This window comes from Meles meles, chromosome 6, assembly GCF_922984935.1.
Source record: "Meles meles chromosome 6, mMelMel3.1 paternal haplotype, whole genome shotgun sequence".
Classification (NCBI taxonomy): Eukaryota; Metazoa; Chordata; class Mammalia; order Carnivora; family Mustelidae; genus Meles; species Meles meles.
In genome coordinates this window covers 605,553-744,720 of record NC_060071.1, presented here as the reverse complement: position 1 = coordinate 744,720, position 139,168 = coordinate 605,553, and the positions used below count along the sequence as shown (strand labels likewise).

The following is a 139,168-nucleotide window of genomic DNA, read 5'->3' as shown; positions in this document are numbered from 1 at the left end:
GATCAGGAGTCTTTTGCTCTACGCCCTGAGCCATCCGGGCAGCCTTGTGGAACTGCCCGTCATTTTTACTTCCAGCCTTATTCTGCTTGGCCGTAGAAAAGTGATTCCTTGCAACATAAGGTCAACTGAGTTCAGTGTTACTTCATGCACTTCAGGGGTGTGCTTAGTTCAGGGCTCTTTGGTGTTCTCAGTATAGTACTTACTGCCTTGTGACTTGATGTTCTGAGCAGCTTCTGAGTGTTGGACTGGGAGGGTGTTTGTGACCGTGAGCTGACGTGCCTCGTGTCCCGGAGCACCTTGAGGCATCTGCGCGTGTCCTCCAGGGCTCACGCCGTGCCTCACACACCAGCCCATGCTTCTGAACTGGAAGTGTGCGTGGTGAGCTGGATGGTGAGGCTATGATTCAGCGGAACTGGTGCGCAGCAGAGTAAGATCCCTGGATCTGAACTTGTGTTTTAGCCCCAAGCTGTCCCCTCTGTCAAAGGGACAATACCGTGGGGTTGGGGTCTCGGTGAGTCTCAGCGAAGTGCTCCTTCTGTCGCGACCTCAGTCTCCCCGGGAAGACAGCTGCTGGGGGGAGTGGGCCAGGAATGGGACTAGGACGTGCCAGGGGCTTTCCTACCTCCTGTTTGTGAGGTGAGTTTGAAAGTAATCTGCGATGCAAGGATATTTATTCACCTGCCCAAACACCTCTTTCTTTATCCCGTTTACGAATTTAATTTTTCAGCTTTACCAGTGAAAATTAATAAAATGTATAGAATCAGGATCGAGTGGCGTGATGGGTCTGTCTTAAGAAAAATCACTTAAGTAAACCTGTTTATTGTGTGTCCTCTTCCTAGCTGGTTTGTTTTCCCGAGACATAATGTCACACGGAGACGATCAGCAATCCCAGGCTCTTGCCAAACCTACTTTCAGTGACGTACAAGCCTCTGCATTAGTGGAATCGGTGTTTGGGTTAAAAGTTTCCAGGATCCGGCCACTTCCCAGCTATGATGACCAAAACTTTCATGTGTGCATTTCAAGTGCCAAAGACCCTGCCAGTGAGCCCACGGAGTACGTCCTCAAGATAAGCAACGCCGAGTCCAGCAAGAGCCCAGAGCTGATCGACGTGCAGAGCGACGTCAGCATGTTCCTGAGAGCTGCTGGCTTCCCGACCGCCTCTGTGCGTCCGACTGCGGGAGGCCATCTCAGCTCTCTCGTGTCCGTAGGTAAGAGCCCGCCAGCTCGCCGTCACCGCGGCCACGTACGTTACTGCATTTGAGCTACAAGTAGAAACACTGGGAACGGGTTGATGGCTCCCGGTGTAGGCGTGGGAGTCGTGCAGTCTCCCCAGAGTGGAGATCGGGGGCTCTGATTCACAGGATCTGCTCTAACTCTTCCCTCAGAAAGGACTTGACGGGGGCACCTGGGGGCTCAGGTCGTGATCCCAGAGTCTTGATCTCGGGGTCACGGGTGCTCTGGGGCACCCCACTTCCCAGTCCTGCCTGTCCTCTGAATCCTGGGGCCACCGAGCTGTCATGTGTGCGTGGCTGGCTGTGGGACCCTCGGGTCCATCCATCCGTCCTGTGGACCCCGTGAAGCCTGTGTGTTGCTCCTGTCCTGTGACGTCTGCGGTTCTCCTGGTCGTAATGACCGAGCAGGACAGCCCCGGCCATCTCCCCAAGACGTGACGGCATGTGCTTGCGTCCATGCAGATGGCGGCTCTGGAGTCGCAGGCTACCTGCTGAGGCTGCTGTCCTACCTCCCGGGGACGCCTGTGGCTGAGATCCCCAGCAGCCCCCAGCTGCTGTACGAGGTCGGGAGGCTCGCCGGCAGACTGGATGAGACCCTGCAGGTAGGACGTGGGGCTTTGCTTGCTTCTAGGACCTGAGTATTTGTTGAGTTGTGGTCTGTTTCAGTTAACAAACCCAGGGCCAGACTCCCCTTCTCCCGGTGCCTCCTGTGGGCTGTTAGGAAGGGACTAGGGCCGCTGCTATGGGCATTTCTTGACTGCAAGAACTCTTTCTGCCCAGCCCTGCGCCTCGCAGGACTGTGGGCAGGATCGCCTGCGTTTCCAGGCGGTCCCTACGCTCTTGGTGCCGCTCCCAGAAGACCGTCTGTATTTGCCGAGTGAGCGAGCCGGAGGCCTGGGCGGACGTGTGTCTGCGTGGTGGTGGAAATGGCACCACGGACAACAAGTGTGTACGTGCCCCTTGGCTGTGCCGGGCTCTGGGAGGAGAGGACGGGCTCCCCCGTCCCAGAGGAATGTGCCGGGGGCGGAAGCGACGCGCAGGCTAAGAGCTGGTCTGCGCCACGTGGGCTGCACCAGGAGAGCCCCTCCAGGACCCCCGCTGAGTCCTGCTCATGCGACAGGCCAGGCGCCTCTGTGGCCCGGCCGCCCCCGCCTGCCGTGCCTGTCCTCGTTCACCACAGTTGCCCCCCGTGGTCAGGCTCCTTCTCCGATTGACTCTTTGTGCCAACGCACAGTTACTTTCTACAATTATAGACTGTCTGCGGCTTCTCGTTGCTTCGACGTGGAGGCCAAGGTCCCCGTGTGAGGCCCCGCGTGCCCCGTCCTGCCTGCGTCCCCACAGGGCCTCCGTCTGTCCGTCCGTGCTTCTCCCCGTCACTCCTCATGGATCCCCGACGGGCCACTCTGTCGCACGCGTCTTCGCACGTGCCACTTTCCGAGCCCCCGGGACCTCTCCCCGTGCAGCCGGACTCCCACGCGTCCTTCAGCACGTGGCTCGGGCGTCGCCCTCTGGGAAATGCCCCCAGACCCCTCTCTTCCCGTGCTGTGCATAAACGATCACTCCCTCCTCTTGCGACTTCTGAGCTCGGACCTCCCGTCGCTGGCCTCGCCGAGCAGCGTCCCGGCCACCTATGCCACGTAACAGACCATCGCCACACTGACACCTGCAGACGTGGATTCCTTTCTCGTGTCTCTGTGGGCCGGGGTGTGCGTGGGGCCACGCATGCAGCCGCACTCAGCAGGGACTCAGCTGGGGGCGCTGTGGTTCTCCTCGGCGTGGGCTCCCGTCCCCCAGGGTGGCCCTGTGTCCTCACCACGAGGCAGCTGGTTACCAAGAGAACAAGACGGGGACAAAATTGGAGGCGGACGCTGGTCAGATTATGAGATATGTTGTCGTGTACGACACGGAAGAGTTTAGGGAACTTGGAGTGTTTTTATTTTTATTTCCCGGGTGTTTTTATTAGTTTATGTTAATTAAGATGTGACGTGTTATTGGCTTCAGCGGTAGAGGTCAGGGATCCATCAGTCGTATGTGAGAGCCACGCTCGTCACCTCACGCGCCCTCGCCTGGAGGGTCTTCAGACGGGCAGGGACCGCGACGTCGCGGCACTGCGTGCGGCGGACAGGCCGGCAGAGAGCCGGAGTGGGCACCGCGCGTGTAGGAAGCGAAGGAGTCATCAGAGAGAAGCTGACTCAGGGCCGGAACCTGCGAAAGCTTCAAGATACGTGCTGGAGACGGAGCCGGCCGGATTTGGCGATCAATTTATGTTCCACAAGGGGACTCGGAGGGGCTGAGGAAGACGCGGGTTCTAACGCGTGTGCCGGGACCTGGCGCCGCGCACAGGCCGACAGTCTCCCCCGACGCCGGTCACGAGGGAGCCCCGTGCCACGGGGGAAAGCTCGCCAGCCTCCGCGGACCTCACGCCGTGCCCCTTCGGGGTTCCCAGGATCAGCCCGCCCGCGTGTCCTTCCTGTGGCTGCTGCTTTAGAAGAGTCACCAGAGCCTTGGCCGGAGCCCAGCAAGAGAAGGGCCGGGCGCCCCAGCCGTGAGACGGAGGAGGTTCCTATGCCCCTGGGGCCGAGCGGGAGACTTCCTGTGTGCCTTCTGTCCCCGTGTGCCATGCAGGTGCGTCTGGTAGCTGGGGATGTGAGGTCTTGCTGGTTTTCCCGTCTGACAGTCTGTGCCCCTCCCCTAGGATGTTTGTGTTTAACGTAGTCGTGCCGTGGCCCCCAAAGTCGGCTCGGACGCCCAGGAGCCAGAGCTGCGGTGCTCATGCTCGGCGAACCTGTACCAGGCGCCCGTTAGGTGTGAGGTCTTGATTCATTTGATTCTGTCCGGTCTTCGTTCATCCAACGACTGCGCGGCTGGTGTTGACACGGGATTTTCCCGCGAAGGAAACAGATCTGCAATGTTAAGCAGAAGAGCCTGTTGAGACCTGCCGTGTCTGCCTTGGGGCCGGGTCCTGTCTCACTCCTCCTGCTGGAGCCCGGGCCCTCTCCATGGGGTGTGTGGCCAGCAGCGCCCTGTGTCAGGAGCCGGCCCAGAGCCCTCCCCGGGTGGACCGTGGCTCCATCTGTCGTGCTCTTCTCAGAAGAAGAATGCCGGTAAACTTCCCTGCGGTTCCGAACAGGGTCAGCACTCCTTCTCTCCCGTACCTTGTCCACTCGCACCTGCAGTCCGGACCCAGGGCACGGCTTCCAGCAGCACTCTCGCGCCGGACATTCCCGTGACCTGGAGTGGCCCTTGGCCGCCATGCGGTCGGGAGGACCAGACCGGGTCCCGTGAGGATGACCGGGTGCTGGCAAGCTTGACTCTGCCAGGAGGACACTCTGGGGGGCAGGACCGCCGTCTGGGACTGTGTGGCAGGGGTCAGGTGGGAGAAGGCCCCGACGTCGCTGCTGGAACCAGGGCCGGGGACGTGGTACAGAGATAGAGCTCGGCTCAGCGACAGGAAGCCCGCAGAGCCGCTGAGGCATGAAAAGTAGCCCCCGGGAGAGGTGCTCTGATCGAGGCTACTTAGCAAGTCCGTGGTGGTGACAGGGGACCCTGGGGCGCTCAAACTCCAGGCCTCAAGAACGGATGGCAAAATCCACTAAGAGGAATGTTTTTAAAGAAGTGGAATAAAATCCGAAACCCAGCATACGTCCCACGGGCTGGTCCACGCGCTGCTGACAGAGGCTTGTCTCCTGGGCTGTCCTGCGACACGTCTGTCTCGCTTGAGAAGTCACGTCCCACAGACGGAAGGGCCCTCGGCGCCCCCTCAGCCCGCGAGTGGTGACTTCCCTCGTTATCCTGGACTCAGTTTCCCTTTCTGTGCAGTGATGGGCAGAGCTGTTTCGAATTCCATATAGAGTGGCCCAAGGCTAAAGGCCCTGGCAGTCCTAGAATTTTCTATCCTGGGAACGTTCATTTATTCAGCAGCTGTCGCTGGAGCAGCGTGTTCTGTGAGCCGGGCGCCGTGGTGGGTGCGGGAACGTGGGGCGAGCAGACGGACCAACCCCAGTGTGACCCTCACCGGAGCTTGTGTCCCTGTGAGGGTGGAGAGTAAGGCCGGAGGGTGAGCTCCGGAGCGCCGTAGCCGCACGTGCTGCAGGCTCTCGGGGAAGACATCGGCGCGGGCAGGGCGGGAAGGACCGAAGGGGGCTGACGTTTCAGATGCAGTGGCCGGGGGGCCTCCCACAGAAGGAGCTGGTGAACGTTCACGGCGTGGCCGTGTGGCCGGGGGAGCGGTGAACACAGAGCTCGTGAGGTGCAGGTGCGCGGGCACAGTCCTGCCCCCCGGGAGGCCGCTGTGGCTACAGGAGAGTCCACGAACGTAATAGAAGGTGAGGTCAGACAGCTCACGGGGGGGCCAGCGTCGGGGGACAGCAGACTTCTTTCTTCCTGTGTCCAGCTCCCGCCAGGGGCGCGGAAGTCCCCCTCAGCCACGAGTGAGATGGGGACATGCCCCCAGAACGACGACTCCCGTCCGGTGTGCCATCAGCCCGTGGGGGGGTTAACGGAGCGTGTCGGTGAGCGGGGGGGGGCGCCGTGGGCCGCTCGGACCGAGCCTGGGAGGGCGGTCTCTCGCCCACCAGCTCTCCCTCGTGGCCGCTCTAACTGTCCAGACTCTAAGAGTCCCTTGTCTTTGGTTTAGAAATTCCATCACCCGAAGTTAAGTAGCCTTCGTCGGGAGAACTTCATTTGGAATCTGAAAAACGTCCCTCTTCTGGAGAAGTACCTGGACGCCTTGGGCCAGAGCCGAAACCGGGAGGTTGTCGTACAGGTCATTCAGCTGTTCAAGGACGAAATCCTGACCAAACTACAGCACTTCCGAGAGTGTGAGTACCCCCGATCGAGGAAGTGTTTTCCTTGCTGTTCACACTGGCACGTTTCTGAGCATCAGAAGAGCGCGGACATACGGCTTAGTTTCACCAAGTCTCAAAATGTGGCCGAGCTCGCTCCTGGCGCTTCTACTTCCCTTAGAACTGCCACATTTGAGATCCTCTCCAGACCGTACGTGATCACGCCTTCCCCTCCCTACTGAACGCGCTCACTACGTACGTGTTCATAACTGAGGTGCCATGGCGTTCTGCGTGTCTTCCATCGTTAGCTGGTGTCCGATGGTCTTACCGTTCCGCAGCCTGCTTTTCTCGGTCCAGATCGATCGTTTCACAGGTGTGGTTCTAGCTCATTTCGCCCGTCGTTTTACTGAGGCGTGTCCCATGCTCCGCAGGGACGTGCCACTGTTTATTTCAACGTGCCGTGCTGTTTTCAGTCTCTTCTCTTGTCGATAGAATTTTAGGTTGGTTTGTTGTTGTTCTGTCGTGGTGTTCCGGGGAGCATGCTAGTGTGTACCTCCTTATGGATGTGGGCGACAGTCTCTCCAGGTGGAAGCGGACTTTGACGGGGCACAAAGCACGGGTCAGAGGGCCCGGCAGGAAGGGGCGCTTGCAGCAAGCCTGACGGAGGCAGCCGGCTCCCTCTCTCCTCTGCTTTCAGTAGGGCTCAGCTCTGGCTGCCGTCACCAAGTACGGAGACGAGGTGGGCGGCTTCCCACGGTTCTGGGGCTGGAAATGTGAGATCCAGGTGCCAGCACGCTCCGTGTCTTTCCCAAGCCCCAGCCACCTTCTCTCCGCATCCTCGCGTGATGCACAGAGAGCGCGGCGCTCTCCGTCGGTGTCTCTTCTTAGAAGGGCACTAACCCCGTCATGAGGGCCCCACGCTCACGGTGCCTCTCAGCCCCACTCCCTCCCAAAGACCCCAGCTCCGAACACCACCGCACTGGTCAGCGGGCTTCAGCGTGTCGGCCGTGGGGGCATCACAACGCTGTCCGCAGCGTTCACTTTGTGTAAACATAGCGCGAGGCGGCAGCATGAAAATCGAGTTGATTTCCCCCGTCCGATCTGCACCCCCGCTCATCTTCATCTCATGAAAATGGTATCCGCCACGCACCTCGCTGACCTCGCCGAAAACCTGGGAGTTGGCAGCCTTGACTTTGCTCTTTGTCACACGCTTCACACGTGCTCGAATTCTCCGGGTTCCGGCTTCACTTTCCCACCTCTACTGCTCCGCCCGTCCTCGCCACCTCGCTTCTTGTCTGCGGTACTGGGCGCGCGGCCCCACGCGTGCTGGGGTAGGACTGCCGGGCCACAGGACACGTCTACGTGCCGCATGACGAGACGCTGGCACGTGGCTTTCCGGAGTGCCTGCGCACCTGCGCGGCGCTGTTAGCAGAGGCTGCGCGTGTCCGCCGCTCCCCACCCATGTTGTCCTCACAGTCTGGCCCTCGCCAGTCCTGCAGGAGACAGCGATTTCTTCGGTTTTGCTCTGCAGTTCCCCATGTGTGGCCATTTGGCTAAACTCTTCCGTGAAGTGCCTCGTCAATCTTTTGTCAGATTTTCAACGGGATTTCCTTCTCGTTGATTTTAGACGTTCCAGAGGGTTCCTGGATACAGTTCCTTCGCTGGTTATATGTGTTGCACATATTTTGTTCCACTCTGCCTTTTCGCTCTCTTCATGATGTGTTTTGATCAACAGTCCTGAATTTCTTGGTTTCAAGTATATCCGCCTTCTGCTCCTGGGTTGGTAGTAGAAGGTGAGCCTTCTCTACTCATCTTGGGGAGACGTTTTCCCTACCTTGTGGTCCCGAAGATATTCTCCTGCGTTATCTTACTAAAGCGTTAGTTTTTCCCTTTCATCATACGTCTATAAACCGTTGGAAATTTACGTATGGTGTAAATTTTTCTTGTGGTTGGTAACTTTTTCACCAGTTGGTGAAAAAGTTGGTAACTTTTTTTATTAAAAAGCCAACTTTTCTCACTTGGCTTTACAGTACCACCTCTGCTATAAACCAAAAGCCTGGGGGCTCTCTGTGTTGTCCCTGTTCCCTTTGCCCGTCTCCGCGCCCGCACCACGCTGTGTCAGCTCGGCAGGGTTATGCTGCAGCGACGAGTGGCCCGTGAGGCACCATGCACCGCAGTAGCGGACAGCTCGTTCTACCTCCAGCGGCCTGTCCAGCATGGACCGTCTTGGGTTTTGCTCTGCGGACTCTCACGCGGGGACCGAGACGCGTGGGACGGAGTGCTGCTGTAGCTGGGTAAGGGGAAGCTGGACACGGATCGCGTCTCTTGCATCTCTGCCCTGAAGCGATGTCACTTCTGTTCAGTTCAAAGGGCCAAAAAGGCACCCAGCCGTATTCAACTTCTTGAGGACCAGAGAAGTGGGACCCAGCATGTTCCTGCAGGGAATGTAGCTGGAGTATTTGTGAGCGTGTCTAAAGGTTACCACACTATATTAATTTTTTTAGCTTTTAAGGTCTTATAGCGGGTAACATGGCCTCCCACCTTCTTGTTCTCTTGTAAGAAGGTCTTGACTATTTTGGGTCCTTTTTACTTTAAGTACGTATCAATTTTGGAATCAGCGTGTCATATTTTTAAAGATTTTTGTTAAGATTTTGGTTAGGTTTGGATGGAATCGCTATATAAATTTGGAGGAAATGGAGAGGATAGCTTATTTACACTCCTTTATGTTACACTTAGAAGACTGAGGAATCTAATCATGGACATTGGCCCGTCTCTGCACTTACAGGGATCTGCAGAAGATGGTTCTTAGTTACCCTTCTGGTGTGGACTTCTCCTGTAGCTGCACTGTGGGCGGGGGGCATGGGTCCTGTCGGCGCTGCCCAGGAGAGCTTCTTCACTGGTGGAAGTGCTCTGAGTCCGCGTGGTCCGTGGCAATAGCGTCTAGCCACCACGGAACACTTGCCGTGGGGCTCGTGCCACCAAGGAGCCAGAGCCTCATTTTATTTAGTCTGAATGACTGTGAACGACATCACACGGCTGACGACTACCATATGGGACCCAGCAGCTTTATGTGACTTCAGGACTCCCAAATTTGTTAAGATTTACTCGATGAAGCAGCATGTGGTAAATTTAAAAAACGGTCCACGTGTGCTGAAAAAGAAAGTGTGTTCTGTGGATGTTGGGTGCAGTTATGTACATGTTAGTCCGTCAAGCTCGTCGTCCTGTTGTCCAAATTCTCTGTTTACTGATGTTTTTGTTTGTGTGTTCTAACAATTATCAACAAGTGTACTTTAAGTCTCTCGCTGTGATTGTGGATTTCCGGTACTTTTTGTGTATCTCTGTCAAAATGTGCTTTGTATATTTTCAGGCAACGTGCACATAAGATTAGGATTGTGACCCTGCTGGCGAACGGAAGCTTTCGTCGATACAGTTTCCCTCTTTACTCTTTGTTTCCTCTGCCTCAGTGCCCGCTCCCTGGGATGCTGTACAGTTGTGCGATCTTGTCCTGTACTCTCGCCTTCTGTCTGTCTGTTCCAGTTCCTTCTTTTCTTCTACTCCTCTTCTTTTGACGTCATCATTTTTGAAGTCATTCTTTTCGTGACTGTATTTTTTTCTGTCCAGAAGTTTGGGAGCTGTATGCTGTCCTATGTGACCCCGACTCATCAAAGTGTAATGTGATCCCAGACAACATAGGGACCTAAAGATACTTGAGTGCATTTATGTCTGTCCTGGCTTATAAGCCACTGATTTGGTAAATCAGATCCATACTTGGGGCCTCCAGAAGACAACGCTGCTGTTGTTTTGTGGTCAGGTTTGTTTACATTTACTTGTGTGTCGGTTTCCTCTCCTCCAGCCTCAAGCTTCCTGCCTGGCCTCATTTTGTTCCCGCCTAGAACACATCCCCTAGCATGTTCTCCAGTCCAGTTCTCTAACAGTGAACTCTCTGAGGTCATCTGTCTGAAAATGCTTTTGTTTTCTCTTCATCCTTGAAGAATATTTTCGCAGCCTATAGGACTCTAGGTTTTGGGGTTTGGGGATTTTAGGTTCCACTCTCTCCTAGCTTCTCCATTCCTACTGAGAGGTCAGCTGTGTGTCTGTAGCCTTTGAAGACCACCTGCCTTTTTCCCTTTGGGGTTCTTGTAGGATGTTCTCTTTCTCTTCAGTGATTTTTTTCTTAATATTCTTGGGTTTCTCAAACCTGTGTGTGGATATTGTCTTTCATCAGATGTGGGAGCTTCTTGCCCAGCTCCATTCTCTTTCCTCCTTTTGGGCTCCCGTTAAGTTCATGTTCAGTCTTCTCACTGAGTATCCTCTGTGTCCCTTCTCGTGTGTGCGTGTGTATGTGTGTGTGTGTGTATTTTGTATTTTCTGTGCCTTTGCTGCATTTTGGATTATTCTCTACCATGTCCTCTAGTTTATCGATTCTTTCTTATGTCTAGTCTGTTTTAGCCACCCGCTGCATTCTTCTCTCATTGTGTTTTCCAGTTTTAGAAGTTCCTTTTTTTTAAAGATTTTTATTTCTTTATTTGACAGACAGAGATCACAAATAGGCAGAGAGAGGGGGCTGGGGGGAAGCAGGCTCCCCGCTGAGCAGAGAGCCCGATGCAGGGTTCGATCCCAGGACCCTGAGGTCATGACCTGAGCTGAAGGCAGAGGCTTTAACCCACTGAGCCGCTCAGGCGCCCCTAGAAGTTCTTTGTTAATTAAAAGGTGTTTTACATTATTTTTTGTTTTAGTTCCCATATAGTTACCATACAGCGTCACATTAGTTCTGGCGATACAGTGATCCACCGTTTCCACGTATGACTCAGCGCTCATCACCGTAAGTGCACTCGTCAGCCCCCATCACCTCCTAGAAGTTCTTCCGGTTATTTTTCTAGAGTCACTACCTTGTGTCCAGAGAACATACTGTATATCAGCACACAAGGAAATCAGGCACCATGAGCAAGAGCCAAAAGAAGCTCATTTGAGGGGCCTCCGGCCAGCTGAGTCCATAGAACACACGACTCTTGATCTCGGGGTGGTGCGTTCAAGCCCCATGTTGGGTGTAGAGAGGACTTACAAAACAATAAAAAATCTTAAAAAGAGAAACTAACTCAAAACTGAACTGAAGATTGTGGTAACCAGAATGACTGCTTTGTCCTCCTGCCTCTCTTGACCTGGCCGTGTCAGCAGTGGGGTGGGAGCAGACTTGTCATCCTTTTGTGAGTTCGGATGGTTTTCCCTTTCACGTCATGTCACATCATGGCCTTTCACGTCCTGTGGTGAGCCTTCTCCCACACCCAGCAGGCAGCACGTCCAGTTCCTGTCCCCCCAAAGGGGTAAAGCACATTGCCGACCTGGAACACCGTCCATGGACCCATGGCTATGTTCCTGCTCACTGCCTGGCATTTCTGTTCTGTGTTTTAGTATATAAGTCGATCTTGTTCCTGAGCTGGCTCTATCTTTATTTTCTCTTATTTTCGTCACTACTATGTATATTACACAGAGGAGGCTTATCAGAGAACGAACTCACTCTGCCATCTTGATCAGAATGCCTTCTCTTTCTTTAATTCTCAAATTCAATAACTTTTGTCATTTCCGCCCCAGGCGTTGAATAGCTCTATCATTTTTTGATAGGCCAGTGGACAAGGGATAGAAGCAATAAAATGCCTGTGTAAGTACAGATTGCATGCTCGAAGTAACGTGACTCAGTGGTTCTAAAATCCCATTTGATTGCATACGATGCACCATTCCTCCGCCTCTAAGGAAGAAGAAACCTTGCCAATGAGACTGTGACATGGCGTCCATTGTATCATGCGTCCCAGTTTCACAAATGTGTAGTTTAGAATCTGTGGTTTACAATAATGTTCATTGTTTCTGCATGTCACCCACTGGGCTAAATTACTTAAGCATGAGTTACGTGATCCCAAGTCAACTAGAAGAAATAGGCATTATACTCAGGAGTGGACGTTACTTTCTATCACACACTTAACAGAAAGTATGTGACTCACCGCTTCATGCTCCTGGACATCCCTGTGTTTCCCTAATCCTTAGCCAGGGTTTTAAATCAGAATTTCTCAAGACTGTTCCTGAGAGAAGACAAGTATGGTTTTCCCCCAGCACCTGATGCGTGGTCCTGCTGTTCGTGACCGGGTCACACCCTGCACCACACATGACTGACCGTGGGAGTCCGGTAACACCAAGCTGGTCTCTACTCTTTTTTTTTTTTTTTTTTTTAAGATTTTTTTATTTATTTATTTGACAGAGAGATCACAAGTAGGCAGATAGGCAGGCAGAGAGAGAGGAGGAAGCAGGCTCCCCACGGAGCAGAGAGCCCGACGCGGGGCTCGATCCCAGGACCCTGAGATCATGACCTGAGCCGAAGGCAGCGGCTTAATCCACTGAGCCACCCAGGCGCCCCTCTACTCTTAATGACATGCACAATCACACTCTTAGATGACAAATTGCTATAATCACTCTCAGTCTTTTCTAAATACGCTCAATGTCTGTTTTTATCTCATACACATTAGTAAGAGTTCGTGGACCATCAGTGACCACAGACCCCCGCTTCTAGTGATACAGACTTGAGATATCAGTGTCTAATCTAGTAATCAAAGGACTGGGAGAACTCACAATTATTTGTCATCAGACTTCTTTTTTTTAGAAATCCTAGGTGAAAATCAAGACACATCTGGCCCATTCTAGGACTCTTGGCTTTTTCTTCTTATTTTTTTTCCTTTTAAAAAAATTTATTTTTTATTTTAAGCACTCTCTACATCCAACACCGGGCTTGAATTCACAACCCCAAGATCAAGAGTTGTACACTTCACTGACCAGCCAGCCGGTCTCCGTTAGGACTCTTTATTTCGTATGATAATATGAACATGTGTATATTCCTTTTGAACACTCTCCCTTCATTCTGCCAGCAGTCAGAACCAGGTGTTTGCAGCGGCCAGCCTGCATCCTCTAGCCTCGTACTGATCAGAAGCAAAGCAAATGCAACCACTAAAATTAACTGTTCTTTTTTTTTCCCTTTCAGAGAAAATTCTTTTATTTCAGCCCAAATAGGGTTTGACTCTACCTCTGGACTGCTCATCACAGCTGAGTGGTGGTGCCCCAGGAACAGGAAATGGGCAGACGAGGAGCTGGGGAATTTCATGTTTGCCCATGGCTTGATTTTTCTCCTTGTAGGTGTCAATCATGGAGATCTTAATGACCATAATATTTTAGTGGAGCCCAGCAAGTCAGCCTTTGGTGATGCCTCATACCACGTGTCTGGCATTCTGGACTTCGGCGACATGAGCTACGGCTACTACGTGTTCGAAGTGGCCATCACCATCACGTACATGATGATTGAGAGCACGAGTCCGCTGCACGTGGGAGGTCACGTCCTTGCAGGCTTTGAGAGCGTCGTCCCGCTGACGCCCGTGGAGAGGAGCGCCTTGTTTCTGCTCGTGTGCGGGCGCTTTTGCCAGTCCCTGGTCATCGCGGCGCACTCTTGCCAGCTACACCCAGAGAACAAGGACTATCTCATGATCACTGCGAAAACTGGCTGGAAGTGCTTGCAAGAGATGCTTGACATGGGCCAGAAGGCTGTGGAGGAAATCTGGTTTGAAACTGCCAGGTCCTACGACTCAGGGGTCTCCATGTGACTCAGGGAAACTTCCCGTGAGCTCTGATCGTGGAAAACCCAAGGGGACTAAATCAAATTCTATGAAGGTTTTCCCTGCTCGGTGAGAAATGAACTCACGGAACAGACCAGTGCCTGTGGAACCACGAAGGCCTTCAAGTGATCTCAGGACCATGTACGCAAGTGCCCATGAGCAGGTGTGTCCCTCTGGGATCCAGCTTGCCTCGTGGGTAGAACACGCAGAAGGGTGGTTTTGAGTCAGATCATCTCTCAAGGACTATCCAGCCCCGAGCTCAGTGACTGTGCTAAACTTTAAAAGGAACACACGTGTATAGATAGAGTCACGTATTTTAAATAATTGGGTGTAACACAGGGACCTGGTTAACACAGCCCCAGTTCCGTGAAGCCTCCTCCCGTCCCCCCGCTTCTCTGAAACCCTGCTGTGCTCTGTCTTCATTGTGGCACGTCACCTGGTATCGTGGATTATGGCTGTCACCTGGGAGCTCTTGGAGGGCAGAGACTATGTCGAGCTATTTTTGGTCTCTTGTCCCTTTTTTAATATAGCACTTTCCTCATGGTTTCAAAAGATATTTGCAAAATGAATGTATGCTGTGAGAAAGGTGTGAGAAGGCACAGACTGAGACAGACAGTGTTCGTAAGAAAAACGGTTCGCGTGCTTGAGAGGGCAGCGGTCGAAACTGGGCCTGGAAGGTACTGGACCTGCCCAGAAGCCAAGGGAGACCTCCGGGCAAGGCCGCCGACTCCTGAGTGAGGGGCCCGACCATCACTTCGTTTTCAGCTTGAGACTAAGAGGATCTCTCAGCAGATACTGTAAAATTGCTCTCCTTTGTGGTCCTTTTCATATGAACACGTGAGGTCTGTGAACCGCAGCTCCCTGCACACTGACGTGCATGATACCACTATCTCCTTCGCTGATTTCTCTTCATGTCTCCCTTCGTGCGATTCAGTAAATGGCTTTACTTATTCTTGTGGGCTTGTCCATTCTCCAGGAGATCTCAAGTCTCCAGGCCTGGCCATTCAGGCGTCTTTTTCTGTGTATGTGAACAGCCATCGCTTCTCCGTCTGTGGAGTGGACTCATGAGGCGAAATTCCGGTGTGGTTGGCAGGGGTTTATGATGAATAACAAAGACACTCCTCTTACTCTACCATTCGGGGATTACAAGGGTTTTAGAGCAGAAGGAAACCCAAACCTGTATTTATTATATCACAGTATTTTACATGCATCGTCTCACTTAATCTCCACAACAAACCCACGAGAGAAGTAGTGCTGTGATTAATCCCCATTTTCTTACAGAAGAATTTGCTTACAGAGCCAGGGTCCCAGTCCTCCCCTTCTCTCACGCACCATGCATGCACGTGTGAGCTTATCTGTGTTAGAATCAAACGAGATCACTCATATGAAAGCACTTATGCTTCTGAAATTTAAGGCATTGTATATATTTTTTATAAAGATCTCATCATTATTTTTTCAAAGTAACCTCTACCCCCAACGTGAGGCTTGAACTCTCAACCCCCACAGCAAACCGACTAAACCAGCCAGGTGCCCCCCATTGTTTTTTTTTTTAATCTAGCTTGACCATTCCGGAAACTGGGGACCAGAAAAAGGAATGGAATCGTGGATTTCACTCCCAGACCGCTGTTCATTCTCTTGAACCATGAAACTCTACGGATCTCCTTCTTAATTGCTCCTGCAAACATGGGTTCTCCTTCACCGAATTCCTAATGCAGATGTTGCTGGCCACAATCTTGATGTTTAAGTACGTACAGGCTTGCAATGATAATGTACTATTCGGTGTTTGTCCTTGCTTATCTCCAGTCAGTTCCGTGTAGTTTTAAACTCTGGTGGCATAGGGCTGCCTGGCCGGCTCAGTGGGTGGAGGCTGTGATTCTTGATCTCAGGGTCATGAGTTTGAGCCCCACATTGGATGTAGAGATTTTTAAAAAAATAGATAAACTTAAAAAAAAACAAACCCATGTCTTTGATGGCATAAATCGAATAGTATTCATTTTCTGTTGTTAGCTCCATGCCAGGCCCCTGGCACACCCTTAATAAACTACTGGAATGAATGCATTTCCACAAGAGCCAATCCCTGGTCCTTTCATCCACGGAGGGGAAAACCCAGTTCTAGATTTGGGGATCAATGCCATATACACAGCAAAGACTCTGCTCTTGCTTTTTCTGTCCAGGCTCTTATCCCCTCCAGGCTACAGAAGCACCTTACTTTCTGGTATTCTTATCCTTAATCTCTCCAACCTACATCCATCCTTTTAGAGACAGATTAAAAACTCCAGGTGCATATTGTCGTGTGACAATTTAACCAAAAACTTAGTGGCTTAAGTCTCAGTCATTAGCATCTCGTGGATTCTGCAGATAGAAACTCGGGCACCAGGGCAGCTGGTCTCTGCTCCCCAAATGCTTGGGCCTCTGTTGGGAGGTGATCTGGGGATTGGGGGAAATTCAGTGACTGAGGAAATCAGCAGCAAACTTCACTCACGTATCTGGCAGGGGATGCTGGGACCTCGTCTGGGCTGGTGGCAGAACACCTCTCCATGTTCTAAGAACGAGCATCCCAAGAGGACAAGACAGCAATCTATCATCTTTTATGACCGACTGCTGGAAGTCACAGCATATGACCTCTGCCGTAGTCACAGGCCCAGGGGATTCAAGGCGAGGGGACACGGGACCTCCGAATGGGAAGCATCCATACCACATTGTAAAAGAAACTCGTGAGACCTCATCATCCTAAAGCATCGCTTTAATGCTCCCTGTGACCTACAGGGGAAAAATTCTGGCGTTGGAGGCATCTACAAATTAGCCTGATGTCTCTCCTCCTTCCCTTCCTTTGTTGTCTCCTTCATTCTGCTCAGACTCAACTGCTCTGTCCCCCAAACGGACCAACCTCGTTCTCCTTCTGCTCTTTTGTCTCACCAGATCTTTCTTCCGTCGACCTGACATTCTGCCTCTCACTTGGGCCTGAGAACGCGTAGTGACCCACTGGCCACTGGCGTGGGGCCCTGTGCCCGGGAGGCAGGAGCGACAGCAGAGGCCTCACACACGGCTCATCCCAGGCTGCCTCCTCTTCAGAGTCCAGCCCCCCAGGAGTAATTTTTCATCCGGCCTGAAGAGCACGGAGCCCCTGCCCTCTGGGCCTCTCCTTGGAGGGGACTATAAGCCCATGGCTCGGTCTTAACCCAGATCTGGCCAACCGTGCGACCCAGGGCAACTTAGAGCACGGACAGCAGGTGGTGGACCGGAGGACGGGAGCCGCCGGGAGCAGGGCGGAGGGGCGGGCACCGAACAGGCACCAGACGGGGTCGGCCGAGCTGAGTGCTGTGCGCGCTGCTGGTCGGTGCGGCCCTAACTCGGGCGGGCCGAGCGGGGAAGAGGCTGAGACCAGGCGTGGGCGCCGCCGGGGGAGCGTGGGCGCCGCCGGGGGAGCGTGGGCCCGTCCCGGCCTGCTGCGTGGGCCCGCCGTGAGAGCGGAGGGCAGAGACCCGCAGACGGGACGCGGCGCGTCTGACGAGCTCGGGACCGGCCCGGCCGCCGGGACCCCCACGCGACCGGCGCGCGGAGTGTCGGGGAAGCGGCCGAGGAAGGGCCCGGGGCCGGCACCGGTCACAGGGTCCGCGCGGGGACGGCCCCTCCCGGAGCACAGCGTCCTCACCCGGGGCCCTTGCGGCCCGAAGGTGCGTGGCCACCGGGGGGCGCGGGGCGCGGGGGCTGCCGGCGCCGCCCGGGCACACAACCCAGGCCTTCGCGGAACCGCGCCGAAGGAGAAGCCGGTCTCCGCCGTAGCCGTCGGCTCCGGCCCCGCCCCCGGACTTCCGGGCCAGCTCCGCCCCCGCCCCCGGACTTCCGGGCCAGCTCCGGCCCCGCCCCCGTGCTCTGCGCACGCGCGGGCGCCATATTGACAGCGGCTGGTCGGCCGTGGCTGTGGCGGTCGGTGTTCTTCCTCGTGAAGAGTCTCGGTGGACGTCTCCACGCTTCCGAGTCCCGCTGGTGAGCTTTTGCCCCTGGGCACCCGCGGAAGGTTGGCCGCGCTCCCCGCGGGCGGGGCTCGTGAACGTCTCGGCCTGCGGCAGCCACCAAAGCACCCAGGGTGCCATGACTCTGCACCCGCTTTCTCCGCGACAGGCCGGCCGTCGTGGGGCTCGCCTGCGGGGCGCGCGTCTGGGTCGGGGCCGGGGCCGGGACTCGAGCTGGGATCCAGCGCGCACGTCGTGGCCGGGACGGGGCTCGAGCTGGGATCCAGCGCGCACGTCGGGGCCGGGACTGGGGCTCGAGCTGGGATCCAGCGCGCACGTCGGGGCGGGGCTGGGGTCCCAGCTGGGATCTAGAGCGCATGTCGGGGCCGGACTGGACCAGGCCGGGGCGAGGGCCGGTGCCGGGGCGGGGTTCGAGCTGGGATTTAGCGCACGGGTCCGGCCTGGGTCCAACGTTGGACCCAGTGCGCACATCGGGGCGGGGCTGGGGTCGGAGCTGGGATCTAGTGCTCCCGTCCCAGTTGGGGATTGGGCTCCGCATCGGGCGAGCTTGGCGGAGTCGGGACTGGGGTGGGGTTTTGGTGCACACTCTGGGGCTGGGGCTGGGGCCAGCGTGGGGTTGCACAGGTGGGATGGGGGCGTCACTTGGGAGGGTGGGTACCCGAAAGTTGCCCTGGGGCTTGTGCTCAGGGCTGTCCTTCCCTTTCCCCTGCTGACTAGTGTACAGCCTCCTAACTGGTTACCTTTCCTCGTGCTCTCCTCAGCTACAGTGATCTTCCTAAACGTCATCCGGTTCCCGCGGCTCTGTCTGTGGCCCACAGTCTTGCCGTGGAGCCCCGTTGCCTGAGAGAGAACATTTGCAGTTTTTACTTGGGTTGGGGGGCTTTCAGGGTTGGGGTCTGGCTTGGATCTCTAGCTTATCTCTCTAAGCTTGCTTCTCAATATTCTGGGATTTAGGAAAATGGGCTTTGCAGCCTGAAGTTTGGCATTTACACTAAATTGCACTGAGCCCCATTGCTGGCTTTTGCGGGAATAGTAAGATCACCACCCCTACCTCCTCTAGGTGGGGACTCCCCATCATCCTGGAGAAAGAAAGCCTCAGCCTCTTCACTGGGCATTCGAGGCTCGCGCGCGTCGGTGTACGTGCCCAGCTCTCTAGATGCTTCAGGTTTAATTTTAGTTTAGCAGTTTGTCTCTCACCTTGAGCAGGCGTTCTCCTCTGCCTGGGCTGCTCTCCCCATCTTCCCGTGCTCTTCCTCTTAGGCCCAGTGGTGCCCAGCCTTATTTGTCTCTCCCATGTCTAACTTGAACTCATTTATTTTTATTTTTAGTTTTGGTAATTGTTTCCCAAAAAACAATGGTGTCTGCCTCCCTCACCTGAGTGCCAGATTGTAAGCTCTGCAGGGAAGGGATTGGTGTTCACTGTTCTGGGATTCCAGCATCTGGCCTCGTGCCTGCTTCATTGTGGATGTTAGATGAGTGAAGGGAGTGAACAAAACAGATTTTTCTTTTTAAGTCAGGAAATGCTCCTTAAGTTGTAAGTTTCACTTTAATAATGATCCTATTTTCTTCTTACAGGAATTACGTAAAGTTCAGAAAACATGGTGAGTTGCTATGCATGCCCGTGAGCTGTTGCGTGATAAATGCTGTTGCTTGTGCCCCTAGACTAGCGTGAGGAAACAGGACGGAAGGTAGAAAAGCCGCGACGGTGTCTTCCTCCCTGTCGGTCCCTCCCGCACACTGAGCTTTGCGGGCCCGGGTGTTTCATAAGATGCTTCGTGGACTGACTTCTGCTGGGCAGGACTCACTTGCCTGTTTTTTCTTTGCAGTCTCGAAGATACGACTCCAGGACTACCATATTTTCTCCAGAAGGTAAAATTGAAACTGTTTAAGCTATCTCAAATTTAAAAATGTCTGTAGAGTTTGCACTAAAATGCGGAGGGGAGGGGATCTGCAGACTTTTTTTTTTTTTTTTTTTTAAGTTTTATATAAGTGTTGTCTGCACCCGACATTGGGCTCAAACCCACGACTCTGAGGTCAGGAGTCCCATGCTCTACTGACTGAGCCAGCCAGGTGCCCCTATGTAGGAACTTTTTTTTAAATTCTTTGCTTAGTTTGGACTGATTCTGGCCACCAGGTTGGTTGGGTGCCTCATCAAGGGTGAAAGTGAGGCTCTTGTGTGTGTCCTGCCAGTGGTGTGACTGACTCCCTGGGGGCCGTGCTGCTGGGTGCTCACTGCTGGTGTCTTGTAGGTCGCCTGTACCAGGTGGAGTACGCCATGGAAGCTATTGGGCACGCAGGCACCTGCTTGGGGATTCTAGCGAACGATGGTGTTTTGCTTGCAGCAGAGAGACGTAACATCCACAAGCTTCTAGATGAAGTCTTTTTTTCTGAAAAAATTTATAAACTGAATGAGTAAGTGAGATCTTAGGGAACGGAGTGGAAAGCGTCTCACTTTCTCACACAGTGGGATGGCACATATGTTGGGAGAGCTGTTCTGTGCGTCATCATGGTAAATTGACATCATGGTAAAATTGAAGAGAACGGTTTTTACCGCTGAGAGTTTCTGCTTTTAATTTTTCTTGTTTGAAACCTCCTCGAGCCCCAGGCCTCATGTTACCCTCTTGAAGCGCAGAGCCAAGCCCTCCGTGGGGAACCGGAGTTGTGTATTGATAGGACTTGGGCTTGGTAGTCCCACAGATTTGGGTGAGTTTAGAAGCTGTGACCCGACACCGATTATGTAATGTCTCTGGGTCTCAGCCTGCTGGAGCAGTCCCGGCAGGTCAGTGAAGTGAATAAACACAGACACACCAGCCCAGCGTGCAGCTCCTAGCAGGCCCTCCAAGCATTGTTCAGACTAGCTGCTCCGGGGTTCTGTGGAATTACACTGACTCTTACCAAACCACAGGCCTCCCGGAGGTGTGGGACAGTTCAGCCGAGCCCTGTACCCTTGGTGACAGTGGGGTGTGTGGGACTTGGCAGCTGGCAGCGAGCAGGGCTTGCTGATTGGACCGTCTCCTCAGTGGTGGGCAAGGTGATCGATGCTGCTGGGCTTCTCTGGTGGGCTTATCCGAAGGAGCTCTGTCCCTTCTACAGTGTCACTGTCTCAGGCTTGCCAGGCAGGACAGAGGCTCTCGAGTCTGTGGGAGAGCCAGGGCAGACCAGGGGACGAGGGCAGAGGTAGAGCTGTCGCCTTCGTGTGAGCCTAACCCTGGGCTTCTAGGCAGCCTTAGGAAAGGCCCTTCCTGTGGGTGCCCTCCCTTTCACCTCCATCAGGCCAGGTCTCAGGAGGGAGGAGGGCACAGAGCAGCCTGTCTCCCTGTCTGGTAAGACCTCTCTCGCCTTTGTGGGTGAGTCTTGGGATTTACTTTCGCTTCTTCATGGTATTCCCTTGCCTGTTCACAGGGCAGTGATGGTAAATACATCTGTTGGGGAATTCATGGGTGCATTTGTTTAGTTTTTGTGGAATGACATCTGGTTGAAAGTCTGTAAAGGTGAAACTTTTGTCAGTGGCTTTGGAGCAAGGGTGGTACATTTCTGACGGAACTCGCAGACCTCTGCTTACTGATCCCTGTCTTCCTTTTCTCAAGGGACATGGCCTGCAGCGTGGCAGGGATCACTTCCGATGCGAACGTTCTCACTAATGAGCTGCGGCTCATTGCTCAAAGGTATGCTTGTAAATAGCGTCGGTGCAGGTACCTGCATTAGTGGCCGTATTTCTAAAGAGGAGTCATGAAAAAATGTAGTCCTGGAAAATTCAAGTTTTCTTAGACCAAAGTTGTAACATGTTACTTCCTCTAAGCATATCACAGTGCGGCCATGCTCTCCTCCCCTCTTGGAATCACAAGTAACTGTCCCTGTGGCACAGATTTATTTCCAGAGGGTGTATTTGTTTGCTTAGGGTGTATCTGTGTTTTAGAACAAACTATTAATATGCCATTTTCTTTGTCACAGGTATTTATTACAGTATCAGGAGCCGATTCCTTGTGAGCAGTTGGTCACAGCGCTATGTGACATCAAACAAGCTTATACACAGTTTGGAGGTACTGAATTTTTTGAACATTGTATCCTAAAGTTAAACCATTTTATGAACAATAACCTTTTTGAGATGCTAAAAAGAAATTGAAAATGAAATAAAACACTTTGCATATCCTGCTTCACGAATTAACTGGCTTCTGCTGTGTAGATTGTCGTATGTTTTATTAATAGACTGCTGGAAGGCCATAATGCCATTTTCAAATCTGGAAACAAAATGCTTTCTACATAATAATGAAATTCAGCACCAGTCTTCTGTGTCTTTATTTCTTTTCCTGGCTGTGCCCAAATCCTAGAGACAAAAGTGGCATTTTGGCTGGCGCTTATCTGTGATGTTCAGAAAACAAAGCAGTTTATGAATGCTTCACTTCCCAGAGAAGGCTGTGGTCCCCCTCCTGGGCTCAGGGACCCATAGCGATCCCGGATTCAGATTGCTGACAGGTCTGGCTGTTTGCTGTTGCTGTTAAAGGAAAACGTCCCTTCGGTGTTTCGTTGCTCTACATCGGCTGGGACAAGCACTACGGCTTTCAGCTCTACCAGAGCGACCCCAGTGGGAACTACGGAGGCTGGAAAGCCACGTGCATCGGGAACAACAGTGCTGTGAGTACTTCTGTGCTGCGGTGAAATTGAGCAAAAGATCTGAGAACCGCCATAATTTTCGAGTGGCCGTGAGTACGAACTATTCGAAAATAGCTGCCGCTACCCTGGCCTCACGGCAGAGCATCTTTGATCCTGCTGATGAGGAGCTCGCAAGCACCGCCGATACTCCCGGGATTCCCATCTACCTCTGTAACAAAAGGAAACTCCAGTTTTCAGTGAGAAGTGGAATCAGACATAGTTATTTTTCATATCCTAGTTCTCAGACCCCTTGACTGCTATCAAGGACCCCTTGCAGGCCTGGGGAGGTCCAGGTTCCAGACCCCCTTGTCACCTCACCCCGTGTCTCCCCTCCCTGCCATTAGGGTTGTGCATGTTGGCTATAGTGCCCACAGTGATTCAGTCGTTTTTCTTCTGAAAAAGTGCAGGAATTTAAAGGAAATTCTTTGTCGATTCTCCTTTATGTCTTATAGGCAGCTGTGTCAATGTTAAAACAAGACTACAAAGAAGGAGAAATGACTTTGAAGTCTGCTCTTGCTTTAGCTATCAAAGTCCTAAATAAGACCATGGATGTGAGTAAACTCTCAGCCGAAAAAGGTAATTGGTGTTCACTCCTAACTGGCTCACTTGAGTGAGAGAAGCCATTGAGCGGCTCCTGTGTTTGCCCTGACATGTCCGAGTTCACTGAAGCCGCAGCCTTAATGAATTGAGCGGCCTTAGACCTGTTTCCTAAGCGAGGATGCTAAGCCTTTGTGAGGTTCGGTGTCGTGACCGTTAATCCCACCCTGTGTTCTGAGTGTGAGGGCTTGGGCCTGAATGTTCTCAGTGTTCCTGGTTAGAGATCTGAGTTGTGCTTTTCGTTCACAACCTATCAGTTTCTCGACAGCCTGCTCTGTGTGTGTGTGTACGTACGATAACGTGCATGTACTCACGTGTTTGTCCGTGTGCTGTGGTGTGTCTGAGGGATGACATTCGCATGAGTTGGGGTACCCTCTGTTCTTTTAAATCCTCTGATCTCTTGTGTACCCCATGTGCAGTTTTAGGTACTTCATTTAGTTTGAGCTCTATGATCATGTAAAACTATTTCTAACTAAAGTTTTCAAAAATTAGGGTCAGTTAATGGAACGATTTAGTTTAGGATACTTGAGCCCCAGGTGTTCCTTAGAAAGTGCAGTCGACTTGCAGACCGCGCTGTCGTGTACTTCTCCCTAACGTCAGGGAGGCTGTACCCCGTTTCCCTACTCAAAACCCCTCCTCTGGTGTCGGTTCACTCTGCTTGTCTGTGGTCATGGAAGCTGCTTTTTGCGCCTTCGTTTCAAAGAGCTTTCCAGAGTGCATGCAAAAGGCATGTGATTACTGGTTAGAGACTGTGCCTTCAGGGGCTCCGCGGGGATCACGGAGGCCCCACCATGTCACACTAATGGCAGGCCGCTAGAGCAGGAGGTCCGCGTGCTCTTTGAGGGAGTGCGGGCGAGTCAGAGGTCGGGATTGGTGAGGGACGTCAGCAGGAGTGTGTGTGGGGCTGGGATCGGACAGGAGGGAAGGTGCTGTTTGCTGTGGGAGCGGCCGGGAGTCGGCGTAGTGCCGGGTCTGGGCTCCGGGGAGCTGGGACTGCGAACCGTTGGCTGAGGTGTCTGCCCATAACCTTGCATAACGCGCGTGCTCCCTTGCAGTGGAGATCGCCACGCTGACGAGAGAGAATGGGAAGACGGTCATCAGAGTCCTCAAACAGAAGGAGGTGGAGCAGCTGATCAAAAATCACGAGGAGGAGGAAGCGAAAGCCGAGCGGGAGAAGAAAGAAAAAGAGCAGAAGGAGAAGGATAAATAGGAGGACCCAGGGGTTTCGTAGCACGTGTGGGGTCCCTTCAGGGCCCTCGCCGTTCTCCTTCCCACCCTGAGGAAGCCCTCACTTATTCTCGCCTGTGTGGGGAGACGCGGGTGGCAGCAGCTGCGTTGGGTCCTCGCCGTCCCTCTCCAGTTGAACCCTGCAACGCGACGGACTGCTGGTAGTGGACGCCCTCGCCCCTCCTTGTTTTGGGTAATAAAACTTGGAAAGAATGGCGGTGGCGAAGGAAGAGAGTGTCTGTGACAGGAATCGCGACGGCCCCAGGGTCAGCAGAGGCCGTGGTCTACCTGTGAGCTAGGTGCGCTGTGGCGGCCCCGTGCGCGTGGCATCCGTGTGTGGGGACAGCTGATGCAGGGCTGACTTCGTAAATGGGAGGGGGGGCGTGGCGCAGTCGGGGTTTCCTTTGCTGTTGTCCCCCTTCTGTTGGGAGCAGAACAGAGAGTCCTCGTCTGGGTGTCTGCGGGGCAAAATCCAGGGACACAGGGCCCCGTGCTGTCCCCAGTATGGATGGGTGCATAATGGCCTGGAAGTGTGTGCACACGCCTGCGTGAACGTGCATGTCTGTGAGGAGTTAGCGACGTGTGGAAGGTGTGACAGAGTGAGACCCCGTGTACCCACTGCCCCACTCCGCCAACTGCAGTTTCAAAGCGCCCTGTGGGTAGGGTCCCCCGCAGTGTCCCTTTCCCATGTCCTGTCCACGGGGCTTGCACCCTGGAATCTGCCCCCGCTCCTCTCACAGGCTCTGTCCGGTCTGGGGATGAAGGCGAGGGCTGGGCTGGAACTGGGGGTGGGGATGGGCAAGGCAGGCTGAGGGTCCTGACGCTCGGACAGGCAGCCCGCGGCCCGCGCTGAGACCCAAAGGCAGCAGTGGAAGAGAGGAACCAAAGAGGGGACAGTTCACATCGACCAGAGGGCGCTCTGCGGCTGAGTCCGGCTGTCCCTGTGATGGAGCCCCCTTTGCCAGAAGCTACAGAGCTGCGTTCCCCTGATTGTGGGCCTGGCCGGCCCCCCTGCACTCCACAATGCGGGTGTGGGAGATGCCAGAGCTCCCCAGAGGCTTCTCAGGCTCGAGGGCCCATGAGAAGCACGCGCCAAGCTTGTTAGAACATGCAGGGCCCTAGCCCGTAGGTGTGGGCAGCGGAGGCCGTGTGTGCCAGCCCCACTGCTGGCCGGAACGCCAAGGGCTGTTCCCAAGACCCTCTGACGTAGTGTTCTGTTGTTGCTGCTGTTTTATTTTAAGATTTTATTTGTTTGACAGAGAGAGATCACAAGTAGGCAGAGCAGCAGGCAGAGGGAGAGGAGGAAGCAGAGAGCCCGACGCGGGCTCGATCCCAGGACCCTGGGATCACGACCTGAGCCGAAGGCAGAGGCTCAACCACTGAGCCGCCCAGGCGCCCATTTGTGGTTCTTTAATCCAGATGGCTTGTGCTCTAGACAGCTGGTTCCCGTTCCTCCCAGGAGCTGTGTTCTGTCACATTGTCCTGAACACCGGATGAGCAAATGCTGATCCGTGGCCTGGGGGGAGTGAGTACCAGGCCAGGATCCTGAGCTGCTGGCCACGCTTGCACCACCCGATCAACGTGTGACCTTGTTTTGTGTGTGTTTCTGTTTAGAGGCATCTTATTAATGTGTATCGGTAATTCATTATCTTGGGCTCATGGCCAGCAGCTATAACCCGCCATCTGGCCCTTGCATCTCCTCTGTGGGGGGCGGGGGACGTCAGCAGGCACTTTGGCCCTGAGTTTAGGTGGGATCACCAACAGCACAAAGATGGGAAAAATAGGCACAAAATAGACCAAAAGAGTGCTGGCGCACATGCTGAAACGAGGAGGCAGGGTTCCACTCCGGAGCTGGCTGGGCCCGTCCACACGTGGGCCCGTCCACAGTGACCGCGAAGGCCCCGCCCGTGCTGGCTTGTGGTGACAGGCAAATCTGCAGAGGCACAATCTAAGCGGTGATGGCCAGTTCCGTGGGGTCACGTGATCCTTTGGGTCTCGCTCTGCCCAGAAGGGGAGGTAGATGGAGAAGGGAGCTGCTTGTCTCCGGACCAGACCCAGGGTGTAGGCGTCGGCCACGAGAGCCTCACACGCGGCCATTTGGACAGCCTTGTGCCGGGTCTTCCCTTCAGTCTGTCCTCGACACGGCAGCCAGAGCAGTTCTCAGTTCAGGCGGTGGCCGGGCCGCCCTTCCTGCACGGGGACAACCGCTTCACTCCGGTTTACAAGGGGCCCCACGGCTCCTTCCCTTCCACCAGGTGCTCATCTCATTTTATTTATTTTTTCAGCGTAACAGTATTCATTGTTTTTGCACAACACCCAGTGCTCCATGCAAAACGTGCCCTCCCTATTACCCACCACCTGTTCCCCCAACCTCCCACCCCTGACCCTTCAAAACCCTCAGGTTGTTTTTCAGAGTCCATAGTCTCTTATGGTTCGCCTCCCCTTCCAAAATTTTTTTTTTTTTAATAAACATATAATGTATTTTTATCCCCAGGGGTACAGGTCTGTGAATCGCCAGGTTTACACACTTCACAGCACTCACCATAGCACATACCCTCCCCAATGTCCATAGCCCCCTCCCCCTCTCCCAATCCCACCTCCCCCCAGCAACCCCCAGTTTGTTTTGTGAGATTAAGAGTCATTTATGGTTTGTCTCCCTCCCAATCCCATCTTGTTTCATTTATTCTTCTCCTATCCCCCTAACCCCCCATGTTGCTTCTCCATGTCCTCATATCAGGGAGATCATATGATAGTTGTCTTTCTCCGATTGACTTATTTCACTAAGCATGATACCCTCTAGTTCCATCCACGTCGTCGCAAATGGCAAGATTTCATTTCTTTTGATGGCTGCATAGTATTCCATTGTGTATATATACCACATCTTCTTTATCCATTCATCTGTTGATGGACATCTAGGTTCTTTCCATAGTCTGGCTATTGTAGACATTGCTGCTATAAACATTCGGGTGCACGTGCCCCTTCGGATCACTATGTTTGTATCTTTAGGGTAAATACCCAGTAGTGCAATTGCTGGGTCATAGGGTAGTTCTATTTTCAACATTTTGAGGAACCTCCATGCTGTTTTCCAGAGTGGTTGCAACACCAGGTGCTCATCTGAATGAGCTGCTTGGTTCTTGGAATAACCGAGCCTCTCCCACCCCAGGGCCTTTGTGCCTGCCAGTCCCTCTGCCTTGAGACTACTCTGCCCTGGGAGTGTCTGCGTTGCCCCCGGGCCCCCTGCCCATGTTCAGTGTCACCTTGTTTGGGCCACGTCCCCAGAAGGAGCAGCCACTCCCCTACACACACCTCCTCCGTTTCCCTGTGGCCGTGTCTCTCCAAGCCCTCCTCACCACCTGGCACATCTGCTTACTGTCTGGAGCTGGACTCAGCTATGTCCCAGCACCGAGAGCAGAAGCGGGCACATGCTAGGCCTCAGATACTAAGGACTGAGGGAACAGTGGTCCCTGATATGCTGGAGTGAAATCCTGAGATGCACCGCCTTCCCGTCCAGGTCGTAGAACTGGTGGGTTTTCTGTGTTCTGACCACCCCTTGAGCACTTTCCTAAAGTTAAGAGAACCGCAGAGGCCAGGGTCCTAGCACATTTTCCTGCAACATCCGGGACAAAGATTCAGGACTCCATCCTAACGATGGAAAAATCTCAACACACCTTTAAAATATATATATATGTATATGTAAATGTATATGTATATATATGTATACATATATATATATTAAGGATTTTATCTATTTGACAGAGTGAGCATGAGCTGGGGGAGGCAGAAGGAGAAGCAGCCTCCCCACTGAACAGGGAGCCTGAGGTGGGGCTCGATTCCAGGACTATGGGATCCTGACCCAAGCAGAAGGCAGATGCCTAACCGACTGAGTCGCCCAGGCGCCCTTGTGGTATTTTTTAATTATTTTGAGTCCTCTCTGCACCCAGTATGGGGTTTGAACTCACAATCCAGAGAGGAGAGTCACATACCCCACTGACTGAGCCAGCCAGGTGCCGCTGGCCCTTTTGTTGAAATAATTTCATGCTGGGGAGAAAGGGAAACTGGGGCTGGGTTAGGGGTTGCCCCAACTGGTTTTTCCCTTGCTCCAAGGCCACGTCCAGCCTAGATTCTCCTGAAATCTGGTGTCGATTTCCTTCGGGTGAGTTACAAATCATGTATTAAAAATGACTAATGTTGGGGAAAAAGTCAGGTGTTCTTGTGTATAATTTCACTTCTGGAGGTTTTTTTAATCAGAAAATAAGCAAGACTCGAATTTCTGCTGTCTAGCACTTCGAAAGGTCCATGAAAGTATTAGCAGTGCAAAAATATTCCACGTTCTGGAGGAAAAAAACAACCCAGAAAGTAGATTCATTTCTGTTACTATTTGCCATGTTGCTGGTAATTTTAGGTGATGGCAGTTTGTGGCTGAGTAAGACATGTTCCCGGTTATTACTGTGCCGGAAGGGCAGGGCTGTAATCTACTTGCTAATGTGGACACGTGCTGGACCCCGGTGGCCGCGAGCCGCTTGGGAGAGAGGGCCTGGCAGCGGGACAGCCTCCCATATTTATGGAATGGCTCTAGCTGAGCAGAACTGGAGCCTAGCTGTCAGGGGAAGACGATTAAGGACAGGAGATGAGGCTGGAAATGTGCAGAGACAAGACAGCTTTGCTGATCACGTAGCCTGTGCTCTGCGCCATGCAGGAACCACAGAGTTTATTTTTTTAATTTCTTTTCATGATTGATTTATTTGAGAGAGAGAGACAGCAGGGGTGGGCAGCGGAGGGAGAGGGAGAAACAGACTCCCCACTGAGCAGGGATTTCCCACGTGGGGCTTGATCCCAGGACCCCGAGATCACAACCTGAGCCAAAATTGAGAGTCGGACGCTCCACCAACTGAGCGCCCCATGCGGCCCAGATTTTTGAGTGAATGAAGGAAATGAGTACACACTAACTCGAGTCCGGCAGCCGGATCAGATGGGAGGAGACAGGGTGGGGAGACCAGCCTCAAGGCTGCAGAAATGGAGGAAGGATGAGGGTCTCGGTAGTGAAGAGAAAAGAGGCGGGAAGTTCCCAGGGTGAGAGGCGAGAGGAGCCACACTGGGGCCGCTGACTCAGCCAGAAGCTAAACGGCATGAACAATAGGAGCGGGGCCCCAGCGGCTTAGTCGGGGCAGCCCTAGACCCTCAGTTTCGGCTCAAGTCATGCTCTCCCGGTTGTAGGATCGAGCCCCACGTCGGGCTCCGTGCTCAGGGCAGAGTCTGCTTCAGATTCTCCCTGCCTCTCTGCTCGTGCCGGCATTCTCTGAAATACATATCTCTTAAAACAAAACAAAAAGCTTCATGAACCACCCCTAAAATTTTCTAACCTCTTTTTTGTTGTTTTGGCCTCATAGGGAGGAACTTGGTGACATCACCTATGAACCCATGAACCCATGTCACACGCTTTCTGCCCTTTTTCTTCGAGATCCTCTACGTTCTCATTCTCTTGGGCTCTGTCTGCCTATCTCCTTGCCTGGCTTCCTGTCACGGCCCTTAGGAAAGTCATTCCTGAGCTCGTTGTCATCTGCGTCCCGGGGTCTTCTCATCCTAGCACTTGCATTTTTGTTTTTAATGCCGATAATGGGAGAATTTTTGTGTTTTTGTAGGCAAAGCCGTGAGTCATTTACATTTCTTGTTGTTGGTATGATACATATAAAGATACTCCACCCCCGCCGCCAAAGTATATAAGTGTTCGGCACACTTGGAAAAGGTGCAGGCACCCTGATGTTTACTGCAGCGCTTTCAACAACAGGCCAACTACGGAAGCAGCCCAGAACAGAAGACGTGCTGTGTACGCGCAATGGAATATTACGCACACAGCAAAAAGAATGGATACTTACCACTTGCCACAACAGGGATGGAACTAGAGAGTATGAAGCCAAGTGAAACAAGTCAGTCAGAGAGAGACAACTAGTGTATGGTCTCCCTCACATGTGGAATTTCAGAAGCAAAATAAACAAAAAAGAGAAACCAAGAGACAGACTCTTAACTGCAGAGGACACGCTGCTGGTGGCCGGGGGGGAGGCGGCCGGGGACACGGGCTGGGCACGGAGGGGCACTTGAGACGAGCATGGCTGCTGTACACAGGCGCCGAATCACCGTACTGTGCACCTGACAGTGAGGTTGCGCTGCGCGTGAGCGCCGACGGGACCACAGGTTTTTAATAAGTATACAGACCTTCTTCTAGTAAGTTTGTGGTTTTACCAAACACAATTTAAAAAATGGAATTGGTAAAAGTAGAAAAATAAAAAATTTAATTGGTATCTGTTGTTAAAAGTCAGGATTTCAATCAGTGATGCCACCTTAATTCTGTCGTTCACACTATGTTCTTGAATGAATTCAGAATCAGATACAACGAAATGGTGACGTTTTCTCCGTAAGGGCTTTGTGGCAACATTACGCACCACCCAGTCCCCCAGGACGCGCACACGCAGTGGCCTTAGTTTATCCCCACAGCTGTGCGGCCAACACCATGGTTTAGAACGCTTTCATTCTCCCAAACAGAAACCCCGTCACACTTGGCCGTCACCCCAGCTCTCCCGGCCCCGGGCACCCGCCAGTCGGCTCTGCATCCACACAGATTTGCCCGCCGTGGACGTGTCCCAGAGTGTGGTCAGCAAGCTGCCGTGTGGCCGTCTGCGACCGGCGTCTCACCGAGGGTTATGTCACGTTTCGTTGCAGCCCAGCGCGGGTTGGCAGGTCACAGCTTACTGGATAAGAGGAATAACGGCAGGAGTCCCTTGTTCTTACTGCCGAGAGACACCCGCCATGGGGTCGTACTATGCGCTGGACGCGAGGGTGGTCTCTGTTCGTGGCTAGCACTGCTGTGGACGCGCACGCCCATGCTCTGGGTGGACTTAGGCTTCCGTTTCTCGGGCATATCCCCAGGTGGAAGTGCTGGGTCAAGTCTTTGCTTAATTTTTAATCCACCTTCATGCTAGACGTTCAGGATAGCGACTCGGGTTGTAAAAGGGTCTACTTTCCCCTAAAGAGACCAGGACAAGTGGAGAGTGCATAGACTCCTGAGTGAATGTCTATGGGTTTGTCAGTTTCCGTCGAAATAGGGCTCACGGTTGGAGAGGACTTTGGATTCCTTTCATGTTAGCAGCCTTTGTACCTAGCACTAGGAAAGACCGAGTCTTTGATTCTCTACCCAGGAGCCTTATATAATGTTCTCTGAAAAGTTCCAAATCATACAGAATGGGAGAATCCAGGGTAAATGTCTCCCGGGTCCTGAACAATCCAGTAACTTACTTTTTCTGATTTTAAAGCAGCATGTGCTTGCTTTGCAAAATACACAACAGATTAAATAAAAAACCGCCCGTACGGTCTTGCTCAGAGCTGGCCACCGTGCACGTCCCTCACTGGCCCAGATGCTGAGTAAGTCTACTGGTAGACTTCAGCAAATTACAGGCCATTTGTTGAAAAATAGTTTCAAAGAAGACATTAAAATAGGTATTTCTCCTTCTCGTTGCTTCCCGAAGGATTTTGAAGCCTTAAAAAACCCTATCTCTGTAGGACAGAGCAGAGACCATCATTTCTGGAGCAAACGGTCTGCGTCAGTGACTTCACGTCTGCTGCGTCTGACAGTCACCTCCTGAAACCTTCCTGACAAGTACAGCCCCCGTTGCTGAGGGCCTTGGATGTGCTCGGCGACGCAGAGGCATCTTTCTGTTTTCTGGCTGAGGAAAGCAAAGCTCAGAGAAGGTGTGAGGTGTGCCCGTCCCCCGGGTCCACCACCTCTGTCCCGTGTGGGCTGTCCTGCCCTCCTCGGGGCCTCCCACACCTGACCCCTGCATGCATGGCTCCCCACCAGGGAGTTTCAGGCTTTTACTGGGACGCTCATGAGGCTTGACCGAGCACACTCAGGTCTTGGAGCTGTGGCTGGTAAGTCCCACTGTCCGGTCCCACACCCGCTTCCCCTCCTCTCAAAGGTCCTCGGAGGGGTCTGGCTGTGCCGTGAGGTGATTGTTGATCCTCCCAGAGCAGAAATGGCTTCCCGGGCATTTCCTGCCAAGCTCTCTCCAGCTCAGCTGGCGCCCGACGGGAAGGTGTGGGAACAGAAGCTGCGTGAGCCTACGGACGGTGTCTGGCGCAGTGCCGGTCGCTGGAAGAGCAGCAGGGCTCGGCGGGGGTGGAGTCGGAAGCCAGTCTCCAGACGTGCAGAATTACAGGCTGAAGATTCGGTCCTCACGGCCAAAAAAGCAGGAAAGTCTTACACAGATGGGTCCGTTCAGCCAACCCTGCTTTTCTAGGTATGGCAATATTTGTCCACTTTTAAAAAATGAGTAGTTTGGAGTGCCTGGGTGGCTCAGGGGGTTAAAGCCTCTGCCTTCAGCTCAGGTCATGATCCCAGAGTCCTGGGATCGAGCCCCGCATTGGGCTCTCCGCTTAGCGGGGAGCCTGCTTCCTCCTCTCTCTCTCTCTCTGCCTGCCTCTCTGCCTACTTGTAATCTCTATCTGTCAAATAAATAAATCTAAAAAAAAATGAGTAATTTGTTGAGTCTTTTGAAATTCTAATTAAATTATGAGGACCCCCACCCAAGTAGAAGAATCTTCACTATAAACCTGTTGCTGCTTTCCGCTGTCCCGAGGAGAAAGTCCGTGCTCTCCCTCCCGGCCTCACCCTGTTCCCCCGTCTTGATGCCTCTTTCTGTCCTTCCTCACGAAGCTCTCTGGTCCCGCAGAGCCACCCATGAGCTGCCCCCCTTTATCTGGACTGCCCCCTCCCCACGCTGTGACTGGTGCTTTCCCTGTCTCCCACCTCAGACCACCCCCCCAGGAAGGCATTTTCTGGCCACCCCCATCACTTTCTATATATTTCCTCAAGAATTCTTAGCAAATGCTGAAACTGTCTTGTTTGTTCTCTGCCTTCCTCCCCTAGGCTGTAAGTCCTGCCCTGTTTGCTGTGTGGTCCCAGGAACTGGGCCTACGGCGGGTTCTCAAGTGTCTCTTGAACAAATGGCTGAGATGTGATAAGGAATTCAAACTCGTGTTTATTTGACACCAAAGACCAAAGGCTGTGTACCTCCCAGTAGGCCACCATCTTGCTGTTTCCAGTCCGTTACCCCGCAGAGCACTGGGGAAAGCAGACGTGTATCCCAAGTCCCACAGGCAAGCTCAGCCCTGGTTCCCTGATGACAAGGAGAGGACACGCAGCCTAGGATCAGGATGTCCTTTGGCCCGCAGAGCGTCTCAAGCATTCTTCAGTGTGCAAGCGACTGAAAACACCTGAAATTAATCAGGCGTGTTCTAGAAGAGCAAGGAAAGATCGCGTCTCGGGGGGACAGCTGTGGAGCTGGACGTTACCAACGATTTCCCGTCATCGGAGACCTGGCTTAGGTGGCTTGGAATTAGGTTAAAGATAATCAATTCTCTGGGACAATCAATGTCATCTATTACTCTAACCCTCAGAGGGAACTCTTTCTGTTGCCGAAAGATACCCATCTGGTCGCGCTTCTCGGCCGTAAAAAACTCGGCATCAGTCACTATTTCACAGGAACTGAAGCTGGAGGGGGGTGGCTTGCTAAGTCAGTTCAGGTGGGTAATGAGCAGGTTCCCAGACGAACGCGAGAAACAGCCCCAGTGTGGTGTCTTCTTACCCTCCCTTCCCTAAAAGCATTATGCGGTCGTGTACAAATCTCAAATGAAGTGAAGTCTATTTAATTTTGAATTTTTTTGGGTGCTTTTTGTGGGTTTCAGAATTTCATAACACCCCTTGGTTGGAGTGGGAACAATGAAATTGGCAATCGTTAAATTAAATACTGGGAAGGCAGTTCTGCCGCTGGGTGTGTAGCCACAAATTTCTGGAGCATCTGTGGTCTATACCTGCAATATAATTTGTCCTTTGAACTTACTTTGCATGTGTGGGGCAGTGTCTATGAATATCTCTCAGTTCCAGAATAGAAAGTGAGTGATGTCCGGGTTGTGTGTTTGATAAAAATACTTAAATTCTACCTTTTGCACAGAATCAAGCACCTACGATGGTGTCTTGCAGACGTCAAAATACGGGCTTAATGTCTTTTATAGATCTGCATTAGTGGGCCATCGGGGAAGGACAGGTCACTTAATGCAGTATAATTTATATTAGGTTGTGTTTATTAGTACAAATGTTGAGCTTTGCATATCGAGTAATTGCAAATCAGGTGAAGAAATTTATGGAAACCCATATTCATCCTTTTTTTAACCATAGAAATCTCTATGCTTTAGCAGCTTTATTTTTTTTTTAAGATTTTATTTATTTATTTGACAGACAGAGGTCACAAGTAGGCAGAGAGGCAGGCAGAGAGAGAGAGAGAGAGAAGAGGAAGCAGGCTCCCTGCCGAGCAGAGAGCCCCATGTGGGGCTCAATCCCGGGACCCTGGGATCATGACCCGAGCCAAAGGCAGAGGCTTTAACCCACGGAGCCACCCAGGCGCCCGTAGCAGCTTTATTGAGATAGCAAAACACGTGTGTCTAGGAAGTGTGCGCGTGGCAATGGGATCACCGCAATCGAGCTGACTAACTCACCTACAACCTCCACGGAACTACCACTGCTGTGTTGGGATTTGGTTCAGATCTCTCCGTGTGTATTGTTTCTGTTTGTTTTAAAAGAAAAATTCTTTCATGATGTGCTTCATCACTCCTGGGTGTAAAAGCTCTGGACGCTTCTGGGGCATGGGTTTTTCAGTGGAAAACGTATCTTTATTTGTAACGAGAGCTTATATTTGTCCAGATAACATTGTGATTCCCTCGATCTTGTGAAGTGCCATTTCCTTGTCCACTTGTGTTTTTCTTCTGGTCATTGGTTCTACGATGTTGTCGCACAGAAATGCTATTATTAGGGGCACCTGGGTGGCTCAGTGGGTTAAGCCTCTGCCTTGGGCTCAGGTGGTGGTCCCAGGGTCTTTGGATCGAGCCCTGCGTCGGGCTCTCTGCTCAGCGGGGAGCCTGCTTCCTCCTCTCTCTCTCTGCCTACTTGTGATCTCTCTCTCTCTGTCAATAAATAGATAAAATCTTAAAAAAAAAAAGAACTGCTATTATTAAACTCTCCGGACACAGCTCAGATACGTATATGGTTTATATTTTTGTGATCTGTGATTTTATGCACTACTACTTAGCTATTACAGTGTCATAAAATACGGCCAACTGATTTTCTTTCTTGAAGCTTTGTACATGAAAATATGTCTGCCCTTTTACATTTTGATTAGTCATTGAAATAGCCCCTGAAAAAAGGACCTTTTAGTCTTATATCATTTCTCTTGAAGGATGAATTTTAATACCCTATCAATACTGGCTTTTTTTCCCTTTAATCTGTGAAAACGCATTTAATTTCAGCAGTAAAATTGACAGCATCCATTTTTATCTTTAATTAACTTTTCAGTTTGGCTTTCATCTTAAAGGCTCGCAGCAGAATTTATCACCAAACTACAATGGAAATGCTGAATGGGAGATTTGAGAATCTGCCCGGCTCTGCGTTTGGCTCAGCTGACCCCATTTTAAGGCAGGAAGTGCACAACAAGGTAGGTACGAGGGATGCCACCTCGGATAACCCGTGGTTATTGAACTTCTTACTGTCCCCCGCCAACCCCGTGCTCTTTGGCTGCAAAGCACCAGTTTCCCTTTGCTTAAGGACTCTGTAGGTGAGCACATCAGAGTAACTACCCCATAGAGGATGGCCCCTTCTGCCTCCCGATGGCAGGCCGGTGGCGGAGCCTGCCTCCAGGTTGTAAAGCACCACTTAGAAAATAAAACAGGACGAAATCAGAGAGAGACAAACCACAAGAGAGGGTTGCTGGAGGTGGGGGCTGGGGTAGCCGGGGTTTGGGCATTGAGGAGGGCATATGAGGTGATGAGCGCTGGGTGTTATACACAACTGGTGAATCCCTGACCTCTGCCTCTGAAACCAATAATGCACTGTGTGTTAATTAACTGAATTTAAATTAAAAAAAAAAAGATTGGGGTAGGGGCCACAGAGCTCATTCATTCAGAACGGTTGTCTCCGAGGCCTGGGTTTGAGTCCCTGCTCCCCATCTTTGGCTCGCTAGCTCTGAGATCTGGGGCACACTCCCTGCATTCACGCATTCACCCCGCAAATGGTCTGAGCCTCAACCGGTGCTCCAAACGCCGGGCGCAGTCGGGTGAGCGAGGCAGACACAGCCGCTGCCTTTGGGAGCAAATGTTCTACGGGAGGGATGAAGGGCATGAATCACAGACTGTGACATGTGCTGAGGGAGGGCGTAGAGGGAGAGGAGGACCCGACCACAGGGCTGGTTTGTCTCTCAGGAAGTGACAGGAATCGGATACCCCAGGGGAGCTGGGGGTAAGAGAGAAAGGGCAGGCACCTGGAACACCTGGAACACCGGGAAGGCAGGTGCAAGGGGGAGGGGTGAAGCTGGCGCTAGTGAGGACAGCCGGGCTACCCCGAGGGCCCTGGTACGGACTTGGGCTTTGGCTTTCGTGTGCAGACAATCCCTCAGGCCGCCTCTGCAGAATGTGCTGGGGTGCGCTGGGCAGCAGTCTAAGTTGGAGATGCCTGCAGCGGTAGGAGGGAGGAATAGGTACGGGTTCAAGGATGAGTCAGGTGATGCGAGCCAGGAAGGGGCGTTGGATGTGCCCGGGGAGGTGGGGGTTGGGGGGGACCTGAGCACGCCGTGTTTAGCTGGAGCAAGTTGCTGCATGGTGCTGCCACCGACTGAGCTGGCAAGAACGAGAGGCCAGGCTGGGTTGGGACTTCCTAAGTGCCTGGTGCAAGTGACCCAGGGGGACACGCTGGGGCTCCGAGGTGAGATCAGCACCCGAGTGTGCATCGGCTCATGTCAGTATGTGGGAGACCCCTCCATGCCCACGATCACAGAGTGTGAGGTCTGAGCAGGTGTACTTCCCAGCATGCAGTCTGGGCGGAAGAGCAGGGACCCACGAAGAGAACGGAGGACAGGGCAGCTCGAGGTTGACATGACACTGCCCTTGTTGGACAGCTTGAGATCAAGTGGGCTTCTGTATTTAAAGAGTGCGTAGATCATGACAGCCCCCCACTCCTTAGCAAGGTTCATGTGGCGATGATTAAGTTCCACTTTCTGTGGCGGGGCACTGACTGGCTGGTGGGTAGATTCTAGGCCTGGGAGCTCATTATCTAGCATTATCTAGGAGAGGACATAAGATTTAGAGAGAAAAAGATGGAAAGTAGGAATGCAAGGGACAAGTGTTCTGGGTCCTGAGAGAAGGGAGGTGGCTAAGGCTGGGAGGCACCAGGCTGTGCTTCATGGGGCGAGCAGCATTTGACGGGAGTCCTGAAGAAATGGTGGATGTGGATATTCCAAGAAGGGGTGTAGGAGAATGGCCACAGGCAGGGATGTGGGGCAAGAACCCCACTCTGGTCAGAGGGCAGTGTGTCTGGGATGCAGATGTGTAGGGCAGCCCCTTGGGTCAAAGCTCAGAGCGCCGGAATCGGATGCTGCGTTAGGGGACATGGTCGGTGGCAGCTGCGGCATTCACTCCCTGTGTCAGCCGTGTCTCCTAGCGGTGTGACGATGCCTATTACAGAGTCAGGTGTGGCCACCGCAGCCAGCAACTGAGAGTGACGGTCATACCCTTCCAGAAAAGCCATCCAAGATGCACACTTTATGTTCCATAATTATTTGCTTGGATTTTAAAGTGCCCAACAAATTTCTCACTACGCCTTTCATGTACAAGCAATCAAAGTGGTCCTTTCCCCAGACTGTCAATCACCGCTGTTCTTGTGGTTATTGATGGAACTCCCGGGAGAGGTCCGGGAATTGCAATTATGCTTGCTGATGGGGCTGACACCGACCAGGTTTCCCCAGAAAGGTCCTGTGCCCTCCCGCCACGATTCAGCCGCTGGTTCCAGTCCTTTAGCTGTGAAAGTGCCGTAACACTTGCCCTGCTCAGATGCTGTTCCGGTGAGCTGTGTGAGAGTCTATGCGCCCCATCTGCCGAGCGGAGCGAACAGAAGTGTGCAGCGAAGGGAAGGGACCACACGCACTTTCCTTCCAGTGCAGGAGTGTCCGTGGGGACTCACCCAACCCCTCTTTGTGGCCCCAGCAGAGCAGCACCATTGGGCTTTGTTTCCATGTTCCTGGCTGTGCTTAGACGGAGGGGAGAAGTCTTACCTGAACCTAACCATTTTAACATTCTTTACAACCAGGTTTTTTATTGGACTTTCTGGGTCTGGAGCTTGGTGTGAAATTCCTGCTCATGAGGAGTCTTAGAGGTGTGAGAAATCAGGGAAATGCTCTGCCACATAAGTTTAAAGTCAATTCGCCTGAACCTCTTCAGCCAAAGGAAGCTTTCTAATCAATTATGAACAGAGAATGAAATGCAGGGTCGGGAGGGATTGCAGATGGCACACCAGAGTCTGCCAGGCCAGTGGCTGCATTTCTGTTGGATGGAGTCATCAGTCTTTACAGATGCTCATGGCCGGGCACACAGGGTGGGGGCACCGCTTACAGACGCTCACGGTCCAGCATACGGGGGGGGGCACCGCTTACAGACGCTCACGGTTCGGCATACGGCGGGGGGGGGCGGGGGCACGGCTTACAGACCCTCACGGGCCGGCATACGGGGGGGGGGCACAGCTCACAGACCCTCACGGGCCGGCATAATGGGGGGGGGAACAGCTTACAGACGCTCGCGGTCCAGCATACGGCGGGGGGTGGGCACGGCTCACAGACGCTCACGGTCCGGCATACGGGGGGGGGAACAGCTCACAGACGCTCGCGGTCCAGCATACGGCGGGGGGGGGGGGGGGGGACAGCTTACAGACCCTCACGGTCCGGCATACGGGGGGGGGAACAGCTTACAGACGCTCACGGTCCGGCATACGGGGGGGGGAACAGCTTACAGACGCTCAAGGTCCGGCATACGGGGGGGGGGGGGCACGGCTTACAGACGCTCACGGTCCGGCATACGGGGGGGGGGCACAGCTCACAGACGCTCAAGGTCCGGCATACGGCGGGGGGGGGGGCACGGCTCACAGACGCTCACGGTCCGGCATACGGGGGGGGGGGGGCACGGCTCACAGACGCTCAAGGTCCGGCATACGGCGGGGGGGGGGGGGCACAGCTCACAGACGCTCAAGGTCCGGCATACGGCGGGGGGGGGGGGGCACGGCTCACAGACGCTCACGGTCCGGCATACGGGGGGGGCACGGCCTGCACTGAGACGGCTGCGTGTCATATCTGCGGGCGCCTGAAGGAGGGTCCGGACTGGGCCCCCGGGTCCCCACGCTTGGCTTCGGGGACTGGGGAGCGGACAGGCGTCCCCCCACCGCGTCCTCGCGCTTCAGCCCTCGGCTGTTGTCCTGAGGACGGGGAAGGACTTCCTCCTGTCGGCGCGGCGCAGACTGTGGGTCCGCTGCCCCCGGAGCGGCACACAGCTCGGACGTTAATCAGCGATGGTGACCACAGGTAGCTGGGGGCCTGCCCGGGCCGCCGGAGGCCAGATGAGGGACCGGCGAGCGGCGCCAGGCCCGGCCTCCCCCTTCCCGGGATGGAGGGCTTGGCTGCGGCCGCCGGCACTGGGGCGCGGAGTCCGGCCAGTTAAGGGGCGGGGCCATTGGGGGCGTGGCCAGGCGCGGAGAAGGCGGGGTCTGGCTCTAGGCTAACTTTTAAGCCGGGAGGCCAAAGGCGGGCCGGGAAAAAAGGAGGCGGAGCTACGGGCGAGCGGGCGGGGCCCATGAGAAGGGGCGGGAAAGGGGCGGGGCCAGGCGCGCGAGCCCCCTCAGGCGCCGGGAGCCTCCGCACGCGCGCGGATTCTCCTCAGGCGCCGCGAGCCGGCCGGAGTCCCGCAGGCTGAGGTGGCCGCGCCGGCCGGACCGAGGCGCGCGCGGAGCAGCCCCTCCGCAGCGGCGTCCGCTCTCCGTCGGCTCCTGCCCCTCTCCCGGCCTCCGCCCGCTGGAGCCCGAGTTCCTTTCCCGCGCGGCCGTCGTGAGGCGGGGCCGGGCGATGTCTGCGTGGGGGTCCCGCCCGCGCCGCCTCCTCCTGCTCGTCCAGCTGCTCGCGGGGCGCTGGGGCCCGGCCGGCGCGGGGGGCGGCGCGCCTGGAGGTGAGGCTGGGCGGCGGGGCCGGGATTGCGGGGCGGGGCCGGGGCGCGGGCGGCCTTCGCGGGCTCGGCGGGGTGTCAGGCCGCGCGCCCGGCCGCGTGGCTCAGACTCCGGGAGGCCGCTTGGGGATGTGTCCCGTGACCCGCGTCCCCGGAGGCCGCTGGGTGACACGGGGACGCGGCCTCCGCCTGTCGGGGTCCCAGAGGCCACTGGGACCCGCGGGGCCCTCCGTCCGCCCACGTCGCTCCGGGGCTCCCCGGCGTGCGGCCGCCGTCGCCCGCGGGGCCCCGAGAGCCGCGCTGGGCGGGGATAGAAGCGGCGGCCCGGGAGCCGGGCGCTGGGACGCTCCGGCCGCTCGGTCGGCCCCGGAGCCCCGGCGCAGGAGCGGGGACGAGCGCCGGTGCGCGGCTCCGCGAGTGCGTGCGGAGGGCGGCCGTCGTCGGGGCCGGCGGGACCTGGTCGCGCTGCGTGAGCCGCGGCTTCCGGCCCCGAGGCTCGGGCGGCTCCGCGCAGGCGGGACGCGTGTGGGGACGCGGGAGGGACGGCGGCTCGCGCTCCCGCGGGGACCCCCGCGCCGGGACTGTCGTGACGAAGGCGCCGCGGCGCTGGCAGGCGGCGACCCGGGGCCCCGCGACGACCCCGCCGTGTCCGCGGTGCTCGGCCTCCTCGGGGACCGCGGGGATCCTGTCGCTGTCCCCCGCGCGGTCTCCGGGCTCCGTCGTGCGCCCGCGGCCGGGGCGGGGCCGGCAGACCCGAGGGCCACCGGCCCGCACCTGACGCGCTGTCGGCGAGCGCTCGGTGGTCGCGGCAGCCGTGGGCCCCGCGTGGCGCGCAGGGTGCTGGGGCGCAGCCGGGCGGGCCCAGTGTGGCCGGAGCCCGCCCTTGAAGCAAGTCGCGTTCTGTCGCGTTCGCTTCCTCTTTGCCCGCGGGACCCGGGCCTCGTTTTCGGGTTCGCTTCAGGTCGCGCGTCCCCGGAGGGTCAGGCGTGCCGCACGGTGACGCGGTGCTCGGGTGGCCCCGTCAGCGCCCGCACCGCCGGCCCCTGCCCTGCCGACCGCCGCGGTCCTCCGCCGCGCAGAGAAGAGCTGGGACGCGGCGCGGGGCCGGCGTGTGGCGGGCGTCCGGGAAGGCTCTGGGCAGGACGCGCGGCCGTTACCTCTCCGGACCGTGAACCGAGGGGTCGCGCGGCTTCCCGCTGCGGCGCCCCCACCCGGAGACCGCGTGCGCTCGCGGTGCGCGGTCCCGCGAGGACACAGCGAAACTGCGCGACGGGGTGCGGGACGGGGTGCGGGACGGGGTGCGGGACGGAGTGCGGGACGGGGTGCGCGACGGGGTGCGGGACGGGGTGCGGGACGGGGTGCCCGATGGGGTGCGGGACGGGGTGCGGGACGGGGTGCGGGACGGAGTGCGGGACGGGGTGCGCGACGGGGTGCGGGACGGGGTGCGGGACGGGGTGCCCGATGGGGTGCAGGCTGGCTCCCGAGTGTCGCAGGGGCTTGGGCTCCGCCTCCAGCCCCCTCGGACGCCGCCGCCCGCCGACTGGACGCCTGACCCTCACCCTCACCCTCACTGAGAGCGCGACCGCGGCCGCTTGGGTCCGTCCAGCCGTCGCTGCTTTCGCACTCGGGTTGCGCAGGTCTCAGAACGGTTTCCTGTCCTCACAAACGGTTAGCGAGGGCGCCAGCGGGGGCGGGCAGAGGGACAGAGCAGCGGCCCGGCCAACAGGGAGCCCGTGGGGGACCTGACCCCGGGACTCGGCGGCGCCGACCGAACCGCCCGGGCGCCCCCGACACTGACCGTAGGATCTTCCCTGGTTTCTTGTGGTTGCTGGGACCAGCCCTCAGGGGAAGAAAAGATCTGGTCCGCCGCGGCCGTACCCCCGCCGGCGCCTGCGGAGTCCGAGGGGCCCAAGACGCAGCTTCGTCCGCACTCGGCGGCTCCCCGGGACAGCGGCGACTCTTGACCTCGGGGTCGCGAGTTCCAGGCCCACGGCCGGGTGTAGAGATTATGAAGAATAAATTACGGACTTAGAAAGGAGAGTCATTAGTGCGTTGAGATAATACCGGCCTTTTTACCTGACCGGGCCACGGCTGGGCGGCCACGGTGCGGTCGGTCGTCATCAGTTTCACTTCCGGCTGTGGGACGGGTTAAGTGCTTGAAACTTTGCTTCTAGTCCATGTCACGAAAAGGGGAGTAAAACACTGGTTTCAGGAAAACGAGCTGTGAGGACTTTTTCTGGTTTAGTTTTTCTCAGGCGCGTTTTCAGACGCCAGCGGGATGGCACGCCAGCGGCTGTGCTCGCTCCTGTACGGCGGCCACCAGAGTGTCCGGTCCTCGGGTGCTCAGGCCGACCTCCGCATCCCTTGGGGTCACGTTAAACAGGCGCGCCCTGTGAGCCCGCCGCTGAGCACCTGCCGGCCGGCCGGTCCGTGCCCCGAGGCCCGGACTGACTGAGCCGCCGCCGTGCACTCTGAACGGGTTCAGTCGTTCATCAGAACAGGGTCTCTTCCATCCCGTAACCTACACATCAGATCTAGCAGGTCATTTTTTATAATTAGGGTATGACTTTCTAGCACAGTAATTTCAGGACAGAACATTTTTCTTCTAATACTCCTCTTTTCCCTTGAGAAGGGAAATTATTTTTCTCAGATGTAATTTTAAGTTAATATCCAATAAGCATGTCTTAACAATATGAGTTGGCAAATTTGGAATGGTTGTGAAAACAGTTTCAGCTTGTTTGTCTAGAAGTCTACGCTCCAGAACAGCGTGGGTGTACTTTTAAAATGACAGTAGGATAGAAGACATTATTTTAGCGATCCTTTTCTGCTCTTCAACTATAATTTTCATTTAAAGGATCTCTTTCCATTTTGGGAAATACATGATATTGTTTCTCCTGTTTTTAATTCAGAATACTTATCTTTTTTTCCCCCTTATATATAAGGGAATTATAAACCCCCCCTTTTTAAAAAAATTATTTATTTATTTGAGTGAGAGAAAGAGAGAGAGAGAGAGAACATGAGAGAGATCAGCGGGAGAAGCAGACTCCCTGCCGCGCAGGGAGCCCCATGTGGGACTTGATCCCAGGACTCCAGGGTCATGACCTGAGCCGAAGGCAGTCACTTAACCAACTATGCCACCCAGGCACTGTATAAAACCCTTTTACCAGTAAAAAGAGCAATTAAATATAAATATTTGAATTCTGACAAAAAAGATAGCATGAATTTCTTTTTTTTTGAAGCATGTCATCTGCTGTGTTTTAACAGTCACACAAATATTTACGCCAAAGTGTGATGGGGCTTTAATAGGAACATGACAGGAATAACAGAACGGCCAGGAAAGCTTGGTCAGTTCTCTATAAAACATTCCCTCCACCTCTGGGCCTGAGAGGTCTGGTTCTCGCTCAAGGACACGGGTTCCTCTGTCATCCCGTCCAGTGCCGCTTACTTGTACACTGTCCCGACGGCAGAGCTGGAGTGTGGGCACACTAGCTCTCCGCTGCCATGCCCACACTATTACCTCTTTCTTCCCGTCTGAGCAGAACATTTTTTTTTTCTAACAGGAGTTTCCAGGTTTGATGCAAAACACCTAGCAGCAGCTGGTCACTGCTAACAATGTAGTGTGGTGTCCATCCAGATTGCCCTCTGTGCATGTGTGGTTTTCGCTCATGTGTGCATGCTTTCTAAGATAATGTAGTCCAAATTATTTATTTTTGCTTTTGTTGCTTTTGCTTGTGGTGTCGGATTCAGAAAATTATCACCAAGACCTTTGTCAAGGAGCTTACCACCAATGTTTTCTTCTATGAGTTCTGTGGTTTCAGATCTGACATTCAAGTCTATAAACGTCTTGAGTTAATTTTTGTGCCTGGTATAAGAAAGTGGTCGGGTTTCATTCTTTTGCATGTGGCTGTCCGGTTGTCCCAACACCGTTTATCAAAGAGTCTGTCCTTTCCTCCTTGTATATTCTTGGATCCTTTGTCCTAAGTTAATCGACCATAGAAGCATGAGCCTTTTATTCTGTCCCACTGATCCGTGTCTGGTTTTATGGCGATATATACTGTTTTAATTACTACAGATTTGTAATATAGTTTGAAACCCTGGAGCATGATGCCTCCAGCTCTGTTCTTTCTCAAGCTTGCACTGCCTATTCGGGCTTTGTATGGATCTGTACAAATTTTAGGGTTATTTGTTCTATTTCTTTGAGAAATGCCATTGGAATTTTGATAGGGAGTGCCTTGATCTGCAGATCATTTGGGGTAGTATGGACATTTTAACAGTATTCTTTCAATCCGTGAGCATGGAAGATCTTTCCATGTGTTTCTTTTGTTTTTCATTTCTTTAATGTCTTGTTGCTCTCAATATAGGTGTTTCATCTCCTTGGTTAAATTCAATCCTGGGCATATTTTTTTTTCTTTTGATGCAATTGTAAATGGAAGGTTTAAAAAACATTGCTCTTTCTGATAGTCTGCTATAGAAAGGCAACCGATTTTTTTTGTATGTTGATGTTTTACCCTGCAGTTTTACTAAATTTGTTTATTCTAACAGCTTTTTGGTGGAGTCTTTAGGGTTTTTGATATATAACATCATGTCATCTGGAAATAATGACAGTTGTACTTCTTCTTTACCAATGTGAATACCTTTTATTTCTTATTCGTGCTTCATTGCTCGGGCTAAGACTTCCAGTACTGTGTTGAATTAAAGTGGTGACAGTGGGCATCCTTGTCTTGCTCCTGATCTTGGGGAAACCTTTCAGCTTTTCACTGTTGGGTACGGCATTAGCTGTGGGCGTGTCATGCACGGCCTTCATGATGTGGAGGTGGATTTCCTCGGTGTCCACTTTGTTGGAAGTCTTTGTCACGAGTGGATATTGATGTCGGTGCTTTTCTGCATTCATTGAGATGATCATGTGATTTTTACCCTTCATGTTGTTAATGTGGTGCATCCCACTGACTGGTGGGTGGGTGTTAGACTGTCCTTGCATCCCTGGAGTAAATCTCACTTGATCGTGTTGAATGATGCTTTAGTGTGTTGGTGATTTGGTGTAGCTGAGGATTACTGCATCTGTGTTTGTCAGGGATGTTGGCCAGTGACTCTCTTTCCTGCGGCGTCCTTGTCTGGTTTTGGTTTCAGGCTAACGTTGGTCTCGGAATGAGTTCGAAAGTGTTTCTTCCTCTTCTATATTTGGAAGCACTTGGAAGTTGGAGAAGGATTGGTAATAATTTTCTGAATGACTGGTAGAATTCACCAGTATTGTTGAGAGGAATGAAGTCTTAATTAAAAGAAAGACTGTTACTAGGAAACGTATACAACATTACAAAGAAACAAGGAACATAAATGTGCCAGCATTGCCTACTCAGTTTTATCTTTGTTACTTGCAAAGGAACACTTGTGGGGTGACTCTTCAGATAACATTTTTCTACCGTTACGTCCACACTGTTTGTCACATTTTCTCAGCGGTGATCAGAGCTATGTTGTCTACGTAGCTCCTTGTGAGAGCTCCATCGTAAAGAAACTCTCCTTTTAGTGACAGCGTTATCAAGTCGCCATTCACACACCATATGACTCACCTATTTAAAGTGCATGATCCCGAGAATTTTAGTCTATTCAGGCTAGTGCTACTGTCACTGAAAATGGCATTTGAACACCATCTCCCTCCTCCCCCATACCGCTCTCTCCCTAGGCAATCGCGAATCTACCTTACTCTATCTCTAGATTCTCCTGTTCTGGAGAGTTCACGGAAGTGGAATCATATAATTCACAGTCTTTGGGACTGGCTTCTCTACATAGCGTATTACCGAAAAGGTTCGTCCATGTTCCAGCCTGCATCATTCATTCATTCATTCATTCATTTTGGTGGCAAACTAATAGTCCTTTGGATATTCCACATTTCATCCCTCCGTTTATCCTTTGATGGGCATCTGGGCGGTTTCTACCCCTTGGCTGTTGTGAACATTTGTGTGCAAGTTTTGTGTGGACGGCTGTTTGCATTTCTCTTGGGTGTGTACCGAGAATGCAATTGCCAGGACTATCACAGCCCTGTAGCTAACTCTCTGAGGAAAGGACAGATGTTTTCCAAGGCAGCCACACCACTTTCCATTCCCGCCAGGAGTGTACGAGGGTCCCAGTTTCTCCCCTCCTTACCAACACTCGTTATCTTTGGTTTTGATTATAGGCATCTCCCTGGGTGTGGAATGGTAACTCACTGTCGGTTTGTTAAAAAAATATTTTATTTATTTATAAGTAGTCTCTACAGCCAACTCGGGGCTTGAATTCATGACCCCAAGGTCAAGGGTCACACGTCCCACCGACAGCCAGCCAGGTGCCTTCATCGTAGTTTTGGTTGGCGTTTTTCTGATGGATAAAGGTGTTGAATAAGTTTTCAGACACTCGTTGGCTCTTCTTCTTCAGAGAAATGTTCAGATCCCTTACCCATTTTAAAGTTGGGTTACTGGGTCTTTTTATGATTGACTTGTAAAGGTCGTTTGTGTATTTTAGGTATACGCCCCTTGTCAGATAAATGATCTGCAAATGTTTTCTCCCAGTTCCCTCTTTTTTTAGTCAGGAAGGGAAGGAAAACTAAAACGTATTAAGTAACTATCATGATCAGCGTTGTACCTAGTTAGGGCTGTAGAAGTTGCCGAAGCGTAGAAATGATTTCTGTCTTCTAGAGGTTTAGGTTTCTTTGGAGACCCCAGACTTACGTGACAAAACTGGAAATCAACACAGAACAGTGCATGTTAAATAGCACACAATCTCAGTGAATCTGTGTTTGTCAGGGATGTCGGCCTGTGATTCTCTTTCCTGTGGCATCCTTGTCTGGTTTTGGTTTCAGGCTAATGTTGGTCTCATAGAATGAGTTTGAAAGTGTTTCTTCCTCTTCTATTTTTGGAAGAACTTGAAAGTTGGAGAAGGATTGGTAATAATTCTTTGAATGATTGGTAGAATTCACCAGTGAAGCTAGTGAATTTATCAAAGAGACTTCCCTAGATTTTTCTTTTCTTGGAAATTTAAAATTACTGATTCAATCTTCTTACTAATTATCAGTCTGTTCACATTTTCAAGGTCACCATGAGTCAGTCTCAGTAGGTTGTGTGTTCCTTGGAATTTACCTGTTCCAGGTTGTCTAGTTTGTTGGCATGTAACTGCAGTAGTCTTTCATGAGCCTTTGTATTTCCATGGTATCATTCGTAACATTTCCTGTTTCATTTCTGATTTTATTTATTTGGGTCCCCTTTTTTTCTTGATGAGTCTACCTAAAGGTTTATCAGTTTTGCTTATCTTTCAGGGAATCAGCTCTTTGTTTCATTGATCTTTATTTTTTAGTCTCTTTTTATTTATTTCTTCTCTGATCTTCATTATTTCCTTCCTTTTAACTTTAGGCTTTGTTCATCTTTTTCTGACTCCTTGAAGTGTAAAGTTATGTTTTTATTTGAGACTTCTCTTGTTTCTTGATATAGACATTTATGGCTAGGAACTTCCCTCTTAAAACTGTTTTTGCTGCATCCCACAAGTTTTGGTATTTATATTTCCATTTTCATTTTTCTCAGCATTTTTTTTATTTCTCTTTTGAATTCTTCTTCAACCCATTAGCTGTTTGATAGCATGCTGTTTAATCTCTACATACTTGTGAATTTTCCAGTTTTACTTTTGTAATTAATTTCTAGTTTCATGCTGTTGTGGTCAGAAAAGATTCTTGATATGATTTTAATCCTCTTAAATTTATTAAGACTTGGTTTGTGGCATACCATATGATCTATCCTGGAAGAATATATATTCTTTTGCCTTGGACAGAATGTTCTGTACATATCTAGGTCCGTCTGGTCTAATGTGTCCTTTAATGCTGACATTTTCTTGTTACTTTTCTGTCTAGATGATCCAGCCATTTATGTAAGTGAGGTATTCAAATCCCTTACTATCATTATATTGTTATCTATGTCTCCTTTTAGATCTGTTAATATTTGCTGTATATATTTAGGTCCTCCCAAGTTGGGTAAATGAATATTAGCAAATATCACATTTTTTTTTGGATTGTCCTCTTTATCGTTATGTATCAACCATGTTTGTCTTTTTAAAAATTTTTGTTTACTTATTTATTTAAAGTACACTCTGTGCCCAGTGTGGGGCTTGAACTCACAGCCCTGAGACCAAGGGTTGCAGGCCCCCTGCCTGAGTGGGTCAAGCAGCCCCGTGTTTGTCTTTAATTACAGCCTTTGTTTGAAGGCTGACAGAAGTATTGCTGCTCCATGTGTTTCTGGTTTCTGTCTTCATGGCATCTCTTCCATCCTCACTTCCATCTGTGTGTGTCCTACATCTGAAGTGAGCCTCTCGCAGGCAGCGCATGGATGGGTCTGTTGTTTCTAAACCATTCAGCCACTCTGTCTTTTGATTAGAGAATTTAATCTGTTTACATTTATAATAGTTATTGATAGGTATGTACTAATTGTTGTTTTGTTAATTGCTTACTATTTTTGTAGTTCCTCTCTTGTTCTCTTCCTTCGTGGTTTAATGATTTTCTTTAGTGGTGTATTTATATTCCTTTCTCCATCTTTCTTGTATGTATAGTAGGTTTTAGCTTTGTGTGTACCATGAGGCTCACATGTAACAACCTATGTCTTTAACAATCTGCTTTAAGTTGGTAACAACTTAAGTTTGATCCCATTCAAAAGGTTAACATTTTTACTCTTTCTCTGACCCATGTTTTATGCTTTTGATGTCACACTTTGCATTTTTTTAGTCTTCAGTGTCCCTTAACTAATTATTGTAAACATAGTTATTTTTACATTTTGTCTTTTAGCTTTCGTACTGGTTTGTAAGTGAATGACTACTTTTACTATATATTTATCTTTGCAATAGATTTATTGAGATTTATTCTTTCATATATTTTCTCGTTATTAATTAGTGCTCCTTTTCAGCTTGAAGAAGTTCCTTTAACATTTCTTATAAGGCGGGTATTGTGGTCATGAACTCTTTCAGGTTTTGCATGTCAGGAAAACCATTTATCTCTCCTTCAATTTTGAATGCTAACTCTTCTGGGTGGAGTCTCTTGGTTGGAAAATGTTCCCTTTCAGCACTTTGAATATATCACGTCACTCTCTTTGGCCTGCCAAAGTTTCTGCTAGAAAATCTGCTGATAGCCATATGGGGGTTCACTTGTATATAAGTTGTTTTCTCTTGCCACTTTCCATATTTTCTTCTTATTTTTAACTTCTGATGTTTTAATTATAATGTATTTTGGTGTGGATCTCTTTGGGTCCTGTCTGGGACTCTCTGGGTTTCCTGGATCAGGATGTCTGTTTCCTTCCTCATGTTAGGGAAGTTTCCCACCACTTTTAATTAATTAATTAATTGATTAAAGATTTTATTATTTATGTATTCAAGAGATAAATCCCAGGACTCCAAGATCATGACCTGAGCCGAAGTCAGATGATTAATTGACTTTATTTACTTTTAAAGATTTACTTACTTATTTTAGAGAGGGGAGGGACAGAGAGAGTCTTAAGCTGACTCTACGCTGAGCACAGAACCTGAGGCAGGGTTCAATCCCACATCCCAGAGATCATGACCCGAGCCAAAACCAAGAACTGGAGGTTTAACTGACTGTGCCACCCAGGTGTTCCTCTGCCATTATTTTTAAAATAAGAGTTCTACATCTCTCCCTTTCTCTGCTCTGTCTGGGAGCCCTGTGATGTGAGTGTTAGTCCATTTGATGTTGTCCCATAGGTCTCTTAACTTATCTTCACTTTTAAAAATTCTTTTTTCTTTTTGCTGCTCTGTTTGGGTGAGTTCCATTGCCTTGTCTTCAAGCTGACAGATCCTCTCTTCTCCTTCACCTAATCAGCTGTTGAACTCCTAATTATCTCTTTCAGTTTGGTTATTGTAGTCTTCTCTCTGACTTCTGTTTGGTACCTTCATGTGTTTTCTAAATCTTTAAGTTCTTGCTGTGTTCATTCATTCTTTTCCCCATTCTGGGGAGCATCTTTATGACCGTTACTTAGAATTTGTTTTCAGGTAAATTACTTATTTTCATTTCATGAAGGTTTTTTCCTGAGGTTTTATCTTATTCTTTCCTTTGGAACATATTCCTCTCTTTCTTCATTTAGCTTGACTCTCTGTGTTGGTTTCTGTAGTTGAAACAAATGCCTCTTCTGGCCTTGAAGGAGTGGCCTATCTAGAAGGCGAACCTGGTCATTCAACCCTGTCCCAGTTCTTTGTTGTCTCTCAAACCTCTGTGCACGTCCAAGTAGCCTGTTATATTTTTAATATAACTGGTAGGTGAGGATGTGCCAAGACCTGCCAGTATACATAAGGGAGGATTTAGTACCTGGATTCAGGGTGTTTGGTAGCCAGGTAGCTACCGTCAGGTAGCAGCTTTTATCATTCATTCATTCATTCATTCATTCTTTCAAAGTAGGCTCAGCATGGCGCTGGAACTCACAATCCCAAGATCAAGAGTCCTACTGACGGAGTCAGCCACATGCCCTAGGTAGCACCTTTTGAAAGCGTGCTAACATAGGAGCGCCAGGGTGGCTCAGCCGGCTGAGCATCTGACTCTTGGTTTCAACTCAGGTCATGATCTTGGGGTCATGAGTTTGGGCCCCAGAGATTCTGTCTCTCTCTCCCCTCTGCTCCTCTCCTCCTCCTGTTCTCTCTCTAAAGTAAATCAATAAATCTTAAAAATATGAGAGTGTGCTAAATATACACAGTCCCATGGGGCCACAAGAGAACGCCCTGCTGCCCAGGTGATCTGGCAGTATCCCCTGGGCAGTGGTTGCAAAAAACCGGGACTCCAGACCAGTGTCTAAGCCCTTTCCTGGGAGATACTGGCCAACAGCAGCAGGGCACAGGGAGAGCACCATGATGGCGTCCACAGCCTGTGTTTGTTGAGAGCATCCGTGGTCCTCTAGGTGTATGCCAAACCTGAAGCCTGCCCTTGAGGGCAAAGCTCTGGGAGAGGCAAAGAGGCGCCTTCACAAAAAGACTTCACAGAAAGGAGGGGCTGTGTGTCTGTCTGTCTCAGTATTCTCTCTGGACAGTGCTGTGGGGATGGCAGCCTGCCAAGAGCTGTCTCTTCAATTGCCGCAGTCCCGTGGGACCCACGAATGCAACACCCTCCAGCCCTGCCCAGCCACCTCCAGAACTGCATCACCAAGGGGCATCCTCTGGATACCCCAAGGGGCATCCTTTTGCCCAGCTGCAAAAACTGGGGCACCAGATATAAGAAACAGGGCACCAGTCACGTGTAAAGCCGCCTTCCAGGAGACCCTGGTCCTCTGGAGTGTGAAAGAGGCAGAAAGCAAAGAGAGCGCCTACTCTCTAGGTCTCTGGAAAAGTTCATAGCCCCTCGATGAGAGTTTCACTAGAAATCTCCCCCGCAGGCCGGAGCCAGTAGGCCTCCTTCGCAGACAGAGCTCCTGGGTCTCCATTGCCTCTTGCTGTGCTCTGGGGTGGTAGCTGTTTGCAAACTCTTTCTCCGGGCGATACAGTCCTGTGGGACCCACTGGCACAAGCCCCACTGGCCACCAGGACTAGGTGGTGAAGAGCTGTCTCTTGTCAGCAGCTGCAGAAGTCAGGGTGACAGACAGGGGTGTGAGCTCCTTTTCATGTGGCACCAATTGGTACAGTCCCATGGAACCAGCGCAAGCCCCACTGGCCTTTAGAGCCGGGCAGGCAAGAAGCATCCCCGGGGAGGCAGCCCCCAAACTCAGGAGACCAGATGCATGTTCACGTGGACGTACTGGGGCTCTGGGTCATGGCAATGGGAGAGCTCGACGCTGGCGCCCAGCAGGCTCCCTCCCTAGAGAGAGATCCTGTAGATGCCAGGTGTGCGGGTTACATCAGATGCCGACCCCTCAGGCCAGTGTTTTCAGCTGGCGAGGCTTCCTCACTTTCGGTTCGGGGGATGGGCTACTTCTGAGCTGGGCTAGGTAAGTCTGCGTGCCTAAGCCCCGTTAAGAGCTGTCTTCCAGATTGTTACAGTCTCGCAGGTCTCAGGACGGGAGCCCTCTTGGTTTTTCAAAGTGAGATGTTTTGGGGGCTCATTTCTCACTTGCAGGTTCTAAGTGTTAAGGTGGTCGAGGAGCTTGAACCCTTTGCTCCCTGAGGGGCAGCCCTGGGTTTTGAGTTTTCTCCTGGTTTTGGGTCGCTCTGCAGGGGTGGGATTTCTGTCCTGTCCTGCCTGCCAGATTGGGTGTTTTCTCATTTGCCTGATGTGTAGTCCTAACTCTACCAGCCTTTAGATTTTGGAGGAGGAAATGGTCCCATATGTATTTGTAGACGCAGGGAGTCCGTGGGAGGAGGTGAGTTCCGGGTTTTCCTCCATCAGGACCTTGGGCCACCAGGCACCCATGCATCTCTGCCTCGAGCTGGAACCCCACGGTGTAAACTTTTGATACTATTTTTATTTCTTTTTCTTTTTATGATCCACAGTGTCTGTACGGAGTTGGGCAAAACTCTTTTCTCCAAGTCAGGGTCTCTTAACCCCTGCACTGGGGCTGGATAAGTCTTTGTTATGGGACACTGTCCTGTGGATTGTAAATCTTTTGGCGGCACTTCTGGCCTCTGTCCACGATGCCTTTAGCACCCACCCAAGACTCTCCAGACAGAGTCAGATGTGCCTTAAGGGACTGCGCTGTTCCCCTCACCCCTGCCCCTGGAGCGTCACTACTGTCGTTCTTACCGACTGCAGCTTCCCAAACCGTGTGCCCTGGAACCCGCGGCGGTGTTGTGAGGACGCAGATGCTGGTGCAGCAGTGGGAGGCCGGCTCGAGATTCCGCGTGTCTAACAGGTGCTCAGGGATGTGAATGCCGCCGTTCCGAGCTCCTCACTGAACCGCACCCTTGTAGACGTCCGCTCATTCATATCAATTGGGTGAATTTTCAAGAGGATCCAATGGCAATAATTCCAGAAATAGTAGTGAACTTTGAGTGAACTGTAGCCCAACAATGTAAGACCGATAAAACTCAGAAAACAAGCTCCGTCCCTCCATCCCCACAAATTATAGCTTCCTTTCCTTTTCTGCATGTCCTTTCAACCCTAGCATTCATTTATAATCCAACAACTCTAAGGGTGATGTTTGGCAGAATCTTACCAAGTTCACCCAGACAGTCGCGAACGGAGGCAACCTTATGTCCCACTGGGTGTTTTGAGTTAGGGTGCTGTGAATGTTCTAGCTCTGGAGAGCCCTCTTGTCCTGTTGAGAGGTTAATGATATCAAGTTCAGACTGCGAGCTCTGTCTTTACTTGATCTGCTGATGCTCAGTCTGTCTTTGTGTGTGAAGGTGTCCCTTCTCCCTGAGAACTATTGACTGGACCTAAATTCAGCACTGCCAGAGGTCATTTTCTTACTACAGGTGTTCTGAGAGTCCCAGAAATAGGTTAGGTTAGGTTTATTAAAGCTTATCACTTATGGAGAAATGGTGTCCTATACTTCTGTTCTCAGAATCAATAGAACATGTAATGAAAATCCTGGAGTGAAAAAAATCCCCTGCATTTCATCCGGAACCCGTAAAATAGTGATCGGTAAGCAGAGTCATTTGTCACATTGAGAATGTTGGATACAGAACACACTTCTCCTCTGCAAAATAATTGATTATGTTCAGTGCTTGATCTTGCTGTTGCTTAAAATAACCCTCTGAGAACTGCTGCAGAGAAGATTCTTTTGAAAAACGGAATACAAGTCACTTTCTGCTGAATTAAACAATACCAGGAGACTTGGAAGAGTGGATTGACTGCCCCAGTAATGCCTTAGTCACAGACTGGGGACGCATAACACACTGTAGGCTGCTTCTACAAGCCTCGTTGAGGGCATTATCTTATTTCATCCCTGTGGCAGCCGGTGACGAAGAAAGGGGGGCTCTAGGAAGTACCCAGCAAAATTTAAAACATGTATACCCTTGACTCAGCGGTTCTAGGTCAGTGGCATCGAAATCCTTGTATAAGTGTGGAAATAGATGTAGAGGGATGCTGACACAGCATTTCCCCTGTGGTAGCCTGGTTAGAAATAACCCAGGGTTGAAGGCTGTATGACTGCCCGTCAACGGTAAAAGCTTGCGCTATAATAGACTCATAACTCAGGCCACTTCGCACTGTGTGAAGGAAGAGTGGGGAAGGAAGGCTTATACTGACGTAGTATTGCATGCAAACAGCGGTCACAGAACTTACAAAAAGGAAGACATTTGCTCTTTGTGTGTGTGTATTTTAAAATGTCTCTACATTGAACTTCACAGCGGTTACCTTTGGAGGAAGGGAGGGGGGAAGGAGAATTCCTACTCGTAATGTGCTTCCAGTTTGAATCCTGGCAATGATCATGTATTACTTTTTTTTTTTTTTTTAAAGCTTTTATTTTTTTATTTTTTTTAGATTTTTTAAATTTATTTATTTGACAGAGAGAGAGACCACAAGTCGGCAGAGAGGCAGGCAGAGAGAGAGGAGGAAGCAGGCTCCCTGCGGAGCAGAGAGCCCGATGCGGGGCTCGATCCCAGGACCCTGAAATCATGACCTGAGCCGAAGGCAGTGGCTTAATCCACTGAGCCACCCAGGCACCCCTGATCATGTATTACTTTTGTAATTTAAGTATTATTTTGGGAAAAAACAAAAATGATCCTGGTTCTAGTTCTACCACGGTTACTCAGGTTAGACCAGTGGTTCTTAGGCTGGGGTAGTTTTGCAACCTCCCTCCCACCCCCGACATGGGACGTTTGGCAACAACTGGAGACATTTTTGGCTGTCACATTGTGTGGAGAAGCCAGGGAGGCTGCCAAACCTGTAGTGCATAGGACAGCCCCCATGACAAAGACTGAGCCCCAAATGCCCATGTCGTGGAGCCAGGAACTCGCGGGTCAGACTCCAGAGCTGCCACTATGGTCAAATAGGCAGGTTGTGCATGTGAGGGTCTTGGGGACTGCTGTTCAGTGTGAGGTGTTCTCTGCACACCTCAAACCTCACAATTGTGATATAAGGGAAAGTAAATATGGGCATGTGTACCCCAGGAAGCCGGCAGTGGTGTTTTCTCCTGTACTGTCAGAGCCCAGTACGGATGCTGGCGCATTAAGCAGCCACTCAATGTTGGCTGAGCTAGTGAAGGAATTTAACTAGATACCCCATGTTAAGCTCTAATATACCCAGGTTGGGGCAGATGCTGAAGATTTAAGAATTTGCGGATGAAAACTAAAATTATGGCACATGTTATCTGTTAATTTGTCTTAAGATGAGAATTGACAAAAGACTGCTAATACTTGTCATTGTTTTAGAACACCTTTGGTTCACTTTTTGATAAGAAAATCCTTATCTTTTTAAAAAATTTTTTTTATTTATTTCTTATATTTTTATAAACATATAATGTATTTTATCCCCAGGTACAGGTCTGTGAATCGCTAGGTTTACACACTTCACAGCACTCTCCATAGCACATACCCTCCCCAATGTCCATAACCCCCCTCCCCCTCTCCGAATCCCCCTCCCCCCAGCAACCCTCAGTTTGTTTTGTGAGATTAAGAGTCACTTATGGTTTGTCTCCCTCCCAATCCCATCTTGTTTCATTTATTCTTCTCCTATCCCCCTAACCCCCCATGTTGCTTCTCCATGTCCTCATATCAGGGAGATCATATGATAGTTGTCTTTCTCCGATTGACTTATTTCACTAAGCATGATACCCTCTAGTTCCATCCACGTCATCACAAATGGCAAGATTTCATTTCTTTTGATGGCTGCATAGTATTCCATTGTGTATGTATACCACTTCTTCTTTATCCATTCATCTGTTGATGGACATCCAGGTTCTTTCCATAGTTTGGCTATTGTAGACATTGCTGCTATAAACATTCGGGTGCACGTGCCCCTTCAGATCACTACGTTTGTATCTTTAGGGTAAATACCCAGTAGTGCAATTGCTAGGTCATAGGGTAGTTCTATTTTCAACATTTTGAGGAACCTCCATGCTGTTTTCCAGAGTGGTTGCACCAGCTTGCATTTCCACCAACAGTGGAGGAAGGTTCCCCTTTCTCCGCATCCTCGCCAGCATCTGTCATTTCCTGACTTGTTAATTTTAGCCATTCTGACTGGTGTGAGGTGATATCTCATTGTGGTTTTGATTTGTATTTCCCTGATGCCAAGCGATGTGGAGCACTTTTTCATGTGTCTGTTGGCCATCTGGATGTCTTCTTTGCAGAAATGTCTGTTCATGTCTTCTGCCCATTTCTTGATTGGAAAATCCTTATCTTTTTGATAGGAAAATCCTGTTTCTTTTTGGAAGAATGCCAGTAAAGGACCCTATTGCATCTTATCTTCCTAGATAAGATTTTTTAAATCCTTAGCCATCTTTTTGGCTGTGTACTGACTTTCATGGAGAAGACCTTAAAAAAAATCTTACTTATTTTTATCTATTTTTAAAATTTAAAATTTATTTTTAAATAATCCTCACATCCAACATGGGGCTTGAACTCACAACCCTGAGATCAAGAGTTGCATGCCCTATGGACTGAGCCAGGTGCCCCTTAAAAAAATTTTAAACTACTGTTAGCACTGTCTGTCCTAGTAAAATAACGTACATTGTATTTCACTTTAAAAGCTGAAGGTATTTTTTTATTAATGTTTTATAATGGAAAAACTCAAATATACATAAAATATTTAAGAATAATGAGTTGATGAGTCTTTTTGCCATACACTTTACAATTTTAGACATTTTGCCAATAGATACCCTTATTCATATAGATTAGAAGTTGTGGCGGATGAAGGCTAACGGCTAATTACTGTCAGTGCTCAGATTAAGGCTCTCAGCTTTGTGGTTCTGTGTCCTATTCATCATCGTAAAAATTGAGGAGCAAGGTTACATTTTTTGGAAAATGTGTGTGGTTTCAGTAAATGACTTGTGAAAGTGAAGGTTTTTCGTTAACACATTCTCCTAATTCTCCCCAATGTGAGACAATTCTGGAGCGATGATATTCAGAGTTAAAACGGAATTTGTAAAACCCAAATTTAAATCCTTCAAAATGTTCATGGCGTTACCCGTATTTGTGCCTTTTAGGTATTCAGTTTTGTCTCCCCCTTGCTAGTTGTATCTTTACTTTGGAAGGATTGTGCATTTGCGTTTCGCCCGGATCTTACTCTATTTTTAGAACAAGCTCCACTGCTTCGCTCCCTTTGTTTTTCTGAGATACTTTTCCCAGGCTGATTTTCTAATCATTATTATTAGCTTTAGAGGATACAGACTTGAGGAAAGCTTCTAATTGAGCTGTCATTGCACTGTGTCGAGAGCACCCCATGCGACAGACCCCTCGCTCGCCTGCTGTTGCCGGGTTCCACCACCTCGCCTAGTCCTCTGCAGGGAGATGCCCTTTGTGGGGCTATTGGGGAAGCTTTAGTCGAAACCAGTCGATGTGCAGGCAGTGGTTGTGGGATCTCTAACTTCAAGAGGCTGTGTCTGGTGACTTTAGTCCTTAGGAGTAAATTCTTGCAGCCCTGTGACAGTGTCTTCATGACCAGTGACAAAATTCTGAATCATTTATCTAAATGGGACTTGTCGCATGGTGCTGACCCATTTATTCCTTCATATACTCAAAGCACTGAGCACCGCTTATGTGCCGGCATGTTGTTAGGTGCTGGGGTTATGTGAACACGACACCCCCTGCCTTTGGTCTACACCACAGTGGGGAAGATAGACCTGGATCAAATATAGCCAAGACTGTACCATTGCACTGCAGGTAAGGAACGCGGTTTATACAGAGGAACCCAGTGGAGACTTTGGGGGGTGGGGAAGAACCTTGAGGAAGTGATGCCTGAGCTGGGATCTAAGGCTGAGCAGGAGGAGGGGAGGGGAGGAGGGGAGACCATGTCTGGCAGGGTAGAGGAGCGCTCCTTGTTGGAGGGAACTGCGCAGTGGGCCTGAGAAGCTGAGCTGTCAGTATGGCTGGGGCAGAGAGCAAAGGGGACAGTCACACCAGAAGAAGCTGGGCAGTATTTGACCTTAAGGATTCGGTCTGTCTTCCACAAGGAAAGCTATAGAGGAGTTTTAAGCAAGGGGGTACCACCAGATCTGTGTTTGGAGAGATCGCTTGGGTATCCGCACAGAGAACCAACGGGAGGGGACTGAGAAGCCAGGAGGAGCCTGCTTACGGCAGCAGGCCTGCTCTCACCTGATGAGAGAAGCAGACACCTGGTGCTGGGTTGGTGGCAGTCTTAGGGGAGGAAATGGATCGATTCGGAAATATTTAGAGGTAAGCCCAACAGTTTCCTGATGGATTGGATATGCGGGCAAGGGAGAAGGGGATGTGAAAGATGACTCTTAGGTTTCAAAATTGTAATGAGGCACATGGTGGACCTACTCACTGCAGCGGGCAGTACTGTTGGGGACCATTATGGCGAAGGTCACGAGTTTTGGTTTTGTCAGTGTGCAGTTTGTGGTCCTTTTACAATGTCCGTATTTTACAGAGACCAGATAATTGTGGCCAACGGAGGTTATCAGGTGATGGAGTGGTGCCGAGCTCTCAGATGAAGGTTCTCAGCTTTGCAGTGTCCTCTCTCGTCACTGTGCTGAAATTAAGGAGCTGGGTTACATGTCCTTGAAACTACGTGTGGTTGCACTAAATGACTTGAATGGGAAATGTTCCTCGTCGCTGAGAGATGGGACCTTCGGGTGTAGAACAAGAGGTGGGAGATTCGGATGCCCCACGAGCAGTCTTTCCTTAGGTTCACTTTAGTTGCAGTGCCCTTGGAAATGACCTTTTGGAGCTTCTCTGGGATAAATACATGGAGAACCAGAATAGAATTTTTAGGATCTCCATTGCTGAGTGCAATTTTACAAGCCTCCTAAAAAATTTCTAAAAGTGATTGTTGGGAACCTTCAAACGGAAAATCTCTGTGAAGGTAGAGGTTGAATGTGTCCGTGCCAGCAGTTTCGAAAGACCATCTATGGGACTGGTGTTTCTGAGAGTGTGTCCTGAAAACTTCAAGTATCTCTGAGATCTGTAGGTGGCCAGCACTGGAATTACATTGTTTTGCATACTGTTTGCAAACTAGAAATGTAAGATTAGTTATGTTTTTCTCCCCCTTTGGAAGTCCCATTGTATTCTTAATATTTATCTTCAAAGGAATGTGCTCGGAATGAATCGAGTGTCTTAGCTGACATGTTAATGGTACGGAGTTCAGCTAGATGTCACATGATTTAAGGGTTATTATTGACGTTGGCTTATTTTACTTTTTTATTACTGTCATGTTGCTTATATCCCATTCTGTAAAAAAGACCTATGGCTAAAAGAGTGAAAATGACTAGTAATGTACAATTCAGAATTTTGCCGTAAATATAGTGCGCACATGCAGTCTAAGTCTATGTGTTCTGATACATCAGTCTGCAAATATGGCGGCGTCATGTGTGCTCCGAAAGATGGAAAGCAAAACCATGATTACCTGGAAATCAGGTTTCACCCTCTCAGGAATCCGTTCCCCAGTGCCTGGGGTTATTTTATTGTGAGACTTTGTCAAATAACGGCAACCCAGAACACACTTGTGACATTTTCAAAAGACAGTGGCCTCTGGTGAACCAACTATTTCCTCGAATAAACATAATACTTCATAGTATGAAATTTGTAAATTTTGTTACCAAAGTGAGAGAGAGACCAAGACGCCAGAGACATCAGTCCAAGTTGAATTAATTCTATGTGGCAAGATTGGGTTTAAGGTCTGCTGCAGGTAAGAATTTGCAAATCCAGAACAAAATTATTCTATATGAAGAGAAAGCAGAAGTGACTAATAACAAAATTCCTTCATCAAATGACACGTTGGATGTTGTATTAATAGCACGCCACGTGGGGACTGTTACTGTTGCGTGTGTGTTCTGATATTTTGCTTTTTGGTCCGACAAAACCATGAATGTACAGCATGAATCGTCCTCTGGCTTCTTCGTGGTACATTTTGTGATCAGGAAGAAGAGCTGTTCATTTTAGTTTGGATCGTTTTGTGAGTTCTGGCGTGGATCGGAAGAGTTTGTTGAGAGCCGCTCTGTGGGTCGTGGCAGGGGGCATTGCTGGGCGAGTAATTGGGGTGGTCCTGGGGTGCCCGTCCACACACCGTCCCACTCGCAGGTAGCAGCTGGTAGAGACCGTGTGCTTCCTGACTGGATCAGTGTGGGACAGAGTACGGAACTGAGAATGAAATCACATCACGGGCACAAGCTGTGTCCCTCAGCCACCACAGGACGAAATGGGCATGGGGGGTTAGCCTGTGCTTTTCCACCCTGAGACACCCTGATGCTCCATGGGACAGGTGCTCACCCCACCCTTCAACTTGGGGGATTTGAGAGGAACGTTTCCTTGTGACACGGACAATGCCATTTTCTGACTTCGAGCGTTTGCAGGCAGCCGAGCATCGACCCAGTCGCATCTTGAATAGGCAGAGCTGCGCATTTGAGGGGCAGAATGTGCTCTTCCCCCTTGACAAAAAGGAGTCAAGTTCAGAGAAGGAGGGAGACAGAAGAGATGGGGAAGGGAAACACACCGAATTTAAACAGTAATTCTCAAGCAGCCACACTCTCCAGACAAGCTACAGGTTTCTTAAACTTTCCCCACACCTTGATATGTGCTCTCCACGCAGGCCAAGTGCTAATTTAGAATGTTAGAGATTAGTTATTAGGATAAAAGTGAAATAGTGTTTTTACTGAAGAATTGGACCTTAGTAATGAGCTGATGGTGTGATCATCTTGCACATCCAGCTTTTCCTTTGCCGCGTGTGCCGCTAAGTAAATTCAATCATGGATTGTTTTACAAAAATAGGGTTTTTTTGTAGTTTCCTTTTTCCCTTTACCAGTACCACATGGAAATCCCTATAAGCTTTTGGTTGTGTTTCGTCAGGTTTTTATTTGATGTGACTTATTACAAACTTCTATTTTTGTTGTGTGGGTGATAGTTTCAATTAGAGTTTTTAAAAAATAATTTTTTAAAATATTTTATTTATTTATTGGACAGAGAGAGAGAGATCACAAGTAGGCAGAGAGAGGAGGAAGCAGACTCCCCACTGAGTAGAGAGCCTGATGCGGGGCTAGATCCCAGGACCCTGAGATCATGACCTGAGCCAAAGGCAGAAGCTTAACCCACTAAGCCACCCAGGCGCCCTATAACTACTTTTTAAAAATATTTTATTTATTTATTTCAGGGACAGAGAGGGTGCACAAGCAGGGAGTTGGGAGAGGGACAGAGGAAGAAGCAGGCTCCCCGCTGAGCACGGAGCCTGATGTGGGACTTGATTTCAGGACCCTGAGATCATGACCTGAGCCCAAGGCAGCTGTTTGACTGACTGAGCCACCCAGGCGTCCCTGTGATGACCATTTTTAAGTGTGTGGTTCAGTAGTGAGTGTTACGTGTACTCACATAGTTGTGTCACGTGTCTCCCGGAACTTTCTTTATCTTACACTGAAGCTCTCTACCTGCGGAACAGAAACTCTCCCGCTACCCCCCTCCTTGCCCCTGTCACCACATCCTACTTCCTGTCTCTGTGAGTTGACCACTCGAGATACCTCGCCTGAGTAGAATCATGCAGTGTTTGTCTTTTTGTGACTGGCCTATTTCCCTGAGCACAACGTCCTCAGGCCTCGTCCACATTGTCACAGGAGTGGGAATGTCCTTCCTGTTCAAGGCTGAGTGATATTCCGGGCTGTGCATCGCCCGTTCTGTTCATCTGTTCATCTGCTGGGGGACATCTGAGTCCATGTCTTGGCTGTTGAGGATGATGCTGTGGTACAGATGGGTGTGCAAATGCATCTCCACACCCTCCTCTCCCTTCTTTCTGGTGTATGCCCAGAAGTGGGATTTGTGGATGATATCATAATTCTGTTTTTAATTTTTTGAGAAAACTCCGTACTCTTTTCCACATCGCTGCATCATTTCACCTTCCGCCTGACAGGGTACAAGGGCTCCAACTTCTCCACATTCCCTCCAACACATTTTCAGGTTGTTTACTTTTCACTAGTAGCCATCCTAACGGGTGCGGGTGATACCTGGTGATTTTGATTCTCATCTGTCTGATGATCAGTGATGCTGGGCATCTTCTCACATGCTTGTTGCCATTTTAATGTCATCTTTTTTAAAAAAAATATTTATGTATTTGACAGATGGAGATCACAAGTAGGCAGAGAGGCAGGCAGAGAGAGAGGGGGAGGCAGGCTCCCGCTGAGCAGAGAGCCCGATGCGGGGCTCGATCCCAGGACCCTGAGACCATGACCTGAGCTGAAGGCAGAGGCTTTAACCCACTGAGCCACCCAGGTGCCCCTTAAATGTCATCTTTGGAGAAATGTCTATTCAAATGTCTATTTGCCCATTAAAAAAAAATGGATTATTTGTTTTTTTTTTGTTGTTAACTTGTTTTCTATTTTAGATATTAACCCCTTATGGGACATATGATATGTACATATTTTCTCCCATTCCCTCGGTTGTCTTTTCTCCCTGTTGAGTGTGTCCTCTGATGTTTAATTTCTAAAATTTAAAAAAGGTATTTATTTTTATTGAATGAATTCGACATATACCATTGCATAAATTGAAGGTGTGCAGCTTGTTACTTTGATGCATTTCTATATGGTAATAGGACTGCCATTGTAGCAGTGATGCTCCCGTTACATAATTACTGGGTGGTGGTACTGTTTTCTCTAAGCTTCACACTGTGCTTCGGATCTGTATGGCTTACTTGCTTGTTACAAGTGTGTCCCCTTGGGCACTAGCAGGCTTACCCTCCACCCATGCAGACAGGTTTTTGAGTTAGAGGTATTCCCATCTGTTTCTGATTTTGTTGCTCATGTTTTTGTTGTCATAAAACCAAGAAATCATCACAGAGCACTGTGTCAGGAAGCTTTTGCCCTGTGTCTCCTTCCCGGGGCTGTCCAGTTTGAGTTCTCACATTTGAATCTTTAATCCATTTTTGAGTTGATTTTTATATGGCATGGGGGAGGGTTAGGGGTCAACTTCTCTTGCATGTGGATATCCTATTTTCCCAACACTGTTTGTTGAAGAAACTGGCCTTTCCCCATTGAGTGGTCTTGGCACCTCTGTACACCATGTAGTGACTGTGTCGTGGGGGTCATGGATGTGACCTGCTCTCTTTGGCTCTGTGGTTCCCAGATATGTGCTACAGTGTGTACGGAGGCCACCCTCCTTACCAGGGTGCCCTAACGTGTTGGCGCCTGTATTGTTATGGGACTGGGGTGTGGGGTTGTGGGACCTAGGGAATATATACTTTTTGATAAATTTTGCAAGGGTAAAATATGACAAGAGTATTTTTCAAAAAGGCAGCAATACTTTGTCTCTACTCCCCGTGTTTGAGAGCAGTTCTCAAGAAGAAGGGTTCTTCTTCGTCATATCCCGGGACTGCAGGCTTCAGGAAGGCCTCTCCCTGGTGGGATCATATCTGTGACGAGGAAAAGAGATGTTTCTCTCTATCAGTACATATGTTAGTGCTTAACATTTAAACACATAAAGACTCCCCTCCTCTCCCTTTCCATGACTGCCAGAAGCCTACTGAGTGGCAGAGTTCTGCTAACCTCTGCTTACCCTACGGAGGTGGAATCAGTTGATGAGGAAAAACCCGGGCTTTGGAGATTAATCTGGCTTCAAAGCCCGGTGCCAGGTCGGCCTCCCAGCCTTTTGCTCTGTGATCCTGGGCCGATGAGAGCCTCTCACACTCTAGCCTCTTCACTTGTGAAAGATGTCTGTGCATTCCCCGCTGACGCCTCAGAACGGTGCGGCGACTGTTCAGTCCTCACACGCGGTCGCCGATCACTCCGGCTGCGGAACAACATACGGCCGCCAGGGTGGCTTGGCAACAACAGACTCTTGGGAGGCTGGAAGTCCGAGACGAGGGTCCCCCGTAGCTGGGAAGGGCCCTCTTCCAGGCCTGGTCTCCCCGCATGACAGAAGTAGCTGGGGGCTCTGTCCGCAGGCTTCTTCATAAGGCGCTAACTCTGTGCGTGAGCGCCCTGCTCTCATGCGCTCAGGACTGAGGCCTCCCTACTGATCCCATCACCTAGGGGGGTTAGGAGCTCAGCATGAATTTTAGGGGCACCAACATTTACACCGTAGCCAATGTCATTTTCTATTTATCAAGATAGTTCTCAAAAACAGACTGTTTAAGATGCAACTGTGGTGACAGTAGAAATATGAGTGGTTGCCGGGGTTGTGGTGGGCTGGGAGCCGCGAAGGGCCACAGCGCCGAGCATGCTGAAGGCAGCGAGACCCCCAAGGACGGTCCCGTGCTGGTGGGTACATGTCCTTACACATTAGTCCATACAGAGAATACATGACGCCAGGGGTGAAACGTAGTGTAAATTATGGACTTTGGGTTCATCCGTGGTCACAAGTGTACCACTGTCATCGGGGGTGTTGATGGGGAACAGGGAGTCTATAGAAAATCTCTATACCTTCCCCTCAAGTTTGCTGTGAACCTTGAACTGCTCTACAAAATAGTCGCTTAAAAGTGGTTTTTACATTATTTTTATGATCATCATGGTAGGTCTAGTTAATATCTTTACCACATATACTTACAGTTTTCTTCTTCTTTAAATTCTTTATCTTCTGATGAGAACTTTTAAGATCTACTTTCTTAGCAACTTGCAAATATTCAGCACAGAATTACCGTGTACTCCCTGTGTATTACATCACCATGATGTCTACTTTACAACTGCAGTTTTGGGCCTTTTGATCCCCTTTACCCACTTTGCCCACCTGGTCCCCTCTTGCCTCTGCCCACCAGCTATCTGTTCTCTGCGTCTGTGAGCTTTTGAAAACAGATATTCCGTACACGAGTGAGGTCACTCACGGCCTGTCGTTGACTTCGTATAATTCCCTCCAGGTCTATTTGTGTTGTCACAGATGGCAAGATTTCCTTCTTTTGACTTGAGCTGGGTTAATGTCGAGTTAGTGTGTTCATTTTCTTCAGATAAATGCCCAAAGTGGAGTTGCTGGGTTGTAGGGTATTTCTACTTTTGATTTCCTGAGGGTCCCCCGTGCTGTCTTCCACAGTGCGGCAGCAGTGCGTGAGGGTCCCCCACCTCCACATCCTTGCCAACACTCGTTTTTCCTTGACTTCTTTTTATAAGAGCTGTTCTGACGGGTGTGAGGTAATGCCTCAGTGTGGTTTTGACTTGCAGTTCCCTGATCATCAGTGATGTTGAGCATCTTTTCATGTACCTGTTGGCCATATGTCTTCTTTGGGAAAAAGTCTGGTTCTATTCTCTGTCCATTTAAAATGGGATTGTTTTGCTAGTGAGTTGTAGGAGTTCCTTATATATTTTGGATATTAACCCCTTATCAGATATATGATTTGCAGATATTTTCTCCCATTCAGTAGTTGTCTTTTCATTCTTTTAAAAAGATATATTAATTTATTTTAGTGGGGAGGGGCAGAGGGAGAGAGAATCCCATGCAGACTCTGCACTGAGTGTGATCCCCCATGTGGGGCTCGATCTCACGGCCCCGAGATCATGGCCTGAGCCAAAACCAAGAGTCAGATGCTTAACCAGCTGAGCCACCAGGTGCCCCTGTCTTTTCATTTTGTTGATGGTTTCTTTTGCTGTGCAGAAGCTTTTTACTTTGATATAGTCCCATTTATTTATTTTTGGTTTTGGTCAAGAAGTCAAGAAAAAATGAGTGTTTTGGTGTTGAATCCATAAGATCATTACTGAGATCAATGATAAGGAGTTTACTGTGTCTTCTTTTAGGATTTTATGGTTTCAGGTCTTCCGTTCATATCTTTAATCAGTTTTGAGTTAGGTGTGTGTATGGTGTAAGACAGTGGTCCAGCATCCTTCTTCTGCATGTGGCTGTCCAGTTCTCCAAATGTGTTTTATGACCGACTGTCCTTTCCCCATTGTGTATTCTTGGCTCCTTTGTCATAAATTAATTGATCATATATGCATGTATTTTTTTCTGTGCTGTATTTTCTGTTCCACTGATCTGTTTTTATACCAATACCACTCTGTTCTGATTATATTTTACTATAGTTTTGTAACGCAGTTTGAAATGAAGTAGTGTAATTCTTCCAACTTTTTTGCTCTTTCTCAAGGTTGCTTTGGCTATTTAGAATGTTTTGTGGTTTCATACATGTTTTAGGATTGTTTATTCTAGTTCTGTGAAAAATGCCTTTGGAATTTTGATAGGGAGCATACTGAATCTTTAGGTCGCTTTGGGTAATTTGGATATTTCAAAAATACTGATTCTTATAACCCATGGGCATGGAATATCTTCCCATTTATTTGTGTCATCTTCAACTTCTTACAATAATATCTCACAGTTTTCAGTGTGCAGGTCTTTAACTTTCTTGGTTAAATTTATAACCTTATAAGTTAATGAAATTGTAAATGAGATTATTTACTTAATTTCTATTACTGATAGTTCATTATTAGTGTACTGAAATGTAACAGATTTTTGTATATTGACTTTGTATTCTGAAACTTTTTGAATTTATTTTAACCATGTTTTGATGGGGTCTTTAGGGTTTCTATATATAACATCAGGTCATCTGTAAGTAGTGACAGTTTTATGTCTTCCTTTCTGATTTAGATACCTTTTCTTTCTTCTTTTTTTTTTAAAAAGATGTGTTTATTAGATAGAGAGTGAGCACGAGACAGGGAGAGGGGCAGAGAGAATCTCAAGCAGACTCCCCACTGAGCACAGAGCTCTATATGGGGGCTCGATCCCAGGACCCCGAGATTATGACTTGAGCCAAAACCAAGATTCAGATGCTTACCTGACTGAGCTACTCAGGTGTCCCAAGATACGTTTTATTTCTTTTTTTTTATTTTATTTATTTTATTTGACAGAGAGAGAGGTCACAAGTAGGCGAGAGGCAGGCAGAGAGAGAGGGAGAAACAGGCTCCCCACTGAGCAGAGAGCCCGATGCGGGGCTCGATCCCAGGACCTGAGATCATGACCTGAGCTGAAGGCAGAGGCTTAAACCACTGAGCCACCCAGGCACCCCGATACATTTTATTTCTTATTCGTGCTTCATTGCTCGGGCTAAGACTTCCAGTACTGTGTTGAATTAAAGTGGTGACAGTGGGCATCCTTGTCTTGCTCCTGATCTTGGGGAAACCTTTCAGCTTTTCACTGTTGGGTACGGCATTAGCTGTGGGCGTGTCATGCACGGCCTTCATGATGTGGAGGTGGATTTCCTCGGTGTCCACTTTGTTGGAAGTCTTTGTCACGAGTGGATATTGATGTCGGTGCTTTTCTGCATTCATTGAGATGATCATGTGATTTTTACCCTTCATGTTGTTAATGTGGTGCATCCCACTGACTGGTGGGTGGGTGTTAGACTGTCCTTGCATCCCTGGAGTAAATCTCACTTGATCGTGTTGAATGATGCTTTAGTGTGTTGGTGATTTGGTTTGCTGCTGTGTAGCTGAGGATTACAGCATCTGTGTTTGTCAGGGATGTTGGCCAGTGACTCTCTTTCCTGCGGCGTCCTTGTCTGGTTTTGGTTTCAGGCTAACGTTGGTCTCGGAATGAGTTCGAAAGTGTTTCTTCCTCTTCTATATTTGGAAGCACTTGGAAGTTGGAGAAGGATTGGTAATAATTTTCTGAATGACTGGTAGAATTCACCAGTATTGTTGAGAGGAATGAAGTCTTAATTAAAAGAAAGACTGTTACTAGGAAACGTATACAACATTACAAAGAAACAAGGAACATAAATGTGCCAGCATTGCCTACTCAGTTTTATCTTTGTTACTTGCAAAGGAACACTTGTGGGGTGACTCTTCAGATAACATTTTTCTACCGTTACGTCCACACTGTTTGTCACATTTTCTCAGCGGTGATCAGAGCTATGTTGTCCACGTAGCTCCTTGTGAGAGCTCCATCGTAAAGAAACTCTCCTTTTAGTGACAGCGTTATCAAGTCGCCATTCACACACCATATGACTCACCTATTTAAAGTGCATGATCCCGAGAATTTTAGTCTATTCAGGCTAGTGCTACTGTCACTGAAAATGGCATTTGAACACCATCTCCCTCCTCCCCCATACCGCTCTCTCCCTAGGCAATCGCGAATCTACCTTACTCTATCTCTAGATTCTCCTGTTCTGGAGAGTTCACGGAAGTGGAATCATATAATTCACAGTCTTTGGGACTGGCTTCTCTACATAGCGTATTACCGAAAAGGTTCGTCCATGTTCCAGCCTGCATCATTCATTCATTCATTCATTCATTTTGGTGGCAAACTAATAGTCCTTTGGATATTCCACATTTCATCCCTCCGTTTTTCCTTTGATGGGCATCTGGGCGGTTTCTACCCCTTGGCTGTTGTGAACATTTGTGTGCAAGTTTTGTGTGGACGGCTGTTTGCATTTCTCTTGGGTGTGTACCGAGAATGCAATTGCCAGGACTATCACAGCCCTGTAGCTAACTCTCTGAGGAAAGGACTGCCTTTTCCAAGGCAGCCACACCACTTTCCATTCCCGCCAGGAGTGTACGAGGGTCCCAGTTTCTCCCCTCCTTACCAACACTCGTTATCTTTGGTTTTGATTATAGGCATCTCCCTGGGTGTGGAATGGTAACTCACTGTCGGTTTGTTAAAAAAATATTTTATTTATTTATAAGTAGTCTCTACAGCCAACTCAGGGCTTGAATTCTTGACCCCAAGGTCAAGGGTCACACGTCCCACCGACAGCCAGCCAGGTGCCTTCATCGTAGTTTTGGTTGGCGTTTTTCTGATGGATAAAGGTGTTGAATAAGTTTTCAGACACTCGTTGGCTCTTCTTCTTCAGAGAAATGTTCAGATCCCTTACCCATTTTAAAGTTGGGTTACTGGGTCTTTTTATGATTGACTTGTAAAGGTCGTTTGTGTATTTTAGGTATACGCCCCTTGTCAGATAAATGATCTGCAAATGTTTTCTCCCAGTTCCCTCTTTTTTTAAGTCAGGAAGGGAAGGAAAACTAAAACGTATTAAGTAACTATCATGATCAGCGTTGTGCCTAGTTAGGGCTGTAGAAGTTGCCGAAGCGTAGAAATGATTTCTGTCTTCTAGAGGTTTAGGTTTCTTTGGAGACCCCAGACTTACGTGACAAAACTGGAAATCAACACAGAACAGTGCATGTTAAATAGCACACAATCTCAGTCAGAAATGGCATGAAAAAAAGTATGAGAAATAAATGCCCTGGGATTCCAAGGAACTGAGGCTGAAGGCAACTGATTTAAATTATTTGTTTTGAGTAGAACACATGAGCAAATGTTAACTATTCAGGGCAACTTCTAAAAAAGAATATTCTGGTTTGATCAGCTTCCAGAGAGTTCCGTAGTGTCATGTACACTATGGTCAGTCTTCCTGCCGGACTGTCCCTGTTTATCCCTGTGCTCCCAGTACTGGGCATGCGGCCGGAAGTGTTTGTTGAAGGAACGAGCACACGCCAGCAGGGCTGGAGGGCTCAGGGCGCGCGGCACCGAATGCGCACTTCCCTGAAGCTGGCACAGGTGCAAATGTTAGGGTGGAAAGAGCAAGAGGTGGAGGGGCCCTGGGTGCCCCTCAGGGCTCTTCCCCGAACCAGCTCGGCAGCAGCGGCCTTTCCAGTCCCACAGCCTCATCGTGAAGTGAGGGGAACGCACTGGGTCTTCTCCTCTAAACATTCTGAGGTTTATGAGCAGCAAAAACTTGACACATTTAGAACCAGCTGAAAATTCTCTAAGTAGAATCTGAATGCATGATTAAGTTTTTATGCTAAAATAGCACTGACAGGGGCGCCTGGGTGGCTCAGTGGGTTAAAGCCTCTGCCTTCGGCTTAGGTCATAATCTAAGGTTCCTGGGATCGAACCTGGCATTGGGCTCTCTGCTCGGCGGGGAGCCTACTTCCCCCACCCTGCCCGCCTCTCTTCCATTTGTGATCTCTGTCAAATAAATAAAATAAATCTCTGTCAAATAAATAAATAAAATCTTTAAAAGAATAGCACTGACTTTAGCACCTCCCATTTCTAAAAAATTGTGAAAAGGAAATGGTATTTCTGATATTAGATGTACTAGGAAGATATTTACGAGGCAGTATCTTTTTTTAAAATATATTTTTAAAAAGATTTTATTTATTTATTTGACAGAGAGAGAGAGAGAGCGGGAACACAAGCAGGGGTGCAGCAGGCAGAGGGTGAGGGGGAAGCATACTTCCTGCCAAGCAGGGAGCCCAACGCTGGGGCTCAATCCCAGGTCCCTGAGATCATCACCTGAGCTGAAGATAGGCCTTCAACTGACTGAGCCACCCAGGCGTTCCTACAAGGAAGTATCTTAAGGATTATCATTAAGTAGAATGTTAGAATTAATTTATCAAGTTATTTATGCCCTATCTACTTTCTTTCAAACAAGATTGGAGGTGGCAATTCAAGCTAGTATCTATTTCCCGAAGGCAAAAGGTTCTTAGATGCTACGAAAATACATTTTGTTTGTTATTCTTATTTTTTAAACAACCTCAAATTGTTAGTATTTTGGAGACTAAGATTTTAAACAGGATTAGGAGAGGAGAAATAGTTTGGTAATGCTATTTTAACATGAAGCTCTAAAATTAATGGCTTTTAAACATGAAAGCTCTAACTTTCTGTCATACCGTTTAGGTTGGAGAAGGACCATCACCAGCTACTATAAATCCCTGCGTGCATGCTTAATGATAAATAAGCCAGTGATGGTTTGGTTCAAGTAAATGCTTTTTCTCTGTAAAATCGTGAGTCCTGATACACATCATGCTTGAATTTCACACCTTTGATATATCCTTAATAGAGACTCTGACCTGTATAATACTGGAATTTCCATTTCTACAGAGAGGCTTAGTTAAACTCAGTAGAAATAGAAACATGGGGGGTAGGAGTCAAGATGGCGGAGAAGTAGCGGGCTGAGACTACATCAGGTAGCAGGAGATCAGCTCGATAGCTTATCTAAACATTGCAAACACCTACAAATCCAACGGGAGAGTGAAGAGAAGAAGAACAGCAACTCTAGAAACAGACAATCAACCACTTTCTGAAAGGTAGGACTGGCGGAGAAGTGAATCTAAAACGACGGGAAGATAGACCGCGGGGGAAGGGGCCGGCTCCCGGCAAGTGGCGGAGCAACGGAGCACACAATCAGGACTTTTAAAAGCCTGTTCCACTGAGGGACATTGCTCCAGAGGCTAAACTAGGGTGAAGCCCACGCGGGGTCAGCGTGGCCCCAGGCCCCGCAGGGTCACAGAAGGATCGGGGGTGTCAGAGTGTCAGAGAGCTCGCAGGTATTAGAACGGAGAAGCCGGCTGCAAGACAGAGCCGAGGACTAAACTCTCAGCTCGGGGTTACCTTGAACTGGTCGCGGGCTGGTTGAGTTCGGAGCGCGGCTAGAGGCTGGGGATACGGGAGTGATTGGGTGCTGTCCTCTGGGGGCGCACTGAGGAGTGGGGCCCCGGGCTCTCGGCTCCTCCGGGCCGGAGACTAGGAGGCCGCCATTTTCATTCCCGTCCTCCGGAACTCTACGGAAAGCGTTCAGGGAACAGAAGCTCCCAAAAGCGAACCCAAGCCGATTACTTAGTCTGGCCGCCGGTAAGGGCGGTGCAATCCCGCCTCGGGCAAAACACTTCAGAGTCACTACAACAGGCCCCTCCCCCAGAAGATCAACAAAATATCCAGCCAGGACGAAGTTCATCTATCAAGGAAAGTAGGTTCAATTCCTAAGACAGCAGAGCAATTCCAGAGGAGGAGAAAGCAAAGCACGGAACTCATGGCTTTCTCCCCATGATTGTTTAGTCTTGTGGCTACTTCAATTTTTTTTTTCTTTTTTCAATTTTTTTTTTCTTTTTTCTTCTTCTGCTAAATTTTTTAAAACTTTTACCCTTTTCTTTTTTAACGTTTTTTGACTAGTTTATCTAAATATATATATTTTTTCTTTCTTTTTTATATTTTTTCTTTATTTGTTTTATTTTTTTAATGTTTTTCTTTTTTTTTTCTTTTTTTCTTTTTTTTTAGAACCTGTTTTTATCCCCTTTCTCCCCCCCACAATAGGGATCTCTTCTGACTTGGTTACAATGCATTTTTCTGGGGTCTTTGCCACCATTTTAGTAGTTTATTTGCTCCTTCATATCCTCTTATCTGGACAAAATGACAAGGCGGAAAAAATCACCACAAACAAAAGAACAAGAGACAGTACCGAAGGCTAGGGACCTAATCAACACAGACATTGGTAATATGTCAGATCAAGAGTTCAGAATAACGATTCTGAACATTCTAGCCGGGCTCGAAAAAGGCATGGAAGATATTAGAGAAACCCTCTCTGGAGATATTAAAGCCTTTTCTGGAGAAATTAAAGAACTAAAATCTAACCAAGTTGAAATCAAAAAAGCTATTAATGAGGTGCAATCAAAAATGGAGGCTCTCACTGCTAGGATAAATGAGGCAGAAGAAAGAATTAGTGATATAGAAGACCAAATGACAGAGAATAAAGAAGCTGAACAAAAGAGGGACAAACAGCTACTGGACCATGAGGGGAGAATTCGAGAGATAAGTGACACCATAAGACGAAACAACATTAGAATAATTGGGATTCCAGAAGAAGAAGAAACAGAGAGGGGAGCAGAAGGTCTATTGGAGAGAATCATTGGAGAGAATTTCCCTAGTATGGCAAAGGGAACAAGCATCAAAATCCAGGAGATGCAGAGAACCCCCCTCAAAGTCAACAAGAATAGGTCCACACCCCGTCACCTAATAGTAAAATTTACAAGTCTTAGTGACAAAGAGAAAATCCTGAAAGCAGCCCGAGAAAAGAAGTCTGTAACATACAATGGTAAAAATATTAGATTGGCAGCAGACTTATCCACAGAGACCTGGCAGGCCAGGAAGAGCTGGCATGATATATTCAGAGCACTCAACGAGAAAAACATGCAGCCAAGAATACTCTATCCAGCTAGGCTATCATTGAAAATAGAAGGAGAGATCAAAAGCTTCCAGGACAAACAAAAACTGAAAGAATTTGCAAACACCAAACCAGCTCTCCAGGAAATATTGAAAGGGGTCCTCTAAGCAGAGAGAGCCTAAAAGTAGTAGATCAGAAAGGTACAGAGACAATATACAGTAACAGTCACCTTACAGACTAATAATGGCACTAAATTCATATCTCTCAATAGTTACCCTGAATGTTAATGGGCTAAATGCCCCAATCAAAAGACACAGGGTATCAGAATGGATAAAAAAACAAAACCCATCAGTATGTTGCCTACAAGAAACTCATTTTAGACACAAAGACACCTCCAGATTTAAAGTGAGGGGGTGGAAAAAAATTTACCATGCTAATGGGCATCAGAAGAAAGCTGGGGTGGCAATCTTTATATCAGATCAATTAGATTTTAAGCCAAAGACTATAATAAGAGATGAGGAAGGACACTATATCCTACTCAAAGGGTCTGTCCAACAAGAAGATCTAACAATTTTAAATATCTATGCCCCTAACGTGGGAGCAGCCAACTATATCAACCAATTAATAACAAAATTAAAGAAACACATCAATAATAATACAATAATAGTAGGGGACTTTAACACTCCCCTCACTGAAATGGACAGATCATCCAAGCAGAAGATCAACAAGGAAATAAAGGCCTTAAATGACACACTGGACCAGATGGACATCACAGATATATTCAGAACATTTCATCCCAAAGCAACAGAATACACATTCTTCTCTAGTGCACATGGAACCTTCTCCAGAATAGATCACATCCTGGGTCACAAATCAGGTCTCAACCAGTATCAAAAGATTGGGATCATTCCCTGCATATTTTCAGACCACAATGCTCTAAAGCTAGAACTCAACCACAAGAGGAAAGCTGGAAAGAACCCAAATACATGGAGACTAAACAGCATCCTTCTAAAGAATGAATGGGTCAACCAGGAAATTAAAGAAGAATTGAAAAAATTCATGGAAACAAATGATAATGAAAACACAACAGTTCAAAATCTGTGGGACACAGCAAAGGCAGTCCTGAGAGGAAAATATATAGCGGTACAAGCCTTTCTCAAGAAACAAGAAAGGTCTCAAGTACACAACCTAACCCTACATGTAAAGGAGCTGGAGAAAGAACAAGAAAGAAACCCTAAACCCAGCAGGAGAAGAGAAATCATAAAGATCAGAGCAGAAATCAATGAAATAGAAACCAAAAAAACAATAGAAAAAATCAATGAAACTAGGAGCTGGTTCTTTGAAAGAATCAACAAGATTGATAAACCCCTGGCCAGACTCATCAAAAAGAAAAGAGAAAGGACCCAAATAAATAAAATCATGAATGAAAGAGGAGAGATCACAACTAACACCAAAGAAATACAGACAATTATAACAACATACTATGAGCAACTCTACGCCAACAAATTTGACAATCTGGAAGAAATGGATGCATTCCTAGAGACATATAAACTACCACAACTGAACCAGGAAGAAATAGAAAACCTGAACAGGCCCATAACCAGTAAGGAGATTGAAACAGTCATCAAAAATCTCCAAACAAACAAAAGCCCAGGGCCAGACGGCTTCCCAGGGGAATTCTACCAAACATTTAAAGAAGAACTCATTCCTATTCTCCTGAAACTGTTCCAAAAAATAGAAATGGAAGGAAAACTTCCAAACTCATTTTATGAGGCCAGCATCACCTTGATCCCAAAACCAGACAAGGATCCCACCAAAAAAGAGAACTACAGACCAATATCCTTGATGAACACAGATGCAAAAATTCTCGCCAAAATACTAGCCAATAGGATTCAACAGTACATTAAAAGAATTATTCACCACGATCAAGTGGGATTTATTCCAGGGCTGCAGGGTTGGTTCAACATCCACAAATCATTCAATGTGATAGAACACATTAATAAAAGAAAGAACAAGAACCATATGATACTCAATAGATGCTGAAAAAGCATTTGACAAAGTACAGCATCCCTTCCTGATCAAAACTCTTCAAAGTGTAGGGATAGAGGGCACATACCTCAATATTATCAAAGCCATCTATGAAAAACCCACCGCAAATATCATTCTCAATGGAGAAAAACTGAAAGCTTTTCTGCTAAGGTCAGGAACACGGCAGGGATGTCCATTATCACCACTGCTATTCAACATAGTACTAGAAGTCCTAGCCTCAGCAATCAGACAACAAAAAGAAATTAAAGGCATCCAAATTGGTAAAGAAGAAGTCAAACTATCACTCTTCGCAGATGATATGATACTATATGTGGAAAACCCAAAAGACTCCACTCCAAAACTGCTAGAACTTGTACAGGAATTCAGTAAAGTGTCAGGATATAAAATCAATGCACAGAAATCAGTTGCATTTCTGTACACCAACAACAAGACAGAAGAAAGAGAAATTAAGGAGTCAATCCCATTTTCAATTGTACCCAAAACTATAAGATACCTAGGAATAAACCTAACCAAAGAGGCTAAGAATCTATACGCAGAAAATTATAAAGTACTCATGAAAGAAATTGAGGAAGACACAAAGAAATGGAAAAATGTTCCATGCTCCTGGATTGGAAGAATAAATATTGTGAAAATGTCCATGCTACCTAAAGCAATCTACGCATTTAATGCAATCCCTATCAAAATTCCATCCATTTTTTTCAAAGAAATGGAACAAATAATCCTAAAATTTATATGGAACCAGAAAAGACCTCGAATAGCCAAAGGAATATTGAAGAACAAAGCCAAAGTTGGTGGCATCACAATTCCGGACTTCAAGCTCTATTACAAAGCTGTCATCATCAAGACAGCATGGTACTGGCACAAAAACAGACACATAGATCAGTGGAACAGAATAGAGAGCCCAGAAATCGACCCTCAACTCTATGGTCAACTAATCTTCGACAAAGCAGGAAAGAATGTCCAATGGAAAAAAGACAGCCTCTTCAATAAATGGTGCTGGGAAAATTGGACAGCCACATGCAGAAAAATGAAATTCGACCACTTCCTTACACCACACACGAAAATAGACACCAAATGGATGAAGGACCTCAATGTGAGAAAGGAATCCATCAAAATCCTTGAGGAGAATGCAGGCAGCAACCTCTTCGACCTCAGCCGTAGCAACATCTTCCTAGGAACAACAGCAAAGGCAAGGGAAGCAAGGGCAAAAATGAACTATTGGGATTTCATCAAGATCAAAAGCTTTTGCACAGCAAAGGAAACAGTTAACAAAACCAAAAAACAACTGACAGAAGGGGAGAAGATATTTGCAAACGACATATCAGATAAAGGGCTAGTATCCAAAATCTATAAGGAACTTAGCAAACTCAACACCCAAAGAACAAACAATCCAATCAAGAAATGGGCAGAGGACATGAACAGACATTTCTGCAAAGAAGACATCCAGATGGCCAACAGACACATGAAAAAGTGCTCCACGTCACTCGGCATCAGGGAAATACAAATCAAAACCACAATGAGATATCACCTCACACCAGTCAGAATGGCTAAAATTAACAAGTCAGGAAATGACAGATGCTGGCGAGGATGCGGAGAAAGGGGAACCCTCCTCCACTGTTGGTGGAAATGCAAGCTGGTGCAACCACTCTGGAAAACAGCATGGAGGTTCCTCAAAATGTTGAAAATAGAACTACCCTATGACCCAGCAATTGCACTACTGGGTATTTACCCTAAAGATACAAACATAGTGATCCGAAGGGGCACGTGTACCCGAATGTTTATAGCAGCTATGTCTACAATAGCCAAACTATGGAAAGAACCTAGATGTCCATCAACAGATGAATGGATAAAGAAGTGGTATATATACACAATGGAATACTATGCAGCCATCCAAAGAAATGAAATCTTGCCATTTGCGACGACGTGGATGGAACTAGAGCGTATCATGCTTAGTGAAATAAGTCAATCGGAGAAAGACAACTATCATATGATCTCCCTGATATGAGGACATGGAGAAGCAACATTGGGGGTTAGGGGGATAGGAGAAGAATAAATGAAACAAGATGGGATTGGGAGGGAGACAAACCATAAATGACTCTTAATCTCACAAAACAAACTGGGGGTTGCTGGGGGGAGGTGGGATTGGGAGACGGGGAGGGGGCTATGGACATTGGGGAGGGTATGTGCTATGGTGAGTGCTGTGAAGTGTGTAAACCTGGCGATTCACAGACCTGTACCCCTGAGGATAAAAATACATTATATGTTTATTAAAAAAAAAAATTTGGAAGGGGAGGCGAACCATAAGAGACTATGGACCTTGGAAAACAACCTGAGTGTTTTGAAGGGTCAGGGGTGGGAGGTTGGGGGAACAGATGGTGGGTAATGGGGAGGGCACGTTTTGCATGGAGCACTGGGTGTTGTGCAAAAACAATGAATACTGTTATGCTGAAAAAATAAATAAAATGGAAAAAAAAATTAAAAAAAAAAAAATAGAAACATGACTGTGACCCGTAAATCTAACCAGTCCGTGGCTACGGCAACGAAAATCTTTAAAATTTTGTTTCTCTTTTTCTTTTTTAAAGTGTTAGGCCATAAGGTAATTTTATATAAATGTATAGCAAACAAAGTATGACAAATCTGAATAATTCATTCAATGCTTATATGTTTTATATTAAAATCATGTAAGTTAAACTTGTTTATTTTACATTTACAGTTGATATAAATGAACTTCAAAGTATCTGTTTTCTAGGTTTGGAATTTTATGACAAGCAACCCCTTTAGCTTCAGTAACTTATTTAAAAGCTTAAAAGCTTTTGTTAAAATACTCTTTTAAGTACTGAGTGTTTCCTAGGGAGCTCAGCATATTTCCATGTGAGTAATCTGATTTAAGTAGAAATGTATCCAAACCACAGTGTCCTTTATTGATCATTAACATCTGTATTAATATTTTCCCATAAAAGCTCTGTTAACAGTCTAAATCATAGGTTGGTTCCTTGATAAAGCCGAATGTTTTGTAAAGTAGGGATGTTTGGTGGGAGACAAGTGCATACACTAACTTTTAAACATTTTTATACAGGATTAGCTGAACCATCCTTTGTTGCGAAACATGAAGACAGTTTGTTTAAGGATTTGTTTCAAGACTACGAAAGATGGGTCCGTCCCGTGGAGCACCTGAACGACAAAATAAAAATAAAGTTTGGCCTCGCGATATCTCAGTTAGTGGATGTGGTAGGTGTGCATATCTTGACATACTTCATTTCATATGGGCTTCCTGAGGGCGTCGTGGGGGCCCAGGCACCGTGTGAGGCCGTGGGGATGGCAAAGGTGGACGAGACAGTCATTCTCCTGAAGGAACTTAGCAGGGAGAAAGAACTACTACGCGAGAGGCCTAGGAATGCATTGTTTCTCTAATACCGTATAGTTTAGAAGTCAATTATTGGTCATTTTAATGGGCCTATTTTTAATAAGTTCAAGGATAGTAAACCTTTTATATGGGAGATTCTCATTACATTTGTTTAAAAATACGATTTTAAAAAGTCAACATTTTAAAGAGGAGAAAGTCCAAGAGTAGAGTTGTAGATTTTGGGGACCAGAAGGTATCTCAGCAGATCATTGTTTCAGTATCACACTTAAAACCTATCTGAGACTTTCCCGTATGACGCCCAGGGAGTATCTGTTCCATTGTAACTTGTTCTTACTGTCGGGAGATCCTTTCTACTTAAATGACAAAGTTCACGCTGATTTTTAAATTAGTTTCTTCTTGTTCTGATCATGTCAATCAATAATTATTTCCCTGCTGTGTTCCCAGAATAGTCTGTGTGTGTGTGTGCATGAGAGAAAGAATGTACACCAACATTTATAGGTGTGCCTTTATTTCCTAATTAGAGAAGCAATGCATAATTTTTGTTGAGGGTTTGGAAAGTGCAAACAAATACAGACGAGGAAATAATAATTGACTGTGATTCTACAATCCGGAGATGACCAGTGGTAACATTTTGCTGTATTTCTTGCAAGTTTTTCCTGTGTGTATGTTTTAAAATTGGGCTATTTTGACATAAAGAAGGCTTCTTTTCCTCCTGTTTTTTTTTTCCTCAAAATTTTATTACTTATTTATTTATTTTAAGGATTTTGTTTATTTATTTGACAGAGAGACAGTGAGAGAGGGAACACAAACATGGGGAGAGAGAGGGCGAAGCAGACTCCCTGCTGAGCAGGCAGCCCCATGTGGGACTCGATCCCAGGACCCCCGGGCAGACATCTAAGTGACTGAGCTACCCAGGTGCCCCACAGGGTACAAATTTTTAAAAGTCTGTTGATACATGTCACTTTAATTGCCTCCAGAAAGATCAGCGAGGTGGACTGTGTCGTGTGCTTGGCCCGCTGCTTGGGGATTTTGAATATAAATACAACAGAGAAGGAGGAGGGTGAGTGGGGCTTGCTCTCAAAGACCTTTCTTTCAGGTTGGGACTGTGAGCAAGTGAGTGGAGTCGCTATAGGACACAGCATTACCGCCACAAAAATCTGGGAACTCAGGTTTGGTGAGATCGTCAAAGAAAGCAGGTTAGAGGAGGGGCCACTGGCTCCGGCCCTGTGGTGAGTGCAGGACTGCACGTGCAGAGAGGAAAGTAACAAGGAGCCGTGTGATCACACGCTCAGAAGTGACCAGGAGCCTTTTTGTCCAGCTGTTGAGATCAAAGGGTTAATGTTGGGAGCCACCCTGGGATGGCCTGATGGGTCTCGGGGTTGCCTACACGCCACAGCACTGTGCCCCCTGCCATTTTTCCGTTGCCTCTTGGAACAAGTCACGCATTCTTCAAGGCCAAATGTATTTGACCTGTGGCGGAATCTTTCCAGAGTTCCCAAGACAGTCTCCTCTGTCGGCATCGCCCTCTGCTCTGGACAAGTGGCCGTCGCGGCGGCTGGCGCTCGTGCGCTCTGGGCGGGTGCCCTCTAAGCCGGCTGAGCTTCATTCCTCAGGTCCGTCCCAGAGCCCAGCACTGTGCCTGGCGCATGGTAAGGGCTGCACGGATGACAGATGCGACGGCCGCAGGTGTGATCGAAGCTGTGCTTTAGGAAGAGCCACAGGATGGTTCAATATGTGGTCTTGAGTGAAGGCGACGAGAAGCTTGGGAGGCCCGTGGAGGCCAGGTGGCAGGAGTCGCCGCGCTGGAGCGCTGAGTAGAGCGAGAGGTGGCAGGTTTTGAGGTCCACATGGTGACGAGAGAAGAACAGGTCTGAATCTGTCGCTCTGCGGTAGGCGGAGGAGATGACGTGTCCCACTCCGACAGCAGGTGCTTGTGTCGTTCAAAAGAAAATGTTCCCGAGGCCCGTGGGAAGTCAAGCCCGGCTCTGTGAGGAGACAGGGCACTCAGGGGAAGCAGGGAAAGACTGGCGCAGGGCCGAGTATCGAAATTGTGGGACTGATGCGTGTTCAAGCGAGCAGGGGAAGCCGGAAGGGCCGTCCTTGAGGAACACCTGTAGGAGGCGTGGAAGAAAGGAGGAGCCAAGCAGCGAGGTTGGGGAAGGGCTATCTCCGAGAGCAGAGCCCAGAGCACGTAAGGTCAGTGATGACGACGACAACACAGAAGGAGGACAGGAGCTGGGGGAGGTGTGGTGAGGACGTGGAACACAGACGTCCCTGTCATCGCTGAGCTCCATCCCCCTCAGTCTGTGGTCGTGTGTGGGGGCTCCTCCCAGAAGTTCCCTCAGGTTCCTGCGTTCTTTCCCATGTGTTCTCGCTCTCTCACTCACTCTTTCTGAATCTCCATGTTGGCTTGTCAGTTGCTAGTTTTACAGTCAGGTTAGAACACTGTTTCCCCTGCGGGGCGCCTGGGGGGCTCAGTCATTAAGCGTCTGCCTTCGGCTCAAGTCATGATCTCAGGGTCCTGGCATCAAGCCCTGCATTGGACTCCCTACTCGCTGGGAAGCCTGCTTCTCCCTCTCCCACTCCCACTGCTTGTGTTCTCTCGCTGGGTCTCTCTCTGTCAAATAAATAAAATCTTAAAAAAAAAAACAAAACTATTGCCCCTGAAACTTTTCTGTTCAACTTATGTGTAGTTCTATTTCTCTGCTAATGGGCACTTGTGTCCCACTGACAAGGACACCTGCGCTTGTCCTTGCTTGGGTTTGTGTCTCTGACAACCTGCATAGTGCTGAGCACAGGAGAGATGCTTGGGAATCAACTAGGTCCCCTTAAGTTGGGCTGTACAGCCGCATTTGGGGCTGGTTGCGAACTTAGGTATTACCCCTTTGTATTGAAGATATGAAGTATTGACTGGGTCCTAGCCCATAGTGCAAAATTTATGTGTGTTCACATTTTTCTGGGGAAAAGGTCTATAATTTTCATTAGATTCTCAAAGATGACCTATTGCTTTATAGGGTCATAGGTAATAGGTTTACCAGAACTTTCCTAATTGTTAATGTTTCTGTTTAGAACTTTGGGCACAGAGACCAGCCCTTACTCTGGATGCTGTATGACTCTAGGGCACGTGGGGGAGCTGGTAGGGTAGGGTTTAAACTCAGGAGCTTTGAATTCTAACATCAGTTCTCCCACTGGTTGGCGGTATTTAGGCAAGTGGCCTTTCTGGGCTGGTTTCTGTACTTGCAGAATGAATGGGTTACAGTAGATGAACTCTCTAGGCCCTTGCCAGCTCGCGTGCTTTAATCAAGGACAACTGCCCTTTGGAACAGGAGTGCAGGAGGGATGGCCCTGCTGTTTCCTGGTGGCTGTTCCCATGGGAGGGACTTCACCGCTGTCTTTGTCCCAAGGGAGGTGACTTCTCCATCCTCCTCCTCTCTCCCGGGTGCTCACCTGCTATTGGAATGAGTGCCCTCCAAGCACCCGAGACATTTAAAACCCTGTCCCCTCTCCCCAGCCCAGGAATGGCCTCTTAACGTGTGGGTCTCTGCACTTGGCATTATATCCCGCACACCATGGCCGATGATCACGATGGTCTCGTAGGGGCCCAGTCGGCTCCATGTTGTTTCCATAAATGTCACGGAAGAAATGTCACTTTAGTTGGGCCTGGAGAAACGCTGGTCACAGCAAAGAAACAACATCAGGGAGGCGTGAGTGGCAAGTATTGAAGAACTCAGTTCTCTAGCAAAGCCGGTTGTGAGAGCTCGTGAGGTCGCACGCAGGGCAGCGAGCGCGGTGTCTCATCTTCGTGGCAGCGCCCCAGAGGTTCAGAGCTGTGCTCAGCAGAGACAGAACTACCTTCCCTGCATTGTGGCACTTCTGAGAGCACCGTATGCTTTATCAATATTTCACAGTCAGCTTCTTCCTTTCTTAGCGCTAAGGATGTAAAGTCATGCTGTGCCCGTTCCTTGGACTGTGTCTCAGCTTTGAGGTCACAGCGTAGTTGAGCCCGTGTGTTCAGTCAGAGATGCCGGGGGTGTGCTCCACGGCACATACAAGCACCCTGGGGGGAATGACGTGCAGTTAGGCTGAAAAAAGGATCCTGCCCTTCCAGAAAACAGCATCGATGAGCAGGATGTAGGGACTGTACGGACAGGAGTGTTTGTATAAGACTGTGAAAGTTCTTATTTCTAGAATTATTGTTTCTGTACTTGAAATAATCAGCCTTGTTTACATTTTTGTTTTCTAGGATGAGAAAAACCAGTTAATGACAACAAATGTCTGGTTGAAACAGGTGTGTATGAAATGCGAAAGGTCACCTGAGTGGTCCTGGGTGCTGTGACCAGAGGATTGACAGCACAGAGAAACGCGAGCAGGGAGTGTCTGGGGGCGGGGCAGGATGCAGGAGGGTGGGGGTCGATGGGGTTCTCATGGAGCGGTTGCTGTCTGCCAGGCACCGTTGTGGGCACCAGGGAAACAGCAGTGAACAACACGGACAGAAGTCCTGGCCATCAGGGAGCTTCCTTCTGGTCGGAGGAAAGAAACAAGGAAGCTGTATTGTGCCTCGAATGCTGATAAGCTTCACAGGGGGCAAGGATACAGGATCTTTGGGGATGTACTTTTAAATAGGATGGGTGGGGAAACCGTTGAGAAGAATGTAGTGTTTGAGCAAGGCTTGGAGGAGGAGAAAGAAGCCATGTGAGTATCTGGGGGAGAACTGACCCAGGCAAAGAGGGACCAGCACATGCAAAGGCCCTGTGGCTGGAGTGTGCCTGGGGTGTTTCAGGAGGAGCAAGACAGCCAGTATGGGTAGGGGTGAGGGAACCATGGGGAAGGAGGGGTGTATAGATGAGGTCAGAGAAGCAGTGGGAGGCGTTTAGTAGGCACCTGGGCTGGGGTCGGGATGGTGGTATTTACTTGGAGTGAGATGGGAATGGGGGATGAATTACTCTTACAGACAGAGCCCCTTTGTAGAAAGGACTTCGATGTCTTCTGGGCCATCAGACTTATGTCCTCAGCTGCTGTTGTGTTTCCCTTCGGTCTTTCTTCATTATCCCTAATTATAACACCTACTACCAGTTCCCTGGCCCTAATTCCTAAAAGACATGCATCCTTTTTTTGGGGGTGCAAGTCTTAACATGATCCCAGAATGTGACTTCGTGGAGGTTGGACAGGCGTTTATATCTGTGGCGTGTGTAATAAATCCAGCCCCCCTTCAGGGACCAGTCCAACCAATGACAATAGGGCTGGAAAAGAGAAAGTCTGCCTAAACCTGGTCCTCACATGCCCTTGGTTGCAGCCCCGGGCGTGGTCACTGGTGAGGGAGGAGGTGCCGAGCAGAGCATGGGCCTCACCTGTGTGCATGAGGACCAGGGCTGTGCTCCCGTGCTCTCAAGAAAGATGTGGAGCTGAGTGTTCTCTGTGGCGAGCAGAGATGCTTTCTGTGTCTAGAACTTCTGGATTTGGTAAAAAGTGTAGCTCTTACTACTCTTGGCCGTCAATGTCATTGGAATTGGCAATTGAGGCCATTGTCTTTGTTCTGAAGGAGTGGACGGACGTGAAATTAAGATGGCATCCTGAGGAGTACGGAGGAATAAAAGTTATACGCGTCCCTTCAGACTCTCTCTGGACTCCAGACATTGTTTTGTTTGATAAGTAAGTTATATTCTAAATACCACTTTGTATTTTAAAAGGAAGCACTTGTATTTTTATGAGGCACTAGTAATTTTTTCTTCCCTTGGAACATTATTTAGCTCTAAGATCAAATGATTTGACCCCATGTTTTTTGTGAAACAACACGTAGGTTCCGTGGATCCTCTCCTTTTCTTGGTATATTGTTTCCTGATCGTAAAAGTGTTCTTTGGTTTTTGAGACTTGTAGAGCATCTAGAAAGTCCAGGAAGGTATAAGGAACTGGGGGGGGGGGTGTCAGCCATTATAACCCCATCATCCCCACACTTGGAGGCAACGTGCACAGTAGCCGCCACGTACAGTGGACTCACTCCATGTCTGGCCGCGTGCTCCGAGCCGCTGTGCTTTATCGATCCCGACTGTCGTTCGGGTGGCATTGTTGACGGATGAACGGGGACCGGCGTTACAACCCCGGCCTCAATCCCACAGCTTGCCTGTGTCCGGTGGGCTTCACACGGGGCAGCCTGATGTCAGACTTACCCTCTGATTTAATAGACTACATATCTGGCAGATTGCCTTCCTGATTTGGGGGGTATTTTCTCAAAAAAATAGTTGAAGTTCTACTTTATATTCAAATAAATTTTGCTTCTAATTTTCTTAAATACTGCATTGGAATTATCCCTTGATGAGGGGCGTCCACTCATCTCCACGGGCGTCCTACTCGCTGTGTCTTCAGGATGGTTCTCACTGGGGGAAAGGATAATTCTGGGATCGAGTTTCAGGTTTTCTAGGACCACCCATGGCAAATCGGGGAATTTGTGCTTCTCCTAAAGCACTTTGTGGTATTTGCAAGAAGGTGTTCGGCACGAAGTCAGAGCAAACGCTATGCAAAAATACCAGTCTTTAGACACCCTTTCCTTGTTCGCTTCTCCGCAGGTGAGGAGGGAACAAGGTGTACGTTCTCAGGACACAGCTCCCTGGAGTGTCCTGTACTCCGGCTTGCTGAAAACACGTTTGTATAGGCATGAGTCTAACAAAAGTCCCATGAGTTTTAAGGTAAAAGAAACTAGCATTTCAAAGAAAGCTTATGTCGGTTGACTTCTCCAGGAGGTGAGCTCCAAGGGTGGCAGGGCTGGAGAGGCCTAGAGGCTGGCGTCCAGTGTTTCTGACAGAGGGAAGAACATTGTGGGGGCGTCTAGGCACGTGGAGTCGGGCTCTGGCTGCTCTCTGATTGTTTAAATAGCCCAGTTGTAGTTCACAGGTCAGGTGAGATCTTTCAGCCTCTCAAGAGTCAGCATGCTGGGAAGTCGAGCTGGCTCGCCAGTCTTGGAGAGGACGTGGAAGGAGTTTGCTCCCGGAGGGTCCCGTGTTTGAGGAAGATGGACTTAGAACAGAGTCCCCGTGTCTCCGGCACACTCATCTACGGAGTGTCTCGTGTTTTGGCACAGGCTTTCTTTCACAGAAGGCTCGTGAAGTGAGGGCTTGGGCTGTCTCATCTCTCACTGGCCTGTGCGTGTGTGTGTTTCAGCGCAGACGGGCGTTTTGAGGGGGCCAGCACAAAAGCTGTCGTCAGGCATGACGGCACAGTGACCTGGACGCCACCGGCAAACTACAAGAGTTCTTGCACCATCGATGTCACGTTTTTCCCATTCGATCTCCAAAACTGTTCCATGAAGTTTGGTTCTTGGACTTACGACGGATCACAGGTTGATATCATTTTAGAGGACCAAGACGTAGACAAGAGAGACTTCTTCGACAATGGAGAATGGGAGATTGTCAGCGCCACGGGGAGCAAAGGGAACAGGACGGACAGCTCCTGCTGGTACCCGCACATCACGTACTCCTTTGTAATCAAGCGCCTGCCTCTCTTCTACACCTTGTTCCTTATCATTCCCTGTATCGGCCTCTCCTTCTTAACCGTGCTCGTCTTCTATCTCCCCTCCCACGAAGGGGAGAAGATCTGTCTCTGCACGTCAGTACTGGTCTCTTTGACGGTCTTCCTGTTGGTTATCGAGGAGATCATCCCCTCGTCTTCCAAAGTGATCCCTCTGATCGGAGAGTACCTGGTGTTCACCATGATTTTTGTGACGCTGTCCATCATGGTCACCGTCTTCGCCATCAACATCCACCACCGTTCCTCCTCAACACATGACGCCATGGCGCCCTGGGTCCGCAGGGTCTTTCTGCACAAACTTCCCAAACTGCTCTGCATGAGAAGCCACGTGGACCGATACTTCGCTCCGAAAGAGGGGATGGAGGGCGCTGGGAGACCAGAGTCTTCTCAAAACCCGCTGGAGGCCGCGCTGGATTCCATCCGCTACATCACCAGACATGTCATGAAGGAGAACGACGTCCGTGAGGTCTGTGCCGTGTGGTGTTTGCGATACATGGCTGCTTCTGTTCTGAGTGTGGCGGAGTAAATGGCAGGACCTCGAGGGGACCCTGATGTCTTCACTGGAGCTGGTTTCAGTCAAAACATCAGTATCAGGCCACCTCTGCCCCCTCGCTTCTCTGTCCCCCTGGCAACTCTGTCATTCTCAAGAGTGATAATCCGCCATGATTATTTTAATTCTGTCTTCCATAAGTTTGTGTCTAAATTCTGTGCTGATCTGTCGGCACAACTCGGCACAATCATTGACCAGAATTTGTTTCATTTTTTAACCAATGAGCCTAATGGAGGCTTTATAAATATAGCCAAGATATTTCTTCTAGAATATGTCCTTTTGTTGTTCATTTGCAGAACATGAGTGAGATTAAAAGCAGTAAGGTGTTAGGTGTCACATGTGTCAAAGTGTGATGTGAAGTTTAGTAATAGTGCTTAACAACATGCTTGACTGCTTAAAAATAAAAACTCATGTCAAACTTTATTAGGGAAAATAACTCACTGGCTTCTTACTTAAGGTTAATATTTAAAGTAAGAATTGAACATGAATACTAATGTGATATTAGATTGAACTTTCAAAACATCAAATTTCAATGTCACCATTCTTACTCTTTTTTTTAAGATTTTATTTATTTGGTTGTCAGAGAGAGCGCACAAGCAGGGAGAATGGCAGGCAGAGGCAGAGGGAGAAGCAGGCTCCCCATTGAGCAAGGAGCCCAATGTGGGACTCGATCCTGGGATCATGACCTGAGCCGAAGGCAGAGGCTTAATCCACTGAGCCACTCAGTCATCCCACCATTCTTACTCGTGTGTAATATTTTTAAAGCTAGGAATAAGCATTTCCATAATTGAATTTGCTTGGAACAGTCCCATTAAAATTATGTGAATTCTCCTTTCTAAAGCTTCTTTAAATGGAAAAGTGTCCAGCAGGTGTGGGAAGAAGCATCAAAGCGAATCTGGTAAAATTACAGCCCTCCCCCCGGAAGGAGCATAGGACATAGATTTTGGAAAAACGTGTAATGCTTGTGGGTTTGTAAGGTTTCTATTGCATGATTAGTATGATGAGTTTGTGAGGTCTGAAGCAATCGATGGAGTCTTAAAACATATAGATGTTAAGCAATGATTGGAATAGAGATGGAATTTAATTGATGTCTGCAAAGGGCTGTGTGAAAGGACCAGGGCTCATCCCCTGGAGGCAGCAAATGGATTTTAGACAATCAGTAGAGTGTTTATAGCCCTCTGAAGTCCACATTGTCCCACACCTGGGGGCAGAGCTCCTGTAGGGGACCTTGTACTTCAGGAAGGCAGGGGCAACTTCTGGTGCTCAGGGGCTGGTCTCCCCTTGCCCTTCCTCGGAGGTCACTGAGAGCTGCTGAGCTCCCTCCCCACTTAGGTTGCGAAATGGGATGAACTGAGGTCCAGGCCGGCAGAGCTGAATTCACAAGCTCAGATTAAAGTGGCCCCCAGGGAATTCAAAACCAAATAATGCAGCTTGTGGGGCAGGGAAGAAGATTCGGGACTGTCCAATAAATATTATTCTGAACCAACTTTTAACTTGGCTTGAAATTAATTAAGCTCAGGGTGGGCTTTCTTCACAAATTACAGTAAGTAAACACCGCTGGGCCAGAATGAGTAGCGGAAATAACTGTGTAGAGAAGAACCAGAGATAACTGTGTAGAGAAGAACCAGAGATAACTGTGTAGAGAAGAACCAGAGATAACTGTATAGAAAAGAACCAGAGAGGTTTTTTAAGTTTATTTACTAATGAATATTCACGTAGTGTATCCCGACTTTACTAAACATCTGTAAAATATGCCACTTGAATATTTTACAAATCAGACTATAATTTCCTGCGTGTGCTGTGGTCCTGCAAGCTCGTGGCGACGGTACGCATCCTGAGCTCTGAGCACAAGGTCCCTCGTTGTCACGAGGCGGGGGTGGGAGGCAGAAGCTGGTCTGGCCTCTAACTCAGTGTGTAATATCTTGATTACACAACGTTAGGTCACGTGTTTAACGTATGTGTGTTTTTTCTTCTTTTGCAACAGGTTGTTGAAGACTGGAAATTCATAGCCCAGGTGCTGGACCGGATGTTTCTGTGGACTTTTCTTCTGGTTTCAGTTGTTGGATCTCTCGGGCTTTTTGTTCCTGTTATTCACAAGTGGGCAAACATAACAGTCCCAGTTCACATCGGACAGGCAAGCAAGTGATGCCTCCCCCCGGTCGGAATTTAGTTACGAAAGGCACGCATAGCTCTGTACCTATCACCCTAGAAAATGTAAATTGTGCTTGAAATTTGACGCCAGCTCGATCAGACCAACAGCGGCTAACACTGGTTTACCCTAACAGGTTGCCCACTGGAACACTTCACCGGCATGAGTGAGTTGCCGGCTCAACATCTGATCTAGAAATAGTGACCCCGTATCGGAACCGCACTAGTGCGAACCCGGCTTTCGGGTCCTGGCAAATAGCACCAGCTGCAGTCACGGGGGAGCATGCTGCTTGACCGTGTCTGAAGACTGACTGCAGAACTCCTTCTGCGTTTGGTAAATCTAAATCTGTTCTCTACCCGCATCTCATCTTTGGCACAGCGGCCCACAGCGGTGGTAAATGAGCCAGCGACTTGGTGCCGTGACGATTAAGTGCGATGCTGATTTTCTAGAACCAACGTGTCAAAAAAAACGAAAAGCGGGAATTCCTTGAAGGCTTACTTTATTTCTTAGATGCTTTAACTGAACAATTACAGTATTAACTATTTCGTAGCTTACCGCTCGTTGTAAAATCATACAATAGACAACTCCCACGGACATGCACGAGTGTCTCCTTAATAATTTCGACCCCCTTGTCCACATTTTCCACAATAACCTCCTTCTGTATAAATTGTAGCATTTCTCTACCCATCATCTTAGAACAGTCCTCTACAATGAAGGGAATTTCAGTTTTAAAACTTAAAAAAACCAAACCGCTGTGGATAATACCAAATCATAGTAAAACCATCTTCCGCAGGGAAAGGTGGATTCTAACCAGGCAGAAGCTCATCATTTTGTGTCCGGAACGTTTCGGTTTCTCTCTCGTCCCAATGCGACAGTGCCAGAGCCCTGGAGTTGAGAGGGCTGGTAGATGTCATGCGGGCTTAGCCTTTCACTGCTCACTCGGGACGGACGGGCTGTCACCAGTAAACGAGTTAGATTCCCTCTCTCGTGTCCCAGTTCAGCTGCGACCGACCGGGGAGAGCATGACAGAAGCCTGGGTTTGATGCACGATTCCAGGGTCTCAGAGAACAAATGCTTTGTTTACGGTGAGTAACTGTCTGAGGGCATCGGTGCTCTCTGGAGGCGGGAGCGGACGGGCTCTTCCCTGTCTCACCGTGGACACACGTTCGGTGTCCCTCAACAAGCGAACATTGGGTTTGCTGAGTTTAAACTGCCTGTTAGCTAGCTTAACACGTTCACTCCCTAATTCCTCTCTGGTCTGCATTCCTGCTGCTTGTAACTCCTGTGAGTAAATTTTAGAGAGATCTTCCTTTGACTTACCGAAACACAAGTCAGCACGGGCTGCAGTTCTGTCGGTTTTATTTTTGCGTAGCCTAAACATCCAAACGACTAGTGACAAGATCAAAACGGTCTCCGTGAACCCTCGTCTCCTACCAGTGGCCACCCAGACTCCAGCCTGTGGTCCTGGAGACTCGCTTCTAAATAACCTGTCTCAAGCAGTGGTTCTCAATCGGGTAGTTTTGTGCTCGAGGGGACACTTCATTTTTTGAGACAGTTTTGGTTGTCCTAACCGGCAAGAGACCGGGGGTGTGTCACTGGCGTCTACTGGGCAGACCCTGGGGGGCCACTAAAGATCCCACAACATCCAGGACAGTCCTTCCAGCACAGTGATGCAGAACATCACTGGTGCCTAAGCTGGGAAGTGCTGTGGCCGAGGTCCGTCCACTGTGACCGTGGGAACAGCCGCCACCTCTCGCAGTGGTCACTCAGGCTGCTCCAGGACACACGTGGGCTCCGTGGTGCAGGTACGGCCCTCAGGATCTCGGGAACCGGGTGGCGGGGGGAGCGCAGTGCAGGGTCAGAGCCGGTGGGGGGAGGGCTGCTGCTGAGACAGCACGACACTGGGAGCTGCGGGCTGGGGAAGGAAGCCTCGGGAAATCTGCTGCGAACCGACCTAAACAGACGTGCCCGGGTCTGGCTTACGCCTCCACCACCACCAGGCGGAGTCTTCCCAGCTCAGCCGTTTCACACGGTCCGTGGTACAGCATACCACCCGGCATTGCAGAAAAGCTGTATTTTGACGTTTCTTTACCAGAAATCCAGTTTAAACGTTCACTTATCCATAATAAATACTCTTGATGTTTTTCTCGCATGAATCTCTTCTGACAAAATGAAGACAACGGGATAAGTAAGCCTTGAAATGCGAGAAGCAACGCCCGTAGCTTGATGACAGAAACCGTGAGAAAGAGCCTAAATGCAAGTCTTCTTGGAGGCAACAGGACGAATTCTTTACAACGCGGGATTTGGCGTGACTTCTGGGATATCACACAAAAGAGCACAGGTGACAAAAAACGGACAAAGTGGAATTCATGAAAATTTAAAACTTCTGTGCATCACAAGACATTATCAACAGAGTGAAAAGTCAGCCCGCAGACGGGGAGAAAATACCGCACATCACATGCCTGATAGGAGCTTAATAACCACGATACGCAGAGAACTCCTTGAACACCCCAACAACCCCGCCCCGAAGTGGAAGAAGACCTGAGCAGACACGTCCCTGAAGGCGCCGCACAGAAGGCCGGGAGGCTCAGGAGGAGACGCTCAGCCTCATCATCACGTAAATGCGAATCAATATGGCAGTGAGACCCTGGCTCCCATGCAGGAGGACGGGTGCTGTCGAAAGCACAGGGAGTGAGCCTTGACGGTGACGAGGCCAGCCGGAGCCCCGGGGGCGCGGGAGATGGTGCAGCCACCGTTGGGAGCCGTCCAGTGCTTCCTCAAAAAATTAAAAGTAGAATAGTTCCACCTCGGGGCCTCTACCCCAAAGAACTGGAAGCAGGGTCTCCAACAGATCCCTGGGCACCCGCATTCACAGCGGCGTTGTCTGTAACAGCCAAAATGTGGGAGCCCCTGGCATCCACCAACGGATGAACGGATATGCAGAACATCTGCTCGTGTACCAGAGTGTTGCTCAGCCGTGACAGGAAGGACATTCAGACACCTGCCACCATGCGGACAGGCCTGGAGGGCATTATGCTCGGGGAAAGAAGGCAGTCACAAAAATTCACTTATATGGGGTCCTTGGTCAAAATCCTACAAATAGTGGCATGGGGGTGTCAGGGGAGAGGGGTGGGGGCTCATGGTTTCTGGGACGAGGAGAGTCTGGAGGTGGGGGTGAGGCTGGAGGTCCTGCACTGAACTGGGCGCCTCCCAGTGGTGGACACGGGCCACATCCTAGGGGAGCAGTTTCCCACCAGAAGGAACAAACACGCCCCATGCCCAGGCAGGTCAGCCGCCGGCCAACCCAGCGCGGCCTCATGCCTCGTCCCTCGCCAGCAGAGGCTGCAGGAACAGCCCCGCCGTCCCCAGGATGCACACCAGGATGAAAACCCACAGGAAGATGCGATCAATGACCATGGCCACGTACTTCCAGTCATCCTGAATCTGAAAAACAAAACCACATGTCAGGAAAGCAGAAAAAATAAAGCCCAAAGGGCTGCGGAGGGAACCCACTTCCAGCGGGAACATGGAGTCAACACGTTGCAGCGGCTGAAGCCATCCGGCCTCCCAACACAAGAAAGCACGTGCTCCTAACACTGCCTGCAGACGTCCACCAGTCCCAAGTCTCTCTCCACGCCCTGCGAGAAACAGGCATAAAACACTCATGCGGAGTCTGTTTTACATCAGGAACTTCTTGGGGTGCCTGGCTGGCTCAGTCAGTAGAGCGTCTGACTCTTGACCTCAGGGTTGTGACTTCAAGCCCCATGTTTGGTGTAGAGCTTACTTAAAGAAAACAAAACAAAAACCAAAACCCAAAAAACCCCCACAGAAATTTCTTAATGTACACATAATCTATTTCTTCTTTTTTAGATTTTATTTATTTATTTAAGAGAGACTGAGCACAAACAAGGGGAGGGGCAGAGGGAGAAGCAGGCTCCCCACAGAGCAGGGAGCCCAACGTGGGGCTTGATCCCAGGACCCCGGGATCACGACCTGAGCCGAAGGCAGACGCTTCACCGATGGAGCCACCAGATGCCCCATAATCTATTTTTTCCTAAACTGACTTCTAGTTTATAAGGTTCATAAAACCAGTTCTTTGACCTGTGCCTGTGGGAGGGCTCCTGGACCTTGTTAGAAAAGATAATACAATCCAACCGTCATTTACCATTGCTTCTAAGTACTGTTCTTACCCCATTTTAGATACTAATTTCCTTTCAGCATCTGTTCCGCCCATGAAACCAGCACATCAGGGCCAGGCCGGCGTTATCCCCGCGGCCCTCCCCGGGCCCAGCTAACCAAAGATCCTCTCCTCTTCCACCGTCAGGCCTGAGCACCGCGGACAAGGACAGGCTGGAAATCAGACGTAATTGCTGACAATAAAGTAAGAGGCGGAAGAAAGAGCAAGACTAACTGCATATAACACTGCTTCGGCTCAGGCTTGAAACAGGAAGGAGAACCGCACGTTAATTACAGTCCTAGACGACTCCGCAAGCAAGGAAGCCGTAATTGAATTGAGGAAGAGAGAACCCATGAATCAGTGGATTTTGAAGAAACAATCACGTAATAAAGAGGCAGCATGTGATTCAGTAACTGAATTAAGTGCACGGAAACGGGCTGGGGCACGAGAGCTGTCGCTCCCATCGTGAGCTGCACGGGGGGTGCTCTTGAAGACCCTGGGCTCAGCTACAATTAGACCTAATGCCCTGTGTGCAGGTGCTTCATCTGAATTCCTGGGACCCAGGCTGTGGTTTGTAAGCGCCTCAAATACAGAATAGACCCTGGGATTCCTCTGGCCGCTGGGCCAGCCGAATGCCCTCAAAGGCTGTCACGGGCAGAGGGTGGAAACACAGACTTGGAGACACTTTGGTTTCAATCCCAGAGTCTGAGAATCTGGGTCAATTCCGTGACCTCGGTTTACCTTCGTTTCTCCATCTGTGACATGCAGGTAAGAGCGGTATTCACCCTCCTGATCCCCTCGGGATCCCCCCGACCCTCAGTTTGTTTCCTGTTCAAGAACCTCTTACGGTTTGTCTCCTTCTCTGGTTTGATCTTGTTTCATTTTTCCTCTATTCCACGATGATTTTCTGTTTTGTTCCTTAAATTTGACGTATCAGTGAGATCATAGAACTCTTCTTCTGACTGCCTTATTTCGCTTAGCATAATCCCCTCCAGTTCCATCCCTGTCCACTCAAATGTAAGTATTCATCCTTTGGATGGCTGAGGAAAGTTCCATTGTGTTCATCCATTCATCGGTCATGGACATCTGGGCTCTTACGTACTTTGACTATTGTGGATGTAGCTGCTATAAACACTGGGGTGCGGGTGCCCCTTCAGATCACTATATCTGTGGTTTTGGGACAAAAGCCCAGTAGTATGATTGCTGGTTGTAGGGCCCCTCTCTTTTCTCTGAGTGCTGAGTGTTAAAGAGATTGAACTCTGAAACTAATAACACACTCTGTTAATTCATTGCATCTAAATAATAAAAAAGGACAGTGCTCCCCTCGAGGGTGAATGAGACGCCTTGCGGAGTGAGATGAGGTGGGGCACATGGTCCTTCCAGGGCACCCAGTCCTTTGTGCACAACACCTGCTGGGATTCACGCCCATCAGAAACCCGACCCTTCTCCAACTACACATGTCCCTCTAACGTCTTCGTGGGCTTAGCCTGGTGCAGGAGAAGGGGACGTGAGTCTCACCAGGAACACACATGGGCTGCACAAAGAGCGGGGTGAGAACTAGCGTTAGGTCTGCTAAAGTCTCGAAGGCACGATGACGCGGGGTGGTTCGTGGAAACTTTGGAACTAATGATAACAAAGAGACGTCAGACAAAATGGGGAACTGGCACAAGGTCTTGGCTCCTTCTGCCAGCCCAGCCCTGGAATGTCCCTGAAGCCAGAGGAGCCTGTAGGTTAGGGGCTGGCCCGGGTGCGCTGGGGTGGGCAGGCGGAGGAGGGGGGGCCGGGCACAGCTTTGGGCCGTGCGCTTTTCACCCCGAAAGCTCTACCTCTTTTCAGACTGTCCACTCCCTGCCCAGAGATGCAGGCTCCTTGGGAGCAGACGAGAGCCTGGCGGAGGTGAAAAGCCAGAGGTCGAGATGTCCCTTGAGTGACGAGGTCATGCAGAGGGAGAGGCACCTTTGAAGGGTGGTCTAGTCCATTGGGCCTGTGGCCACATGGGCACTTCCCCAAACAAGTTGCAAGGATGGCTGACCCGGGAAAAGTGAGTTTTCAGACCTCAGTAAGCAGACGTAGCCGTTCGAAAGGAAATTCACATGACAGACAGGTTAAGGATTTAAACTAAACACGAGATCCACAGAGATGACAGAGTATTAGAAATGTGAAGTAGAGGGAGCAGGGTCACCGAAGAAACTAGTGAGACAGACAAGTCAAGGAAAAGACCCAAGAGATGGGACAGTCAGCAGGAGGGCACCTGTGAGGAGGGTGGGGGGCGGAGGGCAGGAGGGGCGAGGTGGGGGCCGGACGCACAGGTGTGCAGTTGGGGGAAAGAGGAAGAGGGAGAAATCTCCACGGAAAACCTGGAGCCCCTGAGAACTGAAGGTGGGAAGTTCGGGGCAAGCGGTTGGTGAGAATGTCCGGCTGGGAGAGACCCGCACACACACCCGGGTCCTGGTGCACAGATTCCAGAGGCTTCTGCACTCAATCTGCCAGTCAGACAAACAGCGTCAGTTCAGAGAACTGCTCATCAGTGACACTGAACCAGTAGTACCTTCTAAGTGTTTAAGGAAAAGAACTTCAGCTTGAGAATTTTTGATGCAGCTAAACTCCCTTGAAAATGAGAGCTTTTACGTTTTGAAGCCCCCAGGCCTCTGAAGCTTTCACTGTCGGCCCCGGAGAAGGCATGCGGTGCGGGGAGAGAGGGACAGGAGGACGCCCCAAGATGCACCGGGGTGAGAGCCTGGTGCGGGAAGCCGACTGCGAGGAAGGGACGCATCCACCCCCTCTGCATACCCCATGCAGCGCAGCTCCGGTAACATCCAGGGTGGCTGGGCAGCCAGGAAGGGCCGAGGGGAGCAGGGAGCAGTTGGGGGCGAGACACGGACGCCCGGTGATGCTGTGGGTCTGACGCTCAGACCACAGCTTCCCCGAAAGGAACGAAAACAGAAGATGTGGCTTTCCAAGCAGCTACGATTCAGACTTCACGGCGCACGGCACGAACTCCGGGAAAAAGAGAAATAAACGGAAAACATGCAATAAAACGGTGGAAACAGAGCGTTGACACGGGACTGAAGAAGGCACCGATCAGAAGGGAGACTGGAAGGCGGGAGCATCCGTCCATGCTGCTCCATGACATCACGCACACTGTGTGTGTCCGTCTCCAGCCAGCAGAAGACAAGCGGTCTGCGGACTGGCAGCTTGGAGGATCCGGGCCAGGGCACGGGCGCACCTCCCAGATGAAGAGCAGGCGACCACCAGCTGGAACTGGGCCATCAGCAAAGGGCACCTCCGAGGGACTCCAGGCTCGAGAATGACTATAACCCCCGCTCTCACTGTGAGACCAAGTGGGAGCACATGGTGATCCCCATGAGTGACCCAAAGAACAGAGCTGCCTTGCCAGGGTCACCAGGCCTTCCTGTGCCGTGGGGGCCAGCACGGCCATGACTGGAAGTCCAGCCCTGTGGTGAGCTTCTGAGGGGACCGGCTGCACCCAAAACTGGTGAGGCCAATCCACGGACCCAGGGGGCAGGAGCCTCTCTGGAAAACTGAATCACGGCCCAGGGGTGGGAGGGCCCCTCTGGACAGCTCGCGTGTCCTCAGCACAGGGCGGGCATCCCGGCTCCCACTGCCCGCTCATAGGCTGCTGTCCAGTGGCCTGTGGGCCAGATTTCTGCCATTTCTGGAGAAACCGGAGCACTAACAGCCGGCCCACAGCCCCTGTGGCAACAGATGACCAGAGCTGAGCCATGGCTGCCCCTCGCGCGTGCGATCCACTGGCCACTAATTTATCTTCTGGGCATTTCAGTGGCAACTTCTCTTTTAGTAACAATTTTTAACAGTGTCTTTTTGTAGAAAAGATGCTTGTGACACTCTAACACTTTGTATGGTGCCTAGTAACTTTGGAGTCGAGTTAATTCCTTTCCTTTTTTTTGAAGATTTTATCTATTTTAGAGACAGAGCACAAGCAGGGCGAGCAGCAGAGAGGGAGGAGGAAGCAGGCTTCCCGCAGCGCAGAGAGCCCGATGCGGGACTCAGTCCCCGGACCCTGAGATCATGCCCTGAGCTGAAGGCAGACGCTTCACAGATGGAGCCCCCGGGCGCCCTGAGAGTTAGTTTGATAGCGCGACAGAGGCTTGAGTACGAGTACTCAGATTTCAGTCTTCACGAGATCTCTGTTAACGGAAACGAAGCTGCGTCAGGGGATGCAGAAAGGGTAGAGTGCCTGCAGTGTTTTCAGTGTTGGGGCGACAGGCTGTCTCGGATCAGGTACTTCCGCTCCAGCAGCTGTTTCAGCTGAAGTTAAAGGCAAGCCTGACTTTGTGGCTCAATGACGGATGAGTGGGAGGCCCCGCAGTGGCCGTGGCCATGGCGAGCTCACCGCGGTGCAGGCCGGTGGGGCGCAGGACAGGCGGCGGCTGCGGGCTCCCTCCTGTCTCCTCCACTGTCCCGGGCGTTCGGAGCAGAACGCGAGAGGCTCTCATCGCCCTGCACCCGTGTTAACTGCCCGCGGTGTGCCCGGGGCTGGAACGATCCATTCGTTAGCTCCCTGCGACTCAGCTAGTTGAGGCAGAGCCCATTCATGTGAAAGCAGAGCTTCTTACAAAAGCGTCGTGTGTGATTCTGACAACCCTGGGGATAAACGCGGGGTCAGGGAGCAGCGTGCACGTGCTGTTGCTAAGTGTAAAACGTGCCTAACGCTCACGTCCCTTCTGGTGTGAGATCTGCGGGAGAAACAGGAGCTCAGCCAATGAGAAACCGACAGGAGAGAGCGCCTGGATCCCTCCCAGGAGAAGACGGACAAACGGCCAGTAAGCCAACGGGAGATTCCTGCTCACTTCTCAGCAGGGAAAAGCTCATGAAAACGGCAACAGGGCTCTGGTTCACACGCATCGGGGGGAGGGACATGCAGCCATGGGAACACGCAGACGCCACCTGGTGCGGGGACGACCCTGGTGGAATGCCTGGGGGACCTCACGGTGCCCACCAAGGAAGTTAAAAATGCCTCCCTGCGGAGCTCCGCAAGGCCCGCGGGTGCGCATGTCCGCTGGAAGACGCACATGAGAGTACGCGGTGCCTTTCCTCCAACAGCCCAAACCAGACGAGCCTGCTGGGAGCTGGCATGGAACTGGCAGCGCAGGTGAGGTGGGAGGCAAACCTCCAACACGTTTTGTTGAATGGAAGAGGTCAGCTATGGAAGGGCACGTGCCACGGAGTTCCATCTAGAAGAAGGCCAAGGGAGGGTAAAGCTAATGGACATCAGGAGGTCGGGGGTCCCTGGAGGGGGCGCCAGGAACACCCCAGGTCCTTACTCAGCTCGGGATCACACGGGTGTCCATGCAACGCAGACTCGCGTGCCCCTGATATCTAAATGGGGCAAACAAGCGGTCAGACAGGAAAGTGTGAGTGTAAGCTCAGCTGTTCGGGTCACATGGAGGCCACGTGCTCTCAGCCAACAAGCCAGCTTCTGGGCCGCGGGGGCCGCTCCCCTGCTGGGAGCAGTGACACCGCCCAGCCAGCACAGCCACCTGGTCCATGGAAATGCTGGTCTGAGGTCAGCCGCCAACCCCGGGCCGAACTCAGGCCCACCCCGCCCGTCCGCCCCAGGGAGTAAGGGCTTCTTACCTCTTTGGCTTCATTTTGTGCTTTCATGTTTTCGGCAATGTACCTGACGCTCTGGACGGCTTCTCTGATTTCCGGCGACAGCGTCGAGAGGGCCAGCACGGCGTGCATGGACTCCGAACTGGAGCTTCTCGGGAGGTTGGCGCTGAAATTCGAGATTTTTATCCTGCGGTGATGGCACTGGCCGCATGTCCCGTCCTGGCAGGGACAGCCTTCCTTGCCGCCTCTGGGCTCCACGCGGCTGAAGCAGTTGAGATTGGAGAGCTCGGCGTTGCAGGCTGGCCTCGGCTTCTGGCCGGGGCCCTCGCTGCCTGCCGGCCTGGTCATGAACATGACCTTGGGGAGCAGGTGCAGGAAGACGGTCTTCACCCAGGCGGGCATGGTGTGCGTGGTGGGCGTTCGGTAGTGCACGTTGAGCACGAAGACGGTGATGACGATGGACAGTGTGACGAAGATCATGGTGAACAGCAGGTACTCGCCGATGAGCGGGATGACCAGCGAGGTGGACGGGATGGTCTCGGTGATGACCAGGAGAAACACGGTCAGGGAGAGCAGCACGGAGATGCAGAGCGTGACCTTCTCGCCGCAGTCGGACGGCAGGTAGAAGACCAGCACGGTGAGGCAGGAGAGGAGCAGGCAGGGCGCGATGAGGTTGACGGTGTAGAAGAGCGGCAGGCGGCGGATGTAGAGTGAGTACGTGACGTCGGGGTAGATCTCCTCGCAGCAGTTGTACTTGATGTCGTGCTTGTAGCCGGGGGCCTGCACGATGGCCCACTCGCCGCTCTCCCAGTAGTCCTTGAGGTTCATGGAGGAGCCGATGAGGACCAGGTCGATCTTGGCCTTGTCATAGGACCAGGAGCCAAACTTCATGGTGCAGTTCTGGTAGTCGAACGGGAAGTAGGTCACGTCGATTCTGCACGAGCTCTTGAAGATGGCGGGTGGGATCCAAGTCACCTCCCCCGTGTACTTGACGAGAGCTTTGGTCTTGTCATCCACCTGGAAGTCCCCGACAGCACTGCAGAGACAGGAGGGCGGCCCAGGGTCATGACCACGCGCTCACCCGGGCCCGCTTCTCACACCCCAGGCAGCGGGTGCCAGGAACCTCTTACGAGACCACGCAGCAGGAGGGCATGCTGGAGAAGGTCGCCCAGGCCACCACCTGCTGACTGACGGGGACGCTGCAGCCCAAGCCTGCGTCCCCCCGACCCCAGGACATGTCCCTGGTTCGCTCCACAACTGTGAGTCTGCCTTGATATTTACTGAGATGCTTCCAAAGGCCAGAAACAGACTGTTTCCCATCTAAGGAAATGGGGTGAAGGTTGTTGCTGAGGCAGGACTCCTGTGGGCATGTCTGCCCCTCCTTCTGGTTTAGACCCGTCAGCCCCTCACTCAGTCTAGATCTAGTGCGCACCTGCTAGGTGCACGTGGGTGCGTGGGGCCAGGCTGTGGGGCCGTGAGATGGCAAGGGGGCCCACTCCCCCCACCCGGAGCCCCGACAGCTGGGCTCACCCCAGACGCAGCCTGCGACCCTGCACCCCCCCACACCCCCAACCCCGCTCCGCTCGAACAATCACGGGTTCTGATGCCTTGTCTTTCAGACCCTGTGCACAGATTCCTTTACCTTCCTGCTTTCTGACCTCCCTGGTTCTCTCCTTTCACCTCTGCACTCCCCACCTGTCTGCACAGAGCCCCGTGGGCCTGAGTCCTGCATCTAAGTCACAGCTATGGCCTCGCCCCGGGGCCCTAATGGTCTCCTCCAGTTCTGAGTTCTGCACTGGAGGTATCCATACTCTCCAGAAGGAGAGGCCACCACACCCGTCCCCCTGCGGGCTGCAAACAGGACACACCTGAACCTCTGGGGACAGCTGTGTTCCGTTCTTTAGTGAGAACATGTGGACACAGAAGGGACGTGTCTTGCTGGTCTCTGCCCCGCCTTCCTTGCCTCCATGAAGGCATGTGACAGCATCGCTCCTGGAGGACACAGGCGACTGCCTCCCTGTCCTCTGGTCGGCTGGTCTGCCCCACAGGTGCCCTGCCGGCTCTATTCATGCTCAGCCCCAGGTCACCCGCTGCGCACCCCGTTCTCACACGCTCCTCCTTGCTCCAGCTCCACGCAGAGAGGACGCAGGAAGAGTGGGCAGCATCAACGTTGCCCTGACTCTGATTCTCCTGAAGAACCCATGGGGCCTGCTCAGGGGGGCTGAAAAGACCCCAGAAGAACCTCCTCACCATGTCCCAGGGCCACAAAACACGTGGACGGAAAGGGACCTCCAGATCATGGCGCACAGGCCCACTCCCTTCTCTGTGAATGTGTCCAGTGGGAGACAGCCACGCTGTCTACTGTCCGTGGCTGGGGCTGCTTTTGGGTGATGAGGGCAGAGGGACCGCAGCTGGGACCACTGCCCATCCCCCCCCCCCCGAGGTCTAGAACAGTCACTGGACAGCCCTCCCTAGCCACCGCTCTAGTCCAGCGCCTTCGTGAAGAGGACGCCGACAGTCAGACCGCAGGCTCCCACGGAGTGTTAGCGGCAGCAGGGCCTTGACCCACCGGAACCTGGGGCACAAGTGAGGGGTCACTAAACCACCATGTGCCCTAAGGTGAGCTGGGGGCAGTGATGGCCGGGGGAGAGGAGTTCTCGTGTCCCGGGGCCCCAGACACAAAAACCAACAAGAAGCAACTGCCCCTCCAGAAAGAGGCCCCTGCTCTCTGTTGAATCCTTTGCAAGGGGATTCTAACCCTAACCCTAACCCTAACCCTGTGGCTTCATTTGTGGGGGAGAAGCAAGGAGGGGCAGGGTCCATGGATAGTCTGCAGGGACGGCCATTGGAGCTGGTGTGGGCTCGAGTCTCAGATATTCCCCAAACTCCCTCCTGAGCGGACAAAGACCCATCCAGAAAAATGCTGCTTAGGGTAGGACCCAAGTTAAATGGGGTCAGAAACAGGTGGAGAAGAGAAAGAAGACAGTTTACAGGTCCGAGAAGCAGGTGTCCAGCAGGGGCCATGCTCCAACCCAGGGGCCCGCCGACACAGCCGCTCTCGAGCTGGTGAAAGGAGACCCCCACCCACCCTTGTCTCAAAGTTCGACAAAGGCCACTATCTCCACAACAGCCTCAGGGAGGGAAATGCGAGACTTAAGAATGTGAATGGCCAGATCGCAAGCAGAGAAGTGCACATCCGGAAGGACGGCCCTGGGGCGGGAGAAATGGACGGTCTGGTGTGCCCAGCAAGAGGCAGGAAGCGAGCTCTGGAAGCAGAAGGAGCGACGTAACAGGAAGAAGTTAACCCGGCCGGACAGCAGCAGGTGTATACAGAGTTGGCAACTGAAGAAAGAATCACGAAAAGAAAAACCGCCTTAGGAGCAAAGCCTAAAAGCAACGAGACAGCGTGGAAAGCGCGGTCTCGGGAGTGAATCCGGACAGGACTGAGGTCTACGTCAGACAGAAGTGGGAACCCCAGAGAAGCATCCAGAGCGTGGGTGACTTCTGATGTACATGCAAATGGAGTTCCCGGAGTGAAAAATCAAGCAGCGGAACACATCTCACGTCCCGGGACTCAGAAAGTTGAGGCTCATCCCGCGTGCCGCCCCAATAACAGGACTTCACGGACAAAGGGAGGAAGTGTCTGGGCTCCTGAGCCAGAGGAACAGGCTCCTGCAAGGCCTGTGCTCCCCGGTCGCCCCGGACGGTCCCGGTTCAGGTCGTGGTCCCATTGTGCGTGGCAGTGGCCCCCACTGTCTACCTGAAATCACCGGTTTTGCCCGCTTAGACAGGCGTGTGATTTCCAGAGACACTTCTCAGCATTTTTAAGACTTCAATGTAAGGAAGATTGCAGGCAAGGGTTTTATCTCCGGTTAAGCTTTCCATAAAAACGCTACAGGGTGTTAGGAACGTGTGAGAATGTGGGGTGTCTCGTGCCCACGAGTGCTGGGGTCCTGCTAGAGAAGGAACTTCCGAAAACAAGGAAACCCCAGGGGAACTCTGGCCTGAACTTGTCGAAGACATTGCTCATGTGTCAAAATGAAGAGAAACTCTCCACAGAGGGACCAGTTCTGAGAAACTCCAGCCATAACCCAGAGAGAAGAGCTGTGTGGGTTCCTCTAGAACCTATTTTCAGTTCCAGATCCCAGGAGAATTCCTGATGCTACCTGCTCCTCACCACGTCTGACGGGAAGCAGCTCACGGTGACTCAGGCTTGTTACACTCACGGCCTCCGTCCTCCAGCTGTTCACCCGAGACTGCCAGCAAGAAAGCAGGCCTGAGATTTGCACCATGAGATTAAAATTTCTGCACACGTTCTCAGTTCCAGCTCAGCAAAAATTCTCCCACCCTGGCCAGCGCCCCTGGACCCTCACTCTGGGTGCTCAGACTTTGCAAACCGGGTGAGTTTATCTTGTGTTCCAGTTCCGTGCAGACTAAATTTACAAATAGGAGTTGCATGAAAGAAACATTTATGGATATATTTCCTTGGGAAGACCGAGCAAACAAACAAACAAACAACGACAACAAAGGAAAAAGTGGCCCATCTGGACTTGTTTCACCAGAGATCACAAAATGGGACTCAGCCAAAATACAGCTTCTTCAGCCCTAGTAGTTAAAGCATATTAGTTTGTCCTAATCTGACACAAAAACCTAAATGCAGATCGCTTTGAATCGTTAAGATTAGATGAGCTCTGTACCAAGTGCTTTTCTGAAAAATGCTTCGTGGCTGAAACGTGGTGACTTCAGAGAGAAAGCACAGAGGCAGAAACGCTGCTTTCCACACGCGGAGAACAAACTAGGACACACTGCGGGAGCCCATACGTTTGCCCAGTAACAGAGCTTCGCTGCGGGAAGCGTCAGGTTTGGGGAAAGAGGCTGGTTTTGGAGGTGCCACGAGGGGCAGGTGGAGAACCGGGGGCCCGGAGTCAGGGGAGATGGTGAAGCTCCCCTGGGTCCTGACCTTTGGAAGGTTCTGTCCTAGCAAGGGCCTCGGTGGCCACGTCCCCTCCCTGGCTGCCTCTCCGGTGGGCAGCTGCACACCTCGAGGTCACGGGTGATTCCTGCACCCCTGGGGTGCAGTAACGGGCTGGGGTCAGCACCGGGCATACTGCAGGCGCTCGGTAAATCCCTGTGGAGTTCTCCCATCTGCGAAGCCCCCTGGACACAGTCTGGGCAGGGCCCAGGCTCGGGCACACGGCCGCCCTGTGCTTACTTGTTGTAGAGCACGATGTCCGGCTTCCAGATCTTCTGCGCGGGGACGCGCATGAACTCTGCGCCATCGTAGTCAGAGGGGTTCCACTTCAGCTTGTAGTCGTTCCAGATCTGGGGGGAGGAGCGGGGGCAGGCAGCGGAAGGACATGCACGGTCTCCTCCCTCCACCGCACTTCCGCAGCATGTCCCTGAGCCCGTTTGGGCACCCATGCCGGGCTGTGTGTGCAGGCCGCCTCCGCCCAGCCCCAAACCGACCACTGGGGGTGGCTGCTAGTGCAGGCCGGCTGCATGCCTCAAATGCCTGCTGATAACATCCTGAAATGGTTCTCCAGGCGCTTCTCCACACCCGTCCGCACCACCCCAGCCCAAGAACAGGGAGCTGATGACCCACAACCCTCGTCCGACTCCAGGTTAAGCGGGGTTGGTGTCTGAAGGTTCTGGAAAAGGAGCCAGGACACCCCCGGGGCCCAAGAAGCATTCAGGAACACAGGCTGGGGGACGGGAGGACAGTTGGGACTGTGAACAGGTGTCCAGTGGGCACCAGACCCTCCACCTCCCCAGGCTCTGGGGCACGGGAAGCCTGCTTGGGCATGCAAACAGCCACGTTAGCCCAGGAAGTTATCTGTCCGGAGCTGGACAAGGCCTCCTGGGGCCCATGGAAGCCTGTATCCTTGGCCTCAGTCTGAAGAGGAAAATCCAGAGCCCTTGCTTTTGTTTTACCAGAGGAAACAGCAGCATCTGATTTTACCCAAGGACCGATTTTTGGCAGGAAGGGAAGGAGGTGGGCTTGGACGCTAGCCTGGAGTCAGGAGCCGGCTCCGGGCCCAGGTCTGTCTCTGTGTGACTGTGGAGCTGTCTCCCTCTAGGTGACAACCTGTCATGTGACTTGAGGGACCAACTTCTGGGGCCCCATGCAGCAGCGCAGCAACCCCAAGCCCTGGAAGAGACCCTATCTTTGGGCTTTTCTGGGTGGCGCTGCGGAGACCGCAGACACCACCAGGGGGCAGCAGTGCCCGAGGTCCGCTCACTCACTTGCTTGAGCCACAGGTTGGTCTCCATGATCTGGTTGACTTCGTCCTAGAAGGAGAGACAGAAGTGGTGGCCTGAGCACAAACACTGGGCTGCTTCTGGGAGAGGCTCTTCCAAGCCCCGCACCCCACGCCCCAGTCGCGGCTCCCGCACTCACCACCTTCACCAGCTGCGACATGGACACCTCAAACTGGATGATGACTGGGTCGGACACATTGGCCACCGGCCGGATGATCTCGTTGTAATCCTCGAACAGCCGCTCAAACAGACGGTGCTCGGCCTCGGAGGCCACGGCCACTGAGGGGAGGACGCGCCACTTTTCCCTGCGCCAGGGACACCCCCACCCCCACCCCGACACCCTCATCGCCTGCTGTGGGGACTCTGCAGTGCCTCGAGTTACAGACTGGGAAACTGAGGCCCACCAGACACATGAGGTCACACACATCCAGGGAGACACCATGATCACAAGCCTGGGCTGGAGTTTGGATAGATCTGGTGCAAATCCTGCCAGACTGCTTGGAAGCTGTGTGAGCTCAGGCAAGGGATTCAACCTTTCTGAACCCGACTTCCTTTACTCAGAAAACATCCTTTTTATCGGCATCCACCCCAGGGCTGCAGCGAGTGAAGGGCTTCTCAGGGCAGCGCAGAGAAGGGCTCACCAAGGACGGTACCTCCAGTGCTCCCACGGGGCGGGATCCTGACCTCCAGTGCTCGCACGGGGTGGGGGCAGTGCAAGTCCAGTCTGCTTCCATACAGCCACTCCCAGGATGGACAGATGGCCAGTGCGTTCCTAGGGTGCGCCCTACCCCCTCTCCCTTCTGCCTCCCAGCCTGTAGGAGGCTGCAGCAGCCCAGGACTCCGTAGGGGTTTTCCTACCAAACCTCCCAGAAGCTGGGTGTCTGTGTGGCTCCCATGATCTCGGAGTGAGACCCATGGCCAATTCCCAGCGTGGTCAAAGGTACCTCCCTGAAAGGGGTAGGGGGATCCCCTTTGTTCCTAAGCCACACCCTAGGCGCCTTGAGTCAGCCCTCTGTCCTTCCCACTTAGAGGTCTGAGGACAGCGCCGCGAGGGCAGGAGGGGAATCCTTGGGGAAGTCTAACCCAACTTGCCCGCGTCCTGAAATGGGGTCTTGCCCGGTGCCCCCTCCCAAACACATCAGAGACCACAGGCAGGGGCTACTGAGGAGCGCAGGGACTCGAAATGCTGGGGTCCCCAGCATCAAGGGGACAGAAACGGCGGCCCCCTAACTCCCGGTGTAGCCCTGACGAACCCCGGGCCCCTGGGCATCTGCCAGTCCACCCCGCCGCCCTCCGGCGCGGCGCTCTCCTCCGTGAGGCTCTGGCCAGCGGCCTCCTCCCGGAGACCCGGCACCAGGCGCGACGCGCGGCCTGGACCTGGAGAGGCGAGCGCGCGGGGAGCGGCGGACGCGCCGGCCCCCAGCCTCCCGCGATGCCCCCCTCCCGTAGGTGGCACCGGCCTCAGTTTCCCCATCTATTCCTAGAAGGAAGGGGTGGGCGGGAGGCAGACAATGGAACCGACGACCAGGGCGCCGACGCCCAAATCACGGCCCTCCCGGCTCCCGCCCAGACGACTTGGGGTGGAGGGGTTGCCGGAGGGGCACCCGGGCTCCCCGATGCGGCCGGCGCCCCTTCCCCGCGCCCCCAAGCCCGTCCCTCCGGTCCCGCGCCGGTACCTGGCGGCAGCACCAGCAGGGGCAGCAGCAGCAGCAGCAGCAGCAGCAGCGGGAGCCCCGCGACCCCGGCTCGACGCGGGTGGGCGCCCATGCTCGCGGGGAGCGCGCGGCCGAGGCGCAGGCGGACTCCGCGGCGGCTTCTGACCCAGCCCGCCCGCGCAGAGCCAGACGGGCGCCTGGGCGCGGGGCGCCGAGTCGGACGCTGGCCCCTCCCGCCCGCGGGGCGCCGGAGGCTGGGCGGGGGCGGCGCTCGGCGGGGCGGGGCGGGGCGTGCGGGGCGTGTGGGGCGTGCGCGGCCTCCCGCCCGCGGGGGTCGAGCGCCCCCCGGAGCGCGCGGCAGGGACAAAGAGGGCCTGACCCGGCGGCCCCCGCGCTGGGGACCTGGGGCGGCCGGGCGGCGGGAGAGGCTTCCGCACACCCTCCGAAACTCGGGATCCTGACGCCGCTGAGTAAGTGCAAAGTGTCCCAGGTGTGATGCTGTGATCGCGGGGTTCGTGTTTTCATTATAGTTTTGGGGGGCTGAAACGGGGTCCGCCGCCTGTGGGTGCTTGTGGAGGCGGGAGGGGGACCTGCGTGTTTGCTAGGCCGCGCTCCTCCCCGTGGGCTTGAAACACTCCCTGACAACAGGGGTGAAGAAACTAAGGAATGAGGCTTGGAAATGGAGCCGCTGCGTCTGCACCTGGGGCGTCCCCGCCGGCAGCCCTGCCCCCTCGGCACCCCCAGCCCCAGCACCCAGCTCCTCTGACGACCTACTCGCGGTAGGGGTTGCACCTGCAAGGGAGTCGTCTTTATGACTTCCAGAATGCGTTGCCTTAACCCCAAACGAAAGGAGGCATTTTACAGGACCCAGGAAGTGTAAGAACTGGGGCCAATCTCGGGTGCCCATTTAGGGCATTCTCATTCTCTAGGCAAAAGCTCCTGCATTTGGAAAAATGAAATTGGACCACTTCCTTACACCACACACGAAAATAGACTCCAAATGGATGAAGGACCTCAATGTGAGAAAGGAATCCATCAAAATCCTTGAGGAGAACGCAGGCAGCAACCTCTTCGACCTCAGCCGTAGCAACATCTTCCTAGGAACAACGGCAAAGGCAAGGGAAGCAAGGGCAAAAATGAACTATTGGGATTTCATCAAGATCAAAAGCTTTTGCACAGCAAAGGAAACAGTTAACAAAACCAAAAGACAACTGACAGAAGGGGAGAAGATATTTGCAAACGACATATCAGATAAAGGGCTAGTATCCAAAATCTATAAGGAACTTAGCAAACTCAACACCCAAAGAACAAACAATCCAATCAAGAAATGGGCAGAGGACATGAACAGACATTTCTGCAAAGAAGACATCCTGATGGCCAACAGACACATGAAAAAGTGCTCCACGTCACTCGGCATCAGGGAAATACAAATCAAAACCACAATGAGATATCACCTCACACCAGTCAGAATGGCTAAAATTAACAAGTCAGGAAATGACAGATGCTGGCGAGGATGCGGAGAAAGGGGAACCTTCCTCCACTGTTGGTGGGAATGCAAGCTGGTGCAACCACTCTGGAAAACAGCATGGAGGTTCCTCAAAATGTTGAAAATAGAACTACCCTATGACCCAGCAATTGCACTACTGGGTATTTACCCTAAAGATACAAACATAGTGATCCGAAGGGGCACGTGTACCCGAATGTTTATAGCAGCAATGTCTACAATAGCCAAACTATGGAAAGAACCTAGATGTCCATCAACAGATGAATGGATAAAGAAGATGTGGTATATATACACAATGGAATACTATGCAGCCATCAAAAGAAATGAAATCATGCCATTTGCGATGACGTGGATGGAACTAGAGCGTATCATGCTTAGTGAAATAAGTCAATCGGAGAAAGACAACTATCATATGATCTCCCTGATATGAGGACATGGAGAAGCAACATGGGGGGGTAGGGGAATAGGAGAAGAATAAATGAAACAAGATGGGATTGGGAGGGAGACAAACCATAAATGACTCTTAATCTCACAAAACAAACTGGGGGTTGCTGGGGGGAGGTGGGATTGGGAGGGGGGAGGGGGCTATGGACATTGGGGAGGGTAAGTGCTATCGTGAGTGCTGTGAAGTGTGTAAACCTGGCGATTCACAGACCTGTACCCCTGGGGATAAAAATACATTATATGTTTATTAAAAAAAAAATTTGGAAGGGGAGGCGAACCATAAGAGACTATGGACTCTGAAAAACAACCTGAGGGTTTTGAAGGGTCAGGGCTGGGAGGTTGGGGGAACAGGTGGTGGGTAATGGGGAGGGCACGTTTTGCATGGAGCACTGGGTGTTGTGCAAAAGAATGAATACTGTTACGCTGAAAAAATAAATAAAATGGAAAAAAAAAAGAAAACATGAAAAAAAAAAAGCTCCTACATTTGGAAAATACTGCAAGTGGGACACACAACCAAGGACTTGTATCCGGAAAATATATGGAAGCTTCAAAACTCAGAAGTCAGAGTAGAGAGGTGTGAGGGTCTTGTGTGGGTGACGTGAGTGTTTATGGTGATAAACTTACTAAAACTCATTGACTTTTACACGTAACGTGGGCGAGTGTTATAATAAGTGTGTTACACCTTAATGAAGTTGTTTTAAAAATCTCAACAGTAAGAAAACTAAAACCCAATTTAAAGAGTGAGCAGAAGAGTTAAACAGACACTTCACCAAGTAGGGTGTACGTAGGCAAAACCCCCAAAATCACATGAAAAGATGTTCCACAATGTTGGCCGTCAGGGAAAGCAATTTCAGAGCTGATTCAGTGCTCGGCACCTACGGGGATGGCAGAGATAAACCCATAGCCCGAGCGGACGGGGCCCGGAGTGGCTCTCTCGCTGCTTGCCGGTGGGGACGCAGGGCGGCTTGGCCGTTCCACAGCCCCGTCCGGCTGGGTCCTGGAGGTCCAGCAGCCATTCCCCACGCAGCCCGGTGAATCCTCTCCTTGGCGCCTCCCTAGAGGAGTGAAAACTCTCGATCACACAGAATCACACAGAATCCCAACCACCTGAGTGCTTTACCGCGGCTCTGATCACAGCTGCCCAGACCGGTCACGACCTGAATATGTGTCCTTCACCCGCTGGACTTCCCGTTGCTCAGCAGGGGATGGCGCACGCAGTGACCCCAGGGGTCTCAAGGGCCTTATGCTGAGGGATGAAAGCTGTCCTCTCTCCCGCTGCGCACTGTGTGGTTGTGGACGTGGCGTTCTTGAGACCAGACCCTGGGGTGGGGACCCAGTCCGTGGTCGCCAGGGACTGGCCGGGAGGGAGGCGTTGGGGTGATCAAGTTCTCCCGGATCCTCATGACACAGATCTACACGTGTGTTAATGTTCAGAGAACGATACACAAAAAGGCAATTTTACTGTATAATTGAAAACAGTGGAATTAAAAACAAATCCTGTATTGCACGAGTATTTTCCGAGCCTCTCATGTGGCAGGCACTGGGCAAATAAGTGGGAGGAGCGTTAGCGAGGGAGACAGCTCAGTCTGGCCTTGATCTGGAGCATGTGTCCTGGCTGGGGAGTAGGGCCAAGAGTCCTTCCGTCAGAAGGGGAGCCCGGACGGCTGCTGGAGGGGGGAGGGGGCACCTGAACTTGAAGAAGGAACAGGAGTCAGTCGTTCATTCAACATTTATTAAGCACCCGCTGTGTGCCGAGCACTGTCCCAGGCCCTGAGGGTGGCGCAGTGAACTTGAAGGACCGGGTTCCTGCTGTCCCAGAGCTCACACTGGAGTGGGTGAGAGGTGGACAACAGACACACCACCAAGTGAGAATTCCGGTCCCTAGGAGGGCTGGAGGAAGGCAGGGTGACTGGGGAAGGCCTGGCGGGGAGATGACATTGGGACGGAGCGTGGATGGGTGCTGTAGCCACTGGGGGAGCGTGGGGGGCCTTGGGGGAGGAGGGTATGGCCAGTGCAGAGGCTTTGAGCTGGAAAGGATCCTGAAGTGTGTGAGGGTCTCAGAGAAGACCAGGGGGCCTGCGGGCAGGGTAGCAGAGGGCGATGGGGTGACCGTGGGGCTGAGGAGGGGTGAGATTCCTGGCACATCCTTGTCCCCGGTGCAGGGAGGGAGACTGGCCGGAGTCACACTGAAGCCCCTGCTGCTGGGGTTCCCTGCAGGTCCTCCGAGGCCTTCAGTGAGGGCAGCCCCGGCTCCCGTCCTGTTCTCTCCTGGGAGAGCTGCTGTTTGACGCGGTGGACCGCCGAGGAACTCGGGTCCTCTCACTGCACGGCCCCGTGGCCCTGGGGCACACAGAGCAGCCTAGGGCCCCTCAGAAGGCGTGTGGGTCTGGAAGAGGGGAGGCAGGAAGAGCCCCACTGTGCCGAGCACACACACGACCACGAACACCCATAGGAACAGCCTGTCCACCACCATGGCCACGTACTTCCAGTCCTCGATGACCTGTGGGCAGACAGCAGCTGTCACGGGTGCCTGAGCTCCCTGCTCTCCTTCCTTCCCCCGTGTGGGGCTGTCGCTGTGGGGCCAGGGCACCCTCGGGCTGGTGTGGACCCCGCCCTCTCTCCGCAGCGTTACGGGACCCCTGCACCCCCAGCATTGCTGCCCCTCCCCATGGGCACCAGGCCCAGGACAGGACGCCGGTAACAGCCACACCCGGAACTCTGGGCAGCGCGGCTGCCGAACCAGGCCACAGTGAGCCCCTTCGCTGATTTCAGCCCCAGCCTCCCGTCTGAGCTCTGCCCGAAGAAGATCCGGGGTCCACCTCGCTGTGGGGGCGGGGGCAGGACATCCCCAGCTGCGGAATCTGCTCGGTTCCCTAACACCGTGGACAGAGACCGGCCTCCCTGGCCCCTGCCGCCCAGAGCCACTGTGGGCACCTGGCGTGTTGTCCCCCACCCAGCCCCACCCCAGGCCCCTGGGACCTCTCTCTCTGTGCTCCCAGCTGGACAGGGGCCCAATCCAAACTCAGCAGAGGCTCTGGGCTTGCAAATTTGGGCAGCAGCCGATGAGCTGACGTCCGTGACCCAGTTTGTCGGGGCCCCTCCAGAGCGATCCTGTGTCAGGCCCCTGCTCCCGGCACCCGGACGGGCAGGCCCCATGCAGCATGCCTCGTGCGGCCTCTGCTTGGCTCTCTGGGGTTTCATTTCAGAGGACCGGATCCTTGGTGTGTGTGTCTTCCCCCCTCTTTATATCTGTGGGCTATTTGCAGCTCAATCCCGCGGTGGGGGAGGGGAGCGCAGGTGTTGCAGCTGAGCCGCAGCCTGGGCTGGTGGAGGGGTGGCCGTGCTCCAAGGGGGCCACGCTGGGCTTGAGGAGGGCGGCTGGCAATGCCGGGGGCAGGTGAGGCAGTGTGGACACACGTGGCTTGGCCTGGGGCCAGGCAGCACCGTCTCTGAGCCTCGGCTCCCCGACGTGCAGTGGGGTTTGCATAGGTGGGTGCCTCTTGCCGCGGTTCCCGGGGTCTTGGCCGGGATGTAGGCCTGGACCTGGCGGGGCACCCAGTGTGTGCTTGGAGTTCTGGGAAATGGTGATCGTGATAACGGGGGACCCCGCCTGGGTTTTATTTAATTGCCTCAGAAATGGCTAGAGACCTGTAAGTGCCCAAGCGGGACATTTAGAGGAGGGCACTCGGGGCAGGGCGCCGCTCGGCCAGGAGCACGGACAGCAGGCTTCTCAGTGGCACGTGTGTGTGCAGCCTGGGGGGTCAGGGTTTCAGTGTGGGCTTGGGGGACCTCCCAGAGAGCCCCGGGCTTACTCCAGTGTGGCCGGGCTCCCAGAGCCCAGAGCCGGACCAGGAATGGTCACCCAGAGATTGTCTGGAGCCCTGGGGCCCCGCATCGCATATCAGCATCTGAGACCCGGTGGCGGAGCTGAGCCGAGCCGCTGGCTGGTTTTCAAAGCATGTGCAACCCCGAGCGTCTTTGAGAAGGCGAAATCGGAGGGTCCCCGAGAGCCGTGCTCCTCGCTCCTCGAGCTGGAATGTGTCGTGGGGTCTGCTGCAGACACAGAACCTGAGTCCTGCGGGGCCAGGCCGGGGCTGCAGTAATACGGGCAGGCGGGTGTGTGGCCCCCCAGGAGCTCCCGTCCCGCCACCCGTCAGTCACATGCTCTCCCTCTGAGGGTGCAGCGGGAGCTTTCGCAGCCTCCCATTCCTCCAGGCCAAGCACCAGAAATGAGGGCAAGCGTGAGGCCGTGCCCTCCTTTCTTCCCCGCAGGCCGCCACGGAGACAGACCTGGTCTGTGAGGGGTTGGAAGGAGGGCACGTATGACCCCGTGACGCAGCCATCCTGGCCAGTGTGGACGCGTGCGGGGACGTCTACAGGCTGGGCCTTCCTGCCCTGCATGTAGTGACCCCCAGCCCGGGGGTCACTGGAGACCCTCCACGATCACGTCCCTGGCTTTGTCCTGTGACTGTCCTGTGACAGTCACCTCTGTTTACAGACCGGTCGGCGTCATCCCACTCCACGTCATGACTCTGTGAGCAAGGACAATCTAACTGCCGGTTCTGTGCTCCCCAGAGCTGTCCTGTCTGAGCCAGGGGAGCCGAGGGGCAGATGCCCTCAGTACCTGCCCCAGCCTCTTCCCCAAAACTGGGGTCACCTTCTCGCCCAGTGACAGCTGCCGGCTAGGGGTGCCTGGGGCTCCTGCCTCTTCTGTCCCATCAAGAGGCTGGATGTGCTGGGGAGTGACTGCCCGGATTCCCTCTGCCCTGGGGATGGGAGCCGAGGGCTGTGGGCTCCCCCAGACCCTCAGAGCCCCCAGGGCCTGAGGCAGTCACGGGCAGCCTGTTCTGCCTTCCTGGTGACCCCTGCATCCCCCCTGAGCTCGCTCCACAGGTGACCGGCTTGTGCCTGGGCCTTGCCTCAGGGCTGCTTTTGGGGACCCCAAGACAAATCCAAAGGGATCCTTGTACCTCCGTTCTCCTCCCTAATGTCCGGAGCTGCACTGAGATTAGGCTCCGTTTTGGGCGCAGTGTCCCTGGGAATGAGCTGTGGGTGGGAGGAAATGGGGGGGACGGGGACAAGGGGACTTACGCTCTGGTCTCGGTCATCACTCTGCATGTGCTGGGCAATGAAGCTGACGCCCTCTAGAGCCTCCTGCACGTCCCGCCGGCCCCTCCCAGACGACCTCAGCCGGGAATCCCGGGCCGGGCCCGCTGCATCTGAGCTGGAGCCAGAGGCCGAGCCTGAGCCCACCGGGGACTTGGGGGCCGCAGAGGCGGGGTTCATGAAGTACATGGAGTCCCCGTAGAGGTGGGGGGCGCCAGTGGCGTCGGGCTGGGCGAGGCGAGGCAGGCCGGGCGGGGGCGTCCTCGAGGGGCCGCCGTCCGGGCGCTTCATGAAGAGGAAGGCGGGCAGCCGGTGCAGGAAGCAGCGGCGGACCCAGGGCGCCATGGTGTGCGTGCTGGGCGAGCGGTGGTGCACGTTGAGCACGCACACGCTGGTGACGATGGAGAAGGTGACGAGCACCATGGTGAACATGAGGTACTTGCCGATGAGCGGCACGTCCAGGGAGGTGGGCGGCACGATCTTGGAGATGAGCAGCAGGAAGACGGTGAGCGCCAGCAGCACGGAGATGCACAGCGTCATCTTCTCGCCGCAGTCGGACGGCAGGTAGAAGACGAGGACGGCCAGCGAGGTGATGAGCACGCACGGGATGATGAGGTTGATCGTGTAGAAGAGCGGCTTGCGGCGGATGACGAAGTCGTAGGTCACGTCCACGTAGCTGGGGTCCTGCGGGTTCACGGTCCGCCGGCCCGGCAGCGCCACGATGTCCCACTCGCCGCTGGGGGTGAAGTCGTCCATGCTGGCCGTGGGCGACCGGAGCACCATGTCGATCTCCGTGTGGTCGTAAGTCCAGGAGCGGAACTTGAGGCTGCAGTTCTGCTGGTCGAACGGGAAGTGCTTCACCTCGATCTTGCAGGCGCTCTTGTAGATGGCGGGCGGCAGCCAGAAGATGCTGCCGTTGGCGCGCACCACCACGTTGGTGTAGAGGGACACCTCGTAGGTCCCGTCGGCGCTGGGGGCACGGACAGGAGGACAAGGTGAGCTGGCCCGCCGGCCCTCCTCCCGCCCCGGGCGCCCTCCCTGGAAAGGCCCGCTTCCCGTGGCAGCCGCGTGGCACAGGGCGCCCCTCATGTGGACAAGCTCCCGTGGGCCGCACCGTCGTCGGACGTGGGCTTTATCATGATCCCTGTTTTACAGAGGGGGAAACTGTGGCTCAGAGAAGTTAAGTGACTTCTTCAAGGTCAGAAAACTAGGGAGCAGTCCCGGTGAGGACCTGAACTCAGTTCATGCTTCTGCCAGGAGCCCTGCGACCCCACGGGACCCTCGAGCTCCCTCCACCCCCAGATAGTGATGGGAGCGTTGAGGCCAGCAAGATGGGGGGAGGCCAGAAGGAGCACCAGGTTTGGGGTTAGGACGGTGGCCCCGGGCCCTGCTGTGCCCAAACGAGCAGGTGACGCTCTCCCGCATTCTCTGGGACTCGGTCCCCCCCATCATGGAGGTCCTGGCTCTGCCCACGTCCTCTGCCAGCCTGACCGCCTGGCGCGACACGCGGATGAGGCCCAGGGCTGGGCTCCGGGCGAGCACCTGCCGTGGCCAGGCCTGCTGCCGCCCGGGCCTCCCCTCCTCCACCGCACTCACTTGTTGTAAAGCACGATGTCTGGAAGCCAGATGCGCTTGGCCGGGAGCCGCAGGATGTTCACACCTTCGTAGCGGGAGCTGTTCCAGGCCAGGCGGTAGTCAGTCCACTCCTGGGTGGACAGGCACAGTCTGGTCACTCGGGGGCCCGCAGCCACCCGGAGGAGGGGGCGGGACCCCGCAGGCACTTACCTGTTTCAGCCAGACGTTGGTGGTCATGATCTGTTCTCGCTCATTCTGGGGAGGGAAATGGGGATATCGGCTCACCGGGTGGAAGGAGCCTCGGGCTCAGACCCCGTGGAGTCACACAGAAGGCTCGGGGCACCCAGCCGCTGACCCACCATCTCCGGGATGGCTCAGGGCTCTTTCCCTCCCCACGTGTCTGGGACAAACCTTGTGCTTGTTGCCCAGATCCGGTCCTCTGCTGGCATTCCCTCCCCAGCCGTGCAGCTCCACCGGCCGGAAACCTGGGGACAGGCTCTGCCGCGCTGCCCTCTGAGCCCCCGGGGTCCTGTAGGTGGACCCCCACCCCACCCCCGCGTGCGTCTCCCACTCGCTGCTCCTGTGACGGCTGCCAGCAGCATCTGCCAGCTGGATGACCGCAGTCGCCTCCCCCGGTCCTCCTCTCCCCTGGGCCTCCTCCTCCCTGCGGGTCCTCCTCTCTGCCCCCGGCCTCCTCCTCCCTGCGCCCGCTGTCTCTACGCAGCAGCCGGGGATCCTTTCAAAGGCTTTTCTCAGTTTCCCAGACTGGGCTGCTCTGCTGCAAACCCCCATCCTTCTCTGCGTCCCCAGCATCCCTCCCCGTCGTCCCCGTCAGCTCGCGAGCCCCACATCCGTCATGGGCCATGTTACAGTCTTCTCTGCCTTTTCCATCCTTTTTCCTGTCGTCTGTGTGGACGTTTTCTGTTGACCTCTCTTCCAGACCGTTAACCTTCTCTTCTGCTGTTACTAATCTGCTCTCAGCCCCATCCAACGAACTTTAAATTTTCCATCGTTGTCATTGTCTTGAACGTACAGATGGCTGTTACTTTCCTTTTAAGAAAATTTATTTATTGAGAAAAACTTACTGTTAAAATTCTTTATCATTTATTTTTAATCGCGCTAAAGGGCACGTAACATAAAATGGGTCACGTTAATGGCACTTGGTGCGGAGTCTCCGATCATCCCACGTGCAAACCCTCTGTGCGTCTGCGTCCGTTGTTCACTGTTCTCGCCTCAGCCGGTCTTCCTCTGCACCCAGGGACTCCCGTCTGCCTCCACAGGCCCCTGGGCGTGACAGGCAGTTGGGGGGGCAGATCCCCTTCATCCAGTCTGTGAGCTGGTTCTGTTGTTCTTGACTCATTTCTACTCTTACGGGTGGTCTTTTCAGGGTCCCCCATCCTGTGGGGCTCGAACACTGGTGCGTGTCCCCCAGCCCTGCACGAGTGCTCGATGCTCGGCCGGGCCCCTGCGCGCACAAGCCGCCGCCCCCAGGCCGTTGGCCTCTCCGTCGCTTCCCGTGCACCCGCCATCGCATTTGGGGAAAGTGCCGTAGACGGAGGGTCCCCTCCCAGAACCTGGTCCCTTGAGTCCTGGCTGAGCTCTTGGAGACGGTCAGAGATTCCTGGGGCGGGGGGCGTTTTGTTACTTTTCCCGTTGTTCTCATGGGAAAGTTATCTGCAGGGCTGAACGCCTTCATCTGTCTTTAGAAACTTTTTTATTTTTAAGTTGCGGTAAAATTGACACACAGCGAGATGCATAGGTCTTAAGTGAACGGTTCGATCTACTTGAGCAAACCTCTTACCCCATGGTCCCTCCGTTCAGGATCTGTCACTTAGGAACCCTCCTGTGTCTCAGTCCCGTCCGTCCATCCGTCCCCAGCTGGGCCCCGTCTGGTGGGACCAGTGAGTACGCAGCAGGCAGGGCTCGCCCAGCGAGGAGGGGGCGTGAGGCACCGACTGCGTTCCGGGACCGAAAAGTCACGGCACGGGGCGGTCGGGCCCCCGGTTTCAGTGACTCGTGGTCGTACGCACATGGGAAAGGAGTCGACGAGTGGCCTGATCATGTCCAGAAGCCTGGGCCAACCCAGAGGCGCGCCCAGCCCCGTGCTCCAGCCCCATGGCCCAGACGGGCCGCCAGCACCTACCACGCTGATGAGCTGGGCCAGGGACAGCTGCAGCTGGATGGAGACGAGCTGTGCCGAGCTGGCGGCCGGCCGGATGAGGCTGTTGTAGCGCGTTCTGTTCAGAAGGTCATCCACGAGCCTCTCCTCTGCATTGGCCACACGGCAGTCCCCTGGGGGGACACAGGCAGACCCGCTGGGCCGCGAAGGGGCGGGAGTAGCGAAGGGGCGGGAGTAGCGAAGGGGGACGGGCTGCTCCGCGCGACGGAGGCAGAGCCGAGCTCCGTCCCGCCTGCGCTGCCCCTTTGTGCCCCCTCCCCTGTGCCCACTAGGCTGAAGGGCAGCCAAACGCAGACACTTCGTCCAGAAGCGGGGTGCCTGCCGGTCCCTCTGTGCTCTGAGTCTGTCCGCCCGTCCTCCCGCCCACCCCCGCGGCCCTCGCCACGGTGCCCCGCCCAACTCTGCCCAGCCACCACGCACCACACAGTGCAACAGTGGCCGTGGCCTCGCCGGGGCCTTCCCTGCCCGCAGCTTTCAGAGCCGGCGGGAGAGAGAGCCCGTGGGCCCTGGCACCAGCCCGCCCTCCTCAAGCTGAAGCTTCCAGTCCCCAGATGGTCGGCGCCCTGCTCCCGAGTCCCTCTCGCCGCCCGTCTTTGCCATCTGACATCTGAGTCTCTGAGGGCACTCTCGCTCCCGCCGGCACAGCCCCACGGCCACCAGCCGTCAGACAGCCGTCTGCCTTGTGCAGGGCACGGTGTCAGGTCTCGGATGACGGCGAGCAGAACCCCAGAAGGGACCCCTGCCTCCGTTTCCGCCCAGCCCGGCGTGGTGGCGGAGGACTGTCACCGCGGGTTTCGTGGGCAGAGTCGGGTGGAGGGTGCTGTGTTCACGGGGAGAGAACAGACTGGCCACGGGGAGTGTCCGGAGTCGAGAGCTTCGGACTGCGAAGACTGCTGGGATCCAGCTGACAGGTGGCTCCGGGAGCGGAGCTTAGAGGACAGGGGTGGGCTTGGGGCCATGATGAGCACAGGCCCCCTGAGCTCCCAGGCCTGGCCGTCTTGCCCAGCGGGGTGAGGGTCTTGGCCACACCCCCATGCACGTCTGGGAGTGACCGTGAGGCGCAGGGACCCGGCCTTGTTTAGCTGGTGTCTTGGGAGAATGTGTCTGCTGAGGGCCGCAGTGGGGTGGTGTCTTGGAAAGAGACTCTGGGGAAGATCAAGGTCACTTGGCAGAGCATCGGGTGTGGGGCAGGAGAGCCCGGCGGAGAAGAGCAGAGGGACCAGAGCAGGGGCCCAGCGCTGAGGGGTAGGGGTGGGGCTGCGGGGAGGGGCGGGGCCTCGTGGGGCACGGGTTCCGTGATGTCCTCCCCCAGGGGGCCTTCCCTGACTGCCTGTGCATGGCTTTTTGCCAAGTCCCTCCCTCTGGGTGGGGCCAGAGAGTCCAGAATGGCGCGGAAGGGGGTCTGAGGTGGCCCGGAGTGTGGGTGCTGGGCTGGGCACGGCCATAGGGGCACCGCCACGCCAGTCCGCTCCGTGCACTTTCCAACTCGCTGCCTATCTGGAGCCGATGCGATCCTGAGTGCCCTGCACACGAGGCTCCCGGCGCACCTGCTGCCCGCTGCCCCTCTCCCGGCCGCCTGGGGCTGCCCACAGGGGTCCTCTGGATGCCTGTCCTAGATTCTGAGTTCTGCCTCTGTACCCCGACCCCTCCCACAGGCCAGCTGTTAGAATTCTCTGGAAGCCAGTCCGTGGCTCCAGACTAGAGCCGGCTGGCTCCCTCCCCAACCCCTCTCCAGCGCAGGTATTTGGGCAGAAAGCGGGTCATGTCCCTTGACCCAGCCCCTCTGGCATTTCCGAGGCCAGAGTGGCTCCTGGTGCTCTAGGACAGGGGAAGCCCGGAGCCCCCATCCCTGCAGCCCCATGACACTCAGGCTGCTCACCTTTGGGGCTGTCCTGCCTCCTGGGCATTCAGCCGGCCCGAGGGACCCTCCCCTTGCCGAGGACAGGCTGTGGGCTCCAGAAAACCTCAGACCATTTTGTGCATTCCCTGTTCCTCACCCAGGAAACTAAGACCCAAGAGGGAAGGAACTTACTTGAGGAGCCCCAGTAGGTCAGCGACAGGCCCTCCCGGACCCCACTGCCTTCTGTCCTGCCCTTGCTCATGTCCCCAAAAGGAGACTGTCCTGCATGCAGAGTCCGTACAGTTACCGAAGCCGAGCGCGTGTCCCCGCGGTTGCCTGTTCGCGCTTGTGTGTGTGCGTGTGGGGGCTGGAGGCTGGGACTGGCTGGCCCTGCTGTTGTGGGCTAGAATGGTCTCCGTCCCCGCCGAAAAGGCAGCAGAGCCCAGAACAGCGACAGTGGTTGCTTTCTGCCTGTGAGGCCTGCTGGGCTCCAAAGATAAGGGCCTGTCACCCCTCCATGACAAGGGTGGCCCAGAATGGGAGGAGCCTCCTGCGGGCCTCTTGGTTCCTGTCCCAGCCCTGGGGTCAACACAGTCCAACAGAGAGGCCACCACTAGGGGTCAGTCATGACCCAGTGACTCTGAGGAGTTGTGGGTCCGCGCCTCCTCTGTCCAGGGCTGGGCAGGCCTTCCTAGGTCTTCTCCGGGGCAGAAAGGGGTGAACACCTGAGAGGAAGCCACGGCTCGAGGCCTCCAATGTGCTGTGTGTCCAGGTCGGCAAAGTGTGACCTGAAAATGTGATATTCGAAAAGCGAAGAGGTGTTCGCTCTGGTTTGGAACACAAACCGCAGAAGGGAAAGACGACAGAATCCCCCGGCATGGCGGCTTCCGGAAGGCGGGGTGATTGTTAGTTTGGGGTGAGTGTCCTTAACTGAGGAAAGGGACAGGGATTAAAGGCAGCTCTGGATTTTTTTTAAGGTCGAGATCTTTGCTTTTTACAAAAAGCTCCCCGCATGTCACCAGTCATGTGTAAGAATCACCCAGTGCTTGGGTAAATGCAGGTGCCCAGGCTCTGTTTCCGGAGAGTCTGGTCCCATGAGGCTGGGGTGAGCCCCGAGGGTTTGTGCAGGGTAACCCTGAGCCCCGATGCAGGCGGCCGGGGACCAAACCCAAGAAACACTGCAGCAGACTCACGTCCCAATCCCCAGGGATGTAGGCAGGGCATACCGTTCCTATAGAACAGATGGGGAAACTGAGGGCCGAGAGAGGAGAGAAACGGCAGGGGCCACTGGCACGTGGTGACAGAGGCAGGACGCACACAGCGTGGGAACCCTGTCTTTGGTGAGAGCGTCATTCCCCTCTAGGAACTTGCGTGTCCTTGAAGTCCTGCCTCCAGCACCCCCAGTGGTGTGTCCTGTCCGAGGAAGACGTAGTCCTGCCTGGTCTTCTGGGCCAAGCAGGGCTCAGAGGACAAGATTGAGCCAGGCAGTAGGAGCTAAGAGTCCCTGGAATCGGTGTGAAACTGAGGCCCGGAGAAGGCACTCCTCATGGCATCTGGACTCTGCCTGGGAAGGGCCAATGGGGTCTCCCTTCCAGGAGTCAGGGACTGGCGCTTCATCTCCATGGCCTGACCCTCGGCCACGCTGTCTGTCCCAGCCAGCCCAGCCCCAGCGGTGGGTGACCAGAGACAGCGGTGTCTTAGAGTGTTTCTTCGGGACCGCCCCACACCACAAAATACCCCGGGTCTGGCGATTTGGGCCAGCCCCTTCCGTCCCGGCTGACCGGGCTCCCCCGATGTCTAGCAGCCCGGAGCCCTCTCTCCCGGGTGGGGGTGCTCCCCGGAGTCCACACCTGGCAGGTGAGCAGCCTGTAGGCTCCTGACGTCGGTGTCCCGCACTCCCCAGAGGTCGAGGCTGCCCGGGCAGGTGCGCAGGGAGGACAGGCCGTCCCCGCCCCAAACCCCGGAGTCCCACCGCCCTGGCCCGCCCCCGGGGCCTCGGCCAGTGGACTCACCCTGCCCACGCCCGTCCGGCCGGGACACCCTCCGGCCGTCCCGGGGCGTCCCCCCCACCTGTGGCCGCTGCTGCCCGGCGGCGCGACAGGCGCCCCTCCCTCGTGTCCCGCAAGGAACTCACCGCGCCGGCAAAGGGCAACCAGGGAGAGAAGGACCAGGGGCTGCGCAGTCCTCATGGCGGGCGGGGGCCGCGGCGAGCCCAGCGGTCGGAGCTGGGCGCAGGCGAGCAGCGAGCGGGCGGGGAGCGCGGCGCGGCCTCGGGGCTGACGGCGGCGCGGACGGGCGCTAGGGCCGGGCGGAGGGCTCGGCGGGGGCGGCCGTCCTGAGCCCCGCCCACCCGGGGAGGGGCGGGGCCGGCTGCCTCGGGACCCCGTCGCCCCCGCCGGGCTCCCAGCGGCTCCCGCTGCGCCCGCCCCGCCCTCGGATGGCGACGCGCGGAGACGCTGCCGCAGGGTCCCCGCACTGTTCGGGCACGTAGCTGTGCCCCGGGTCCGTGCCCCGGGGTTTGCCGAATGGAAGGGGCGTCGCCGGGAGTGGGAAGCGGACGACGGCGTGGGGCCAGGCTCTCTGCAGACAAGGGGGCGGCGCTGGGGCGGTGACCCGCTCAGGGTCCCCTGACCCAGCCTGGGGACCTGGGGGAGCAGCGGAGCGGAAGGGATTGGGTGGGGCCTGGAGCAGGCTGCCTGGACCCTCCTCTCCCCTTCCCCGCCTTGGCCTTGCGACCTGGGCTGACCTGGGGCAGCTCAGGTGACTCAAGGGGGCACGCAGGCCCTCCTCCAGCCCTCCAGCCCGGTGGTCCTGCCCAGGTGTTGGGGTCAGTACTATTTCCCTGGGGGCCCGGGACCTCGCTGGACAGGGATCAGCACGGGGCGGGGCATCCCTGCTTAGGGATCTGGCCAGAGCCTGTCCCAGCAGCCCCACTTCCCCTCCCGGGTCTGGGTCCCAGCAGGCGAATGGGATTACTGGAGGAACCAAGCAGAGGGCAGGATCTGGGGGAGTGATCACCTTCTTCCCAGGATTCTCAGTCTTGCTCTCATATCACCTCCCCTAGCATCTTTTTGCTACAGTCTGATGGGTCTGCACAGATCTTTGACCTCCGCACTGCTCTTTGAAAAAGAACTCTTGACTTCCGCTTTAGGATGGTTTGGAGAAGTTAGGTTCCAGGGCATCCCCTCTTCTCCAAACTGCAACAATAAAAAGGGGGAATACATATAGCAAATGAAAGTTACAGCCACGCTGAAAAACAAGATCTCCATGAATCAGAATCAGAGAAGAAACCCAGAGTGCGGGGTGGCGGGCAGGGGGGCTGAAGTTTGGAGCCTGCTGGGCTCTGGAAGCCAAAGGCAGTGGCAGGTCCTTTAAGATAAAGGGGGACTAAACTCCATGAGGAGCTGGGCATTTGCATGGACCTTGGTCCCTGAAAGGGAGCTGGCAGGGGAAGCCTGCTGCCGGTCTGCGGTCTGGAGTCCTAGCTTTATGGGGTGCACGTTTTCCCTGGTAAACCAGAGGATGGGAGCTTAAAAATGCCCTAGAAGCAGCCACCAAACTGTAAGTTAGGTGAGCACAGGCGTAGGGGTGGGAGGACAACGAGGGAGAGAATACAACACCTGTTCAAAACAGCCTACAGCTGCACCAGAAAGGAAGGGAAGGGCTCAGAGGACGATGGGGACAGGACAGAGGGACACGTGGGCCATCTTGAAGGGGCGCCACCAACCACATCTGGGACAACTTGAGCATTAAAGTAAGGAATACTGATGAACACTCACTGAATACAATAAACTAAGCATATATCTGAGTAAATAAATGGAAGTTTGGTAAGAAAAGGGTTACCTACAGAGTTTCAAAGTACCTTCCCACAAAGTAGTTATTAATTACAAGGGGAAAAAGAGTTAACTCTCCAGGGATGAAGCCTGGCAGGTGCCACCTGCGGTAGGCTGAAGAATGACCCCCAAGGCTGTCCATGTCCTCCCCTCAGAGCCTCTCAGTGTTATCCTATATAGTGAAAGGGACTTTGCAGTAGCGATTAAATGAAGGCAGTTGGCATGGGTAGGTTCTTCTGGTGGACATGCTGCGGTCACAGGGGTCCTAGGTCCTTACCTAAGGGAGGCAGGGGTCCTGGTAGGGCGGAGTGATATGAAAAGGGAGGCAGAGGTTGGAGTGAGGCAGCCTCCAGAAGCCAGAAGAGGCAGGGAACGGATTCTCTTTCTGAACCTTCAGCAGAAACTAGTCCTGCCGATAACCTTGGTTTCATCCATGTCACCCATGTCAGACTTCTGATCTCTAGAACTGTTAGAGAAGAAAGCTTACGTTGTGTTATTTCAAGCCACTCCGTTTGTAGTCATTTGTTACAGCCTAAGTAGGAAGCCAGTAGACCGCCTTAACCACAAGGTCGACATAACTCCATCAGGAATGGGGAGATCCAAAGCGTGTAGGGCCTGATGGGATGCGGCAGGAAGAACTCGCATCCTTCTGGGGTAGTCCTGCCAAAGATGTAGGGCTCGAATCGAGCCATAAGGGTACATCAGATACACCGAAATCACGGACATTCTACAGAAAAACAGGTCTGTTGTCTTCAAAAACGTCAAGGTTATGAAAGTCAAGAAGGCTGAAGAGACATCCCAAGTAAAGGCAACACGTGGTCCTGCAGTGGGTCCTTTTGCTGTCGGGACATTGTCGGGACAACCGGCCAAACTTGAACGGGCCGAGGGGCAGACGGTAGTAATACATGGTGCTCACTTCCGCTTCGAGGGCTGATTCTTCGCGGGACTGGAGAATATCTTGCCGGTAACGTACACGAAAGTACCAGAGATGATGGGACGCGATTTGTTGTAAGCTAACCAGGTGATGCAGCGAGAGAGAGCACTTTGTAGGGTACTCGCAGCTTTTCTCCAAATTTGAGCTTTAAAAAAAGGCAGAATGAGCATTCAAACCATGATTTGACATAGGACCGGGAAAAGATAGCCAGCAAAATGAAGAAATGAGCACACTCACTGCAGGCGAGAACAATTTTTATACAAGTCTGATAAATATTTCTTAGAAAGAAAGGAAAAAGAGAAAACACCAACGAACCTATTTTCTGAGGAAACTAATGGAGAAGTAGAGCGCGCAAGAGAAGAGCAGACTCGGAATGCCTGGCTTTGCCCTGGGGGGCAGTGGAGGGGCAGAGTCGTGGTTAGCGCTTAGGGCTTCTGAGCCAGGCGGTCTGGATCTGTATCCGTGTCGCTATTGACATTCTCTGCCACCTTGGGGAAGTGACTTGACTTTTCCGTGCCCCTATTCTCTCTATTTCAAAGGAGGAAATAGCCTTCACGCTAAGCTTTCTAGATTGAAATGAAACAACTAATGGAAAACGCCTTAATGGTGCCTCGAACATACAAATCACCTGATATGTGTGAGCTGCGTTTAGCTATTAAGAATCAAAAATTCTAATAAGCTAATACCAAATTGAATCGACAGTGTACACAAAAAAATACTGCATCATGATAAAGTAGGGTTTATTCCAAGGACACAAGAGTGAGTCAACCTCAGATACTCACTAATGGGATATGCTTACCCTAACAGATGACTCATTCAGGGCAAACATTAGCCCGCTAGCTTCCTTGACCCAGTAAACATGTAGCAGTGATCGTACTTAATGTAGGACTTTAGAAGCGGTTTTCCGTGAAGTCAGGACTTAGACACAGGTGCCTCCTAGCATGGTTTCTAGTCAGCATTGCACTGAAGGCCCTAGGGAAGGTAGGTTTAATTATATTGGCATGGGAATGTTTTGGGAATGTTTTTAGGGAATGTAGGTTAAATTATATTAATGTTTTAGGTCACAGACTTCTTCACATCACCAATTTATAAGATCCAATCTGTAAAAGAAAGAAAGAAAAGAAGTAAACCCTAAGAATTGGAAAGGAAAATTACTCCAATTTGCAGATGATATGATTGTGTAGAAAATCCAAGGGAATATAGAAAATCCAAGAGATAAATTGTTAGGATTAGTAGGAGAATAGGATTGCTGAATTCAAGGTCGACTGTAAAAAAATTACTAGCATTCATATACAGGAGTGATACCAAATTAGAAAATGTAACAGAAAAAAAGATTCTATTCGAAATAGCAAAATACCCCAAGAGTACGTCTGAGAAAAGATAAAGAAGAGCATTCATGAAGAATTCATGAAGAATGGGATAAAAATCACTCAGGGACTCGCAGGAAGATCTAACTGGAAACATACAAATTTCTGAATGGGGGACTCAAATTACAAACACATCACTTCTCACCACATTTATACATGTGATGCATTTCCCACGCAAGCGCTCTCTTGTCTCTTGTCACATGGACACTGGTCCCAGTCACGGTGGCCCCGCCCTCCTGACCTGTCACCTCCCAGAGGACCCCTCCTAACACCACCACGTTGGAGGCTGGGGCTTCACCCATGAATTTTGGGAGGACACAAACCTTCAGGCCATAACAGGCAGAAAGCAGTATCTGGCACAAAATCCTAAAAACAGAAGCCCCTGAGAAAAACGATAGATTGGACTTCACTCACATATTTAAACTTCTGTCTGACCAAACATCCTACAAATTCAGTTTCGAGAAAAGCCCAGACTGGGAGAAGATCTTAGCAACTCATATAATCAACAGAGGGTACGCTGCAGAATATTTAAGGAATTTCTATACACATTAATATCTTAAAGATTTCATTTATTTATTTGAGAGACAGCAAGAGCCTGCCAGTGGGGGGCAGGGCAGAGGGAAAGAAGTAGACTCCCCACACTGCCCAGAGCCCGAAACAGGTTTCGACCCCATGACCCCAAGATCATGACCTGAGCTGAAGTCAAGCGTGGAAGCCCCAACTGACTGAGCCAGCCGGGTGCCCCTGTGCATTAACAGTTTTTTTTTTTTTTTAAGATTTTATTTATTTATTTGACAGAGATCACAAGTAGGCAGAGAGGCAGGCAGAGAGAGGAGGAAGCAGGCTCCCTGTTGCGCCGAGAGCCCCATGTGGGGCTCGATACCAAGACCCTGAGATCATGACCTGAGCCGAAGGCAGAGACTTCACCCACTGAGCCACCCAGGTGCCCCTCGCATTAACATTTTTTAAAGTCAATGAACCAAAAAGAAAAATGGGCAAGTGCCGTGCACAGGTAGTTCACAGGAGAGGAAATTGTGTGGTGTGCGGGCCGAGGAACAGACATTCAGCCTCAACAGGAACGGGGTCGGGGGGAATGGGTGCTGCCCGCCTGTGGGGAAACGGGTGCCGTCTCGTCATGTCGAAGACAACTGCTTTCGGTGCCCAGCCCTCCCACCTCTGGGTGCGCGTTCATGCGCTCACACAGTGACGTGCGCAATCCTGTGTGTGAGCCCGTCTGGACTCCCTGGGATCCTCATCCATGGGAGCCCAGAGGAATGATCTGTGGGAGACTCAGACACTCCAGTAGGACCTGGAGCCCAGTGTGGCTCACGCCTGTGTTCATATGGGGTGGAGCGAGGAAGAAGGTCCTGCATCAGGACCATAAAATCACAACAGCAACCAGCAAAGAATGTGTGACAGAGACCGAATGTGGCCTGCAAAGCCTGAACTATTTCCTAGCTGCCTTTTTACAGAGCAGGTTTGCTGATCCCTGATCTAGAGTTACGTTAATAACACAAGTAGTTCTTTCTGCCAAATAGTGTGAGAGGAAGGAGTGAGTTTTGAATACTCTGTACGAGTCTTGTGCATGATACGCGGGCATATGCACAGCATCTTTAAGACCGAAGAGGTCAGTTGAGGAAGCATATGACTGGCTCAGGTCATGATCCTGGGGCCTGGGATGGAGGCCTGCATTGGGCTCCCTGATCAGTGGGGAGTCTGCTTCTCCCTCTGCCCTACCCCCCCACTTGTACTTTTTCTCTTGCAAATAAATAAAATCTTAAAATAAAACCAGGGGCGCCTGGGTGGCTCAGTGGGTGAAGCCTCTGTCTTCAGCTCAGGTCATGATCCCAGGGTCCTGGGATTGAGCCGCACCTCAGACTCCCTGTTCCTCGGGGAGCCTGCTTCTCTCTGCCTCTGCCTGCCTCTCTGCCTACTTGTGATCTCTGTCTGTCCAATAAATAAATAAAATTAAACATGAAACCATGTTTCAAGATAACGACTTAAGTCGCAGAAGAGTAAAGACTGCGCAGGAGTGATCAACTCTAAATTCACAGCAGTTCCCTCTGGGGGCAGGAGGAAGAATGAGCTTGGGGAGCGGTTCCGGGGGCTTTTCTTGTCTCGGGATGTGGGGGTGGGGGAAGCCGGTGATGGGGATGAGGAGGGCGCGTGCTGCGATGAGAAATCCTGAATCGCTGTACGGGCATCGGACACTCGTAAAACAGGACAGTAACGCTACTGCAGTTAAATTTTTTAAAAATGCCAAGAAGGAAAAAAGCGCATTATCTCTTTAAACAAGAAAAGAACTAAGGCAAATAGGCTCTTGATGGGACTAAGTTCTGAGGGTGGTTCGCAGGCTGAGTGTGTCCGTGCGCGAGTACGTGTCCGTGTCCGTGAGTACGTGGGCGTGTGTCCGTGTCCACGTGCGTGTGTCCGTGCGTCTGTGTCCGTGTGCGTGCGGCCGGGCCCTGCAGACGCCGTCCGCGTCCCCGCACGGGCGCGCGGACGGGAAAGGCCCGCAGCCGCGGTTAGAAGCCGGGGTTCGGGGCGCGGCCAGCTCAGCGCTGTGACCGCGGAAGAGGCTGAGCCCAGGCCAGCAGCCACGGGCCTCCGGACTCTCCCCAGACCCGGGAAGACCCGGCCAGACCGCGCGGACCGCGGAGTCCGCCCTGGCCGCGCGCACGGAGAAAGCAGCCCCGGGTCCCGCTGTCCGTCTGCGGCAGATCCCAGGCGGCCCCACCGGCCGTGAGGCCAGAGACTCGGTGCCCGGGCCTCAGCCGTGAGCCTCCCAGCTCAGCGCCGGCCCCGGCGACCGCACCAGGAGCAGGTGGCGGGTCGGCCGGGCCCGCGGACCCGCGCTCAGCCCCAGCCGGGGCGGCCTCGGAGGGACACCGCGCACAGCAGCGACGGCTCAGCCCCCGCACGGCCTGGCTCAGCCCCCGCACGGCCTAGCTCGCCTGCGCCCCCGCGCCCAACGGGGGCTTTTCCTAAAGCGGCAGACAGACGGAGACCTGCAGATCACAGAAACGCCTGCGAACCACCCTCAGAACTTAGTCCCATCAAGAGCCTATTTGCCTTAGTTCTTTTCTTGTTTCTTGCCTCTTGGTGGCCTCTTCTCTGACTTGTGAGCCCTCTGTGTCCCCAGGCCTGGCCCAGCCGTGTGCCGTCTACTTCTAGGGGGTCTGTTTCTCTCCGGATTGCACGCTGATGCTTCCCTCCGGGCAGGCTTCCGTGGCCAGCCCTGGGCCAGGACACGTCCTCCCCCTCCTCTCTGCCCCTTGGCAGCTCTGACTCTGCCCCCTGCCCGTCTGCAGGGGCCTCAGGGACAGGATGGGGTCTGGGACCCTCCTTTCTTAGGGCAGATGGGGAGGAAGCCACAGTGGTCTGCCTCTAACAGGCGCTGGATACATTAAGATTCATTCTTGTGTTTTGTCCTCACAAGTCTTTGTTGGCATATTTTACAGCAAAGTTTGGGGGGGGGGGAGTTTGTAGAGCTGTTCTTTGGCCCCAGGATGACCAGGCACTGTGCCCGCGGCCCCTCACCTGCCCGCCTGCCCGCTGCTGCTGTCGGGTCTGTGGCCCTTGCTCCGACCCCGCCTCTCCCTGCTTCCCTCTCCCTGCACCTGCTCCCTCTCCCCTGTGGGTTCCGTGTGGGCACAGCTGAGGCTCTGTGCGGGGGCTTGGGGATGCGGATCAGGCCTGGGGACATGGACTCAGACCCGAGACCTTGTGTGTGCAGCCAGCCACCCGAGGGCCAAGGGCCGTGAGACAAGAAGCGGAAAGTCCGTCTGGGTCTGGAGAGCCCCTACTCAGGCGTGTTCGAGGGCTCCATCTGGCCCAGGGCCTAGTCAGTCCCTGCTGCTGGCTGGACACTGGGTGCCCTCCTCTGTTTCGTAGCGGGGGGGACCAGGCTTTCTCCATCATCCTCCCAGCCCTGTGCGGCTTCCAAACTGCTCTCTGCCCCCGTCCCTGTATGTGGGGCCATCCTGAGGGCTGAGAGAGGGGCTTGGGTGAAGAACAGCCCCGGGGTCCTCCGCAGTGCTTGGACGATGCCCCCAGGGCAGCCGTGGTGCAGGGACCTGTGAGGACTTGGGTTCAGATCCTTGTAACTTGGGCCCTGTGCTGGGCAAGTTACCACGGATTCTCCACGTGAGAGGAGAGGGTGGGAACCGTGGGGCTGGTCAGGGCCATGAGGGGCACGAGTAGCTCAGAAGACGGCCCGTCACCTCTTCCGTCTTTCTGTGTCCTGCTTGGTCTGCAGGCATGCAGATGGTGCTCAAGAAGAGGGTTTCCCTTCCACGAGGTAATGCTGACTCCTGCTGATTCAGACTCTCCTGCCCTGGCTTTGAGTCCCAAGTGTCTGCCCTATGTTGTCCCGAACATCTCCTCTGTCCTTCCTGTGTGCCACGTGTGTGGGCATTCAGGGGTCACCTCCCATGTCCCCTCCAGGAAGCCTGCCCTGATTACTCCCAGTGTGTACGGTCTGAGCTCTTGAAAGACGTCCTCTATCAGTATTTGAACCTTTATACCTGACCCCACACAGCCTGTCCAGCTTTCCCTGGGCACCTAGGCCCGGGTGGGCTGTGTGGGCTTCGGGACTGAGCCGGGTCCTCCTCTTCCGGCCGCGCTGTGAGCCGGCCCGGCAGGTGCAGGGTATCTCTTCCCGTGCGTAGTGGCTGTCCTGATGCCCAGATCTCTGAGCTACAAGGATGCTCGCTGCTGTCTGCCATGGCTCCCATGGTTTGCGTCTTCACGTGTCCTCCCAGCCTCCCAGGGAGCCCCTGCCCAAGACTCCAGAGCCCCCGGAGTACTCCCCTGGCCCCAGGCACACACGCTCACAGGCTCCCTCCAAGTAGCAGCTCCGGCAGGATGGAACTCCCAGCCTCCCTCCAGCGCGGGTTCTGAGCCCTGGTTTCCTTTCTGGCTCCCAAGAGGAGTAGAGACTCCCAACGCGCATGTGTCATGTGGACGCGTGGATGAGGACTCGTGGTCTGGAACGTGGTCTTACCCTCTACCCGCTCGGAGGGAGGCGGCCTTGTTGGAACTGGCGTGGAAGTCCCAGGCCTATTCCCATAAAGCCGGAGACGTCAGGACGGAAAGGAGGCCCATGGAGGTCTGCACGCCCGAGCGGGTCCCCCTGTGTCACTCTGGGGCCTCACTGAGACCACAGCGGCCAGCAGCGACAGGCTGGGGCATGTCCGGTGTTGGAACACAGGCATCATTATTCCCCGCGATGGCTGCTGCCCTCTCACTCCCCGGTCCCCTTGCTAGTCCTGGGATGCTGAAAGTACAACTAGGAAATGACTAACGATGGTCTGAATCCTGTCACTCTGTCTACAGTGGATAAAGCAGGTCAGAGATTGCTTGGTTAGGAAACAGCAAAACTGGGTACAAACATAGTCCTCCAGGTTCCGAGACAGACCGGTGGCACCCCTCCCCCATCGCGCCAGGAAAGCTGTGTGTGCCCTGGACGGATCTCCTTTCATTCTCCCCCCGCAGTGGTCCGGAGGGCTCCCTGCATGCGAGGCACATGCCGGATGAATTGGGCCCGGGGGAGGCCATTACTCTCCTCCTGAGAGCGCCTGTGGTTAGCCACAGACTGGGGGCGCTTCCTCTGGGGCCTGACCAGAGCCAGGCCTTGGCCCTGTGAGCAGTGGCCTCCCCCGGAAAGTCGGGGCCATCTGGAGCTGGCAGTCGGGAAGCGATCCTTGACCCACTGCCAGGTCTTGGGGACAGCACCTCACGGGGCCCGAAGCAAGCCTGGCTCTCTTCTTGGTCAGCACGTGCTCTCTTGCTCTGCCTTGGTCACTGTCCCAGTCTCGGCCGAGCCTTGGGGACGGAGGAAGGAACACGATGATACTCAGTTCTTACGCGTCCTCGGGGGACGGGGAGCGAGTAAAGGAGTAAATGAAGAGGATGGGGTGGCGGCGGGCGGCCTGAGGCAGGTGAAACAGGGGAGGAGACGACGACAGGGAGAGGTTCTGTGGGTGGCTTGGAGACCCCATGACCCGCGGGGGCCGCGTCTGTGGAGCTGGGGGAGAGTGTTCCAGGCAGCAGGGGCAGGGCCGGCCCCTGGGCTCCAGTGGGTGGAGTGACACACGAGGCTTAAGCGTGGAACACGGTATGAACCGGGGGAAGCAGTGCCCAGCGTGGTGAGACAGACTGGTGCCCGGGGCGCCTCTCATGGAAGGTCTCGTGGCCACGCGGGAGGGCTAGGGTTCCTTCTGGATGGCTGGACGCTGGGCGGTGACATGATGTGATCGTTTTCATGGGCATTTCTAGCTGCTAGGGATCCAAAGCGGTGGCAGGGGACCCGTCAGGAGGCTCATGGGAGCCCAGGCTGGAGTGGCTGGTGGCTCAGGCCCAGGCAGGAGAGGCGAGGTGGGGAGAAACATACCGGCCAGGCATGGAGCTGCCAGGAGGCTTTGCTGGAGGCTGGCCCTGTCGGAGGGGGGGGCAGGGCGGGTCAAGGAGGGCTCCTGGGCATGGACTTGGGTCACCGGGTGAATGATGAGTCCGTAGTGAGGTGGGAAAGTGAGGGCCTCGGGTCGGATGGTGTCTCCCCCAAACTTAGCTTCAGCAACAAACTCCTCTTTCCATCTGGGCCTCCACGTTGGCCCATACGGCTCGCAGACTCACAGCACAGAGGATTTTGCCAGCCCCTGGGCCCCACAGGGAAAGACCTGAACAACCGTGGAGTTTCTAGCTGTGAAAGTCACATCTCGGGGTGACCCCGGCCCCGTGTACAGTACCAGCCAGGGAAAGCCCCCGGCTGCCAGAGGAATTCCAGTGTGTTCCAGCTAGAACCTGGTGCTGGCCAGACCCCGAGCCCGCTGCTCCTGGGCAGTTAGTCTGGACAGCTTGTAGATACCAGTGCTCTCTCCCCCTTCGATGCGTCCTCTGCGTCCCAGAGCCCCCTCTCCAGCCCTGGGAGCCGCACGGCCGGCACGCAGATGTTCAGGGCAGTGACCCCGCTCTCCCTGTGCCCGTGGGCACCTTGCTCCTGCCCTTCGACCTCCTGTCTTGCGGAGGCTTGCTTCTCTTGCAAGTGAGAACCAGCGAGCCAGCCTGCTCTCTGCCAGAGCCCAGCTCGCCCCTCCACGCCCCAGGAATGTCTAGTGCCGAGATGGGAAGTTTTTAGGATTCCCGCCCAACACAACAGCTGTACCAGTTTCTGGCCCCAGAGGCAGCGTGTCGGCGTCTGCGCGCCCGCCGGCTGTCCGGCTGTCGCTCGGGCGGGTGCAGTTCAGCAAGCCGACCCCGGCGCTTGGGCTGCATTTCCCTCCTCCCGCCACTGTGACGGCCACTGTACTACTGACTGCCCCTGCATTGTGCTCGGCCACGTGTTTAAATTTAAATTCTCCGTAATATTTGTTTCAGGGTAGAACTTAGGGATTGAACCTATCCATGTAACTCCCGGCACTCATCACAGATGCCCTCCTGACCCCCCATCACCCGTTCCCCCCCCCCCCCAGGTACCATCAGTGCTCTTTATTTTGATAAAGTTCTGATAGTTTGTTTTTGCTTTTGTTGCTCTTGCCTCAGGAGACATGTCTAGAAGGAAGCTGCTGTGTTCGATGTCAAAGAGGTGAATGATTCTTTTAATGCACCGTTGGATTCAATTTGCTGGCATCTTACTGAGAATTTTTGCTTCCATGTTCATCAGAGACCCTGGCCTGTAATTCTCTTTTTTAGTGCAGTCTTAGTTTGGTTTTGGTCTCAGGGCAATGCTGTTATCATAAAATGCATTTGAGAGTTTTCCTTTCATTTCTCTTCTTTGGTATTGTTTGCAAAGATTAGGTAGTGACTCTCGTTTAAATGTCTGTAGAATTCCCCTGGGAAGCCATCTGGCCTGCCCTTCTGTTTTGGGGAGATTTTTTGATTACTGATTCAACTTCTTGCTGGTTGTGGGTGTGTTAAGGTTTTCTATTTCTTCCTGTTTCAGTTTTATATGTTTCTAGGAATTTGTCCATTTCTTCCAGGTTGCCCAGTTTGTTGGCGTATACTTTTTCATAATATTCTTTTACAGTTTGCATTTCTGTGGTGTTGGTTGTGATCTGTCCTCTCTCATTTACAAGTTTACTTATTCGGGTCCTTTCTCTTCTTTTTGGCAAGTCTGGCTGGGGGTTTATCAGGTTTATTAATTTTTTCACAGAGCCAGCCTCTGGTTTCATTGATCTGTTTCACCAGGTTCTTTGTTTGTTTCTGTATCACTGACGTCTGCTGTAATCTTTGCTATTTCCCTTTCTCTGCTGGCTTCAGGCTTTATATGATGTTCCTTTTCCAGCTCCTTTAGGCGTAAGATTAGTTTGTGTATTTGAGACTTTTCTTGTTTCTTGAGCAAGGCTCGTGTTGCTACGTCCTTCCCTCTTAGGACCACCTTTGCTGCGTCCCAAAGGTTTTGCACTTTCATTTTAATTTACATTTGTTTCCACGTATTTTTAAAATTTCTTCTTCAATGTCTTGGTTAACCCATTCATTCTTTAGTAGGATATTCTTTGACCTCTATGTATTTGGGGTCTTTCCCAATTTTTTCTTGTGGTTGACTTTGAGTTTCATGGTGTTGTGGTCTGAGAATATGCATGGAATGACCTCAGTCTTTCTGTACTTGCTGAAGCCTGATCTGTGACCCACTCTGGAATCTGTTCTGGAGAAGTTTCCATGTGTACGCGAGAAGAATGCATATTCTGTTGCTTTAGGATGGGATGCTCTGCACATATCTGTGAGGTCTCTGTGGTCCAGTGTGTCATTCAAGTCCCTTGTTTCCTTGTCGATCTTCTGTTCACATGATCTGGTCATTGCTCTAAGTTGGGTGTTCAAGTCCCCCACTGTTCTTGTATCATTATCAATGAGTTTCTGTTTGTTATTAATTGATTTCTGTATTTTGCTGCTGTCGAGTTAGGGGTGTAAGTGTTTACAGTTGTTAGGTCTTCTTGTAGGAAAGTCCCCTTTATTATGATATAGTGCCCCTTTTCATCATCTGGTTTGTCTGATACAAGTATGGCTACTCTAGCTTTCTTTTGATGCCCAGTGTTTCTCCATGCCCCGACTTAAACTGCAGGTGGCTTTAGGTCTAAAATGGGTCTCTTATAGGCAGCATATGGATGGGTCTTATATTTTTAAAATTCATTCTGACACCCTCTGTCTTTGGATTGGAGCATTTAGTCCATTTACATTCAGAGTGATTATTCAGAAAGATAGGAATGTCGTATCGTTCTGTCACTGATTTTATCGTTGTTTCTGGAGATTTTCTGTCCTTGCTAGTCTTTGTCAGTTTTCGTCTCTCCTTTCCACTCAGAGAGTCCTCTGTAATATATCTTGCATGCCTGGTTTGGTGGTCATGAACTCCTTCAGTTTTTGCTTGTCTGGAAAGCTCTTTATCTCTTCTTCTAGTCTGAGTGACAGCCTTACAGGATAGCATCTCGGCTGCAGATTTGTCCCTTTCAGCATGTTGACTGTATCATGCCCCTGCTTTCTGGCCTGCCAAGTGTCCATGGGGGGATCTGCCTCTGGCCTGATGGGTCTTCCCTTGTAAGTTAGGAACTGTTGTCTTGCTGCTCTTCGGACCTCTTCTTTATTGAGATATTTTGCAAATTTAATTACAATATGTCTTGGTGTTGGCCTGTTTTTGTTGATTTTGGTGGGAGTTCTCTGTGCCTCCTGGATCTGGATATGTGTTTCTTTTCCCCAGATTAGGGAAGTTTTCAGCTATAATGGCCTCAAATAATTTTCCTGCCCCCTTTTCTCTTCTTCTCCTTCTGGGACCCCTACGAGTCAAATGTTATGATCTTTGATGCAGTCACAGAGTGCCTTAAGTCTGTTCTTGTGACCCATAATTCTTTCTCTCTTTTGCTCAACTTCATTATTTTCCATTATTTTCCACTCAGTACCGTTTATATCACTGGTTTTTCCCTCTGATTCTTTCATCCTTGTGTTCATGGCATCCAGTCTGTTTCAAATCTCATTTATTGCATTTTTCATTATTGAGTGATTGTTTCTTAACTCTTTCTGGAAAGGGTCTCGCCAATGTCTTCTATTCTTTTAAAAAAAACGTTGTATTTGTTTTTTCTTGAGAGACAGAGACAGGCAGAGGCAAAGGGAGAACCAGGCTCCCCACTGGGCAGGGAGCCTGATGTGGGGCTTGATCCCAGGACCTCAGGATCATGACCCGAGCTGAAGGCAGGCACCCAGCCATCTGAGCCACTCTGGTGCCCCAATGTGTTCTCTTCTTTTCTCGAGCCCAGTGAGTATCTGTATGATTTCTGCTTTAAATTCTGCTTCAGCGGGGCGCCTGCGGAGCTCAGTCAGTTAAGTGTCTGCCTTCTGCTCTGGTCATGATCCCAGAGTGCTGGGATCGAGCCCACATCAGGCTCCCTGATCAGTGGGGAGCCTGCTTCTCCCTCTTACTCTTCTCTGTGCTTTGTCTTTCTCAAATAAATACAACCTTTAAAAATAATTCGGCATCAGGCATATTACTTCTATGTGTTTCTCTTAGATCTCAAGCCATGACTTGATCTTGTTCTTTCATTTGGGATGGAATCCTCCATCTTGGCATTTTGTCGAAGTCTCTGTCTTCTCTGTGTTAGAAAAGCCAGGTATGTGTCCTGCTCCTGAGAGTAACGGCTTTATGAAGAAGAGGTCCCATAGTGTCCAGGCCAGAATGCGTCCTTCTTGTAGATCCTCAGACTCCATGTGCTCCCCCTGGCTTTGCCCCTGACAGTCCTCCATCCCTCCTGCCTGCTTCCCTGAGTGCAGGTGTCCCGGTCTCAGAAGCCCTGCCCGGCCTCAGTTTCCATGGCCTCCTTTGGGGTGTGCATTCCGGGTTCAACTGTACATGAGTTTATGCAACTGCTTGCTTTTCTCTCTCTCCCTTTCCCTCAGGTGTTTAAGGACGAGGCAGGACTGTGTCCATATTAATGCCAGGGTCCACGTGGTGCATGATGCATGTAGGGCCTCAGTGTGGCGAACCGTGGCTCTGGGAACGTTGCTTTTTATCAGTTCCTGGATAATTCCTTCTCCTTCATTTTTCTCTGCTCTCTTTCCAGGATGTCGGTTGATTGGATACCTTTCCTCTTGTATATTTTTCTTTTGGATGTTGCGTTCCACATTCTGGAAATCTCACCAGCTTTATTTTCCAAATCATCTATTTGAAGTTTTATGGTGGCAAGTATATTTTTTAATTTCGAAAATTATTTCTTTTGTATTTGTACACCCTGTGTTCCTAGCAGCATCATTCACATTAGCCAAAAGGGAGAGAGAACTCAAGTGCCCACGGACAGATGTGGCACACACATACAATGGAATATATTTCAGCCTTAAGAAAGGACATTCTGACACCTGTTTCAACAAGGACGAGCCTTGAGGACATCGTGCTCGAGAAATAAGCTGTCACAACGGGACACACGCCGTGCTCCTTGTAGGAGGTCCCTGGAAGGCCGCGGGTGGCGCCTAGGGCTGGGCCAGGGGTGGGGCTGGCTCCCGTGAGTGCAGACTCGCCCTTCGCAAGGGGAGATGAGTCCCGTACTGCAGTGGCAGTGTTAACACACTGGACTATGCGCTTAGAAAAACTTAAAATGGTAAATGACCTGTCATATAGACAGTTGTTGAATAGTCGTTTCTTTCTCTAGCTGTTCCCTCTTTTCTTAACCTCCCATTTTTGCTAAGATACCGTTTCTCCTTGAGCTCTCCTGGGGGCACTGAGGTTTTTTTTACTTACTGTGGTCGCTGCGCTCTTGGCAGTCGTCTGGACCTGGACCTGCAGGGACTCCAAGATACGCCTGCCTGCCTGCCTGCCTTTTCCAGGTGATCTTTTTTTTTTTTAAATCTTTTTAAAAAAGATTTTTTTATTTATTCAACAGAGAGACAGAGATCACAAGCAGGCAGAGAGGCACGCAGTGGGGTTGGGGGGGGGCAGGCTCCGCACTGAGCAGAGAGCCCGATGTGGGGCTCGATCCCAGGACCCTGAGTTCATGACCTGAGCCGAAGGCAGCGGCTTCACCCACTGAGCCCCCAGGCGCCCGTTCAGGAGCTCTTAGTTCTCTGCTCTCTGACCACCGCTGTTACTTGCAGCTTCCGCTTGGGAGCTCTCGTCACGTGCGTGTGTCGGCGCTGGCAGACCTGGGGTGCAGTGTGTGCGGGCGGCGTGCAGTGAACAGATGGCGCCCACAATGCTAGAGTATGAGGCCTCGGTCAAGAGTGCCGATGCCCTCTCCCAGCGGGCGGCTGATGCGATTGCCCGTGGAGAAGAAGCTGTGGGTGTCGTCCGGGCGGAGGCCCGGGCGTGATCATGCACTGGGGGAGGGCATCAGCCGCACACCGGGAGCACCGTGGGCTCCACCGGACCCGGCCGGCTTCTCACTTCACGCTCCGCGATGCTGGTCTCCGAGGTTCTGCTCCCTGGAATCTGTCCCAAAGGCCCCCTCCACCCTTCCTCCTTCCAGAAGTGTGCTGAGATCCCGCGTCTGCTCCGGGCCCTTCCCAGCCTCTTTGTGGCGGTGACGCCTCGCCTGTGAGGCAGAGAGTATAAGGCTGACTTCCTGTCTTGAACTGGACCCCGCTGGTCCTGGGACCTTACCCACCGCCAGTCCCATTGTCATGGGGTGGGAGCTTGGATCCCCCGAGTACCCGGTCCCCAGGCCACTCCATGAGGACACTGTCTGCACACCCGGGGGCTCTCCAGCCTGCCTACCCCCCGCCCTCCTCCGAGCTGCTGCCCTGTCTCAGCCTCGCTGCTCTGCCCTCTAGCCCTCCCCGCCCCCCAGGACACACCGCCACAGTCAGAGTGACCTTCCGAAAGGGATCTGAACGAGGTGCTTCCCTGCTTGAACTCCTCAGCCAACCTTCAGAGCCAGCGGGATCCCGTCCGCACTCCTGAGCTTGACCTTCAAGGCCTTCTGTGAACGGGGCTGCGCCTGTGTCTCCAACCTCCGTCTTTGCAGCTTCTCGGGGAGCCAAGCTGGCGCATCTGCCTTCTGGGCCTTTTATCCCCGGATGCTTTAAATTTGTCTGCGGGGGAGGGACACTCATATCCCCTCTTGTGCTTGCTCCATGTGGAGGGACTGCTGTGTCCTCCTGATCTGCTGCTCCTCGGGTCGCCTCTTCCAGAAAGCCAGTGGCGCCCACCAGGCTGAGTTAGGTCCCTCCTCGGTCCTCGTAATCGCCGGACACTTAGCGCAGCGCACACGGTCTTCTCCTTTGTTAATGGCCACGCGAACGACTCTGGAGGGAGGTTCTGAGCCGTGGTTCAGGAAAGTCCCCCAGCGCTTGGCCTAGACTGTCTGTGCACGGTGTTGCCGTTTCCTGAGCCCACAGTCTGCTCCCCCCAGATAGGCCCTGCAGACGGACGGGCAGAGCACGCTCAGGCCAGATGTGTTCCTTTCTGCATGGCCCACACTCACCCCTTCCCGGCGGGCGGGCATCTAGACCCGCGTCCTGTGCCATTCGCCATGGAGGCAACCGCGCCCGTCCCCAGCAGCTGGCCAGTCCCGCCTCCTCTTGGCTCCCCCACTTTCCCGCTCTTGGCCAAAGAAGACCTGCGAGCAGGTGCCCTCGTACCGCCCTCCCCTCACTGGCCTTTGTCCCCGAGACTCCAGATGCCTGCAGTCCTATCACCAGAGGAGCAGACTCCGTGATCCCCTTGTGACCATCCCTGTCCTCCTCTGTGACCCCCAGAATTACCCAGTGCCTCGTAGAGAGACCCCGAGAGCTTGTTTGTGTGGACATGTTTGAACGAAAACACCCTGAGCACACAGCAGGGCGCGTAGGGAACAGCGTGGGGGCCGCGGGGGCGTGAGTCTGCCACGGGCTGGGCAAACTGACCTTGTCTCTCCGTGTGCCACGGCCCCTGCTGTTTTCCAGGAAAACAACGGACAGTCCTTGTTGGCAACGATAACATCTTCAAGCGAAGATGAGAATTTGGGAGAACATGCATCCACTGCTGCAAGCTGGGATTTTTTCAGAACTGTCCGATGAGCTCTGCGATCGTAAAGTGATAATTTTTGAATATCGTATCGCAAAACGCGTCACCGTTTGGAAGATGCGCAGGACTCAGGAGGCTGGCGTTTTGCGAAGGACCGGTG

At 52.1% G+C, this 139,168-nt stretch overlaps 5 protein-coding genes across 9 annotated transcripts in view; 3 read left to right on the top strand and 2 right to left on the bottom strand.

Annotated features, from left to right (window-relative positions):
• Positions 1–16,104, top strand: part of HYKK (hydroxylysine kinase) — a 20,016-nt gene extending 3,912 nt beyond the window's left edge. For 2 of the 3 annotated variants that reach the window (XM_046009512.1, XM_046009514.1), the window contains exons 2-5: positions 840–1,208; positions 1,695–1,834; positions 5,869–6,052; positions 13,190–16,104. In XM_046009512.1, coding sequence (XP_045865468.1) covers positions 863–1,208; positions 1,695–1,834; positions 5,869–6,052; positions 13,190–13,650 — 1,131 coding nt within the window. In that variant the 5' untranslated portion in view covers positions 840–862 and the 3' untranslated portion in view covers positions 13,651–16,104. Of the gene's footprint in view, positions 1–839; positions 1,209–1,694; positions 1,835–2,012; positions 3,294–5,868; positions 6,053–13,189 lie in introns of those variants that run through there. The other variant, XM_046009513.1, reaches the window with a different exon arrangement.
• A 1,424-nt stretch (positions 16,105–17,528) lies between these two features.
• PSMA4 (proteasome 20S subunit alpha 4) lies at positions 17,529–24,323 on the top strand. The gene is made up of 9 exons (XM_046010188.1): positions 17,529–17,649; positions 19,212–19,237; positions 19,463–19,505; positions 19,886–20,048; positions 21,224–21,301; positions 21,588–21,676; positions 22,138–22,268; positions 22,739–22,862; positions 23,939–24,323. The coding sequence occupies exons 2-9, from the start codon at positions 19,235–19,237 to the stop codon at positions 24,091–24,093; spliced, it is 786 nt and encodes a 261-aa protein (XP_045866144.1). The 5' UTR covers positions 17,529–17,649; positions 19,212–19,234; the 3' UTR covers positions 24,094–24,323.
• A 15,585-nt stretch (positions 24,324–39,908) lies between these two features.
• Positions 39,909–89,226, top strand: CHRNA5 (cholinergic receptor nicotinic alpha 5 subunit). Its single transcript, XM_046009340.1, has 6 exons — positions 39,909–40,184; positions 78,122–78,273; positions 82,653–82,697; positions 83,949–84,058; positions 85,562–86,393; positions 88,462–89,226. The coding sequence occupies exons 1-6, from the start codon at positions 40,085–40,087 to the stop codon at positions 88,621–88,623; spliced, it is 1,401 nt and encodes a 466-aa protein (XP_045865296.1). The 5' UTR covers positions 39,909–40,084; the 3' UTR covers positions 88,624–89,226.
• CHRNA3 (cholinergic receptor nicotinic alpha 3 subunit) lies at positions 88,662–106,883 on the bottom strand. Of its 3 annotated transcripts, XR_006818776.1 has the most exons (7): positions 106,333–106,879; positions 104,796–104,935; positions 104,642–104,686; positions 103,611–103,720; positions 98,423–99,434; positions 91,168–92,070; positions 88,662–90,941 (listed from the first exon to the last, which is right to left on the bottom strand). XR_006818776.1 is itself a non-coding variant. In XM_046009338.1 (6 exons), exons 1-6 carry the CDS (start codon positions 106,421–106,423, stop codon positions 91,942–91,944), a joined length of 1,527 nt encoding a protein of 508 aa, XP_045865294.1. In that variant the 5' UTR covers positions 106,424–106,879; the 3' UTR covers positions 88,662–91,941. The 3 variants fall into 3 exon arrangements, 2 of the variants coding, with proteins under 2 accessions (XP_045865294.1, XP_045865293.1); XM_046009338.1 differs by having other exon boundaries at positions 88,662–92,070; XM_046009337.1 differs by lacking the exons at positions 88,662–90,941; positions 91,168–92,070 and adding an exon at positions 96,843–98,019 and having other exon boundaries at positions 106,333–106,883.
• Positions 106,884–109,984: 3,101 nt separating this feature from the next.
• On the bottom strand, positions 109,985–121,243 carry CHRNB4 (cholinergic receptor nicotinic beta 4 subunit). Its single transcript, XM_046007003.1, has 6 exons — positions 121,094–121,243; positions 117,084–117,232; positions 115,151–115,195; positions 114,962–115,071; positions 113,351–114,335; positions 109,985–110,759 (listed from the first exon to the last, which is right to left on the bottom strand). The coding sequence occupies exons 1-6, from the start codon at positions 121,146–121,148 to the stop codon at positions 110,619–110,621; spliced, it is 1,485 nt and encodes a 494-aa protein (XP_045862959.1). The 5' UTR covers positions 121,149–121,243; the 3' UTR covers positions 109,985–110,618.
• Positions 121,244–139,168: the final 17,925 nt, after the last annotated feature.

Excerpts from the sequence above, each read along its gene's own strand:
- PSMA4 (XM_046010188.1), top strand. Across the intron at positions 22,269-22,738 it reads GCATCGGGAACAACAGTGCT|GCAGCTGTGTCAATGTTAAA; the intron begins GTGAGTACTTCT and ends TATGTCTTATAG. Across the intron at positions 22,863-23,938 it reads TAAACTCTCAGCCGAAAAAG|TGGAGATCGCCACGCTGACG; the intron begins GTAATTGGTGTT and ends GCTCCCTTGCAG.
- CHRNA5 (XM_046009340.1), top strand. The coding sequence starts at position 40,085 with ATGTCTGCGTGGGGGTCCCGCCCGCGCCGCCTCCTCCTGCTCGTCCAG. Across the intron at positions 82,698-83,948 it reads CAAATGTCTGGTTGAAACAG|GAGTGGACGGACGTGAAATT; the intron begins GTGTGTATGAAA and ends TTTGTTCTGAAG. Across the intron at positions 86,394-88,461 it reads AGGAGAACGACGTCCGTGAG|GTTGTTGAAGACTGGAAATT; the intron begins GTCTGTGCCGTG and ends CTTTTGCAACAG.
- CHRNA3 (XM_046009337.1), bottom strand. The coding sequence starts at position 106,423 with ATGGGCGCCCACCCGCGTCGAGCCGGGGTCGCGGGGCTCCCGCTGCTG. Across the intron at positions 104,936-106,332 it reads CCTGCTGGTGCTGCCGCCAG|TGGCCGTGGCCTCCGAGGCC; the intron begins GTACCGGCGCGG and ends TCCTCCCCTCAG. Across the intron at positions 104,687-104,795 it reads TGTCGCAGCTGGTGAAGGTG|GACGAAGTCAACCAGATCAT; the intron begins GTGAGTGCGGGA and ends CTCTCCTTCTAG.
- CHRNB4 (XM_046007003.1), bottom strand. The coding sequence starts at position 121,148 with ATGAGGACTGCGCAGCCCCTGGTCCTTCTCTCCCTGGTTGCCCTTTGC. Across the intron at positions 115,072-115,150 it reads CCAACGTCTGGCTGAAACAG|GAGTGGACTGACTACCGCCT; the intron begins GTAAGTGCCTGC and ends CTGTCCACCCAG. Across the intron at positions 114,336-114,961 it reads GACATCGTGCTTTACAACAA|CGCCGACGGGACCTACGAGG; the intron begins GTGAGTGCGGTG and ends CCGTGCCCCCAG.